At 39.7% G+C, this 128,097-nt stretch overlaps 2 protein-coding genes and 1 non-coding gene across 3 annotated transcripts in view; 2 read left to right on the top strand and 1 right to left on the bottom strand.

The window, feature by feature from the left end:
* The first annotated feature begins 29,072 nt into the window (after positions 1-29,072).
* On the top strand, positions 29,073-111,215 carry C1H3orf70 (chromosome 1 C3orf70 homolog). Its single transcript, XM_063088165.1, has 2 exons — positions 29,073-29,268; positions 110,586-111,215. The coding sequence occupies exons 1-2, from the start codon at positions 29,073-29,075 to the stop codon at positions 111,140-111,142; spliced, it is 753 nt and encodes a 250-aa protein (XP_062944235.1). The 3' UTR covers positions 111,143-111,215.
* LOC134365606 (small nucleolar RNA SNORA73 family) lies at positions 84,341-84,537 on the top strand. Its single transcript, XR_010022124.1, has one exon. It is a non-coding gene; the product is annotated as a small nucleolar RNA SNORA73 family (small nucleolar RNA).
* A 10,567-nt stretch (positions 111,216-121,782) lies between the features above and the next one.
* VPS8 (VPS8 subunit of CORVET complex) overlaps positions 121,783-128,097 on the bottom strand; it is a 254,205-nt gene continuing 247,890 nt past the window's right edge. The window contains exon 41 of the mRNA XM_063098627.1: positions 121,783-122,051. Coding sequence (XP_062954697.1) covers positions 122,046-122,051 — 6 coding nt within the window. The 3' untranslated portion in view covers positions 121,783-122,045. The remainder of the gene's footprint in view (positions 122,052-128,097) is intronic.

Here is a 128,097-nt window from a genome sequence, read left to right as displayed (position 1 = left end):
GTAAGTAAATATTTAAATTAAATTATTTAACTTAACTGAATTAACACTCACCAAAGAGTCCCAGAAAGGAAGCACCCTTAAAAAGATTCCTTGAAAGAAAAAACAATTGAAGATAAAACAAATAATGCAAGCCAAGGCGAACAAGAGAATGGTAGTTCTGGCAACAACTTGTTGTCAGCTATATTACAAGGTAGAATGATTTAGTCAAATCTGGCAAGAAGTTGGCAAAAAAATTTTTTTAACTACCAAGAAGACTATTAGAAATGTTAATTTGTATACCTAATATTCACGATGAAGTTTTCCCTGAATGTATATTATGGTATTAGCTAATAGTAATATAACCATCACCTATTAGCAAGATATTTCAATATATTGTTTATTTCATCATCTCATCATTTCTAGATTTCTTTTTTATTGTGTCTGATAATGTACATGTATGTCAATGTGATAGTAAAAGTGTATGACTTGTTAATCAGTAAATATCCTATATATTAGAGATGTATACTAAAAATTTATAGGATGTGCTACTTAGATCCTCTTTCAGGAATGACACTTATTCTCCCAACTGCTAAGAAGTGCTGCCAGAAGATCACCTTGGGGATTGCCTTGGTCAAGGTCACACCTTCTTCCAAGGGTAGCTTGTATCCACTGACTGCTCAATGCAGGCATATAAACACCTGATCCCCTTGCCGTACCTCTGAACAGCTGACATAGCTGGAGGGCTCCTGGTGACATTGATGGGGCTAAGTAAGGCCGTCCTTGGTCCTGCATTGCAGCTCGACTTCTTCCTCTGCTCATTTCTGCTTCCCTCTCCTCTTTCACGAATGTTAATCCCAAAAAATCGCTCTCTAAACATTCTGCACACTAATCTCCATCTCAGAGTCTGCTTCTCAGGGAAGCCAACCTACAACAATGGAGGTGCATGATTTAAAATGTTTGGAAACCATCACTCCACATGCTATCAACTCTTCGGTATTTGTTCGACAGAATTCTTTTGATCTCACATGCCGTCAACTTTTATAAATATTCTGTGTGTGCTAGAAAAGAATGTGCATTCTCTTTTTAATGAATATGGGATTCTATTATTGGATCAAGCTTGTTAATTATGTTAGTCAGTTTTCTATATAGGCTTGCTGATGTTTTATCTGTATTCCTCCCTCCTTCTGATGACCAGGGTCAATTACCCATGCCAAGGTGGGGGCTCCCTTCCTTGGCACAAAGAGCCGGAAGTGACTGGGTGGCAGCTATAGACTAAGGTTTTTAATTTATTTTTTAAATTTATTTTATTTGTAATTGACCAATAATAATTGTACACATTTACGGGGTACAGTGTGATGTTTCGATACATGCAGATATTTTGTAATAATCAAATCAGGGTAATTAGCATATTTATTACCTGAAACATTTATCGTCTGCATTCCTGGCAGAAGTATTTCCCCTAAGACTTCTAAATCACAGAGTGTTAGTTCCTCATACAGGAAGTAAAATTCCCCCACTGTTACTGGCAATGATGGTAAGAGGGGCCACTTCTACTTCCATTCTTTGGTTCCTATAACCCTGTGTTCTACCTTTTGGGAACATAGTACCATATAATGATTATTGATTTAAGGTATAAACTGAATCCTGGATGATGGTACCCCATCTTAAAGGGTATCATCTTGAAACTGGCACCTCAGCAGTATCGTCAAAGAGATATTCCATTGCTCTATTAGGAAGGCTAGTGGCTTCTGAGTGGTGCAGTATTATGTAATTGGCTTAAGAGAGCCCATCGTCATATGCCCACCACTGCACCTCTTTTGTTCTAAAGTATGTCCTTTGGTCTGATGCAATATTATGTGAGGTCTTGTGTCACTGGCTCAGATTCTAAGTCCTTGGAAAATGATGCTAAAACCCTGCAGTCAGAAAAGGAAAACCTATATCTGGAATATATGTCAATTCCAGTCAAGATGGATCACTGATCCTCCCAGAGTAGAAGAGTTCTGATGTAATCAACTTACTACCAAGTGGTTGATTGATATCCTTGAGTACCAGCATCGGGGGTGTGGAGATGGTCTCTGGCTAGCAAATTGTACATTCAGCAACTAGATCAGCCTTGGTGAGTGGGAGCCCATTCTGTTGGGCTAATGCTTGGGCTAATGCTTAGCCTCCATCCCTACAACCATGACTACTCTGTTCATGGGCCACTTGTGCCAGCACTAAGTGACTGGCTGATGTCAGCTAGCCTGGTCACTCTAACCACTTGGCTGTTTAATTCATCTTCTGTGCTAGATGTTCTCTGGAGGTCATTAACATGTGTTACACAGCTCTTCACACTTTATGCCCACTCCCATAGATCCATCCCTCAACTTCCCAGTTCTCCCTGTCCCCTATCTTCCAATATTTCTCCATCAAGGCCCGACCAACCATCCAAGCCATTTGCAATTGCCCATATGTTCTTACCTCAAGCCACTTCTCTGAGTCTTTGGATCTCTTCTTCCACCATCTTCTGTGGCAGTTCTGGCATTTCTACTTCACTAAGGTGTGCCATCATTTTCTCCAAGCTTCCAAGAATCAGCCTAGAAGGGTATTAGCAAAATTTCCTAGACTGCCTAGGCATTGAATCCTGTATCATGAAGAGTGTTTCCATACAGACAAACTCTACCACCAGAGTTTATGTTCTGCTCCCCTTGATCCATCAGTCTCAGGATCTAGTCCCATACATACTCTCCTGGCTTCTGCTGATATGTGTTAGCTATGTCCTACAGCTCCTTGAGGGTATAGACCCTTTTCTCCCTTCATAGTCTCAGCACTTCCGTGGATGGCTTATTTTGTGACTTAACTTTAATTACTGTTCTGGTGGCCAGAAGAAGGGTTATGGCATGATCTGGGCATGTTCTGTCTTATAGGCAGAAGCCTCTGAATTGTCTTCAAGCAGTGGGGAAGCACAAGGGTTTAGCAGGGAAGGACAGGCCACCTCTGCCGGCCCAGAGCATTCAAGGGAATCTCAGAATTTGAGATTTTCAAATTTACTGACCAAGATGTCCCCATCCTAAGTCACAGAGTCCCACTTCTTCCCAGTCAAGGCCCTAACTATGGCATATTGGACTTGCCATGGGAATTTAACCTTCTCTGGGACTTCACTTCCCTTGTAATTAAGTCCCGGGATGACCCTCTGTTTTCTCTCTCCTGTGACTACAGGAGATGAATCTCTTCATGTGCTGCAAGGGAAGTCATCTGATATTCACAGTTCATCTTACATTGGTGATTAATCACCTTTACACTTTTTATTACATTTCTCTAGTTCAGCAATAGCCCCCAGCCACAGCCATAGGACTCCATGTAATTACAAATTCCTATAAACCTCTCAAATGCCTGAGATATTGCCCTCATTACTTTGTACTGGTATCTCAACCCAATTTCTCCACTTGTAAAAGTTTTAACTTCTGCAGTTACAGCATGCTAGGGGATATCAATACTCCTCTTACTACCAATGATGACATCCTCATTGCCAGTTGGCTGGGGTGATCCAATTCCAAAATCCGGTTTTAGAGATTAAGAAGCTTCCTAGGACCACTTCTGTTAGCTACTGTCATAGACCAGGTTTCCCAGGAAAGAGACTCTGAAGCAGAGATTTCCATGCAGTAGGTCTTCTGGTGAACGCTCTTGGGAACAACACGTGGACAGGATGAAGAAAGCAGGACTGAGCAGAAGGAGGAGTTGAATTGTGATGCAACAGAGGTTTCAGTGGACCCATGGGAGCACTGAGGCTTGGACAGCCCTTCAGAGATGTCATGAATTGAGGCAGTGGGCTGGGCCTTTGTACCTGTACCTTGACTTGCTTTTGGATAAAGGTTACCTCCAGGAAGGGAGGCACAACCTTGTACACACCTTCAGCCAAGGTCAATCTTTTGAAGGAACTCTGGTCCTTACCTTCTCCTAGGTGCTCCCAGCAGCTGGAGGAATAAGTGCCTTGGTACTGAAGGGGGGATTCTGGCAGGTACACCACAGCATCCAATACACAGTTGTGCCTTATAGACCTTTAGTATTGCTCTCATCATACTTTTATCTCCTGTTTTTGTCATTCACAATAAGAAACTCAAAACTCCTAGCCATCTCTCCTCACCTGGACTCTCATCCTTGTAAGGCATCTAACCTGATGCCTTCTACTTCAGCTCTCCAAATCCTTCCCGAGTCCTCTAGAATTCACAATTTGCATCAGCAACATCTCCTGTCTCAAAACGTTCTCTGAACATTCTTTCATCTTCTTGGCCTAAATTCTTGGGATTTTCAAGGGAGTTTCCAATGAATAGTTTCATCTGCCAGCTTCTGAGTACACTGATAAATAAAACAAAATAAGAAAATAACCCTATGGGGCCATAATATCACCTTTACTAGTGATAGAGGACAGGTTGGATGATGTGGTTTTAGGTATATTGACACCAAGGGCTTGATAACACTGCGTTGGAGAGTTAGACAGACCTCCCTGCACAGTCACAACAGCCTTGGACGCACATAATATTCTCATCTTTTCTGAACATCTCAGTTATGTGGTTTTCCCTATTGCATGTAACTTGTCTCAGACCCTTCTTGGAAACAGGTGAGGCATAATTAGAAAAAAAAAAGGACACTCAAAAGCAGATAAACAATAATAGAATGTAACATGTGTCATGTGTCAAATGAATGAGGTAGAATATAAGTACAGTACTGGAATTCAGAGAAGGAGGTGGTCCCTAAAAAATTAAAGTTCAATAAGCTCAAAGGGGTCATGCTATTACATTTCTCCAGTCCATTTATTCTCCCCTTCTTCTAGATGACTTTCATACCCACTGTTATTCCAAATTTCATCACCTCCTTCATCCTCCTTCTCAGCTGATGTCCTTGCTTCCTTCACTGAGAAAATAGAAGCAACTAGAAGAGAACTTTCATGATCACCCACCAAAACACCTACCCACCTCCCTGCATCTGTGCTCATATATCCTGCCTTCCCTCTTGTTTCTGTAAATAAACTGTGTACTTATCAAAACCCGACTTCTCTCCTATGTTTTAGATACCATTTCCTTTCACCTTCTCAAATGTACTGTCCCAGCAATTTTCTCCTCTTTCTTCTGCTTCATCAACTTCCCTCTCTCTACAGCTTCTTTCTAATCAGCATATAAACAAGCTGTGATTTCCTCCATCTTAAAAAGAGATATCATTAAAAAATAAATTTCTCCTTTCTTAAAAAGTCTGGATCCCATTTCCTTTTCAGCTACCCATGCTTTTCTCTTCTTTCCTTCCCAGCAAAACTGTTATACTGATTATTCTCATTGTTTCCTGTTACTTTCCTCTCATTCTCCCTTGAACCTGTTCCAATCAAGCTTTCATCCCCATCACACCACCAATACTGCTTTTGTCAAGGTCATCAATGTCTCTTTTATTGCTGAGTCCAATGGCCTTCTTGGTTCTCATCTTACTTACTCATCAATCATTCCCTCTTCCTTAAAAAGCTCAATTCCAGGCCACCCCCTCTTGATTTCTTCCACCTCACTAGTCCCCTTCTTAGTCTCCATTGCTGGTTCTCTATCTCCCCCACCTCTAAATATTGTAGGGTCTGGGGTCCGGGCTTTGAAACTCTTGTTTTCTCTAGGTACACCCACTCTCTTGGTGATCTCATTTAGTTTCACGGCTTTAAATATTATTTACACACTGAAAACTCCTAAATTCACACCTTCAGCGTAGACCTCTCCCTTGTTTGTCTGACTGTCTACTTGACATCTACATTTGGATGTCTAATGGATCTCTAAAACTTAACAGTTCAAGTTGAGCTCTTGATATCTGCCACTGCAGCCTCCAAAAAACAGACTTCTCCTGTAGTTCACCCCATTGTCAGTAAATAGTGGCTCCATCCTGCCATTTGCTCAGGACATAAAACTTAGCATCACCCTCAAGTCTTCTCTGTGTCTCACTCTCCACATCTAACCCATCAGTAAATCTTGGTGGTTTTACCTGCAAATATATTCATAACACAGCTATTTATTACTGCCTCCTCTGCTATCACTGGGTCCCAGATATCTCTCACCTGAGACAGCATCCTAACTGGACTCCCTGCTTCAATTTGTTTTGCTACGGCTGTATCCTATCTAAAAAACAAGAGTCTTTACAATGCCAGAAAACCCTACATGATCTAGCCCCACTGCTTCTCTGACCTCATCTCCTATTTCTCTGCTTGGCTGATTCTGTACCCCCACCCACCCCCACCCACCAACCTGGTCTTCTTGGGGTTCTCTGAACAAGCTCCCACTCCAGGGCCTTTGCACTTCCTATTCTGTCTACCTGGAACTCATTTTCCCGCCCTTCTTTCCTTCTGCTTCAATGTGACCTTGTTAGAAGGGCTTTATCTGGCTATCCCACATATATTTCCTGTCTTCTTGACCTTGCATTTTCTGTGTGACGTATTACATATTTATTTGTTTATTTGCTTATTTTCTATGCCTCTCTCCTCTAAAATGTAAGCTCCTGGCAAGCAGGCATTTTGGGTGTTTTGTTTGTTATTGTGTCTTGAACTTAGACCAGTGCCTGGACATAGAAGATGCTCAATATATTTGTTGAAGGAATAAAACTCTTATTTAACCCTTTGTCTTAGAATAGTCATTCTAAAATATCAAACTGCATGTTCTCTGTGCTAGATATTAGTCCAGGCTATCTTAGGAACACTAAAGGAAGGCTGTAAAAAGATCGTTCATCCATTGTCTGTCTCAAAAGTATCTAGAACAGCTTAACATAGGTAATGTAAAAAATTTCCTTTTAATACCCTAACTTTTGCCTTGTTTATCTCTCCTAACTATGGAGCACATGATCCAATAAATTTTTCCCAGATTTGTGACTTACATAAAAAACACAAAGAACTAAAAGCCAAAGCACACTTTGTTGTACAATTAACAAATCCTCTTTCCTTGAGATAATAATATTACATAAAAAGAAATACAAAATTCAAGAATATTTGTTATTAGAATGTATGATTATTTGAAATCTGAACTGTTGCACAAACTCTAAGTCTTGCTATACCATCAAATTTTCAGTCACCGAATGGGTCCTCAGGATTATCTCATAATGTAGACCCTGTGTTGTAAAATGGAACAAACTTAACGAAGTGCAATTAAAATAAATGACTTCCAAGAACTGGGCACACCCGGTGTGGGTCCCCCCCCCTTCGCTTCCCACACTCCCCACCAGATGGTCCTACTGAGAAGTTTTCTTAAAAATTCCAAGTTGGGGGTCCAATTTTAACAAAGCAAGAGAATATAATTCATATGTTCAATAGTGGTTCTGTAATAACATTTGTTTTTATAAGTTTAGACAAAATGTTCTGTGAGCTCCTGGAGCTTGTGTATGGGTGGGATGTGGGTTAGTTTCATAAATAATAGCAATATGAGTAGGTGAAAATTGGAGATAGAATTTCAGCTGCAAAAGCATTTGAAACTATTAGATTTCCAGTGGTCATTATGTACTTGGTTTCCAATAACCTTTCCCAGACCTAAAAAATTATGTAAGATGTACATAATTTTCTTGTAGCTCTTGTTCAACCTACAAGAGTGAGCACAATAATGCCATTTCAATTTTAAAAATCCAATTGCTTATTCTTACGTGGTTCATGAAAAGCCAGCTTTATAAATTCTTTAAAATATGGGAAAGAATTTTTTAAATGATAATTTGACAATTGGATTTATGGTTCTTTCTACACAGATATTTTGTCTACTAGACAATAAATTCAGGATTTTTTTTAGTGTATAATATATACTGTATATCAATGTAATAGTATAAGTCATTCATAAAATATAGCAATTAGTCCACTTGACCATTTCCTAAGTGCCACTGATTTCAATGGAAAAATGCAGTGGATACCACTAGTCAGATTCTACAATTTGCTACAGATATGAGGCTTTCATGGAAATTTGACAGTCAATGCCTTTTCATTTTATCCTCTGTGGAAATGTAATCTTGCTGTGAAATAGCCATTACACTTTCTTTTCTAGATTAAATTCTAGCTTCTTTACCTTTTACATGTTGATTCTGTTTCCCTTCTTTTAATCATTATTGTTACTTTCTCCTACTGTTACCAGAATTGGGATGAGAAAAGGGAAGGCATCATTTACATAATCATTTGCCTAATCATCTACATTTATTTGCATAAGCTATGAATCTATCTGAGAGAATGAGAGGCAGACCTAGCAAGAGAGAAGAGCCTGGGGTGGGGGTTGGGACTTTGCAAAGGTCCTTCAGGGACCTCGCTCCAAGGAGAAGAGAATCTGAGATGACAGCATCCAGGCAGTTGGAAGAGCCAGAAGAACAAACAGCTGGGTTTGAGGTCACTGGGGGCTATGGGAGGATATAGATTATGAGATTGTCACCGAAAGAGCAAAAGAGGAAAAAAAAGCAGGCAGCATAAGCAAAACTCAATGCACTTCTTTCTCCTTTTCTCTGCAGCTGATGTTTCCACTGCCCAGTGCCTCAGCCTGGACATGGGGGAAGCAGGAGCTCCATGCAGGGGATCAGCAGCTGTTCTGCTGGACTGCTGGCAGGGGAGTGGCCTCAGCACACAGATCCCTTTCTTCTTCCATGGAGGGAGCAGGAAGTTGCTATGAATGGAGCCTTGTTTCTCAGCCTCTCCATCCTCCCATTATCAAAAGGAAGGCTCTATGAAGAAGCCTGTCTCCTGTTCCTGGGCAGGGCTGGGCGAGAGGACCACACAAAGAGAAATAACCCCAGCACATTAGGGCCCTCTTTTACCTCTTGTGAAGTTAGGCAACCTGGCAGTGCTAGCCCACATCCCAAGGCTAGAGGCTGGCATGAGCAGAAGGGGCAGTTTGGGGAGCAGTTTTGGTCTGACAACCCAGAGTCATTTTTTTCCGTGCCTGTACAACAGTTAGTAAAATAGTTAGAGCAATAATCACCAAACTTTTAAAATCACACCCTTTTTTATCAGTGAGAGAGAGAGAGAGAGAGAGAATGTATCCTTAATATACCTTAACATATGCATAATAACAATCACTGTCTTCATCAAAGAGAAAACTTACACAGCGCTTACTATTACAGGACACTATTCTAAATATTCTTCATGTATTAACTCATTTAATTCTTACAGTAACCCTATGCAGTAGGTATTATTATTATTTCCATTTTACAGATGAGAAGCCGAAGCACAGAGAGGATAATTTCCCAAGGACACACAGAGACAAATCCAAGATTTTAACCCAGGCAATCTGACCCCAGAGTTTATGTGCTTCACTATTATGCTGTGCAATTTGTACTTACTTATAAATCACATATATATGTTGTTATAATAATATATACCTTATGAAACATAAACATACTCGGACATTTTAAAAGATAAACGTAAAAATAAATTGAAATAGAATTTCTGGTATTTTCTTCCTTTATCCCAATGGACTATCTTGTGATCACCCATTTTAGAAACCACTATTTGAGAATTTGGAGCCTTGTGGAAGGAGGCCGACCATGATAGGCTCAGAGAACATGAGCTGTATCATTTCACCATTAATACAGTGGGCTTTCAACACTTTCCAGCACCAAGTTTCCTTTTCAACATTAAAAAAAGTTTTGCAGATACTCATATAAAAGTTGTACATTTAGTATCTGTTGATTGAGAAAGGACACAATGATTAAAGCTATTAAATAGCACTTGTACTTGTAAATGACTATTAATTACAATGGCATCTACATAATATAAAAATGTTATCCCCACATATACGTGTCACATTAATTTTTCATTCTATATAAAATCCTAGGCATAGTATGGATTTGTCTGCCTTTTGTAATAAGACCCCTGGGGGTGCACAACCTTTGCAGATGTTGAGATTTGCTGGTGTGGGGGGAAGAGCTTGGGTTCAAGAACCAGCCAGAAATGAATGTAAATTTTAGTTCCATACGTGTGACCTGGCATAAGTAATAAAGTTTTCTGAGCCACAGTTTCCTAGTTTGTAAAATGAGGAACATATTCTTGCTTGTTTTTTGTAAGTAGAGATATATATGGATAGTCTCTGATATACATTGACTCAATAAATGTAATTATTCTTCCCAGAAGCAGATTTACTCCAAAGCTAGTGTACCTTAAAATTTAGGACAACACACTTGGCATGGGCCCTTTCCAAAACCTTGGCCCTAGCAATATTGTACTCTTTTCCTTAAAGGGGTCCCTAAATTATACACATTTCAGGCTCCCCATTATTATCTCTACCTTTCAACTCTAAAGGGAGTACCTGAGGGATGAGGTACTGTAATGACGACTGAATGATCCCTTTAGGAGTAAAGGGAAGCGAATGACATAGGTGCGCAGTCAGAGCTGGTTCCCAGGGAAAGGGTTTAAACAGCTATCCTCCAAGGAGAAGTGAAAGTGATCACACTAAGTATTCAGCCTCATGGGGTTGTGGGGTGGAGGGGAGCTGGGGGAGGGAAGTACTGAGAGGGAGTTGAGACGCTTCCTGACTCCCCTAGGCTCTGCCTAGCAACCATGTCAGCAGGGGTGCGCTTCCCCATCTGCCCTAGTCAGACTCAGAATTAAAATCGTCTCTCAGTTAGGCTCCGAATAATGTCCTAAGTTGGTGGTTCTCAATACTGGCTGCACAAGAGAATCAACCTGGGGAGCTTTGAAAAAATACTGACAACCCCCAGAGATTCAAGCCAACCCCCAGAGATTCTGCTTATTGGTTTTGGGTAGGGCCTGTGGAACTGGTGTCTTTACATTCTCCCCAGAATATGCCAACATACAGTCAGGGCTGAGAACCACTGTCTAAATCAATATGCGCAGTTCAGTAGGAAAGATAGTGATGTCAAAACTAGTGGCAAGCACTGGTATAGACAGGAGCAGATGACACAAACCCTTTCCAGGACTACTGTGGGCCGAGCGCTGTGCTGAACTACCTGAGAGCTATGACTGTCTCAGGCACTCAAGGAATTTATAACCTAGTTGAGGGGAAATGCACAGGATGCCATGATGCCTTGAAGAAGGGCTTTGGTCCAGCCAGGATGTGTCAAGGAAGGCTTCCCAGAGTTACCTGAGTTATAAAAGATAAAGTAATTATCCAGATGAAGAAGGGAAAAGGGGAGAGTGATCCAGACAACAGCGGCAGTACTTGCACAAAGGCTGAGAGGTATGAACTATGTTGCATGGTGTATTGGCTGGGTGGGAGTGTGGGAATGACATGAAATTTGGGATTAGTAGAGCAAAAAACCAATGAGGAAATCAGCATTAATCAGGTGGGGTGAAGGGTTAAAGAGGACACTGGACCTCTGGACAGGATGAAGGAGCTGGCAGGGGCATCTGCATTGGCTGGAAATGTGCCAGAGGAGCAGCCCCTGTGAGCAGAGGGAGAAGGCTCAGCTGACTTCCCCTCGGCTCTGCCTAGCAACCACGTCAGCAGGTGCGCTTCCCCATCTGCCTAGTCAGACTCAGAATTAAAATCGTCTCAGTTAGGCTCTGAATAATGTTCTAAGCTGGTGGTTCTCAGCCCTGGCTGCTCAGGAGAATCAACCTGGTGAGCTTTGAAAAAATACTGACACATACCCATCCAGCCCACGTGAAGCTCCTCTTGACCTCAAGCTGCAGGATAAGGGAGCTCAGGGGTCTGGAAAAACTTAGCCAAAGAGGGTGATAGAACGAGGAGGGGGACCACCTTTGCTGAGTTTAACTGCCCTTGGCTCATGTGAACGCCCACGATCTTTCCTTCCAGAAACACCTCTAGAAGGGCATTTTGACAAATAGAGAGTAAGAGTTCAGGCCATCCTGAAGTTCAGTTCATCATCCCACTGGCCTAGCACCACCCTTTCCAAAGCTACCTCATTTAAGAGCTCAGCAATTTGTGTTTAGTCTCAATAACACATTTTGTTTGAAAGTTGTTTTGCTTTGTTTTTAAAGTTTTTGAATGTCCCTCTTTATGATAATTTCCTCCATGCTTCTATGATCAGAAATTTGTTTCCCCTACACCATAGGATAAAAATGTTTTTCTGCTTATATCTTTGCTATATTTCTAGACCAATTTGTTTGTTCTAGTTTATATTTAGCACTCTGACTCATGATAGTAACTGTTTACTATGTTCCTGGCATTATGCTAAGTGCTTTACATATATTATCTAAGTTTTCCTCAAAACTACTCTCAGGATAGGTATTATAAATCCTATGTCACCAATAAGGAAAAGGAGACTTAGGAAATTTAAGAAACTTGCCAAAAACAATCAGAATCTAAACTGTTATTCTTTTTTTTTTTTTTTTTTTTTTTTTTTTTGTCTTTTTCGTGACCGGCACTCAGCCAGTGAGTGCACCGGCCATTCCTATATAGGATCCGAACCCGCGGCGGGAGCGTCGCCGCGCTGCCAGCGCAGCACGCTACCGAGTGCGCCACGGGCTCGGCCCTAAACTGTTATTCTTAATTACTATATATATACTTGTAAATACTTCCTTATACTGATATTTAATTTTCTCAATAGCGTTCAGTAGTACTTCCTTTCCTCACTTAGACTACTTCTTATTTGTCATATATTAAACTCTTAGAGGTTAATCAGTTAAATTTCTGTTTTTTTCTGAGTCAACAACTTTATTTTGTTTTTAACTTAATGCTTCATTGCTTTTATAATTACCACTTTGGAATATATTTTAAAATTCAATACAGCAAAATGTATACAATAGAGTGAGTCAGTAATCATTAAGTCTTTTAAAATAAATATTTTTTTGGCATTCTTCTTGTTACTATACCAGATGAATTGCACTCTTATTTTGTTAGATAATTGAAATTAACTTGCTGAGGTTTTAATTGGTAAATATGTGTGTTAATCTAGGAAATACTGTTATACTTGTATTTACTTTTCTAATCAGGTATAGCACTTGATTTATTAACAACCCTGTCCATATTTTTTCCAAATAAACTTTGTCAAAAGTTAAATCAATTCCCATGTGTTTAATCTATTTTTTTTTCGTAACAGCAACAAAAGAATCCATTTTTACTGTATTTCCTTGTTATAAATCAGTATATGTATGACGGTACTTCAAAAAGTTCGTGAAGAAATAGAATTAAAAGATAATACAAATCTTTCCACGAACTTTTTAAAGATCCCTTATACTGACATATACACATGTACATAATAAAACAGTATAAACACATTCAATACAATATTTTTTTATCTATATATACACATACAAATATTTTGGAGAATTTAAGAGTCAGTTCTGCAGCTGAACTCATTATTTCTAGTAATTTTTAGTTGATATCATTAGATTTATAGGTCTGTAATTATACTATCTACAAAATAAATACTCTTGTTTCTTCCTTTCTAACATTTATAGGTAATTTTTTTTTCTTGGATAGTTATTGACAACTTTTCTGAAACAATAGATCCTGATTTGAGAAAATTAATGTGTGTTGCTTCTTTAAGTATAAAATGGACTCTTTGTTTTCAATACATACTTCATCTTGTTCAGATAGGAAACCCAGTCTAGCTAATGCTGCCTTAGTTTCCTCTTCAAAAGGCTAAAGATAACAATAGTTTGAAGACAGTTCAAATTAAAATATGCCAAATAAAAAAGCATTTAATTTGGACACCTAGGAGCAATGGCTTCTGACCCATTTTCCTGGGCACTGTTAAGGTATTTAATACACTTGAGTCTCTTGAATTCATCTCTCCTTGGGCCCTAGATCCCTAGATCCTATAGATAGGAGGGTCGCTTCCCCAAGATGCTGATATTTTCCTTGTTACCAGACCCCCTTCCTCCACATTCCTCCTCCAGGAGTAAAGGATATATTCTCATATGACAGAGATGAGTTTGAATAATCCAGACTAGGCAATCTGCCTTTCTGGTGAATTACTGCAGTAAATCCCATATGACAAAAAACAATCCCTAAATTACCAACACTTGATTTTTTAAATTTTCATCAGGAAGAGATGAGAATTGTAACCAATACCTTATTAAAATTTCTTTGGATAATTATTTATATAATAAAATATATATTTTTTCATTTTCCCTGTTAATGTGATATGCTATGTTATTCTTTTCTTCTGTGTATTAGTTTTGTGCCTCTAGAATAAAGTATAGTGAATAGTACATGTAAAGTGTTTTTCTCTCATTTTGCTAAGATAAAATTTTAATATTTATGTCATAAATGAGTGGTCTATAAATTTTATTTCCTATTCAGATTTTGAAATCAATCATTTTATCTTCATAAAATAAGTTTAGGTGACATAAAAATACAAACACATACATTTAATTTAATGTAGGGAATTTTTTGTTCTTTGAAAGTTTGGAAAATTTTTATAAACTCACCAGGACCAGGCTTTTTCTGGGGGTAACTTCCTGTATTTCTTTTCCAGTTATTTGATCTGACACAGTGCTTTATATTTTTATAAGCAAGCATGCATTGGATTATTGAAATCCACTTGTATCTATCTGTACATATATAAGAATAATATTCTCTAAATCTACTTTGTATTATGTTCTTATTTCTAATCTTATTAATTCACATTTTCTCTTCTTGTTTTAATTTAGACAATAGTCTTTTGTTTTCGAAAAAAATTACTTTTTATTTTTTCAATATACCAACCTAGCTTTTTTCTTCATTTTATTTATGTATATTCCTGTTTCGTTTTTTTCTCCTCTTGACTTACTACTTTTTCCCTTGGCTAAATAATTTAGGAAGAGTTTTATTTTATTAAGTTTTTTTTTTTTTAGTTAATAAAGGTGTTTAGAATAATCTTTTCCTCCAATAACTAGTTCATTTGTGGTTTCCCTATAGAATAATGCAATGGTTAAGAGCATGGGCTCCAGAGTCAGGCTGCTTGGGTTCAAATCCCAGCTTCAGGCCTTACCAGCTTTGCTGCCTTAGACAAGTTATTTAACCTCTCTGTGCACCCAGCTTCCTCATGTAAAAAGTGGAAATGGTTACCAGAACCTACTTCACACATTATTTTTGTGAAACTATATGAGATAGTGTGAACATTTAACATAGTACTTGGCACATAGTAAGTTGTTAACAAATGTTAATATGTTAATTCTTGGTCATCAATATTACTTTTAATTAGAGAGTATGAATTACCTAGTTCCTTCTGTAGTACTCAGAGAAAAGAGACATTTTAGGTGAGAGGTAGGATGAAAGAGAAGCCTTGGTCTTGAGGGTGGTCTTGAGGTGAGCAGTGGTAGAGGGTCTGTGATCCCCAAACTGATACTGTGAATTTATAGCTGGAATACTACATAAACTGCTTTCAAGAACCAGTCCTTGGTCATCTGTAACACAGGCCAAGTTCCAGGGAATTACAGCTTTAGCTCTTTCTGCTTTTCTCTTCACCTCTACCTTATCCTTACCAGCCTCTCAGCTCCATCTCCACGCCCTTTTCCCCCAGTTCAAACCCAAATGAATTTCTATTAAGGTATACGTTTTAGTCCGTTTTGTGTTGCTATAACAGAACTACCTGAGACTGGGTGATTTATAAAGGAAAGAGTTTTATTTGGCTTACGATTCTGGGACAGCTGTGTCTGGCGTGGGCCTCAGGCTGCTTCTACTCATGGCAGAAAGTGGCAGGGAGCCGGCGCGTACAAGCAGATCACATGGTGAGAGGAAGCAAGAGAGGGAGAGAGAGGAGGTGCCAGAGTCCTATAAACAATAAGCTCTCACGGGAACTAACAGAGCGAGAAGTCACTCACTACCCCTCCTCCCCCAGGGAGAGCATTAATCCATTCATAAGGGATCTGCCCCATGATTCAATCAATTTCCAACACTGCCACATTGGGGATCAAATTTCCACATGAGTTTTGGAGGGGACAACACATCCAAACTCCATCAGTATACATAATTAATTAGGTATCACTTCTATTGTATTTGGCATTTGGTACAGTTTTAAGACAAATAAATTTGATGTTCATGTGGATTTTTCAGGCACAGAAAATCAAAGTGTTAGGTTTTGGTTTTGTTTGGAAGGGAGTTGATTGCGCAGGGGTCTTTCTTGAGTATCCACATATGAGGGTACTTCAAAAAGATCATGGAAAAATAACATTAAAAGATAATATGAATTTTTCCATGAACTTTTTGAATACCCTCGTGTGTGCCCTCTTACCCAGTCCTAATAAGATATCAAAACCAAAGAGTTTCTTTAGATTTTTGTTATGAGCCAAGGTAAGGAAGTTTCAAAGAGAGAGAAAAAGATTCTCTAAATGACTATCTGTAGGCAAAGGGTGGTGGTTCTGTGAGAAAATAAAATTTTAGGGTCTTTTCTCAGCCATGCTTATCTCAGATCACAGTCTTTCCTAGGTCCCATTCAATAAGGAAGAATTTTCTAATCTGAATGGCCAGAGCCCAAGACATTGGTTGGGCTATGTGGAAGATTGTATCTTCCAACAATGTCTCATTTCTCATGCTCTTCTTTTTTTTTTTTTTTTTTTTGTCTTTTTCGTGACTAGCACTCAGCCAGTGAGCGAGCGCACCGGCCATTCCTATATAGGATCCAAACCTGCGGCGGGAGCGTCGCTGCGCTCCCAGCGCTGCACTCTCCCGAGTGCGCCACGGGCTCGGCCCTCTCATGCTCTTCTTATAATGTGATGTTGTCATGCTTTGTGAGGTGGGGTTTCTGTTTTCTCTTTCCGGACCAAGGCAGACCTTTTTAACTGCCTCAACTAACTGAATGTAGCAGAAGTCATGCTGCATACCTTTTGAGGCTGGGTCATAAAAGCTAATATAACTTTCACTTGGCTCTCTCTCTTAGGACACTTACTGGGTTTGGAAAAAACCACATGGAGAGGCCATGTGGAGTGTGCTGGCTGACAGTCAACCACCAGACATGTGGGCGAATGCTCCTTCAGGCAGGTCCAGTCCCTAGCCTTTAAGTCTTACAACTGAGACTCCAGACATTACGGAGCAGAGAAAAGCCATCCTTGCTATGCCTTGTCTGAATTCCTGACCCACAGAAACTATAAGAGTTAATAAATGATTATCATTGTAGCCACTAAGTTTGGAGTAATTTGTGCAGCACCAGGTAATGAACACAGGGTAAATTTACTGAAGGGTGAATGTATTAGTCCATTTTGTGTTGCTATAACAGAATACCTGAGACTGGGTAATTTATACAGAACAGAGGTTTATTTGGCTTATGATTTTGGGACAGCTGCATCTGCTGCGGGCCTCAGGCTGCTTCTGCTCATGGCAGAAAGTGGCAGGCAACCAGCGGGTAAAAGCAGATCACATGGTGAGAGGAAGCAAGAGAGCAGAGAGGAGGTGCCAGGGTCTTTTAAACAACCAGCTCTTGCGGAAACTGAAGCCAAATCTCAATCAGGACCCCCAACCCCCAGGGAGAGCATTAATCCATTCATGAGGGATCTGTCCCCATGACTCAAACAGCTCCCAACACTGACACATTAGGGATCAGATTTCCGCATGAGTTTTGGTGGGGACAACACATCCAAACTCTATCAGTGAACCTTTGTACTCTTCTCTTGTGCTTCCTGTGTCATTTCTAGGTGGATCAGGCCTAGCCCACTTTTTCTCTCTTCTATTTCCCCCCTAACATGCATTTAGGTGAGCAAATAAGCCAAGGCCTGCTGTGCAATCCTGGTCATATAGTGCCCCTATTCTTTAGACTTCCTTCTCATTGCATATGGTCAGAGCAGGGAGATTCCAGGAGGTAGGATACCCCACTTACTTTTCACCAAAGAACTCTACATCAGGTTATGGGTGCCTGGGCCACCTTAATAAATCTATGGTTTACCAATAAACATAATAAATCTATGATTATTAGTGTGCTTAGTTTCCTTGGAGCCTTGTGGAAGGACAGAGAATGGAGAGGGGGTGGGGCGGCAGTGGCAAGGCAGGGTTTATGCATTGCTGGCTCCTTGCCTATAATAGCATAGCCTCAAAACGTCACCCTAATAACCAACAGTGGAAGAAATGACCCAACAGGGAATGAAAAGGAGTAATCAATATTTAAAATGCATAAAAGCATAAGCCAATTCCTTTTCACACCCTTTGTGTAGAAGGAAGAACAATGGCGTTAGAATCATGAAACATGGACTCTACTTCCTTCTCCACCAGGAACTGATAGTGGAAAAAGTAGTTTGACCTTGGGCAAGTGACCTCATCACCTTTTTATGACTCCACTTTTCTGAATAAAAACAGGGGCATTTACCTTAACCAATCTTGCTAATCTATGAATCCACAGATCTCTATTCTCAGTCACTTTCAAAGCTACTTACATCTTCAGCTTCCAAACATGAACATATGCATTTGGACACGCATGGGAGATGTGAGGAGGGTGGGAAGTCCCCAGCTTTGTGTCTCCTGGAAATCACAACAGCTGCCACTGGGGCTTGGCTCTCCCTCCAGGAAGCAGAGGATGAAATTCTCCCAGACAGCAGCTCCCTGGGGGAAGCCAGCTGCTAGTGAGTGAGAAGCAGCCTTGGCTCCACCCTCATTTCACCCCAGGTGAACTAGCTTTGCTTTGGACTGTTGTAATAGTAATGCCCGAAGCTCCACACAGTTATATACCCAGGCCAAACAGGAATGAGCAACAGAGAAAGAGAATAAGCCTTGTCCTTGCCCTTTGAAGCTGAGACAGGAAAGGGATTCATATTCCAGACAGCTACATAAAGAACATGGCAAGCCATCATTGACATGTTTGGAGTTAACTGCACTGATGGTTCTTTATACCTGAGGAGTGGGGAAAAGAGGGGAACTCCTGGAGGAAGCCTCTGGTTTTGTACTGGTTATATGTCATCTTCCTGCAACTAATTTCATACTGACTATAAAAATAACAGTATCATATTTCTGATCTGCCCTGCCACCCCCTGCCTCCTGGCCTCTACTGGACACACAGTCACACATGTACTATACGAGGCATGTCAATTATTGTGCCTCCTTGCACACAGTCCCTTCTATGGGAAGTTGTCCACCCATAGCTCATGCTAAAGGAGCAGTTTAGGTGTAAATTTAGGTGGCCTTTGTTTACATCACATGACTTCCCTTCTCTGCCTTCTGCTGTACATGACTGCCAAGACAGTGGATGAAACAAATCCTCACTCACAGGAATTTAGACTGGGAGGGAAGAGGAAAAGGTAGGTCACATCGATAGCTGGATTAGAAAGGATTTACAGCAGAAAAGAAAGGTTGGGATTATATGAGGTCAAAGTAAGAGGAAGCAAATACTATAAGTAAAAGAAGCTGTAAGGTAGAGAAAAGACAAAATAGGAAGAATAACTGTGTTGATGATGTGAGGCACCATCACATGGGTAATAGCAACATCACATTTCTAGAGCACACCAGTGAAGCTCCATAAACTGCTGCTGCTGTCAAGTCCAGGACTGCCTTAGATCCAACCCTACTTCTTGGAGGCCTGGAGTAACATGACTTCTGTTCTTGGAGTCTCTTCTTGTACCATGTGCCTCCTGACATTAAAATTCCCATCACAGGAAGTACCCGCAACCAAAAGATAGATGTACACACACACACACACGCACACTCACACACCTCCTGAACACTGAGTACTGAGAGTTCTAGCATGGATGCTCCATGATGGCTCTTCTGCTCTCTGAATAGAATGGCAAGGACATTCACTGTGTGCTGGAGAGCCCTTCAATAGGAGATGATGGCCAGTATTATATCACTATCATAATGTCAGCTACCACTTCTCAAGTGCCTATTTTGTGTCAGAAACTGTACTTGGCATTTAAAAATCATTATCTCATTTAATCACAACCACCTTACTAAAATTGGTATTATTAGTTTTTTATACAGTTAAGGAAATAATTAACTTGTCTAGTGACACCAGTTAGCAAGTGGCAGAGGCAAGATTTGAACCCAGTGCTGTCTGACTCCAAAGCTTCTGTCTTTTTCACTCTGCTGTGACACCTCCCTAAGGAGTGTCATGAAAGCCAGCTTCTCTTGAAACTGAATTCAGCCTTGCAGACATCACAGCATTTCAGACAAGTTTGGCTTTGATATCTGTAAGGAAAGCAGGCACTCTGCAGTTCAACACAGTCTTCACTGCTCCCTATTACATTATACCCAGGGCTCTTCACTCCTTTATGTTATTTTCTCAGCCCCCAAAGGTGCTGGAGTTTGCAGCCTCTGTGAGTGAAGCACCCTGACTGTTTAAGTACAATTTCTTATGCAGTGTACTGTATTTCAGATTTCTCTGAATCTGTGTATCCAACTATTAGCATTCTCCGTGGGGATGACACCTGGCCACTTCAATCTCCACACATCCCAAACTGAACTCTTTTTCTTCCTCTCCAAGTGTGTTCCTCCTTCTTTGTTCCTAGCTAATGACTGGCATTGTCCTTGAAACCCCTCTGCTCCCCAGAACCAAATAATCCCAAGTCCTATTCACTTTACTTCCTCAGGATTTATACCACTCTTCCCTCCTTTCACCCCACCATTCAAGCCCTCTTCATCTCCCTCCTGAACTAGCAATTGCCTCATTTCTGGTCTTGTATCATTCGATTTATCCTCCTGGGCTGGCTGGTTAGCTCAGTTGTGTGGTGCTGATAGTACCAAGGTCCAGGGTTCGATCCTTGTACTGGCCAGCCACTCAAATATATATATAAAATTATTTTTTTTAATGTGTGAGAGCTGTGATAGGAAAAAAAAAAAAAAGAATCCTCCTGGGTCTTTCCAGTGTTAGCATCTAAAGTACACAATTGATCCTGTCACTCTGTGCTCACAGTTTCCCAGTGGCTCCTGTATTAGTTGTCTATTGTGGCATAACAAATTGCTCCACAATTCAGAGAGTAAAAATAACAAATTCGTATTATCTCACAGTTTCTGTGGGCCAGGAATGCAGCTTAGCTGGCTAGGGGTTCTTACAAGGCTGCAATCAAGGTGTTGGCCAGGACTGTGGTTTCATCTCAGGGTTCTATGGGAGGATTTGCTTCTGAGTTTACTCACGTGATTGCTGGCAGGCCTCAGGTCCTTACTGGTTGTTAGCCAGAGGTGGCAGTTCCTTACCATGTGGGCCTTTTCATAGGACCACTCACAACATGACAGTTGGCTTCCCCCAGAATGAAGTCTCAGAGAGAGAGAGAACAACAGAAGGCAAATTCTTTGTAACCTAATCTTGGAAGTGACTCCCATCACTACTTTTGGAGTTGCTAAGTCCAGTCCATACTGCAGGGGGTGGTGATGGGAGGAGTGGTGGTCATTAATACAAAGGTGTGAATACCGGGAGGTGGTGATCACTGGGGCCCACCTTCAAGGCAGTGGTTTTTCTCTGGTGTTGTGGGGATTACAACAAATAAGGTTTCAGCTTTTCCCCCCAACATGCATCAGCCTCAACAGGAGCAGCTAGACTTTACAAATCTGTTTCATTTATGCTTTTGTATACATATTTCCATTGAGCAAAGTGCTCCCAGCTGAAAGATGTTAAAAAACTACTGATTTAGAGGACTAGTTCTAAACTTTGCAAGGCTTTTCATGATCTGGCCCCTGCTTACCAATTCCACTTCTTGCTTGCTACTTCAGGACCACATTACATTAAAGCAAGACAAACCTATAGAGCAGTCCTTTGCCTTTCTTGCCACCATGCATGCTGTCACCTCTCCCACAGTACCCCACCCCAGCTTGCCTGCATCGCCAGGGCTAACTCAGCCTTTCTGTGAAATGTTTTTTTTTTTTTTTTTCTTTTTCTTTTTCTTTTTTTTTTTTCGTCTTTTTCGTGACCGGCACTCAGCCAGTGAGTGCACCGGCCATTCCTATATAGGATCCGAACCCGTGGCGGGAGCGTCGCCGTGCTCCCAGCGCCGCACTCTCCCGAGTGCGCCACGGGCTCGACCCTCTGTGAAATGTTTTTTGATGACTCCAGGCAGATGTGTGTTTCACCCTAATTCTTCTATTGTGCTTTGTTTAAACTCCTTAATCAAAGCAATTGCCTTTTATACTCTTACGGTTGGTTTATGTCTCCCCTCTAAATTATCTCCAGCATCCAGCCCAGGCACATAGAAGACACTCAATAGCTATTGGTGGAGTGGATAAATAAGCCCACATTGTAAGCTGGATGCTGCCTGAGTGTCTGGGGCCCTGGGTATGGATGGAGTGCTGACTGCAGCCCAGCATCTCCACAGGCTGCATGTGGCACCCCAGCTGCCTCATTCATGATCCATGAGTCAGTCATTGTGTTCCAGATTGTTCTTCACTGTCATTTTAGCCTTTAACTGCTTACTGAAATGAGCTAAAGCTGAATTATTTTAATTGCTAATTATCAAGAAAACATATTTTTTAAAAAATGGAAATGGCAGAATTTATGTGTTATCCTACCATTAAAATAAGACAGAGTGTTCTTGTTTGAAAACTATGAATGGTCCATTGCTTCCAGAAGAAGGTATGGGCTGTTAGAGTGGAAAGAACAGGTTGTGTTGTGTGGAGCACAAAATTGACCCCGATCTTACTTCCATTAGTGTCACGACACATCACACGGGAGAAGCTCAGTGCTTATTGGTCCAGATGAGCATGAACACTGAGAGTGTTTACTGAAGCTCTCAAGGGGCCAGATTGTTTGGTAGTTAATGACTGGCCTTTTGCCCTTTCCTTTTATGTTCAGAACCTACTCTAGAGGTTTATTTTTGCGCTAAAAATTTTCATAAATAAAAATACTTCTCTAATTGGTAAAAGCAAATTGGCACAAAACTGCTGTGTTTCTTTCAAATTTTAAAAATCACGTTAAGGTGGTCCACAAATATCAACCACTTCCACCACTTTAAAAATACAAGAAATGCTATATGTCTTGGGGGCTATCTGGCCTTCTATTTTGCCTTTGATTGTGGCACAATGGTTTATTTGTGGCAAAGCTGCCCTTCATGCTACAACATCAAAAGGTTAGAAAGGGACCATAAATATTTCTGTGTTATGGGTCTGTCATTCTTGCAATGTCTAAAATATCCTCTTTGAATCTATAGTTGTTGCAGCCGGGGCCACATATAGAGGTAAGACAGTCAGTAAGATAACACAGCAGGTTTTAATGTTAGGCTTCCTTTCAATTTCAAAGATTTCAAAGCAATCTCCTCAACCTTAGGGGGGTCTATGATTTGAGAAACAGGTGTTTTGCCCTTCTATACTATTTGTGAATTTTCAGTCATAAATCTTTTCATATGCCCATTCGAATATTTGTTGAGTGTCTCCTGTGTACCCAACACAATGCCAGGCACTGGAAATATACAGTACCTTACCTGCCTCACTACTTGAAGTACCAAGTGGTAGGCCCAGCAAGTCCTTAAGTATGGAGGAGAGAATGAAATAAGAAAAGGCTTCAAGTAGCATTAGAGTTAGAACTTGCAAGAAAAGCAGGATTCCCCAAGCATAAAGGGGATTGGGCAAATTCAGGCAAAGAAAACATGGTGAGGGAAGGCACAGAGGCAGGCAGGAGGGGATATTCCATGTTCAGAAGCAAAATAGTAATCCAGACAGGTTAATGATTTGGAGGAATAGGGAAGGATAGCTGGAGAAGAGGTTGGAGCAATAAAGATAGCTGGAGAAGGATATAGAGGGCTTTGTATATCCACAAGGGAGTTTCATTTTTTTCCAGTAGACAATGAGAAGCATCAAAGGTTTTTAAGCCCAGGTGTGATATGATGAGATTTATGTTTTAGAGAGATCTCTTCTCAGTATTGTGAAGGAAGTGTTGGAGCAAACAGAGCCTGGGGTCATGAAAAGCCTGTGGACATTTGGAGGTGTTGGGAAGAGGGGGACTAATATTTATTGAGCATCTGCAATGTGCCAGATATAGGGCTCAATTCTTCACGTATATTATAGTATTTACCATTCACAGAAAGTGTATGAAGTAGGAATTATAATTTTCATTTAAGAGATGATGCTGTATACCTTACTCAATATCACCCAGGTAGGCAGTAGTGGAGCTGAACTTTGATTCAATTCTATTTGATTCCAAAGCTGCTGTTCCTTCTGTTACATCAGCAGGGATGATGAGGGTCTGAATTATGCCAATGGCAATGCTGAAGAGGCATCCTCCCTCCCCACAGAAGACTCCTAATTTAGTTGCATCTCATTTGGAGGCTTCTCCATCCAATTCATCATTCTAATTGCTTTAATATGACAAATTGACCAATTACTAGCAGGTTATATATAACCATGGTGGAATTAGTTGCTTGGTTCAATCAAGCAACCGAAAAGTAACTGATTTGTAATGAATCAATTTATCAATGTTTTCAGAATGGTTGGGGTGCATGGACATAACTCATATTATCATTAGACAAATATGTGCAATACGGTAGGAAGGGACTATCTTACTATTCACAAACGACATCTACACCCAAAGGATTCTAATCCTAGCTCTATAATCAAGTGGACAAGTCATAGCTTTGAGTGCTAAAATATGTTCTGGAGAACCTTCTGTTTTTGTTGTTGTTATTGACAAAGAAACTGAAGCCCAGAAAGCATAAGGGATTTGCCAAGGTCTGCCAGCCAGAAAGTGACAGAGCTTAGACTTGAACCATTTGCATTGTTCTGAATACAGGTCCCAGAGAACTTTTCCTACCATGCCAACTGCACTGTGACAGTGAACGAGTCACTTAAGCCTCTTGAATCCTCACTTGGTTTACAACATCAATAGCTATTTGTGGAGTGATTAAATGGTGGATGTGTCAGTTAGCTCTTGCTATGTAAGAAACCACCCAAAACTTAGCAGCTTAAACTGACCACCATTTTATGTTGCTTCTGACTCTGTCGTTCATCCTAGTGGTCATTCTGGTCTAGACCGGCTCAGCAGATATCTGCTGGACTCTCTTGCTTCTGTGGGCCTACCATGATCTAGCAAAGCCTCACCCATGGTTCTAGAGCTTGACAGACCAATGGCTCAGGACTGGCTGCTCATCAACTGGTGCACCTCCATTCTCCTCCACAAGGCATTTTATCCTTCAGCAGGATTGTTCAAGCTTATATACATGATGGTCTCAGGGTTCCAAGCACAGAAAGGAAGGGCAAGCCCCAATGAGCATGCTCTTTGCAAATCTTTACTATGCTGTCTTTGCTATTCTCCCACTGGCTAAAGCAAGTCACATGGTGCAGCAGACAGCTTCTGAAATGACTGCCAATGATTCCTACCTTCTGGTATTCCTGCCCTTGTGCAATCTCCTCCCCTTGAAGAGGGCTGACTTAGTGACTTGCAACAGAATATGGCAAAAGTGATCAAATATCACTCCCCAGGTTAGGTTATAAAAGATTATGACTCTCTAAGTCTTCTTAAAGACGTGCTTGCTCTGATAAAGCAAGTTGCCATGTGTGAACTGTCCTATGGAGAGGCCCATGGAGCAGCCTAACAAACGAGGAATTGAACCTTCAGCCCAAAGTTCCTTAAGGAAATGAATCTTGCCAACAACCAGTCAGTGAGTGACCTTGGAAGCAGATCCGTTCCCCATTGAATCTTTAGATGAGAATGCAGCCCTGGCCAACACCTTCACTGCATCCTTGTGAGAGACTTTGAAGCAGAGGAACTAGCTAAGTCACTCCTGGGTTTCTGACCCAAAGAAACTATGTGTTGTCTTAATTTTTTTGTTACACAGCAACAGATAACTAACACACATAGCTAAATAAGCTCAGAATCAGCGTGGAAGGGAACCATCCAAGGATATGGTTACAAGAAATTACATGAATTATTCACATATTTGCAAACAATTTACTAAAGATGAACTGTTCCAGCCTTTTGGTGTCTAAGATGGAATTATTTTCATTATTTCAATATTTATTCTCTCTGCTAAGTACTGGGAACAATACGGTGAACAAGGCAGAGGCCGTGTTCTTGAACTCAAGGAATTTACAGTTTGTGGTGGGGGAGAGGGAATGGGGAATGACATTAATTCAATAATTGCTTCTTTAATTATTTGCTTAAAGTTGGGATAGTGATATGAAGGGAGAGTATATAACTTAGTTGAGGTTGGTCAGAGGAAGTTGCACTTAAACTGAAGAGGCAGGTAGGCAAGAAGGAAGGGGTAAAGGGGAAAATTCCAGGTAGAGGAAGTAATATTCTTAAAGAGGAGCTGGAGAGGCAGTCGGCAGCTATGGGATGAATTCATATTTAAGATCAAATTGTATCCTATTATGTGATATGGTATTGCGAGTTATAGTCTTTAAAAGTTCTTTTAGAGATACACACTAAAATATTTAAGGATGAAATTATATCATGTCTGGAATCTGCTTCAAAATAATCCATAGGCAGAGAGGGTGTCGGGGGTGGGTAGAGCTATAAGTGAAACAAGATTTTCTAAATGAGTTAATAATGACTGAAACCAGGTGATGGATACATGGGGTTCATTATGCTGGTTTTTCTACTTTTGTATGTTTGAATTTTTCATAACAAGACTTTAAAAAATTGTACCCCAACAACACATCCTGAAAGCTGTGTGTATATGTTGTGGAAGGTCACAGCACTTACCTAGTCGGGCTCCATACCAGACAGTAGATGTTAATAACATCTTTAGGGCAGGGGATGGGATAAGTTTCATGGTATGGAAAATGTGAAGGCTTCTTAGGTTCAAATCATATGACTAACATAAAATGGGGTGTTTGGGTAATTTGCCTTGCCTCCTCACTGAAGTGCTATATTGTATTCTTCCTCGTGCTCATTTTTCTCTAGCTGAGTGGTATGTTTCATATAAAGTGGAATCTTATAACATGGTTCACCCTAGAGTAAAGGTCGGTAGAAGAATCCTGTTCAAATATTAGTTACCGAAATACTGAAAGGATTCTGTTGTAAGGCATTCTATAGTAAGGACAGTATTTGAGTGAGTTTATAGGTTGGAGGAAAGGGAAAAATAGGGTAGAACAGATGGAAATACACCTTTGTTCAAAAAATTCTTGATTGGCTTGCTGGAGTAATAATGGAGTATGGATTTTTTTAAATTAAATTTTCTCTTTCTTTTACTCACGTTATTCTGAGGTGGAGCAGACTGAAATTAACAGCAGGGAGGCATAGATTTTATGAGTCGAGTATGTATTTCTTTATGATTTTGGGGGGCACCTGGGGAGGAAGCTGAAGAGATGATGCTTCCTGTTTACAACCGTTTCTGTTAGGTTAGTGGCGAAACCACATTTTGTGATTTTGATTCAGACTGTTCTTGAAAAAAATACCTTTGCTGCCAAATCGAGTCCATCCCTAACCCCTAATAAATGAAGATTTCACTAGAGTCAGATATATGCAAGTTACCTTTCCCTTCTCAAGCCAAGGTCAAATAGAGGGGAAAATTATGAAAGATTGCTTATGACAGCAAGGATTTTCAGTGCTTGAGGATGAATTCAGTTATTTGAAAACCATGATGAGTCTCTTGTCTTTGCAAAGCAGGAAAGGAATAAAGAAAAGGAGAAAGTGGACCTGGGCATAAACATGTTCCCACACAGCATTTGTGCTGAAAGGCTTTGTTGTTTTCTAAACCTTGGTAATTACAGACATTTTCCTGTGCTCTGAAAAACGTTTGGCAAAAGGAGAGGGTGTTCTTTTCTGTGTTCAAGGCTGGGTTCTGGCCTTGTTGCAGGGAAACTGTAATTCCCAGCAGTGCTCCCTGGGAGCAAATGGTTTGTTTTCTCTTCACTGAATCCAGCCTGGGGTCGGTTCTCAGCAGCAGAGCCTGGCATGGAAAATCTATTTGGAGCAACTTGTCCCCAGGAGAGAAGAATGCAAGCCAACTGTGTAGCGAGTGGAGTCACAGCCACCATCAGGGCCCAGTCACACCTGCTGGCCAGGGTGGGCATTAATACCCGAAGGCAGAGTCTAAGGCAAACATGAGTCCTGTTTGTGTGCCCACACTTACACGTACCACGCACACCAAACTCCACCCATATACACCATGAACACACTCAACATGCCAATCATCCACCACACTGCCACACACAAACCATATACACACTCTATATAACTAATCACACCACGTACACACGTACACACACACACCCAACCATACATACACACCACCCACACTCCACATTAGTCATCCACACCCACACCATAAATATGCGTATATACAGCGCTGCACCGAAGTCAGGAGCATCCTGCACATCCCCCCATGTAGTATGTATACACCTAACACACCCAACTACACTCACATATCCCACATAATTACACACATCCACACACATACACACGACAGTACATACACATACCACTTCACCTGGCCTCGTTGCTTTCCCGCTCAGCAGGGGGAGGGGTGTGGGAGTTGGAGGTGGGGGAGTGGTGGTGGTGGAGGAGGGCAGCCCGGGTCAAGGTCGGGGCGCGCGGGCGCCGCAAGGGACCGGCGGCGGGCAGGTGCTGCCTATCCCGGGCCGCGGGGCGGGGGGCGACGGCGCCGGCCCAGGGCTTGCGCCCGAGTGGCCGAGCTCGCTCGAGCGGGAGGCAGGCCCCAGGGGAGTGCGCGCGTGTTGGGCGTGTGCGCGCCTCCCAGGGGCGTTTGTGACGACACGCTGGACGGTGTGTACGAGGAAATGTGAGACGCGTGGGGGGAGAGGCTGTATGAGTGAGAAAACCACGCTCAGAGATGCGCCCGGCCCAGCCCACTGAGCGGGCTGGGTGGGCGTGTACCCGCTGTGCAGAGACCTCTGTGGAGTGTGCGGCCGTGGGTCAGTTCTCGAGACGACCCGGCTCGGAGGGAAGCGTGTGTAGGAAATGTGCGTGTAAGCTGGTGTGCAGCCGAGGCGTGCGTCTGTTCACTGCCGCCCTCCGTCGGGGTCTGTCTGAGGAGTGAGTGTGTGGGAGGGGCTCGCGTGTTGCGCGGGGAAGCCGACGACCGCGCTCCCAGGCAGACAGTGTGAGGAGGCCGGACTCGCCGAGGGACGCGTGGCGTTGCTCGGGGCCCGCTGGCGCGCGCGTGTGCGCGTGCGTGTGCGCGGCGGGGCTCGCCGCGGCGGAGGGCGTGAGGGAGGGCGTGAGGGAGGCGGCGGCAGGCCCAGCCCGCGGTTGCAGCGCCAGGGGCGGCTCCTGCGCCAGCCTGAGGCCGCCGTGCTTCCCGCTGCCTCGCGCTGGAGTGACTCCCGGCCCGCGCCGCGCCCTCCCGCCTCTGCAGCCGGCTCGGCTTCCTGCCCGCCCGGACGCCTCTTCTCCCGGGCTCCTGGCCTCGGCTCCGCGCGGAGGGAGAGGAGATGAGTTCGGTAGCGGCGCCGGCGCCCGAGCGGGGTTGGAAGAGCGAGAAAGTCGACGAGGCGCAGGCCCTGGCGCGGAGTTGCGCTGCCCGCAGACCCGACTTCCAGCCGTGCGACGGGCTGTCCATCTGTGCCACGCACAGCCATGGCAAGTGCTTCAAGCTGCACTGGTGCTGTCACCTAGGATGGTGTCACTGTAAGTCGAGCTGCGTCTGCCTGCCTTCCGCCGCGGTCCTGGGGACACCCGCGGGACCGTCCAGGGTCGCGGCCTCAGCGGGGTTCCGGGGTCGGTAGGGGCTGCTCTGCCGCAGGCTGGGGCCGCCTGCCTAGCTACCCTCGCGCGGGACGACTCGGGTTGGCGCTGCCTTGGTAACGAGATGAAATTCCGTGGGGGGCCTAGCTTTAGCCACTTCTACAAAAACCACTTCCCCGTCCCGGGAAAACTGGAATCTTACTTTTTTTGTTTTTGTTTTTGTCTTTTTCTTTTTTAACCGAAACGTCCAGGCAGTGTTTTGGGAAATGGTAGAGAGCCTGCAGAGTTGATGACAACCAGAGGGAAAACCTTTTTTCAGGGCTGGTGGTTAAAAATGCTCCTCTTTTTCCTTCTCACTTGTCTTTTGGGGCTGCTATTTAAAAGAAAGAGCTCTTGGAAATCGAATTGTGTCCCGTTTATTGTACTCAAATTGAGAAAGCGCTAAAGTGTGAGAGATTGCTTTCAAAAAGTTAATAACAGTTTGGAAGGGTGAACCCCTTAAATACCCTGTTGGAGCATTTAGAGCCAATATATATGACTTTTAAAATTACAAAGTAAAATGAATGAAGGTAAGCTTAAATAATCTTAAACCAATTTATAAAAACCAGAACTAAATGGTTTATGCTCTTTCTCTTTGTTTATCCTGCCCATGATTTTTAAATAGATTATACTTAAGTAGCCATTTAATTAGAATTCCACAATTCGATTATTTCATGGTATTTGGCCTGCTATATCCGATGAATCATTTCTTTTTAGAAATATATTCTAAAGTTAGTTTCCATGTAACCTTATAATAGAGGGTTTTGGAGTGCTCATTTAGGACACAAATTTTCCAAGTGATCTTAAGTTAAAATTATTTTTTCTTTGTTGGTTAGAAAAAATGGCTCACAACCAGAGATGTACATAGCAAATCCTTATTTACATTAATTGAACATAATTGTTTTACATTGAATTTATGCATTAAAGGGTAGAGAATCCTTGCATTTTCTCTACAAATTTAAGGCACGTGGAACAATATTGATTTTTTTTGTGCTCCATCTGCTGATGGGTGAGTTTCTTCCTATTTCTCATTATTCCTATTGCACTCAGATCTGTTCCCAATTAGAAAGCATTGCTTCAGTGGGGGGACAGGGTACAGAGTAGGAAGTAGAAACTGTAGGAAAACAGGGATGAAGTACACAAGTAGGATGATTCTGGTGAGAATCCATTTCCCCCAGGAAGTATAGAATCATAGTGTAGAATATGAGGAACATTAAAAATCGTGCAGCTTAGTGTCTTATTTCAGTGAAGTGAACCTTGCAGTCTTCTCAGACAGCTTCTTCCGTCATTAACCTTGGTTCTTAAAATACTCTTCCTTATATGGAGCTGAAATTGGTTACTTTCTAACTTCTTTCCACTGATCCTTTTTTTTTTTTAATGAAGTTGCATAGAACAATCTAATCCTTTTTTGGATCATGGCTGTTTTAACTCTTCAGATATACATATCTGAATGTACATATGAATTTCTTGCTGACATGGACTATCTTTTCTCTGTATCCCTGGCCATTCTTTTTTTTTTTTTTTTTTTTGTCTTTTTCGTGACTGGTACTCAGCCAGTGAGTGCACCGGGCCATTCCTATATAGGATCCGAACCTGCGGCGGGAGGGTCGCTGTGCTCCCAGCGCCGCACTCTCCTGAGTGCGCCACGGGCTCGGCCCCCTGGCCATTCTTACAGTGACTTTCTGAAATAGGTTTGAAATTTATGTTCATTCAGTGACTGAGGAAGATAGCCATCATTTTCCTCTCCAGCCAATATTTTGTCCTATTTATAAATCTCCATTCCCTGCTGCCTTTCCTTTTAGGCTCCTAAGCATTCTGGTCATTCTGTTCTGAACATGTGCCAATGTGGTTATGATCCTTTGAAGACTGTGACCTCTAGTATAATATCCCAGTTGTGGTCTGACCAGTCCAGAGTTGAGCAGGACCACTGCTTCCCAGCTTTGAGATACTACTATGGCTGCAGCTAGTATCACATTAGCTTGTTTGATATCCATATCATGTTATACTGAGCTTGCTGTTGTCAGATTGAACTAAGCTTAATGTCAACTTAGGCCATTAAGCTGTTTTTGTTTGTTTGTTTGTTTTGTTTTTTTAACATATGTGGCAATTAAGCCACAGCTTGCCCATCTCAAAATTACATATATACTTTTGGACACGGGTACTCATCCTTTAGATATTTTTCTCTATTAAATTTCATTTTATTAGAATTAGCCCATTTTTCTGCCTTAAAATTTTTAGATCCTGTTTTTAGATCCTGGCTCTTTCATAATATATGTTAGCTGTTTTCCCTAGGTTCACATTTTGGATGCATCAGTAGTATAGTAACCTTGTACATTTTCATTTAAGTTATTGATAAGATTGTTGAACAGGACAAGGACACAGATGGAGTCCTGAAGCTTGCTGGTAGAACTGTCCTTCAGGTTGGTAGCCATTCATTGAGTACTTTTTAGTTAAGGTTGTTCAAACAGTCACCTAGCCACCTAATTGTCCTATTATCCATCTTATATTTATCTTGTTCATATGTGTGTAATGAGAACCTGGTCAGATACCTTTTTTGAAATCCTACCTACACATGATTTTTACTGTTTCTTTTTGATCTGTTATCTATCTGTACCCATACTGTCTTAAAAAAGGAAATTATATTAATCTGATATAACTCAGGTTGTTTCCGCAAATGCTTACCATTTTCTTCTTTAAGTGGTTAAAAACTCTTTTAAAATAATCTGAATTTAGAAGAGGATCGACATCAAGTATAGTGGACTGTTGTTAGCAGTTCTTTCTGTTATTTTTTTTAAACAGACCTACATTTACTTGCTTCTTTCCAGTCTTTGGCAACCCTCCGGTTCTCCGTCCTTCCTCCACTGGCAACAGTTCAATGATCTCATTGACGAGGATCTTGACTTCATTTAAAGCAGCAAGGTGCTCTGTTACAGTCTCCTCACCTATTCAATTCTTTCTACCCTTTTTAGCCCAAATATAATTTTTCTTGAAAAGAAGCAGAGTTAACATATATGGAAAGTTCTGCTTTCTTTTTTGGCATTCATAGCATTCTCAGTATCGGTCCTAAACAGAATTCCTCTAATTCTGTTGAATGTGTATTGAACACTTTCTCTTTATGAGACATTATTATGGAAACTAGGCATACAAATATAAATACAGCTGGTCCATGCCCTTTAGGCAGAGTCTATGGGCATGATCCATACTGTATTTATTTTTGCAATTCCTTTAAAATTGCAAATGATATAGGTGAGAAAACTATCAGTTTGTTCACCAAATCTGAGAATGCTAAAATGAGAGGATTATCTTGATGCTTGAAAAAGGTACACTCAAGAAAAATAAGGGAATTTCGGGCTGAGCCCGTGGCGCACTCGGTAGCGTGCTGCGCTAGCAGCGCGGCGACGCTCCCGCCGCAGGTTCGGATCCTATATAAGAATGACCGGTGCACTCCCTGGCTGAGCGCCGGTCACGAAAAAAAAAAAAAGATTCCACCTCACACTCATTAGGATGGCCACTATCAAAAAAAAAAAAAAAGAAAAGAAAAGAAAAATAAGGGAATTTCAGCTTTATATGGTTGATGTTAGACTTATGGAGTTCATAACCCTATGAAGTAGAAAAACTGAAAAATATGTACATGTTCATAAAATACATCTAAAATGTGTATATTCATAGATGCAGTGCTTGATGCATCACTAAAGAGAATAATTAGAGTATTTGGATAATGATGGATTTTTGAGGACAGTGTCTGAAAACCATAATATGTTCCATTGGTGTAACTATCAAAGATAGATTATTAGGCCATATAAACCATGACACTAAATCTGTGACTTTGTTTTTTCCCAGTAAGGAATGATACTGGGTTGAATTAATGAGTGAAGGTTTTCAAGAGGAGTTTTGAGAGAGAAAAAGACATGGCTTGGCTAGAGAAGAAGGATGGGAAAAAATGAATTATAGGCAGATATTATAAAGTAGATTTTTGTGGTTAGAGTAGATAGAATATTTAGAAGGAATAAAAAATTAGATTGGAGGAGATATGGAGACAAGTGGGGGGTTAGGGTTATTTGAGGTGAAATCTATAGGCTTGATTAGATTCAGAGGGGAAGTAAGAGGAAAGTTATTAAGGATAACTTTCAGATTTCTGCAATTCTGCTGTATGCAGCTTGGATGGATGATGGTGCCATTCATTAGCAACAACGAAATATTGGAGAAGAACTAGGATTGGGAAGAAGATCATGAATCTGGTTTTGGATCTATTGAATTTAAGCTGCCTTTGTCATCACATGGTGGTGTCACTAGGCAATTAGATATAGGGATCTAGAACTCACAGCAGAGGAATGAGCTACAAATAGTATGGAAGTCATTTACTTATTTGTAGGTTGCAGTTGTAACCATTATGAAACATGAGCTTGTCAAGGGAAAGACTGTAGCATGGGAAATGAAAATTCTTAAGCTTTCCCATAGAACACTAATGCTTAGAGTCCGGATACAGGAGGATAAGCTGGCAGAGCAATCTAAGAAGAGATGTCTAGAGAAGAAAAATCTGGAAAGTGTGGTATTGCAGGAGCCAAGGGAAATGAGTGTTCTAAGAAAGAGTATGAAGATGAAACCAGTATACAGCAGGTTAATTATTAGATATTGGTGAAATACACAAATAGTGATTTTCTTTATTACTGGAGAACAGGGTGAAAGGTTTAGTCTTGCAGCAGTGACTTCAGGAATATACTGTAGTTAATTGAAGTATTAGTCAAAGCTATTTGAGACAGTTAATTCTTCAAAGTAGAATGAGAATATAGTGACAGGAGCTGAGAATTAGGACACAGAGATAGTAGTTAATATTTATTCAGTGATTATTTTGTGCCAGAATAAACTTTTTATGCTGCACTTAATAGTCATTTGTCATTATGTTCATTTTACAGTTGAGGAAAAAGACTTAGAGAAGTTAAATAACTTTCCCTTGAGCACATAGCCAGTAAGGAGCAAAGCCTAGATTTGGATCGAGGTCTGTCTGTTTCTTGGACCTGGACTCAAGCACTAGAGGTACATAGAGCAATTTAAAATGAATAGCAGAAACAACAGAACTCAGTTCTATTAAAGCCAATGATGGGGAAATTTTTAAGAAGTGGGTAGGAAGTCATATCAATTGCAGAAGTCTAATCTAGAAGAATGAGAGCTGTAAAGTGGTCATTGGATGTAGTGGGGAATGACATCCAAGTTAAGGGTTAAGGAAGAGAAAGTGATTAGAAGTTGATGGGTGGAGTTGAGTGGGTGTACATGGTATAATGAAGGTGCCACCAGCAGAGCTCAGAGTTGGCTTAATAAGATCACATAATAGATGAGCTCAGTTTTCTGCAGAAGACATCTTAAAAGATGTCTGTCTCTTTCAGGTTGAAAAGCAGGAAGAGTGGGACTTGTATAGTCTAATAGATGATATTAGCATATCTAAAGAAAGACTGTCACAGCAGAAGGTGGATGGGCAGCATAGAGATATAGAAAAATGTGAGTTGGAGAGGCAGAATTTGGAAGTGATTTTTTAGGACTATCCGGAGAAGGTGGTATGTGCGTAAAGAGTTGAATGTCTGGTCCTTATGGCCAGGCTATCCCAGCAACAGTTTGGTTGTAATTTGACTTTCTATTTATAGATTATCTGTAGGGACATAAGGAGCTGAGTAGAGAATTCAACTGTCAGGACCTTAGGGCAATGCGCTTCTTTCTGTTACTAAATTAGCATCGTGATTTTTGAGTTATTCTATTTGTTCTGTTTTCCTGCTTCTGTACAACTCTACGGAAACTCAAAAAATCAAGTACTGACTTCCCTAAGGGAATGCCAGCTGGTTTTCCTAAAAGACATCTCAATCATGTCACTAACAGTAGTTACAGAAAATGTATCCAGGAAGTTTGAAAGTGAAAACTGGCAAAAAAAAAAGGGAGGGGGGGGAGTGGTAATTTAATCAGATGGAAGAGTCAACTGAAGCTTTTTTCTAAGAATGAGGATTCTAACCATGTTTAGTGCTTGAAGGAAGAGCATACAGATTTTAAGAGGAGAGATGTGAGATAAAGTTCTGAGTGAGTTTCCTCAGGTTCTTCCAGAGATACAGAAAGCTGGTAGGTGTCTTTCTATCCAACTGGTGCTTCAGTTGTGTGCACTTGAACTTTATCAACTTCAGCAATAACAACACAGAATGCTTCTATGCAGACATTACTGTAATCTTTTTGCATGTGTTAGGCCTAAACCTCACAACAACCTTATGAGTTAGGTATTGTTACCATCCTCATTTTTTAGATTAGGAAACCTACCCGAGGTCTCGTATAGTAGCTCTGGGCACCTATGGTAAATGTACATCAGCTGGTTACAAGCCAACTGGTAACCAGGGCTGTTGGTTTCTGGGTTCCAGTCAAGGTACAGTGAGGATGATTTCAGCTGTTTTAAATTCTTTTGGGAACAAGCAGAAATTAAGTAAATAAGTAAAATGAGAATGGTTTCTGATTTTAAGAGAAGAGCAATTATATGCAATATAAATGTTTCTGGAGTAGTTGTGAGCTCTGTAAAACTGTGCTTTTAAAAACATATATATATATATACACACACACATTTAAGTTTATTTGTTTATTTATTTGGCAATGGCCGGTATGGTGGTAATATATTTGAATAAAATAAAATTAAAAGAATTAAAAGAGGCAAAAGAATGTATTTGTATGATATGAAGCTTTAGTCATGTTGTATCTTCAACTAATCCCTAACTTGTTCAAGCCTTTTTTTGGTTATATTTGCATGCATACTATTAGTTATTACTGGCTTCCAAGCCTATTGAGTTTAGAGATTTGAGCCAGATGGCTTTTAAGGACCTTTCATGATAATTTCCGACTTACAAAACTCTCACTTTATCTGAGTTTGTTCTCTCATATTGTAGAATCTCATTAATTACAGGAAAGAATATTTCCAGAGAAGTTTATTATTAATTTTAAATAAATATAGGAACCCATGTTTGACATCCAAAAGTTGTCTAGTAGAAGATTTGCTTTCTTGAAAAATAAGGAATTGTTTATACATAGAATGTGGAAGGCAGATTGTAGACCTGGAAAGAACAAGAGCTGTGGAGTCAGACACACCTGTGTTTGAATCACAGTTCTTTCACTCATTGGCAGGGTGATGTCAGACAGTTTACTCAACCTCTCTCAGCTTAAATATTCTTTTCTGAAAAATAGGAATAAAAATTCTACTTTACAAGGTTGTTGTGAAGATTAAATGACATAAACAAAGTACTTAGTTGCAGGTATTCAGTAAAGGGACGGCATCAGCCTCCTCAAAAAAAAAAAAAAAAAAAAGCAATGGAAATACTTGAAATGTAGTTAGTTATTCCTTTGATTGTTGTTGAGTTAGAAAAATAAAAAAAGAAAAAAGAAATGTCCTGACAGGAGGCTCTGGAGTTGAACTTTGTGTTTGAATTCTGGCTCTGCTGTAGTTCTGTAGTTTTGGGAAGTTACTTAACCTCTGTCTTTCAGTTTCCTTATTTTTAATGTGGGGCTAATGATAGTACCAACCTTATGATTGTTGTGATTGTCAAAGTCCCCCACCCTAATTGCTCCCCCTTCCACAAATGTCCTGGTTAATCAGGAATTCACTTTGTGACAATACTAATTTGTTCAATTAAACATTGAACAACAAAGATAGTAAAAATAGACATTTTGAATATTACCTTTAGAAGTTGTTTTGTTTTTTTTATTGCCATCATAGTTGGAAGGTCTATTTTGTAATAGTTCTATGTGATGATTGTCTACTTTTACCACGAAACCTTATATTTTTCTCCAACTCCCACTTCTCTACCCTATACTATTTTCCACCATTGTTAAGCAGTGGATAGTTCTGGTTAATCCAACATATCAATTAATAGAGAACTATCAGTATATATCAAATATGGATTAACATGTTTCAAAGGATAAGAATATTATAAAACTTATACTATGTTAAAGTGAAATTGAACATATTTAACTATGATGCTTTAGAAGTCTTGTCAGGATCCCATGGTGATACTGGGTCATCATTTGGAATACTGATTTATACTGAAAATGCAAAAGTGCTAGTTAATAGAGGAGTTCTGGTTGCTAGAATGCTGGACAAAGTAAACCAAATTGTAATCTTTGCAAGTTACTTTATTCAAATTCACAGGAGTTTTTCTTTTTCTTTTCTCTTGTTCTTGAATTTTCTGATATTTAACAATATTCTGTAAGCACACTGCCAAAAACTGGCAATATTTGGAGTGCCATTAAGGTAGAATACATACAGTGCCCCCCAAATAATCTATCCAGGACAAATTTTTAACCTCCCTGGTGCTTATTTGCCCATTTAAAATTGAATGTTTTGGTGTAATATAGATGTATGTCTGCACATTTCTATCTCATTTTAACAGGCCTTTAGTGAAATAAAAACACTAAGAATATAATTTCATAGAAAATCCTATCTGTTGGATTCATTTGCTTTATCTTTCTCTGACCATGCACACACACAATTTCTCCCTAACCATTTAAAAGTAAGTTGCAGACATAATACCTCACACCTAAATATATCAGCAGCATGCCTCTCTTAAGAAAGAGGATATTTTTCTGTATAGCCACAATATTGTCACTAAGATAATGAATAGTGATTCAATCTAATATACAATTTCCGTAATCAATAAAAAAAAATGACTTTTATGACTGACTTTTTCAATCCAGGGTCCAATTAAGATTCATATATTGCATTTCATTGCTACATCACTTTAGTCTCCTTTAATCATTCTAAAATAATCACACTTTTTTGTGTGTGATGATGACATTGAATTTTTTGAAGAATTTAGGTTAACTGTATGTAGAATTTCTATATTGTAAATTTGCCTAGATTCATCACAATTAGATTTAGCTTAAACATTTTTGTCAAGTTATTTATTACATCAGTGATATTGTAACCTTATAGCATCACATGAGAAGACGTAATGTCAGGTTGTTCACTACTGCTGATGCTAAGGTGATAACTGCCCAATGTTATAAGATATCTTTTTCCTTTTGTTCTTTTTTTTTTCTTTAAAATTATTTTTATCCCCTTTGTTTTTAATAAGTAATCTGTGGGGTGATACTTTAATACCTAGTGGGTACCCTGTTCCCCCCAAAACTTTAACCCACTGATTTTAGTATTGGCTGAAGATCCTTATGTGCATCATTTATTACATTAGTGGTTGCAAAACAGTGATTTTCTATTGCTGTCATTCCTTCTATCATTTGGTGGCATTCTCTTATAAAGAAGAGCTTTCTCTTCTCTCCCTGCTATAGAGACATTGTTTCTTTTCTATTCAGTGTGTTTTAATCGAGCAACATTATTCTTTTTGATGTCCAAATTATCTTCAATTTGTCCAGTGAGAGTCCCTTCAAGATGGCTGCTATGTCCTTTTGACATGTCCTATCATTTGTTGAGAACTTCCCAGTTTTCTGGCACAGAAAGATGATGTCCCAGGCTAGCTAATAATTTTCCTGCCCCAGATCAGAAATCAGCTAGCTATTCTTCCAAGGAGCCCAGGTTCCTTTTCCTGAGGAATGGTATGGAAACCATTATCTCGGCTTTGGGTGTGCTTATTTCTGCTGGGATGTTATTGCATTTAGGCCCTTTCAATGGACAGTTGTAGGAAATTTGTGTGTGTGTATGTATGCATGTATCCTTCACATTTCCCCGTTGCATATTTGTAGCTCTTTCTCTCCTTCTCTGTAAAAACCCTGGTTTCCAATATATTATAATATTTACTAATTTCTTCTGTCCGCAGTTACACATAAGATAGTTTAGGAATTATTACATCAGTATCACTACAAACCACAAACAGATGACTAAAGTTTAAGAGTCTTTGCATGTTTTTGTCTTTAGACTGTATCCTGGAAAGTATGTATAGTCAGAGCACTATGTTCAAGTGTTTCTTGAATTTTTTTTTTTTTTTTCTGTATGTTTATGTTATCAGTTATGTTTATTTATTTTGGATTCTGGTCAATTTTTGGATTTACTTTTTTCTTCTTTTTTAAATTAAACTTTTTATTTTGAGATAATTATAGCTTCACATGCAATTGTGAGAAATAAGAGAGATCCTATGTACCTTTTATCCATTTCTTGAATGGTAAAACCTTGCAAAACTGTAGCACAATATTACAGCTAGGAAATTGACATTGATGCAGTCAAGATAAAGAACACTTCCATTATAGCAAGGATACCTCATGTTGGCCTTTTATATTCACAGTCGCGTTCCCTCCGGCTCCAGCCCCACATCAGTTCCTGGCAATCACTAACTTGTTCTTCATTTCTATAATTTCACTTCCAGAATGCTATATAAATGGAATCATACGGTATATAGCTTTTTGTGACTGGCTTTTTTCACTCAGTATAACACTCTGGAGTTATATTGTTATCAATAGTTTGTTCCTTTTTATTGCTAGTAGTATGCCTAGTGTGCTTGCAATTGCTCACTGAAGCATTTTTTTTTTTATCATGGTTACTTTAAATTCATTGTCAAATAATTCTAATAGCTCTGTCTTTTCAATATTGGCATCTGTTGTTCATCACTTTTCATTCAGTTTGAGTTCTCCTATGACAAATGATATTCAATTAAAACCTGGACATTTTTGTATTATGAAACTCTGGGTCCTATTTAAACCTTCTGTTTTACTGGCTTTTTTTTGATACCACTCTAGCAGAGGAAGGGGTCACGAAGTCATTACTGGAGGTAGAAGTCCAGGTTGCACACATGGCCTCTGTTGGCACCGTGGGGGAGGGAGCTCCTTGTTACTGCTGGGTGGGAGTGGGAGTTGTTGCTCTCTATTAGGTGATGGAGTTTGGATGTGTTGTCCCCTCCAAAACTCATGTGGAAATTTGATCTCCAATGTGGCAGTGTTGGAAACTGATTGAGTCATGAGGGTGGATCCTTCATGAATGGATTAATGCTCTCCCTGTGGGAAGTGGGGGAAGTAATGAGTGAGTTCTCACTCTATTAGTTCCTGTGAGAGCCTGTTGTTTATAGGACCCTGGCACCTCCTCTCTCTCTCTCTTGCTTCCTGTCCCCATGTGATCTACTTGTACCCACCAGCTGCCTGCCACTTTCTGCCATGAGTAGAAGCAGCCTGAGGCTCGTGCCAGATGCAGCTGTCCCAGAATTGTAAGTCAAATAAACCTCTTTTCCTTATAAATTACCCAGTCTCAGGTATTTCTGTTACAGCAACGCAAATGGACTAAAACAGAAAATTGGTACCGAGGAGTGGGGTGTTCCTAAACCCATACCTGAAAATGTGGATGCAGGATTGGAGCTGGGTAATGGGCAAAGTTTGGAGGAGTTTGGAGGACTTAGAAGAAGAGGAAAAAATGAGGGAAAGTTTGGAATGTCTTAGAGACTTATGTGGTGGCAAGCAGAATGCTGATAGAAATGTGGACAGTAAAAGCCAGGCGGATGATGAGATCTCAGATAGAAATGAGGGACTTATTGGGAATTGGACAAAAGATAACCCTTGCTACACCATAGTGAGGAACCTGGCTGCATTGTGTCCATGCCCTTGGACTTTGTGGAAGTTGGAACTTAAGAGTTGTGAACCAGAGCATTTGGCCAAAGAAATTTCTAAGCAGCAAAGCCTTAAGGATGCTGCATGGCTACTTGTAACAGCCTTCTCTGAGTTATAGCAGCAAAGGCATAATGTAAAGCCAGAATTTAAAAGGGAAGCAGAGAGTAAAGTTTTGGAAAATTTGCAGTCTGGCCATGCGGTAATGAAGCAGAGAGCCGGAGAACAATGCAAGGGTGAAGCAGATAAAGTGGTTGCTAAAGACATTATCTTGGCGGTGAGGCAGCCAGATGCTAATAGTGGAGAAAATGAGAGGAAAGCCCTGCAGGCATTTGAGAAGTCTGGAAAGGTGCCCCACCCATCACAGACCCTGAGGCCTAGAAGGACTGAGTTAACCTGGAGGACAGACCTGGGGTGCAGCTGCCCTCAGGATCCTGCTCCCTGCATCCCAGCTGCTCCGGCTGGAGCAGCCCCAAGTGTGGTTCATGCAGCAGCCCTGGAGAGTAGAAGCCCAAAACCTCGGTGGCGCCCACGTTGTGTTAAGTCTGCAGGCCAGCAGGATGTGAGAGTAGTGGAGGCATGGCAGCCTCCACCCAGATTCCAGAGGATGTATGGAAAAGCCTGGAGGCCCAGGCAGAGACCTGCCGCAGGGGTGGAGCCACTGCAGAGGACATCTGCTAGAGCAATGCTGAGCAGGAAAGTGGGGTCAGAGCCCCCACAGAAAGTCCCCACCAGGGAAACGTCTAGTAGAGCCAAGGCAGCCGGGCTGCCGCCAGGACCTCAGAACTGCAGGGCCACTGGTAACGTGCAACACTGGCCTGGAAAAGCTGCAGGCACCAACACAGCCCAATGGGCTGTGCCTGGCAGAGATGTGGGAGTGAGGCTGCCTAAGGCTTTGGGGGCCCAGATGCCCAGTTGAGCCCAGGATGTAGGACTAGGAGTCAAAGAACATTGTTTTGGAGCTTTAAGACATAATGTCTGCTCTGCTGGGTTTCGGACTTGTTTGGGGCCTGTTTTCCCTTTCTTCTGTCCTATTCGTCCCTTTTGGAATGGGAATGTATACGCAATGCGTGTTTCACCATTGTATCTTGGCAATGGATAAATTTGGTTTTGGTTTTTGCAGGTTCACAGCTGGAAGGACTTTTGCTTTTGGACTTTTAAGTTGGTGCTTAGATTGGACTTTAGTTGGTGACTTTAGATTGGACTTTTAAGTTGGTGCTGGAACAAGCTAAGACTTTTGGGACATGTTGGGATAGAATGATTGTATTTTGTATATGAGATGAACACGAATTTTGGGGGCCAGGGGTGGAATGATGGAGTTTGGACGTGTTGTCCCCTATAAAACTCATTTGGAAATTTGATCTCCAATGTGGCAGTGTTGGAAACTGATTGAGTCATGGGGGTGGATCCTTCATGAATGGATTAATGCTCTCCCTGGGGGAGGAGGGGGAAGTAATGAGTGAGTTCTCACTCTATTAGTTCTTGTGAGAGCTTGTTTATAGGACCGTGGCACCTCCTCTCTCTCTCTCTCTCTCTCTCTCTCTCTCTCTCTTGCTTCCTGTCGCCATGTGATCTGTCTGTACCCGCCGGCTGCCTGCCACTTTCCGCCATGAGTAGAAGCAGCCTGAAGCCCATGCCAGACGCAGCTGTCCCAGAATCGTAAGCCAAATAAACCTCTCTTCTTAATAAATTACCCAGTCTCAGGTATTTCTGTTATAGCAACACAAAACAGACTAAAATATTAGGTCTCCACTCAGATCAAGGTGGGGATGGCCTCATTACCACTGAGTCCTCATTTTCCACTAGGCTTCTGATGCCACCTGGCTAGGGTATTGAAGCCCTTTATTAGAGCCTTTTAGGGGTGGAAGTCTAGGTCTCCCACACCTCTTCCTGGCCTTTGGGGGCATGAATCAGGGTAGAGTATGCAGTCTTTTTTGTCTCATGTTTGGCTGGAATAGAGCAGTTATTGTCTAAAGGTTTTCTCTCATTTTAGGTTGTTCCTTCCCTGATCCTTTGTGTAGAGAAAGCAGGCATTTGTTAAGACTTCTTTTGTCTGCCTCCGTTGGCATCTCCCGGTTGACAGATCTTCATCTCTTAGTCTGGGATATATGAAGGGAATATAAACACACAGAAAACCTCAGGGAACTCACTACCATGTGGTTGCTTGGCCCCAAGGTCTCTAGATGGTGAAACTTCTTCTCCCCACCATTTAGAATCTTCTGGGTATTTTTTACATATAATATCTAGGGTTTTTAGTTGTACTTAGTGGGGAGGAGTAGAGAAAAGTATGTCTATTCCATCTTCCTGGAAATACTAGTCTCCATCTTTTTTATTTGATTTTAATGTTTGAGTATGTAAGAATTTTTATGATTCAAAAGTAAAGCTGTATAAAAAGAATACTGAAAAAGTCTTGTTTATATTTCTATATCCTCTATCTAATCTCATTCACCACCTCTAGATATTCATTTTTATTAATTTTTTGTTTTATTTTTTCTTTCTTTTTGCAAAAGTTAAGTGCATTATATGTGTATACACATAAACGTTAATATTTCCCCATCTTAAACAAAAGTTAATCATACTCTCTTACTTTTTGCATTATGATTTTTTCATTTCACAACATGTCCTAAAAATCATTCCATAGCTGTCTGTGGAGATCTCTCTCATGTCTTTATGCCTAAACAGTACTCCAATTGTGTATATGTGTGATCGGTTTTTAACCAATTTCTTATTGCTGACCATTTTGTTTCTCATATTTTACTATTACAAATAATATCACAGTGAATAACTTGTGCATCTATTATATTTGTGGAGGTATATCTTTAGAATAAAGTGCTAGAAGTGGGACTGTTGGATTAGAGAATAAATGTATATGTAGTTTTGTTAGATATTGCCAAACTCGGCATTGTTTAGGTTGTACCATTAAGCAACATATAAGAATGCCAATTTTCTCATAGCTTTTCCAACAGGGCATATATTCAAGCTTTTGACTTTTTGCCAATGTTATAGGTGAGAAATGGCATCTTAATGTAGTTTTAATGTACATTTCTCATATTATGAGTGAAGTTGAGCATATTTTTGTTTATTGGTTTTTATGTTCATTCTTCAAAGATATTTTCACTGAGTGTAGACTTCAGTATATTGGAGATAACATTCCACTGTCTCCTGGATTTCTTTGTTGCCATGGAGAAGTCAGATTGTCATTTCTTTGAAGATTGCCTGTTCTTTTTCTTTCTAGCTGACTTTAAGATAGTCTCTTTGTTTTTGGTGTTCTACATTTCACAGTGTCTATATGTGTAATTCTTTTTATTTATCCTGTTTAGGATTAATTTGTTTTTTTTCAATCTGTGGATTGATGTCTTTCATCAATTTTAGAAAATACTTGACCACTGACTCTTCAAATATTATCCTTTCCCCATTCTCATTAACTTCTTCCTCTGGAACTCTGATTAGATGTGTATTATATATTTTCACTTTATCATCCATGTCTTTTAACCTCTGTTTCATATTGTAAATCCTTTTGTCACTCTATGCTGCATTCTGGACTAAATTCTCCAGATATGCCTTCCAGTTTACTGACTTTGATCAGTGGGGCTTAATCTGCCTTTAAATTAATTCATTGAGTTTTTCATCTTACTTTTTGTAGTATTTTATAGGTCTTCTATTTTGGTTCTTTTTCAAATTCTTATTTTGAAAAAGACTTGCTCATTTTTAATAGCTACTTGTTTTACTCATATTTTCAATTCCTTTTATTAACAGTAAACATAACAAACTTTTTTATGTGTGAGCTCCTATATCTTCAGATGTTATCCCTTGGGAATTCCTTTAGCTATAATTTGCTTGTGTTTTTTCCAGATGCCATGGGGTTCTGTTAATATAGGATTGCTTTAAACTAAACAAATAGCTTCACATATTTGGACTACCCAGGAAGTATGAAGTTTGGCTGAAACCTGTTGAAGGACAGCTTTTGCTTATGAGTTACCATTTTTCTCTCCTTTTTTCTCACATGTTCCATTTAAAGATATGTAAAACCTGTACAGGAGTAGGTTTATTTCTAATTTACTCTTACAGTGATGCCAACTTTCGGGGGAGTTTCTTCTTAGACTATCTGTGGTAAGCCTTAAGCTTTCTATCCTGAACCCTGATCTCCCAAAAGGTCATAGAAACCATAGCTAAAGTTTACCTATTCCAGCAGATATCCTCAAAGTAAATATCATGCCTGCTTTTCCACTTGTCTCTCTGAATTTGTACCTTTACTTGGGTTTTTGCCTGAGTATTCCTTACTTTTTTGTCAGTTCATGAATGTAGTGGGGAATATTAAAATTTTTTTCCAGCAAGTTTTAATTGTTTTTATCAGGAGGATTAGTCAGGTTGCCTAGTATGCCATATGGTCAGAAATGAGTCTATTTTAAAAATTCCAACTATATTGTATGTCCTTATTAAAAGTTACTTCAGAGCTTTTTTGGAACAATATAGAATATACATACACATACATAAGAATTCAGTATAATAAGAGGCAATAAGTATATTAATGCTCTACTTAACCAGACATCAGACTTTAGGCAAACTCTTTTATAACAAAACATTATCACTTGGTTACTTTTTGTTGAGTGGTTAATGTCTCCATTTAAGAAACCGGAGAAATCACCTAATCATAGATTTATTATGGTTAACTCTCAGGTTAAATTTTAATAACTTCTGTAAAATTATTTTGATTTGACTTAGATAGTCATTTAATTGTTTATATTTTTCAGACAGTCAAACCATTTAAGAATTACGTTTTAAAGCCACATGAGATATCACTTCACACCTACTAGGTTGGCAGTAATCAAAAATACATAAGAACAAATGTTGGTGAGGATGTAGAGAAATTGGAACCTTCAGGTATTGCTGGTAGAAATAAAAAAAAATCGTACAAGTACTTTGGAAAACAGTTTGGCTGTTACTCAAAGTGTTAAACATAGAGTTACCACATGACTTAGACATTCCACTCCTATGTAAGCCAGGAAAAATGTAAACATATGTCTACACAAAAACTTGTACACAAATGTTCATAGCAGCATTCTTCATAACAGCCAAAAAGTAGAAACAACCCAAATGTCCAATTGATGAATAAACAGGGTATTCTGTATACATACATGGACTATTATTTGGTAATAAAAAGGAATGGAATGAAGTACTGATACATACTCAGCATGGATAAACCTTGAAAACTTTAAGTGAAAGAAGCCAGACACAAAAAGCTATGTTGTATAATACCATTTATATGAAATGTCAAGAATAGGAAAATCCATGGAAATCGAAAGTAGATTAATGGTTTTCACAGGCTAGGGCAAGGAAGAATAGAGAGTGACTGCTAATGAGTATGGGGTTTCTTTCTTGGGGCAATGAAAAGTTCTGAAACTAGATAGTAGTGATATTTGTACAACTTAATGAATATAAAACCCACTCATTTATATACTTTAAAAGGATGAATTTTATGGTATGTGAATCATACCAATAAAAAACTGTATGAGAAAATACTTTATAGCTTTTATATTGAAAACTGTCTTAACTATATTTATTTTTAGCCCAAACTTTACTAAAATATCTTTATAGAATCATTTTGAAACATAATTGACATAACATGAAATGACTTTCTAAGAAGAAAAAAACAGGAATAGTAGAGGTTATTATTTTTTTTAAGTAATACCAGTTTACTTTAATTAACAGATTATATTTCAAGAAGCACATTGGAAGAAGAACTCATTGTTATTTTAGTTGCTCACTTTGAAAATGTCTCTAAGCCAAAATATCAGTGGGTTAAAGCTTTCATTGTATAACCATAGTGAAAATATTGCTTATGCTTTAATCTTTTTATTGTGATATAGGCTTTACTTTTTGAATGTCATATTGCTTAATTGTTCTACAATCTGCTGCTAACTCAGAATGATGTGAACAAGAATGTTATAATTTTTTTTTACAAGAATGTTATAGTTTTCTTTTGTTTGAATATAAACATATAAATTAAATATTTGAATAGGATAAGTATAAAACTGAATTCTTAATTAGGCAGTAAGTAGATTAAATAGATTATTAATATTATCATATTTGTAGTTTAAATAATTGCCTTTTGTTGTATGTAATTTTATCAATTTATAATTTTACAATACTTCCCCTGCCTCATAATGCCCTGGCAAGTTGTTAAGTTTGTTCAAGTTTGTTCATCTCTTATTATTAATTTTGTTAAATAACATAGTATTTATCATGTTACTCATGTTGCTCTACCTACATTTTATAGTGGCTATTTTTATAAAATATTCTTAGACTTATAGTCATGATTCTGTTAATTCATTAATTAATTTAACATGTGGGTGTCCTAATAACTGCTTATGAGTAGTATTAAAAACAATATAAAATTGGAGAAACTTTAAAAACATCTGAGGTCTAACCTGTTACTTCGAATCTTTCTACATGTCTTTTTCAATATGGCCATCAACCTCTGTAGAGCCTTAGAAAGCTGCTGATTCCATCTTTGGGAAATATAATTATTAGCAAGTTATTTCTCATATTGAGAAATCACACTAATTCTTAGTCCACCTTTAATATCTGCTTTCCCTACTAGAGCTATGTTGAACAGGTCTGCTCACTCCATCTATCTATCCAACTAATATTCTATCGATCATCTGTTGTGTGTAAAGCCCTGAAGCAAAGTGCTGGGAATATAGCATTGAACTAGATAGCCATGATTCTTACTGTCTTGTAGTTTTTTTTCTTCTAGCAGGTGAGACAGACATTAAACAACTGTTTACACAATTAGGCATTTATTTATAACTGCCATTTCTGTTAAGAAGGAAGATACAGACTTCTTAGAGTGTAATATAGTTGCAAGAGCGGTGGCAAGGGGGAAGGCTTGTTTGAGGAAGTGATGCTTGAGTTGAAAGCTGAAGTGTCAGCAGGAACTATGTAAGGGACTCTGGGGGATTAGAAGGGAAAGAGAGAACAGTCTTTACAGAAGGAGAGGATGCATGAAGATCCTTAGGGGAAGAAAGAAGATTGGTTGTTTCAAGGAAGTGAAAAAAGGCTAGTGTCAATTTTTGTAGTTATAGTTACTTATTGATTAGTTTGTTGGACATGAGAGTGGTCCAATCAGCATCTGCAGTTTTTTGTTTATTTACTAAACTCTTCATTTTGAAATAATTTCAGACTTAGGAAAAAGTTACAAAACAGTACAAATTCTTGTACACCTGTCACCTGGATTCACCAAATATTAATATTACAGTTCTATGGTATAATTATCAAAATCAGTCCTACTGCATGTTTTATAAGGTCTGTGAGTTAAGAACAGATATCATGTTTCAAAAAAAATTAAAGAGGAGTATGCTACAGAGATTTTATGTGGTCCGCAAATCCTGAAATATTTACTATCTAGTACTTTGGACAAAAATGTTTGCAGATTGCTGATCTAATTCATAGACTTTATCCAGATTTTCCCAGTTGTGCCTCTGATGTCCATTTTCTGATTCAGGATCAAGTCCAGGATGCCATGTTGCATTTAGTTATTTCTCCTTAGTCTTCTTTAATCTGGAACAATTGCTCAGCCTTTCTTTGTCTTTTATGACCTTGATACTTTTAAAGAGTACTGGCCAATTATTTTGTAGGGCATCCCTCAGTTTGGGCTTGTCTAATGTTTCCTCATGATTAAATTCAGGGAATATACCATTTAGTAAACATGCTATTTAAAAAAATTGAACATTTTATATAGATTGCAAATTGTTATAGAATTCAATCTGAGAACAATACAAATTGTAGACTATTTCTCTTCTATCCCAGTTTTAAAGTAATTACTTTTTAAAAATAATTTTTGAATGATGTTAGTCTTTTTTTTTGATACTCATAGTCAGCAGGTACTCTCTGATGTTAGTTGTAGTGGGTTTTTTTGTTAAGGAACTAATGAGTATATTAAAACTGTTACCAAAAATGATGTTTTGTCTTAGTCTTGCTGCTTGCTTTGAGATAGTATTAGATACAGTCATGCGCTGCATGATAACGTTTTGGTCAACGACCGATCACATGTATGATGGTGTTTCCATAAGATGGTAGTGGAGCTGAAAATTTCCTGTGGCCTAGTGACATTGTATCCGTCATAAAGTCAGGTTGTAGGACAATACATTACTCACTTGTTTGTGATCATGCTGGTGTAAGCAAACTTATTGTGCTGACAGTCATTAAAAATATAGCACATACAATTAAGTACAGTATATCGTACTTGATAATGATAATACATGACTGTTACTGGTTTATTTGCTCTACTGTACTTTTTATTGTTATTTTAGAGTGTATTCCTTCTTAAAAAAAGAAAAAGTTAACTGTACAACAGCCTTAGGCAGGTCCTTCATGAGGTATTCCAGAAGGTATTGTTATCATAGGAGATAATAGCTCCATGCATGTCCTTGCCCCAGAGGACCTTCCAGTGGGATGTGGATGTAGAAGACAGTGATCCTGACCCTGTGTAGGCCTAGGCTGATGTATGTGTTTGTGTCTTAGTTTTTAACATAAAAGTTTAAGAAGTAAAAAAATATGAAATTTTAAAAATAGAAAAAAGCTTATAGTATATAAAGACAATATATTTGTATAGCTATACAATGTGATTTGTGTTTTAAGCTGTGTTATTACAAAAGAGTCAAAAAGTTAAAAAATTAAAAAGTTTATAAAGTTATAGTAGTTAGGGTTAGTTTTTTTATTGAAGAAATAAATTTTTAAAAATAAATTTAGTGTAGCCTAAGTGTACAGTGTTTATAAAGTCTACAGCAGTGTACAGTAATGTCCTAGGCCTTCACATTCCCTCACCACTCACTCACTGACTCATCCAGAGCAACTTCTGGTCCTGCAAGCTCCATTTATGGTAGTGCCCTATATAGGTGTACCATTTTAAAAATCTTTTATAACATATTTTTACTGTATCTTTTCTATATTTAGATATGTTTGGATATACAAGTACTTACCATTGTATTAAAATTGCTACAGTATTCAGTACAGTAGCATATTGCACAGGTGTGTTTGTAGCCTAGGAGCAGTAGACTATACCGGATAGCCTAGGTATGTAGTAGGCTATACCATCTAGGTTTGTGTAAGTTCACTTTGATGTTCCTACTACAACAGGATCACCTAATGATACATTTCTCAGAATATATCCCCGTAATTAAGTGATGCATGACTGTATTATATTTAAATTAAGGAGCTAAGACCTTCATTATAATTTAGCATCATTTGACATTAACTGACCAGTGAATCTACCTTTAAAGTGTTTTGTTTTATTATTTTATAAACTTAATTTAGTAATATCAAACCTTACTTAAATAACAAAGAACTATTACTAGCAATTTTTAGCAGCTTGTGAAGCTGTGTTTTAGAATTGATATACATTTCAAATTCTGCTTGTGAAATTGTGGCTACAGCTGTGATACTTATTTTTGTATTTTATTTAAAAGCTATACTCAGTATAATTAATTTCTGTATTTAACTTTGGATTCACTTTAAACAGAATTATAGATTCATATGTGAGCCTCCATGAAAAGTTTTCCATTTCATGTACAGCTATCTGTTTGGTAGCCTTTTACTTTGAGAAGGGTTTAAAAATTGTATTTTATTCACTAATCTCATTTGATCATTGCATGTCTCAAAAATTTAATAGTTTAAGGGCCAAGGTTATATACTTAGAAACCTTTGTCTTAAAGAGAAATAGATAAGTGAATTAAAAAATTATAATCAATATGGTAGGCATTCAATGGATATTTAGTAAATGGTTAATCTCAAACAATTATTTTTAATTATTTGATTAAATACCAGACATTCATAGTGTGATAGAAATTACCTCTAAGTTCTCTAGAGATCATCTGTTTTTCAGAGTTTTTCAAATTACGTTGTAAGGTAGGGTTACAGGAAGTAGCTGGGAAGTTCATGGGGGAGTGATCTGTTGTGGGACCCCCATATCACTTCAACCAGGCATCTATTTATGTTTTACATAAAGTGGAGAAACTAAAGAAAACATCAATATTATTATAAAACAAAGTTATGTTTTTCTAGACTTAGTGTCCTTCAAGGTTGATCAGATACAAATCTATTCATTTTCAGAAAAGGAGATGGAAAACTCAAACTCACTGATTATAGTGTTTGCTAAATAAAATGTCTCTGAGCTCTAGTTTACTAATTAGTCAACTGGAGGTAATACTTATATTGTAGAATTGTTGTGAAAATTAGAAATAATGTGATACATTGTAGCATTAGCAGCTCCCATTATCATAATTGTCATAGTCACGGTAATCCAGACTCTTCTCGCCAACCACGACATTGACAATAAGAAGACAAAGACCGGAGCCCAAGTTTCAAAGGCTTCTGGACATTCCTCTGAGTTACTCCATTCATTGGGAGAGGGACTGGATGCTAACAACAAAAGAATGTTTGGGGGGCTAGTGAAGCATGTTAAATGCAGAAAAATTGGTCAGGTAACTTCAACAACTTTAGTTTAAAAGGCAGCAGAAGCCCTTTGAGTATCTATCGTTGGTGCAGCCACAATTTCTGTTGGCTGTCCTGACCAGTGGTCTAGAGTGTAAAGTTTTCAATTGTAGCTTTTGAGCTCAGCTTCTGACATTGTAGATTCTTGGACATTCATTACCTTGCACTGTAAGAACTATAGCAGAAACTTTAATAGAATACCTGATGAAAAAACAAAACAAAACAAAACAAAAAAACCCCAGTTGATTTCTTCCCTTTAAAACTGTGTAAACCAAAACATTATCTACTACTCTGGCCCACAAAATAAGTGAACTTGCAGGTCTGAAAAGGGAAAGCAGTGCTTCTCTGGCTGGATACTTGTATCTAAGTCTGAGATGTTATGTAGTAGTTTGTTACCACCAAGAGTGAGAAGCGTAATAAGTAGATTTGGAGAGAATAGCAGGGTAGGGGAAGTTATGCAGCATCTAGATTGTTATAGGTTTAACTCCCAGTTCATTAAATCATATATATTTTCTGAGCCATTTTTGGTATTTTGAAGTCATGGCATAAGAATTGATTCTGTTCTCACTTTTTATGTCCTGCCTTCAAAGATGCAGCAGATTGTGTGTTAGTGGTTTCTGCTTGCTTATTCTGAAGTTATTGTGAATAGGGACTTATTATCAAGTTGTTTATTGGTTTAGGGGTTTTTAGGATAGGGTAGGGATAAATTATCAAATAATTTCTGCGCTTAAAGATATTTCTTTCAAGTTCCAGTCAAGATGGCAGAATAGATGGTTCCCAGCGTCACTCTCTCCCACAAATCAACCAATTTACAACTACAGAAATGTAACATCAGCCAAGCTGGGGCCGCTGGAGCTCGGCGGAAGAGCTCCAGCGGCCCCAGCTTGAGATACACAGGGAGTTCACGAAGGCAGGAGAAACCATGATGAGAGAAAGAAAAAACTGCTCTGAGCATTTTGGGCTTCTGCCGCTTTAAGGCTGGAGCTGATGAGCACATGGAGCAGGAGCCAGCAGGAGCCAGCAGAAGCCGCAGCTGTGCCCTTCGGATGGAGTTACTTGGAGGTGGCAGGGGAGAAGAGGGCCTTGGTGGGCCCCAGGACAGCAAGACCACTAATAGGGTTCCTGTGGACCCATGCAGGAGCAAGGAGCCAGAACAGCTGGAAAAAGGGAGCCATTCAGAGGCCAGTTAGTCATCCCAAGGGACTGGTGCAGGGCCCATCCCATGGGAAGTGTTCGGAGCACAGGCGATGGGAGAGAGGCCTACCAGGAGAACACTGAGACACAGCAAGGACAGCTGATCGGCCCCATCAGTGCAGGACCACTCAGAGGAGACTGGTCAGGAATGCAGAATTGCATGGAGTGCAGTTTGATGAAAAAACTCAGGCCCAGATCAGAGTTTCTACAAACCCAGGTACACCAGGTCTCAGGAGAGCTGGAAGTCCCTATAAAGTCAACCATTAAACCCTGAGCTGAGAAAAAGCCTTCCCTAGGGAAACAGAAGCAAAGCAGCAGTTTACCTCAACCATACAGCTCAAGTACTGGTTCCCACAGGAACTATTTTAGGAACCGTTTTAGAAGTAAGCAAAGGACAAAAAATTATTTCTGGCCCAGGCACACCACCAGCGCCTGGAGGCCTGCCTGGGAACCTCAGGCTTAGAACCAGGGACCGGACCCCACTCCCACATCCAGGCACACTGCGCCAGCACCTTGGGGCCCACCCAGGGACCTGAGGCATGGAGAAAGGGACTGGACCCCCCTCAAACAACCAGACACACCATGCCAGCACCTCAGGGCCCTCCCAGGGACCCAAGGCACGGAGCCAGGGACCAGACACCCTTCCCACAACGAGGCACACCACCAGCACCTCATGGCCCCGCCTGGGGTCATGAGGTATGGAGCCAGGGACTGGGCCTCCCTCCCACAAGCAAGCACACTACATCAGTGCCTTGGGGCCCACCTGGGGGCCTGAGGTATGGAGCCGGAGACCAGACACACCCCACAATGAGGCACACTGCTAGCACCAAGGAGCATGCCAAAACATACCTCCATGTGGGTGGCCCACCGTAGCCACCACAATAACCCTGGCTGCTGCGAAAGCAGCTACATGCCATAACCACCACACAGGTGGTCCGCCAGCCGCTGGAGTGCATTGACACAAGGAGAGTCACCAGCAGAGACCAAGGAAAAGAAGAAGTTGTCTCTCTCCACAAAGCTCATTTCAGAGTGACAGAAGAAGCATCTGCTCTATGATAATATTGGGGGAACTTATCATACCTCTCAGCATTGGACAGATCATCTAGGCAACAAATCAACAGAGTAACCATTATTCTTTCAGAAGGAGAAAAGAAATCTAGGGTAATTAGAGGGGGAAGGGGAGAGAGATAGGGGGATGGGGAGAGATTGGACAAGGGGCACAAAGGATTATTACATTTGTAACAATATGTATGCTAGTAATATTGATTTGATTAACATATCTCAATGTTGAACCCCCAAAATATGTATAATCTTGATTCAATAAAAAAAATTTTTTTTTAAAAAGATGTTTCTTTCCACCCGCATCTACACTATTTCTTCATGTCCTTATTTTTCAAATATTGTTAGAGACATTGTTTTTACAACTACAGTTGCTGATTAGTTATTGCAGAAACGTAGGGTATAAATGCTTTAAATAATTTATTTGCAACAAAATATAATTTAAAATTAATTTCTGATTAGGTATTAGAAGTAACAATTTTACATTCTTAACAATATTTTATAAGTTTATGGATCATAGAGGCATAACATCTGGCTTGATGAAAATTTTCACTTTTTACCTGGTTGTTTTATTATGTTATAAAAACATCACTAAAATCTTTAGGACTGACAGACTCAAAAGACTGTATGATATGGTGGTAGTGAGTACCATGGTCAGATTTCAAGCAGCAATTAACTGTCTAAAAAAACAGCATTATTTGTCACATTAAATTAATATTGCTAATTTGATAATTATTTGTTTTGTTGCTTGCATATTTAATTTGAAAATTAGTTTCTGCTTTGTAGTTGTATAAGGGCAATAAGCATAAAAGGTTTATACTTAGTATTATGTTTGTGTTTTAGTGAAAATACACTAATAAAAAAATTTGAAGCTCATCTTGAGGGGAAAATCTTCTGGGCCAAATCATCCTGTAACCTTAACTCATTAAAGCTATTTCTCAATCTCTCAATTTTTTAATGCTTGTGTTGATCTATTCTGCATGTTCTTCATGTGTTGGTTGTATGGACTTGCCCTTTTTGAGGGAAGCAGTTTACTTGGACATGTAAAAAACAAACAGCAGTTTTCTTTTTTAAGGAATAATTTCTAGATCTTAGTTCCTTTCTTTAAGCTAATCTATATCATATATCTTTTTAGGGAATTAGAGATTAGACTTTTCCTTCAAAATTGAGGTAAAGTTATAAAAAGTTTACAGTTCAACAGCACATTTAGCTCTTCAATAGCACTCTTATTTATCTAATTTTTGAGTCTGCTTTTTAAACTGATTTGTTTCTTCCCAGATGAGTTAGCTTAATTTCTAATGTCAGAATGAAATAGTTTTTTTACTTTTACTTTTTCATGTGGTTCTAGATAGACAGCCCATAATGATTTTCAGATATATGAAAGGGACATCTTATAGGAGGCAATGGAGAGATATTTTCTGACATTCTTGGATATGAGATAAGGGAGTTGGGGAATTTCAATAGAAAAGATAGATAAAAGATACCTGGAGAACTTTCCTGACACAGTAAAGTGGATTTTTAAAAAGCACTATAATCTCCTCTGGAGATCTGAATGTGAAGATTTTAAATAATATTTTATGGTGTGATTATCAGTACAGTAAGGGAATGGACAAGTGATCTCTTGCATGTATAAAATTTGTCAGTGGACTGTACTTTCTCTCTGGGGCCAGTTTTGTGGCCATGCAACTGTGCAGTTGGACAGACCCCCTTAGAAGGGTCTTGTGTTTGGAATTAATGATATGCTCTCACCACCCAGAAACTCTTTATAAGTTTGGACAAGGGGCCTGCATTTTCATTTTGCACTAGAACCTACAAATGACATGGTCAGTGCTGCCTATTCCCATGTTCTGATTAAGGCAAAGAAACACACATAGTCTTAATATATAGGAAAATAATACCTGTTTCTGGTGTTGTTTAAAGATAAGAGGAGCCAGAACATATAAAAATCCATTCTGAGCCTTCCCAATATGCAGTGTAACTTCTGCTTTCTACATTATTTCTCGGGTCTTTCTTCCTAGCTGCATGTACCTGGAGTCACCCAACGAAGTTATTTGGGACTCCTTGCTTTAACACTAATGACCCCCTTCTATAGCTGTTTTGTCACATATCTCTGAATTTCACTTGTCTGAGAAAACGATTCTTTCAGTCTGTGATTTACATATACTTTTAATCATCTTGCAACGAGTTCTGTAAGCTCTTTTACCTAGGAAAGTGGCCTAGAGCTTTCAGCTATCATTTGAACTTAGACTACTTTATTACATCATTTGATATTTTTTAAATTGAAGAAATGAGTTAAGTTAAAGAATAGGCTCAAAATGAAATATATAAGAAACTGCTTAGGAAAGTTGAGCATTATAGAATTGTAAGATATTTATCATTTTTACTTTCATTTTTTTATTGGCGTCCTGTTGATCCTTCTTTTCTTTCTTAAGAAGTCAGGTTTATTAAGTATAAGTTATATACAGTAAAATTGACACATTTTTAGGTGTACAGTTCTATGTATTTTTTAAAAAAATTTTATTGAATCATAATTGATTATACATATTTTTGGGGTTCAGTGTTGACATATGTTTATCAAATCAATATTACTAACATGTATATTGCTACAAGTTGTACTTTTCTTTATGCCCCTTGTCCAATCGCTCCCCATCCTCCTCTTCCTCCCCCCTCCCCCCTGTAATTACCCTAGATTTCTTCTCGCCTTCTGAAAGAGTAATGGTTACTTTGTTGATTTGTTGCTGAGATGATCTGTCCAATGTTGAGAGGTGTGTTCAGGTCCCCCGATATTATCGTAGAGCAGACACTTCTTCTGTCACTCTGGAATGGGGCTTTGGGGAGAGACATCCTTTTCTTTGGTCTTTGCTGGTGACTCTCCTTGTGTCAATGCACTCCAGTGGCTGGCGGACCATCTCTGTGGTGGTTGTGGCATGTAGCGGCTTTCACGGCAGCCGTGGTTATTGTGGTGGCTTTGGTGGGCCACCCACATGGAGGTGATGTTTTTGGCATGATCCTTGTTGCTGGCAGTGTGCCTGGTTGTGGAAGGAGGTTCTGGTCTCTGGCTCCATGCCTTAGGTCCCCGGAGGCCCTGAGGTGCTGGTGGTGTGCCTGGGTTGGAACTAATTTTTGTCCTTTGCTTACTTCTAAAATGGGAGAACTTCCTGTAGGGACTAGTACTTGAGCTGTGTGGTTTAGTTAAATTGCTGCTTTGCTACTGATTCCCTAGGGAAGGCTTTTTGTGCAGCTCAGGTTTTAATGGTTGACTTTATAGGTACTTCTGGCTCTCCTGAGACCTGGTGTACCTGGGTTGTGTAGAAACTCTGATCTGGACCTAAGCCTTTTCATCAAACTGCATTCCATGCAATTCTGTATTCCTGACCAGTCTCCTCTGAGTGGTCTTTCGCTAACTGGGGTGTTGGTCAACTGTCCTTGCTGTGCCCCAGTGTTCCTCCAGTGGGCCTGTCTCCCCCACTGCCCATGCTGCAAACACTTCCCATGGGACAGGCTGTGAACTGGTCCCTTGCAATGACTCACTGGCCTCTGAGTGGCTCCTTTTTTTCAGTTGTTGTGGTTCCTTGCTCCTATGTGGGTCCATGGGAACCCTATTAGTGGCATTGCTGTCCTGGGGGCCACCAAGGCCCTCTTCTCCCCTGCCGCCTCCAAGCCACTCCATCCAAAGGGCACAGCTACAGCTTTTGCCAGCTCCTGCTCCATGTGCTCAGCAGCTCCAGCCTTAAAGTGGCTGCGGCACGAAATGGTCGGAGCAGTTCTTTCTTTCTCTCATTGTGGCTTCTCCCACCTTCATGAACCCCATAGGTCTCTCCTCCTCTTCCCCTGAGCTCTAGAGGCCCCAGCTTGGCTGTTGTTGCTTTTTTATAGTTGTAAATTGGTTGATTTGTGGAAGAGAGTGGCACTGGGGACTGTCTATTCCACCGTCTTGACTGGAACTCCAGTAGTGTATTATTATTATTGCCTCATCAATTGTAACAAATGTATCACACTAATGCAGTATATTAATAATAGGGGAAATGGTGGGGGGAGGGAGTGATTTGAGCTCTCTGTACTTTCTGCTTAATTTTTCTGCAAACCTAAAACTGCTCAAGAACCAACCACAGCTTATCTTCATTTATTTTATCCTTCTTAAAGTAAATCCCATAGAATTTGACAATATTAGAGTGGTCAGAAAGTGTTTTTAAGGGCCGGCCCCATGGCTCACTCGGGAGAGTGCGGCACTGGTAGTGCTGAGGCCATGGGTTCGGATCCTATATAGGGATGGCTGGTGTGCTCACTGGCTGAGCATGGTACGTACGACACTGAACCAAGGGTTGCAATCCCCTTAGCGGTCAAAAATAAATAAATAAATAAAAAGAAAGTGCTTTTAAGATGTTATACTCTGCTTCAATCTCTTCATCAATATCATGAATTGGATCCAGAATTTTGCTGCTTTTTGACCATTTTTCTTATTCAGTACTTTAAAAACTTTCCCATAAGTTTCTTTGCCAATCATTTCAGTAATTTCCCATGTATCAGAAGGATCAGGAAAGTTATCAGAGATGATTATATTTCCAATTAATGGAAACATCTCAAAAAATTAAATCACTTTAGCAAGGCTTGAAAATCATGCATAATAATGCTCAGATACCAAGACACAGAATATGTGTCCAGGCTGCAGCTGTGGTCCTGGGCTTGTAACATACAAGAACAGAACGATGGCGTTATAGGGATAAACATTCAGGATCTTGGCAGCCTCCTTCCAGCCCAGTTCTATGTATTTTAACAAATGTTTGTAATTGTGTAACCAGCACATCATCAAAGTGTAGAATATTTCTATCACCCCCAAACTTTCCCTCAAGCCCCTTTGTAGTCAATCTTCTATTCCCACCCCCAGCCCTGGCAACTACTGATCTGTTTTTGTACCCTATAGTTTCGTCTTATCCAGAATGTTTTATAAATGTAATCATAGTAACCTTTTTACTGTACTTTTTAATAATATTCCAGAATGTTATATAAGTGGAATCATATGGTATGTAGCTTCATCCACTTAATATAAGGGTCTTGAGATTCATCCATGCTGTTAAATGTATCAATAGTTCATTCTTTTATTTTGCAGCTTAGTCTTCCATTGTATGGATGTTCCAGAATTTGTTTATCCACTTCTCACTTGTTGGATATTTGGATTCTTTCTAGTTTTTGTTGATTAGGAATAAAGCTGCTATAAACATTTGTATGCATGTTTTTGTGGGCATCTGTGTCTCCGTTTCTCTTGAGTAACACCTAGGAATGGGATTGCTGGGTCATATAAGTCTATGTTTAACTTTATAAAACAAGCAAACTGTTTTCTAAAGTGGCTTTGCTATTTTGCATTCCCACCAACATGAGTAAGTATGCCTGTGCTTTGCATTCTTGCCTGCACTTGGTGTTATCAGCTTTAAAAACAATTTGTCTATTTAAATATGTGTGTAGTACTATCTTACTGTAGTTTTAATATGGTTTTTCTAATGTCTAATAACATTGAGCATCTTCTCATGTACTTATTTGCCACCTGTATAATCTTTGTTGAAAGTATTTCTTCAAATTGCTTAATTTTTTTTTTTAACTGTTGAGTGGGTGGTGAGAGTCTGTATATTCTGGATATCAGTCATTTATCATATAGGTGTTTGCAAATATTTTATCCCAGGCTGTGGACTATCTTTTTATTTTCTTATTGTGTCTAGAAAGGAGTTTTAAATTTTGATGACACCCATTTTAACATTTTTTTCCTTTTATGGTTTATGCTTTTTGTGTTCTATTTAAGAATTCTTTGCCTAATCCAAGGTCACAAAGGTTTCCTACTATGTGTTCTTCTAGAAGTTTTATAGTATAAGCTTTACATTAAATTCTGACTTCTCCATTTGAGGTTAATTTTTGTAAATAACAAAATAAATTTTGTTTTGTTATTTTGTTGAGATTCATTTTTTTACATGTGGATATTCAATTATGTCAGCACCGTTTGTTGAAAATACTCTTTCCATTGAATTGCCTTGGCATCTTTATTGATAATCTATTGACTGTAAATGTGCTGAGTCTCTCTATTCCCTTCCATTGATCTGTGTGCCTATCCTTTCACCAATACCACACTATCTTAATTACTGTAGCTTAGTTGGAAGTTTTGAAATCAGGTGGTATGAGTCTTCCAACTTCAGTCTTCTTTTTCAAAATTGTTTTAGCTAGTCTAGTTCCTTTGCTTTTCTTTATAAATTTTAGAATCAGCTTGATTTGTAAAACAAAACAAACAAATCTGGGATTTGGATTGGCTTTGCATTGAATTTGTAGGTCACTTTGGAGAGATTTTATTTTCCCTCACGTAGTTTGAAGCTCTCTTGTTAGGTTTCTGTATCTTTAGAATTATATATTTTGTTGGTCACTTGTCTCTGTTATTATTATGTAATGTCCCTCTTTATCCTTGGTAATATGCCTTGTTCTGAAATCTACCTTGGTGTTAATATAGTAACTCCAGCTTTCTTGAGATTAATGATTGTATAGTATATTTATTTTTACTTTTAACCCATTTATGTCTTTATGTTTAAAGTGGGTTTCTTGTAGATAGCATATTATTGGGCCTTGCTTTTTTGTACAGTCTGACATCATAGCTTTCTTTGTCCTATATGAGCTGGCCTTACTATTACTTCAGCTTCACATATCTCATTACACTCTCCCTCCTCTTTACAACTCTCCCATCAGATTGGCCTTAATTCAGTTTGTGGAACTCATGAAATTCTTTCTTGCCCTAGATCATTGTTTTTGCTGTTGTCTCTGCCTTGAATATTCATTCTCATTTCCCATGGCATCCTACCATCCTCCCACTTCCAGTCTCTCATGCTGTAAGCTTCTAGTAAATACCCCTCTTGTCCTAAAAGTCTCTTCTTAAATTTTACCTCTTCACAGAAGCCTTTCCTGACCACCCTAACTAGAGTAGGCCCTCCCTTATTCTTTGTAACAGAATCATGCTTATTTCCTTCTAGCTATAATCACAATCTTTGTTTATTTGCTTTGCATGTTTATTTGTTAACTATACTGTCTACCTTCCCTCACTAGAATGCCAGCATTATGAAAGTAAAGGGATCTTGTCTGTCTTGTACTCCATTGAATGGTTAGCATTCAGTAGTACAGTTTCTGTCATATAGTACATAATGAATGAACAAATGAATAATTTTTAAACTTTTGTTCTTTCTAGGAGTTTTAAAACCTTACCTACTTGTATATATTCACCATTAGGCAGAAATGTATTTATACTGTTAAATAACTCCTTACCCCTTAACAATCACTTATACATTCCTAGTAATTTGTAGGTGTTATTATTATATGACCAAGTATAAGATCTTTATAAGACACTTTATGAAAGTTTTCTTCATTTTTCTAAAAGCACCAAAAATTCCCTAATGTGCAGATACAACCAGGAGACACTAAACTGAAAATAAGACTAGTAATGTACTTTTCTGACAAATTCAGGATTAGATTAACTGAAAGCCAGTTCAAACCTTCATAATCACTTAGACATGCCTTTTCAGTTCATTATCATATTTGCATATGTCATAAGATGAGGTATGCTGTTTAGAGTTGACTTTTGATGACAAAGCTCTGTTAAAATGGTAGTAAACTAGTAATGAGATGTTAGAGCCTGTTTATCATCAGTTTATCTGTTTATCATGCATTAGGATCAACAAATGTGGATTGTGATAAGAAGAACAAAGTCTTCCTGGAAAGTAATTAATACTTCCATTTACTTATTTATTTTTTTGGCAGCTGGTTTTACAGGGATCCAAACTCCTGACCTTGGTGTTATCAGCACCACTCTTTAACTGAGTGAGTTAACAGGCCAGCCCAATACTTTTATTTTTTTAAGGGACATTAGTGAAGACTTATAATGTTAAAGATGAAAAGAGAATAACTTCTAACGATGAGAAATTTCCAGGTGAGATAATGGAATGAAAAGATAAAGGAATGTCTTCTTTCTTCTGTAAATGCAGATAAATCTTGGATTAAATATAGCAACAACAGAAATTTTTTCATGTATAGCCACATGTGAAGGCAGGAAAGGCAAGTCTCCAGGTGCCAGAGGGAACTCAGAGATTGGAAGTTAAAGTCTAGAGGCCCATGAGACAGTAATAGGACTGGATATTGGCCTCTGGGGTTTTAATCCTGAGCAGGGATGGAGTTGAGATTATGGGCTGCATGTATAAGTAGTAACTAGAAGAAGACAGCTTGTTAAAGAATACTTTTACCTCGTGAAACATCACATACAGGAAAGAAACTGAAAAAAATTTCTAGGTAAGTGTAATCCAATTTTGGTTGTGTTGAGTAAACAGAGCGGTCCGGCAATTGGTTATCTATTCATATTTGAATAAAGCTGAGTGTGTTTCATTACTCATCTTTTAGTCCCTATCATGTCTTCATTTTATTGCAGTTTCTTAACATTTTTTAAATGTTTGTTTATTTACTTAAAAAAATTTTTTGGCAGATGGCCAGTATTTCATTTTATTGCATTTTAAATAAAGTTGTAAGGTGGAAAAAAAGGTAGTCTCTGGGTCATTAACTTCTTTTTCAGCTTTATTGAGGTATAGTTGACAAATAATAACTGTATATATTTAAGGTGTACAATGTGATGTTTTAATATACATATACATTGCAAAATGATTTCCACAATCAAGATTATAACATATCCATCACCTCACAGTTGCCTTTTGTGTGTGTGTATCTGTGGTGAGAATATTTAAGATCTACTCTCTTGGCAAATTTCAAGTATATAATATGTTACTATTAACTTTAGTCACCATGCTATACATTATGTCCCCAGGACTTATTCATCTTATAACTGCAAGTTTGTACCCTTTGTTGGTCATTAACTTTTTATTTGTGTTTTGAAAACTTCATATGTTCTTGGCTTAGGAGAGACTGCCTCATAATAATAAAATATAGGACAAACATGTGATAGAAGGAGCCGAATAACATAAGCTTCCATCCTTATTGTTTTAATTATATCATTAAAGAATCATTGGGAGAACATTTAATGTTTCAAAGGTCTGGAGGGGTAGATCATATATTAGGAAAAATGCACTACTCTCTTTCAATATAGGAACCGAGGAGAAATTTACAGAAGTCATAAGCATTGTCTATAAAGGGATAAAGTCATTTGCAGGGGAGTTCTTAAATTTAAGTATCCTCTCAGTAGTAGAATAACATTGTAGAGTGGTTCTTGAGATGTATCATTATTTTAAAATGACTCAACTTGAGTAGAATACAACATTCAACTTTCTGTTTTCCTAGAACTGCTAAATCATTTTAAATTTTTAAAAAAATTCTAGTTAGTCTTCTGGTACTGGTTTTTAAATTTTGTAATCCTTAAAGCATAACAAGAATAGTAGTAAAAAAAAAATTTTAAGGCAATTTTGTTAGGTCACAGTCCTTTCTGAAAAATTTTAATGTAATTTAAATGTTGGGATTTTATTTCAAGCTTTATTTTATCCTTACAGTGTTTTCACTCAGTAGTGCTTTCTGTGGACAGATGTGAATCTATGTAATAAAATACAGTATATGCATTTTCATATGTATTCAAGCTTTTACTCAGTGCCCCCTCTGTGTTAGATGCTATGCTACCTGCAGAACATATAGAGATGAAAGCCACAGCCTTTATCTTTAAGAAGCTTACAGTCTAGTGGGAGAGAGAGACAAGTAAAGTGAAAACTGCAGTCAAGTGTATGTTGCTATATAAAAATACATCCAGGATGGTATGTGAGCACAGAAGTATCTAACTTGGCCTTAACGGTATCAGGAAAGCTTCTAGAATGAAGGGTGCCTGCGCTGAATCTTGAAGAGAAGAATTGGCCAGATAAAGGAGAAAAAGGGATCATTTCAGATCTGTAATAAGACTTGCAGATATGAAAGAATGTTCATTCATTTATTTATTTGACAAACATTTACTGAGCATCACTATAAGCCAGGCCTATGCAATGTAGTGCCTACATTGGAGATATATTGGAGAGTAAAACCAGACACACTACCTGCTCTCTTAGAGTTTACAGTCTATATGGAGAAAGAGATTAATACAGTAATCGCACCAATAATTGCAAAAACTGTAATTGTGATAACTGCAGTGAAGGAGTGGTCCCAGATGCTGTGAGAGTGTGTAATAGACTGGGGTTGGAACAGTATTCTCTGGGGAAGTAACACTAAATCTGACCTGAAGGATGGGTTTGTAAACAAAGATTACACAAAGTTGTATTGGTCTCACTTTTACTGTTTGTGTAAAACATAGATTCTTGGGTATCTTTAGAGATCTTCAAGGAGTTCATTCTGGCTGGAATGTAGGGTATGTGTGGGAGAAGGAAGGGGCATGAGGCTGGAGAGGTGGGCAGGAGCAAGATCACGGAAGACCCTAGCATACCATTTTAGGAAATTGATGTTTATCTTGAGGGTGAGGGATGTTGTAAACCATTGAAGGATTTGAAACCATCCAGAGAAAAATATAATCAGATTTGTGTGTTAGAATGATCTTCTTGAGAAAGGTTATTGTGGAGGATAGATTGGAGAAGGCAAGACTACATTAATATCTACTTTTTCTTTGCAAAGTAATATGTGGTAAGTTCTGTACTTTTAAATATTAAAATTTTGATTCCTTCAATTTTGTCACGTCAATGACCATTCTTCTGTGTCTTTTTGGGGGGTGGAGGTTGATAACACACATGGTGAGAACCGTGGTTTTTACCCTAAGTAGGGGGCATAGCATCTAAAGCTTTCTCAGAGGTCTTCTAAGAACTAAATTGGAGGAAATATATTTAACATATTTTAAGGTGATAAGGCACTGCCTCAGAAATAATGCTCATACTGACCAATGTTTTCAGTAGGAAAAAACACCTTGGTTTTGTTTCTATTTGCATTTTTATTGACATCCTGATTTTAAAAGTAAGAGGTTCTGCTTCAATAAGTGACTGGTAATAAATGTGTTATTTCCATAAATACGATGACTTTTTTTTCTATAAATGTGGTTTCTCATCTAAAAATGCAGAGGGTTGGACTAGCTGACCTCTAAAGACCTTTCTGTCTATCATAGTCTGTGAGTCTGTGTTTGCTTTTCAATAAGTAGTTTTTCAGCAGGCATTTACACACCTTTGCTTTCCTGTACTGACACATGAAATTAAGTCAGTGGTTCTCACCAGTAGGTGATTTTATTACCCAGGGGACATTTGTCAGTGTCTGGAGAAATTTTTGGTTGTCACAGCTGGGGAGTTGCTACTCATGTCTACTGAGTAGAGGCCAGGGATACTCCTAAACATCCTAGAATGCACAGGACAGTCCTCCACAAGAATTAGCCCAAAATGTTAATGACAAGGCTGAGAAACCCTGAATTAAGGCAAGATTGATAAGACTTCCTGTAAGAACCCAAATGCCCCAAGGGATCACACCGAGGAATGTAAGAACCCAAATGCCCCAAGGGATCACACTGAGGAATGTAAGAACCCAAATGCCCCAAGGGATCACACCGAGGAATGTAAGAACCCAAATGCCCCAAGGGATCACGCCCTGATCCTTCTCGGCCACACCCACCCCAAACCCCATGTGGTATGCTAAGTAGGGATTGTATTTTAAGCCAATCAGCCTTCCCTTAAAGCCCTATATATATGTGTGTGTGTGCTGCCTAATAAACGAGCTCTCTCCGATCGTCAACTGGTGTCGACTCATCCTTTCATTTGGTGCCGAAACCTGGGACAGAGTTTCTCTCAAGCGGCAACACTTTTCGGATTGCAGGGGCAACACTTTCCGAGCCACCCCTCGGGGCTCCCTCGAGCTGTAACACTTTTCAAATCGCAGCGGCAGCACTTTTCGAGTCGCCCCTCGGGAACTCTGTCCCGCCAGGACTGGCCTCCCTTCCACCGCTCACCACTGACTGTCCACCCTCATCCATTCTTTTCGGCGCTGGCTCCTTCCACTCACCACCGGCTCATCATTAGGTAAGCCTCCTTTCCTAAAGAGCACCAGCCCTTTTTCAGGCTACCACAAGGAGTCTAGCTGTGATCGTCCGGTAGCCCCTAACGCCCATACCCCACCCCACCACGGTCTTCACGACCACCATGAATTCCCAAACTATAACAGGTTCCAAAGACCCGGTAAACTTTTACTTTCATTTTTGGAGGTTAAAAGCCCCCTTCTGTTCTCTCCTTCACCCTCCTGTCCACCACTCTCTTCTCTCCACTTCCCAGGTCCGGGACCCGACCAGAAAATCCTGGCGCTAGGTTTCTTCAGGCACCGGCCTTTTGCCCTAGAGAAGTGGAGGTCTGAGTGACGACCCACACCTCCCTTCTCTCCTCCTGGTTCGTACCTGAACCTGCGGGACTGACATGACCTACTGGGGACGCCCTCTAGGATCCCGCCTTTCCCAACCGGCCGAAGGATCTGTCCTATCACTAAATCTCTGTCCGATTTCTGTCTAAATTCCCATTAAGAGACCAGAATGGGCACTTCCTCCTCCTCCCTAGGGGACTCTCCACTTCAATGCCTTCTGAAAAACCTCACCAACCTTTCCCTCAGGCCAGATATTGAGCCCAAACTCCTCACCAAATTCTGCACACAAGATTGGCCTTATTATCCTTTAGATAATCAAAACACATGGCCCCCTGAGGGCATACTAGATCCTAACATTCTACAAGACCTCTTTAACTACTGCCAGTGCCTAAAAAAATGGAAGGAGATCCCCTACATTGAGGCTTTTCGCCTCTTGGCTCAGAACCCCACCCTCTGCTCCTCCTGTGCTCCCTCTCAAGTCCTTTTAGCCTGTAAACCCTCTTCACAGTCACCCCTCGATCCTTCCACCTTCGACCCTGCTGATGAACCCCCACCCTACCGACCTCCTCCTCCCCCAGTGCCTCCGGCCTCCGCTCCTCCTCCCCCGTCATCCGCGTCACCTTCTGCACCTCCTGCGCCATCCACTCCCCTGTCTTTACCCTCACCTACTCCTGACCCACTAAGCCCTCCTTTCACCCGTTCCCGAGGTCCTCCCCCCGCCCCTTTAACAATCGCCCCACTACGTGAGATAGCTGGGGCTGAAGGAGTAGTTAGGGTCCATGTTCCCTTTTCTCTAGCTGACCTTACAGAATTAGAAAAAAGACTAGGCTCTTTCTCTACCGACCCTACCACCTACATAAAAGAATTCCAATGGATCCTGCAGGCCTACAGCCTCACACATCATGACATCTTCATGCTCCTAGCCAATACCCTCCTCCCCGAGGAACGCTGCAGGGTCTGGGATACAGCCCAAACCCATGCCACTGACACCCATCGTACCAATCCGAATCACCCGCCAGGCCCCCAAGCAGTCCCAGAACAGGAACTTAATTGGGATTATAACACAGCCCAGGGAATCCAGGCTCGAGACCGTTTTGCCTCTTGTTTAATAATTGGCCTCAAAAAATCGGCTCGCAAGGTCGTCAATTTCCAAAAAATTCAAGAAATTGTCCAAAAAAAGGAAGAAACTCCCTCCGAGTTCCTCAATAGATTAACTCAGGCCTTTCAACAATACACTAACTTAGACCCCAACTCAGAAGACGGCCGGCATGTCCTTATGACCTATTTCCTGGCCCAATCCTACCGCGACATTAAAACTAAACTTAAAAAATTAGAGCAGGGTCCTGCAACCCCTCAGACCGAAATCCTGTCAGTGGCCTTCAAGGTTTTTCATAATCGGGAGAAGGAAAAAGAACGTCAAAAACAAAAGGCCAACCATGCCAACTTCCAGATGTTGGCCCGGCTTATCAAACCCCCTGGGCTCCCTCCCACAGCCTCCACCTCTAAGCCTCCACCTGGAGCCTGCTTTAAATGTGGAAAGGAAGGACATTGGGCCAAGGCTTACCTCACCCCCAGGCCACCCACCACTCCATGTCCAAAATGCAAAAAGAAGGGACATTGGGGATCTGATTGCCCCCTTGCCCGAAGGGGTGAGGGACCAACTGCCCCACAGTCCCCCGAACCGTGGACACCACCTATGGTGGGCCTCGCTGAGGAGGACTGAAGGAGCCTTGGACCCTTTCTGACCATCTGTATAACAAAGCAATAGCCCAGGGTATCCATGGTTGTGGACGGCCACCCAATATCTTTCCTCCTGGACACTGGAGCCACCTTTTCGGTCTTAAGGGAATATAAAGGCCCCACCACCTCCAGAAGCTCTCCTATAGTTGGGGTAGGAGGTAAAAAAATCTTTCCCCCCAAAACCCCTCTTTTAACCTGCTGCCTTCAAGGCACTCAATCCGTTTTCTCCCATTCCTTTCTAGTCATGCCACAATGCCCCATCCCCTTGTTGGGACATTCTATCACGGCTTCAAGTCTCCATTACTTTGCCCCTGTCCTCTTCCTCTTCTCCCGTTTCCTTCCTCCTAGCGCTATTTCAAGCCCAAGATCCTACTAATCCCACCCCTCCAAAGAAGTCCTTACCCATCTTAACGCACCCTGTTAACCCCACAGTTTGGGACACTGCCAGCCCCGCTCTGGCCCAGTGTTCCCCTGTACACATAAAACTAAAAGACCCCTCCAAATATATTTGTCAGGCTCAGTATCCATTAACCACAACAGCCCTCCTCGGGTAAAGCCCCATCATTCAGGACCTATTAAAAAAGGGGTATCTCCATCCCACTCACTCCCCTTTCAATAATCCCATACTCGCTGTACTCATTTCTCGGTTCTGGACTTAAAAGATGCCTTCTTTTCCATACCCCTGGAAACCAATACTCAAGACAGCCCCTGCACTTCCTCTCCCTTATCTAACTAAACCCTTTTTCCTCTATGTTCATGAAAATATGGGACAAGCTCTGGGCGTTCTAGGACAGAATTATGGCCCCTCCTTTGCCCCCGTAGCATACCTATCAGAACAATTGGACCCCACTGTACAAGGCTGGGCACCCTGTTTAAGAGCCCTGGCAGCGGGGCAGTTACTGCATACGGAGGCATCCAAATTAACATTTGGGGCACCTCTCACCATTCTCTCACCACATCACCTTAAAGACCTCCTTACCTCTCCAATCCCTCCCACCTTCCAGAATCCTAACCCTCCTATCCTCGTTTCTGGAAAATCCTGCCCTATCCTTCACTACCTGCCCACCCCTAAATCCGGCCACCCTACTGCCTATACCAGATTCCCCCAACACCGCTTTGCACAGCTGCGTAGAAAGCCTTCAAAATTTTATATCTTACCACTCTTCCATCACTGAGGGACCGCTGTCTCACGCTGATCTCGCATGGTTCACGGATGGGTCCTCATTCAGGGAAGGAAACACTCATTACGCAGGTTATGCCATAGTCTCCCTTGATTTGGTTATAGCTAATCAGGCCTTTAACCAGCTTTTGCTTAGAAACTACCAGCTTCTAGGTACCGATGAACCCCCTGCCTCATCTCGTGAGCGCCTCAGCTGATGCTGAAGAGACACCACCTTACAGAGGAAATGCATTCCTACACGCCCTTGCCACCGACTCCTGGCTGCTCCCTCCAGTCTCCAACTACGAACAATGGAACCGGTGCATATTCGACTTGTGGCTTCAAGGAACGTTTATGGACTTTTCCCCTTTTGAAATTACTTGTTTCTCCACCCTCCTTTGGGGTTTCATAATGGGTATTTATGTACCTTCCTCCCTTTGCCCCCCCCCAAAACGCCCCAGTTCAGCAGGAAGTAGCTCGATGACTTCAACGTCCCCTTTCCTAAAACAAGAAAAAGGGAGGAGTGTAAGAACCCAAATGCCCCAAGGGATCACACCCTGATCCTTCTCGGCCACACCCACCCCAAGCCCCATGCAGTATGCTAAGTAGGGATTGTATTTTAAGCCAATCAGCCTTCCCTTAAAGCCCTATATATATGTGTGTGTGCTGCCTAATAAACGAGCTCTCTCCGGTGGATCGTCAACTGGTGTCGACTCATCCTTTCACTTCCTTTGGCCAAAATATTGTCCATGAGTAGATATGACATTGTATCTCTGATATTTATTTGTTCAATCTTTCATTTTAAACATTGCCAAATGACACTAAGCACATCTTTGCATTCCATGTACATTATCTAATACAGAGTATGCCTTGTTGAAATCTCTAAGGGAACCCAATAAGTAGCATTCCTCTCTTTCACTAAGTTCTGAGCCAGTTGAGAAATAATAAGTATCTGGGAGCCAAAATATTACCCTCTTTCTAATAGAAGCTAAGTTAGAGAATGCAGCTTGTATTTGTTGGCAGATGGGCTTCTAAATTCTGAACCTCAGAAATGGAAGACTCAGCCACCATCACAGCAGCACCAGACTGGGATAAGTCCCAGTGCAGGGACTGTTTATGTCCCCCTCAAATTTATATGTTGAAATCCTATCCCCAGTGTGATGGTATTGAGAGTTGGGGCCTTTGGGAGGTAATTAGGTCATAAGGGTGGAGCCCTCATGAATATAATTAGTGCCCTTGTAAAAGAGACCCCAGACAGCTCTGTAGCCTTCTTTCCACCATGTGAGGACACAGTGGGAAGTCAACAACCTGCAACACAGAAGATGGCCCTCACCAGAACCCGACCATACTGGCAACCTGATCTTGAACTTCTAGCATCCAAAACTGTGAGATATAAATTTCTGTTGTTTATGAGCAGCCCAAATTGACTAAGACACTATACTTGGAGGATTAAGTCAGAACTTGTGTTGTCTTTGGTTGGCCCACTCCCAAGGGGCAAAAGGAGGAAGCTGAGCCAAGCATATACAGTTTATTCTTTCCATATTTGCCAGCCAATAAACCATTTTATGTCTTCTTGAATAGAGGTAAAAAAGGCATGGAGAAGGGCCAAGAGTTTTATGCTAATTGAACTTTCTCCGTATGGAAGGGTACATCAGGGAAGGAGAAGGAGCTACTCCATAAGCTTCAATAATACTAATAGAGTATGGTATAAAATCTCCCTACACCATGAGTGTCTGCAAAGTCTGAAAGTGGATTTCAGCTTATTTTTTCCTGGATTTGTGTGCATTTATTGTGTCTAATTTACCCTTTAGTTAACTGAGTGCCAAATGACTACAACCAAAACAAGGAAAAATGAATTTGAATTTCAGATAAAAGCTACCTTAAAAATTATTTGGTTCATTGTATCTCAACCTTGGTTGCTCATTGGAATCACTTGGGAAGATTTTAAAAAATACTTAATGCTAGGTTGCCATCCTAGACCATTTAAAATAAAAACTTGGGGGGCAGTGGGCAGGACCTGGGCATTGCTGTTTTGTAACCCCCTCAGAAGATTCTAATGCACAGCCAAGATTGAGCATCGCTGATCCAGTCTAACCTCCTCATTTTGTATAAGAAACTGAATCCTAGAGAATCTTTGTGACTTGTCTATGGCTGTAGTTAGAGCTGGATTAAGAATCTGGCTTTCTGCCTCTGAGTCCAGGGCTTCTCATTGGAAACAGAGCTTTTGGTGAGTCTACCTTTTTACATAATTTTAGCTCAACAAAAGAATTTGCAGAAGCACTAGTCTCGTGTCAGGAGACCTGGATTTTAATCTTGGCTGTGATGCTAGCTGGCTAACTCATTGGGCTTCGGTTTCCTTCTCTTTTAAAATAAAAGGTTTAGACAAGATCATATCCAAGCTTTTTTCGGTCAGTAAAACTATGCTTCTGTAATTTCAAATATAAAGAATGAGCTTTATTGCTCTTTAGACATTGTATCTCTGATATTTATTTGTTCAATCAAATTGTTTCACTAATTTACTGTAGATGTGGACTCTAAGGACATGTTTACATGACAGGGTATATCAGGAAAAAAGCTGCTAATTCTTCAGTATTTCTGAATATGGATATGTTCAAATATCCGAGTAATTACTTGAGTCCTTTTAATTTAATTGGAATATTTCTCAACATATAAATATTTGTACAGGTTGAACATCCCAAATCCAAAAATCCAAAATCTGAAATGCTCCAAAATCTGAAACTTTTTGAGTGCCAACATGACACTCAAAGGAAATGCTCATTGGAGCATTTTGGATTTTATATTGTCAGATTTGGGATGCTCAACCAGAAAATATAATGCAAATATTCCAAAATTCGAAATACTTCTGGTCTCAAGCGTTTTGGATAAGGGATACTCAACCTGTATAACTTGAGATGTTATTTTATCTAGTTATTTTATTTATTTTTGTATTCATTTATTTTCCTGTAGTAATCAACTTAGAAAGTATTATTTGAAGTTTATTAATTTAAACTGTTACTGTTTCTTGCTCTAGGGGCAGGATTATATTTTAGGGACTAAGCTATGTACTTCCGCATTCCCTGCCCTGTAGCTTTGTGCCTGGCACCTAAGAAGTGCTTAATAAATTTTGATTGGCTTAATTACTGTTCTGTAATCTGGTATTAATAATCTAGTGTGTCTTTTTTCCATGTATATCACAACCAAAATTTTCCTTTTGGCACTATCTAGCAATGAAGTATAACAGAAGCACTAAGACTAACGAATAGGGTCATTTCAATAAATGTTTCAACTAGTGTTAGTTATTTATAGGCCCTTCTGTGACTGGGAAGTTTTTTCCTGACTTCTTCCTGTGTAAACCTCAGATAAGGCAGGAATCAAGACACTGATATTTTCAGCCAGTTTTGAAGAAAAGGAATACTCTCTTAAGGCAATTATGGTTTTTCAATTTTTATTCTTAAAATTCTGTCAAAAAAGTATGGCACAGTTAAGTTCTTTTTAAGTCTTATTTGTCTTTCATTTTACATTGTCATTAACTTTCTGCATATCGTAGATATTTTTCTAGTCTAGGCAAAAGCTTCTATTTGAGGCAAACATAGATATGCTACTTTATTTTCTTTACCAGTCTCTATAGGATTTATGTGCGTGTAAAATGATAACTATCATTTTAGAATAAAAATGTTGAAAATTTAACTTACATTTAGTGAATCAGGTTTGAAATAATGTCATGGGAGTTTCTACTGAACTTGTACAATCTGGAATTTTTTAAATACCATGATAATTATTGGTTATTTTTTGTATATTGAGAGTTGGTTTGGTGGTATGTAATATTCAAAAAAGAAAATATTTTAATTAGTCTAGACATGCGAAGTCCGGGAATATAATGAAAAATACATTAGGTAAAAATTCAAGATAGAGGTTACCTTTTGCAGTGATGGGGTAGGGGGAGGGAGGATAATAAGATTGGGAATGAATATACAAAGACTTCAACTATATTGATAGTTTTATTTTTTAAACTGGGTAGTGGGTACACAGAGTTCATTATGTTATTCTTTATACCTTTGTGTAAGATAAATATAATAATTTTTTATGTTAAAAGTAGACTAGATGGGAATAGGTTGAATATGCAAACACCCTAAGTGTAATTTTTTTTAGCTTATTGGGGGATGCTAATATGAATTATTTGTTGAAAAACTTTTCAGAAATACGTTTTCCAGTGAAATTTGAAAGTAGTGGAATTATTGGAATTATCTGGCTATAGAATCAGAGTGTTTCAAGTCCAAAAGACAGGATGGAAGGAAGCAAAACTAGAGAAAATGGATGCTTGCTGGAGAATAAGGAAATGAGAGCCGGGTGGCAAATAACCATTCACTCAACCAGTTTCTTTTATAGTCAGAAGACTGTCACAAAATGGGCCAGTGGGAACTACTGTATATTTGATACAAAAGTCATCAGTGACACTTGCCAAAATCTTGGAACAGGGAGAAATATGAGAAAAAGTGAAACCAGACAAAGACCAAACTTTTGTAAAGGAAGGGCTTACATAGAGTTCTCTTAAGTCTTTGGATTTTTTGTTAATAAGACCTGCTTTATCTTCTACCTGAACATCTTGCTTGACATCAAGACTTAAGTCAGTGTCTTTCACTACATATGAGATTCTGTATCTTTTTTGGAGTAAGTGACTCAGAAGCCAAGCTGTGAATCTCAAACCTGTCTGCTCTGACAAATGTACAGAGATCTTGAGAACCCATCCAGACTTTTTCTTGGTAGGATTCCAGGGGCATCCCAACTAATAAATATTTGGGAAACTGGACTCCCAAGAAATTTGGGTTAAAATGTTTGAAAAATATTTCACAAATCACAAATGTGCAGCCTCTCCTTTTGCTCTCTTATTCTCTTCAGTGCTAACCACTTTTTTTGCTTTTGTTATTTAATTCCACCTTTGTCTTCTCTTTCCTTCCCCATCATAGAGGAAGAGAGGATCTGGTATTATTGCTGATTGATTGATTATTCTATAAAGTCTGTAGTGAGTTGAATGTTTGCCCCCAAAATATATGTCCACATACTAACTCCTGAAACCTGTGAGTGTCACCTTATTTGGAAAAAGGGTTTTTGAAGATGTAATTCAGATCAACATAATGAAATCATCCTGGATTATCATAGTGGGGCCTCAATCTAATGACAAATGTCTTTATAAGAGACAGAAGAGGAAAAGACACAGAGAGAAGAAGAGCAGGCCATGTGAAGATGGAGGCAGAGATTGGAGTTATAGCCATTAGCCAAGGAAACCTGGAGCCACCAGAAGCTGGAAGAGGCAAGGAATGATTTTCCCCTAGAGCCTCTGGAGGGAGCACAACCCAGATGAAACGTTGATTTTGGATTTCTGGCCTCCAGAACTATGAGAGAATAAATTTCTTTTCAGCCACCAAGTTTGTAGTAATTTTTTGTGGCAACCATGAGAAACAATACAGATTTCATGAGATTCCTTGTTGGTGTTAAGAAAAGTGAGTATTGATCTTTTCCTTTCTGTACCTTAGTTTTCTTATCTGTAAAATAAGATAATTAGATTAGATGACATCTAAGTCCCCTTCTATCTATATGCATCCTTTAAAAACAAACTCAAGTCAATTAAAAGCTACAAGTTTAAATTAGGGAGTGGGATTGCCAGAGACAGTGGTATTAGCAAAAATAGTCACCCTTTAGTAAAATTACTAAAAGTTTATCTCTTCATCAGTGTAAGTGAAGAATAGCTCATCTCTATCCTTGGTAAAAACAAGACAAAATCAAAGTACCCAAAGGAAATAAAATCAACATATCAAAAATATACCTGCCCTCCCATGTTCATTGCAGCACTGTTTATTCATAATAGCCAAGAGATGGTATCAACCTAAATGCCCATTGGTGGATGAATGGATAAAAAGCTGTGGTATGTATACACAGTGGAGTATTATTTAGCTATTAAAAAAAAAAAAAGATATCCTGTCATTTGCAGCAACATGGATGGAAGTGGAAACCACCATCTTAAGTGAAGTAAGCCAGGCACAGAAAGACAAATACTGAATGATCTCACTCATATGTGGAGTCTTTAAAAAAAAAAAGTGGTTCTCATAGAGGTAGAGAGTAGAATAATGTTTACTGGGGGTGGGGGTTGGAAGGAGAACTGGTGGACTAACAGGTACAAAACTATGGCATCTACCCTAAGTGAATCATTGTGCAGTATATGCACATATGTACTGAAACAACACCCTACCAATTGGAATTGGCAGATATCTACAGAACATTCCATCCAACAACCTCAGAATATTCATTCTTCTCATCAGCACATGGATCATTCTCCAGGACAGATCACATATTAGGTCACAAATCAAGTCTCAATAAATTCAAAAAAATTGGAATTATCCCATGTATTTTCTCAGACCACAATGGATTAAAACTAGAAATTAATAACAAACGAAACTCTGGAAACTATACAAACACATGGAAATTAAACAGCATTCTACTTAATGACATATGGGTCCAAGAAGAAATCAAGCAGGAAATCAAAAAATTTATTGAAACTAATGAAAATAATGATACATCATACCAAAACCTGTGGGATACTGCAAAAGCAGTATTAAGGGGGAAATTTATTGCATTAAATGCTCACCTCAGAAGAATGGAAAGATGGCAAGTGAACAACCTAACACTTCACCTTAAAGAACTAGAAAAACAAGAACAATCCAAACCTAAAGTTAGCAGACGGAAAGAAATCATTAAGATCAGAGCAGAACTGAATGAAATTGAAACCAAAAAAACAATTCAAAAGATCAGTGAATCAAAAAGTTGGTTTTTTGAAAAGATAAATAAAATTGACAAACCATTAGCATGGCTAACAAAAAAAAAAAAAGAGAGAAGACTCAAATAACAAAAATTAGAAATGAAAAAGGCGATATTACAACTGATTCATCTGAAATACAAGGAATCATTCGAGACTACTATAAACAACTATACACCAACAAATTTGAAAATCTGGAGGAAATGGATAAATTTCTGGACACACACAAGCTCCCAAAACTGAACCATGAAGACGTAGAAAATTTGAACAGACCAATAACAATAAAGGAGATTGAAGCTGTTATCAGAAGGCTCCCAACAAAGAAAAGCCCAGGACCAGATGGATTCACAGCAGAATTTTACCAAATATTCAAAGAGGAATTGACACCGATTCTTTACAAACTATTCCAAAAGATTGAAACGGACGCAAATCTCCCAAACTCATTCTATGAAGCAAACATCATCCTGATACCAAAACCAGGTAAAGATATAACCAAAAAAGAAAACTACAGGCCGATATCCTTGATGAATATAGATGCAAAAATCCTCACTAAAATACTAGCAAACAGAATACAGCAACACATACGTAAAATTATTCACCACGATCAAGTGGGATTCATCCCAGGGATGCAAGGTTGGTTCAATATATGCAAATCAAAAAATGTGATACACCATATTAATAAACTCAAACACAAGGACCATATGATCATCTCTATAGATGCTGAAAAAGCATTTGATAAAGTTCAGCACTCATTCATGACAAAGACCCTCTATAAGTTAGGTACAGAGGGAAAGTATCTCAACATAATTAAAGCCATATATGCCAAACCCACTGCCAATATCATCCTGAATGGGCAAAAGCTGAAAGCTTTTCCTTAAAGAACAGGAACTAGACAAGGATGCCCACTCTCACCACTCCTATTCAACATTGTGTTGGAAGTACTAGCCAGAGCAGTCAGAGAAGAGAAGGAAATAAAGGGCATCCAGATTGGAAAAGATGAAGTCAAACTGTCCCTGTTTGCAGATGACATGATCCTATATATCGAACAGCCTAAAACCTCTACAAAAAAACTCTTGGAATTGATAAATGATTTCAGCACAGTAGCAGGATACAAAATCAACACACAAAAATCAGTAGCATTTCTTTTCTCCAATAGTGAACATGCAGAACGAGAAATCAAGAAAGCCTGCCCATTTACAATAGCCACCAAAAAAATAAAATACTTAGGAATTGAGTTAACCAAGGAGGTGAAAAATCTCTATAATGAGAACTACAAACCACTACTGAGAGAAATTAGAGAGGATACAAGAAGATGGAAAGATATCCCATGCTCTTGGATTGGAAGAATCAACATAGTGAAAATGTCCATACTACCCAAAGTGATATACAAATTCAGTGCAATCCCCATCAAAATTCCAAAGACATTTTTCTCAGAAATGGAAAGAACTATCCAGACATTTATATGGAATAATAAAAGACCACGCATAGCCAAAGCAATGCTGAGCAAAAAAAATAAAGCTGGAGGCATAACACTACCTGACTTTAAGCTATACTACAAAGCTATAATAACCAAAACAGTATGGTACTGACATAAAAACAGACACACTGATCAATGGAATAGAAGAGAGAATCCAGAAATCAACCCACACACTTACTGCCATCTGATCTTTGACAAAGGCACCAAGCCTATTCACTGGGGAAGGGACTGCCTCTTCAGCAAATAGTGCTGGGATAACTGGATATCGATATGCAGGAGAATGAAACTAGATCCATACCTCTCACCATATACTAAAATCAACTCAAAATGGATTAAGGATTTAAATATACACCCTGAAACAATAAAAATTCTCAAAGAAAACATAGGAGAAACACTTCAGGAAATAGGACTGGACACAGACTTCATGAATACAACCCCAAAAGCACAGGCAACCAAAGGAAAAATAAACAAATGGGATTATATCAAACTAAAAAGCTTCTGCACAGCAAAAGAAACAATTAACAGAGTTAAAAGACAACCAGCAGAGTGGGAGAAAATATTTGCAAAATATACATCTGACAAAGGATTAATATCCAGAATATATAAGGAACTCAACGAACTTTACAAGAGAAAAAGAAGCAACCCAATTAGAAAATGGGCAAAAGAGCTAAGTAGGCATTTCTCTAAGGAAGATATACAAATGGCCAACAGACATATGAAAAAATGCTCAACATCACTCAGCATCCGGGAAATGCAAATCAAAACCACACTGAGATACCATCTCACCTCAGTTAGGATGGCTAAAATCCAAAAGACTCTGAACGATAAATGCTGGCGAGGTTGCGGAGAAAAAGGAACTCTCATACATTGTTGGTGGGACTGCAAAATCGTGCACCCTCTATGGAAAATGGTATGGAGGTTCCTCAAAGAATTGCAGATAGATCTACCATACGACCCAGCTATCCCACTGTTGGGAATATACCCAGAGGAATGGAAATCATCAAGTCGAAGGTATACCTGTTCCCCAATGTTCATCCCAGCACTCTTTACAATAGCCAAGAGTTGGAACCAGCCCAAATGTCCATCATCAGATGAGTGGATATGGAAAATGTGGTACATCTACACAATGGAATACTACTCAGCTATAAAAATGAATGAAATACTGCCATTTGCAACAACATGGATGGACCTTGAGAGAATTATATTAAGTGAAACAAGTCAGGCAGAGAAAGAGAAATACCACATGTTCTCACTTATTGGTGGGAGCTAAAAATTAATATATAATTCACACACACCCACACACACATAAAAGAAACCGGAGAGTGGGGGGAAGAAGATATAACAACCACAATTACTTGAAGTTGATACGACAAGCAAACAGAAAGGACATTGTTGGGGGGGAAGGGGGAGGGAGGGAGGTTTTGGTGATGGGGAACAATAATCAGCCACAATGGATATCGACAAAATAAAATTTAAATAAATAAATAAAGCCGAGAAGTCAAAAAAAAAAAAAAAAAAGAAGAAACAACACCCTGTACCCCACAAATATATACAAGTAAATGTTAAAATAAAAAAACTACAAAACAACAAAAACAAACCCAAAACCCCACTAGAAAACAAAACAAAATTTAAAAATCCTACTAGGAAATTGTGATGACTAGCAGGTTTCTCTTGTCTGGGTACATTACCCCTTTTTGTTCTTGTTATTAAGTTTCCTTAATAGGACAAAATACTGTAGTTTAAAAACATTTTTGATTTTCACCAATGTGTTTAATCCTCTACCTATTCTTCACTGTATAATTCCTGTGACTGAACCTTTTACTCAGGTAACCATCTCATATCTTGATGCACTGTGGAATCTGCATGACAGTCTAGGACTTTAATCTCTTAGTAGATTTATAGTTATATACTTTCCTTAAAATCCTCCATGTGTTTGCATCATTTATTAGCACCCCTTTATAGTAAGTTTTAATGGGTGAGCTTGTAGTAGGGCAAGAACTTTCCTGTGGAGGTCTCTAAATGAATGTATGCTGAAAAATTAATTTAGAGTAGATTTCCAAAGCAAACATTTTTAGTAAATTTATTTTTTACATCAGTATTTTCTCGGCTGTTTGCTTTGAGTGACTTAATTTGCAAAAACTAATTTTTTTTTTGAGCACTTTTTCCATTGATCCATTTCTGCTCCTATGTTCCTTTATAGCAAGGAATTTTTTTAGTGACCTCAGAGTAGCTGTTAGGCAGACATATTAAAGGAAATACTTTTGTAGTTAGGATAGCACAAACCTTTCCAAAGACATACTTTTAGTATATAACCATTGAATAAATATTTATTAGCACCTTCTGTATGACACCAGTGATAGCTGGTCTGCCTTTCTTCCTCCAAAGGCATGGTGTATATAGAATATGCTACCACAAGAATTACAATCATTTCTTCTACTCAATAACTATCTTTACTTTTTCTTTTTAAATTCAATGTTTTAATCCAGTTGAGATACAGATATATGATGCCTTAAGCATATATATGTGTGTGTGTATATATGTATATATATCTGGTATATTTCTAATCCTGCATACAGATCCAGATTTCTAATAAGTGTGTAGTAATATCTCATTGTGGTTTTAATTTGCATTTCCATAATGACTAATGATGTTGAACACCTTTTCATATTCTTATTTGTTATCTGTATTTCATCTTTGACGAAGTGTTTATTCAAATCTTGTGCCCATTTTTAATTGGGCTGTTTGTTTTCTTATTGAGTTTTGAGAGTTTGTTATATATTCTGGATACTAGTCCTTTATCAGGTACATTATTTGCAGATATTTTCTCCCAACCTGTAGCTTGTCTTTTCATTTTTGTAACAGTATTTTTCAAAGAGCAGGAATTTTAATTTTGATGAGGTCCAATTTATCAGTTTGTTTTATTATATCACGATTTGGATGTCATTCAAAATAGCTTTCCATAACCCAATATCATAAAGATTTTCTTCTATGTTTTCTTGTAGAAATGTTATAGTTCTAAGTTTTACATTTATAATGTTCCCCTTGTGCTAAGGGCTAGCAGTACCGAGTATAATCTATTCAAATGCACAGGAGAATCTCACTTTGGAAAGTTAGGAATCTGCATTAAAAAATTCTCAAGACCCGGACCTTCTTTATAGTAAATGATCTATTTTGAATTTATTTTTATAGGGAGTGTCAGGTATGGATTAAATTTCATTTTTTGGCATATGGATATCCAATTGTTCTAGGACATTCTTTGAAGGACTCTCCTCTCTCCACTGACTTGCCTTTCCATATTTGTCAAAAATCAGTTGTCCATATGTTTGTGGGTCTATTCCTGGACTCTCATTTCTGTTCCATTGATCTGTTTGTCTATCTTGATACCAGTAGCACACTGTCTTAATTACTGTAGCTTTAGATAACTCTGGAAATTAGATAGTGTTAGCCCTCCAACTTTGTTATTTTGATGGTTCTAGCTCCTTTATATTTTATATGACTTTTAGAATCACTTGTCAGTTGCTGGAAATTTGAATGAATTATATTGAATTTATAGATGAATCTGGAGTGGGGAATTGACATCTTATCGGTATTAGATTTCTAACCCACGAATAAGATAATTCCATTTAATTTTTCTCAGCAGTGTTTTGTATTTTTAGTGTACAGATCTGGTTTAATTCGTCATGATCAAAGAACATACTTTGTATGACTTGAATCCTTTTAAATATAAGCTTATTGAGTCTGGATCTGTGGTCCAGATTATGGTCTATCTTGGTAAATATTCCTTGTACACTTGAGAAGAATGCATATTCTGCTTTGTTGAGTGGAGTGTTCTATAAAAGTCAATCAAGTCATGCTGGTTGAAAGTGTTAAGTCTTCACTATCTTTGCTTTCAGCTCATGATCACTTATTGAGAAAGGGGTATGAGAACTTCTTGTTGATTTGTCTATTTCTCTTTGCAGTTCTATCAGTTTTTGTTTTGAATGCTTTAAATCTCTGTTATTAGGATCATAAACATTTAAGATTGTTATGTCCTCTTAATTAATTTACCTCATACTATCATTATGAAAAGAATTTTTTAAAATCCCAGGTAATATTCTTTGCTGTGAAATTATTTTGTCTGATATTAATATAGCTTCCTTAGTTTTCTTTTGGTTAATGTTAATTATATCTTTTTACTTTTACGTATTTGTGCCTTTGTCTGAAATTCATATTTTTAGGTGTCATGGAGTTGGTGATGTCAAAGGTAGGGTTCAGGGGTGGGGCCCGATAGTCAGCTTCAACCTACCCTGTCCTCTTACCAGGTTCTTGATTCCACCACAATAAAGAATTCAAGGACAGAGTCACAGTAGAAACTGAGAACAAGTTTAATACAGCAGATAAGAAATACAGGTTCCACAGAGAGAGTGCAGCATAGCTCCAGAGATTGAGCAGGGCCTATACCAAGTTTAACATAAAAGTAAGAAATACATACTTAAAGCTGAGTACAGAATGCAGACTGGCTCAAGATAGTGAGCAAACACTTGCTGAATTTAAGTTTGATACAAAGTAATGTATACACACCTCAGCCAGTGGAAGTGTGGGTTGCCTTCAGGAAATTTAGCAACAACCCCAGCCTTCTGCTGGGATTTAGCTTTTAGAGTTTCTCTGTCTGATGAATATTCAATTAAGGGGGTGGTTCCCAGTTATGTAACATTAGTCTTGCACATGTTTAGTTGGTCTCTTCTTGGAACATGTTCATTGGTCAAATCCTGTCACATGCACCAGGCATATTCAAGAATATTCTGTGCTCTCTAGCACCTCTAGTGGAAGTTCATTCAACCACTAGGGTTATGTAACCCCTCTCTACTGAGCATGCCCAGCCACTGGATTTGCATAAACCAGCCCCTTATGGTCTCACTTTCCCCGCATGTTGGTGCTAAAAATAGGTCTAACTGGAAACAGTAACTTTCTATTAGGGGAGGGCCAAAAGGAGGGGCCTGAAACCTTGGGGAATGGCTTGTAACCCAGAGGTGTGTCCTGTAACCTGAGCCCAGGGAAACTGAGCACCTCCTGTATCATTGGGTCTTTTTTTTTTTAATCCAGTTTGATAATCTTTTAATCAGGTGTTTAAACCATTTACATTTAATGTGACAAACATGTGATTGATATACTTAGGTTTAAGATTGTCACCTGGCTGTTTTCTCTTTCTTTTCTTGGTTCCTTTTTCCTCTTTTTCCACCTTCTTTTGTATTAACAGAATTTTTATGATTCCATTTCATCTCCTTTGTTGGCCAGTTAGCCATGCATTCACCCTAGGTGCAGGAGTCTTTCACTTAGTTTCTGGGTTTCTCACAAAGGGAATTTGTTTGTGAATTATTGTGTTTATGGGAGAAGGAGGGTCCAGGGCTTTCTACTCTACCATCTTGTTTGTCACCTTTATGTATGTTTTTTTCTCTGCCTGCATTTAAAAGTTTTTCTTTTCTCACTGTGGTATTTTTGTTTGTTTTATCCACTGTGGTATTTTTTAAAGAATAATTTCATACTTGTTGAAACCAACTGTAAAAAATTTAGGCTTGTATTTTACATGTCTTTTTAAATTTTGTATTTTAGTAATTCATTTCTTTTGGATTTTACAAAAGTATCTGCAACAGATTGGAAATTACAAACAGCAACAACAAAAGGATTCCCTTACCACAGATAGTCTGAGAAGCACTGAGTTATGGGTGAGACTAGGTTTGTGTTCTTTTAAATTGTGCTTTAAAAAAAACCCACTAGATATAGTTTACATACCATAAAATTCACCCTTTTAAAGTGTATAGCCAGTGGTTTTTAGTATGTTCACAAGGTTGTGCAACCACCACCACTATCTAATTCCAGAACATTTTCATCACCCCGAAAGAAACTCTGTAGCCATTCTCAAGCACTCTCCTTTGCCTCCCCTCTGCCATTCTTCCAGCCCTAGGCAACCACTAATTTATTTTCTGTCTCTGTAGATAGGCCTGTTTTGTACAGTTCATGTAAATACAATTATGCTATATGTTTTATGACTGACTTCTTTTTTTTTTTTTTTTTTTTTTTTTGTCGTTTTTTCGTGACCGGCACTCAGCCAGTGAGTGCACCGGTCAGTCCTATATAGGATCCGAACCTACGGTGGGAGCGTCGCCGCGCTCCCAGCGCAGCACTCTACCAAGTGCGCCACGGGCTCGGCCCTATGACTGACTTCTTAGTATAGTGTTTTCAAGGTTTATCTATGTTGTAGCATGTATCAGTACTTCGTTCCTTTTTATGACTGAATATTTTTTTCTGTATAGATATATTACTTCACTTTTTGTTTATCCATTCGCCCGTTGTGGACATTTGGGTTGATTTCATCTTTTGGTTATTATGAACAATTGTTGTGAACATTTGTGCACAAGTTTTATGCATATCTTTTTAATTCTCTTGGTTATATAGCTAGGTATGTAATTGCTGAGTCTTATAGTAACTCTCTATTTAACTTTTTGAGAAACTACAAAATTGTTTTCCAGAGCTACTGTACCATTTTACATTCCTACCAGCAGTGTATCAGAGCTCCAATTCTCCACATCTTACCAACCCTTGTTATTGTCTCTTTTTGGTTATAGTCATCCTAGTGAGGGTGAAGTGGTAGCTCATTGTGGTTTTGATTTTCATTTCCCTAATGGCTAATGATATTGAGCATTTTTTCATTGGCTATTTGTATTTCTTTAGAGAAATGTCTATTCACATCCTTTGCCCATTTAAAAAATTAGATTATTTGTTGTCTTATTGCTAAGTTGTGAGAGTTCTGTATACTGATACAAGTCCCTTAGCAGATATGTAACTTGCAAATACTTTCTGCCTCCTGTGGGTTGCCTTTTCACTTTATTGATGATGTATTTTGAAGCACAAAGGTTTTTGATTTTGATGAAGTCAAATTTATTTTTTCTTTTGTTGCTTGTGCTTTTGGTGTCATATCTAATAACACAATACCTAATTCAAGGTCACAAAGATTTATTCGTATGCTTGCTTCTAAGGGTTTTATAGTTTTAACTCTTATGTTTAGGTCTGTGGTCCATTTTGAGTTGATTTTTGTATTTGGTGTGAAGTATGGGTCTAACTTCTTCCTTTTGCATGTAGATATCCAATTGTCCCAGCATCTCCTTAACCTGTTGAACATATGGAATAGAATTATAATAATTGTTTTAGTCCAGTGTGGATACTTCCAGGTGGTCACTCTCCCTGAGCTCTGTCCATGTGGCATAGGGGAGCATAGGGCTCTTTCCAGTCTCTTTCCACTACGTTGGAGATGTGAAGTTGGGCCTCAAGGCTGCACCTGCTTATTCCTACAGCTTCTTAGAGTCCTGTGGACAATGACTGAGGAGACAAACCATGTAGGAAACAGCCCTGGAGAGAAAAATAATAATTGTTTCAGTGTCTCTGTTAATTTTAACATCTGGGTTAATTCTGGGTGGATTTTGATTAATTGATATTTTCCACATCATAGGTTGTATTTGATATGTCTGATAACCTTCGGTTGCCAGCACTGTGAATTTCTTCATATGTCTGGTTATCTTTGATTGGTTGCCAACATTGTGAATTTTATCTTGTTGGTTGCTGGATATTTTTGTATTCCTATAAACATTCTTGAGCTTTGTTCTGGGATGCAGTTACTTGGAAACAGTTTGATCCTTTCAGGTTTTGCTTTTATCGTTTGTTAGGTGGGTCATGAGCAATGCTCACTCTAGGGCTAATTTTTCCCTAGTACTCAGGCAAGACTTTCTGAGAACTGTCCTTAATGCCCTGGGAGTGACAAGTTTTTCTCATCAGTCTGATGGGAACAGCTCTGTGTGAATGGTGGGCACTGATTCAGATGTTCTTTTCCTGGCCTTTGTTAGTTTCCTCATTTGCATGTACTCATCAGTATGTTACTGAATACTCAAGGGGGCCCTGCACAGATCTCTGGGTTTTTTCTCTTTGTGCAGCTGTCTACTCCAAGGTACTCTTGGAAAGTCTCCGTGGACTTTCAGCTTTGTCTTTTCATTTCAGAGAATGTTTTGGGCTTCATTTTGGTTTGATTTCCCTACACTTGTGGCCAGGAAATAGTCTCCAGGTTTTTGTGGCCAGGAAATAGTCTCAAGGCCCAGAACAAATCTCAAGAATATTTATAGGAATACAAAACTATCCAAGTTTGGGCTTATAGGGCTTCTTTTGTTTTCTTTCTCGGAGGTAATTGCTTTTCTCTGATGCTCACAGTATTAAAAACCATTGTTTAATATTGCTCTGCTGTTTTTTGTTGTCTTTTCTGGTCCCTGTTAATCCATCTTTCCCAGAAGTGGAATTCCTTTTGTATTTCTTTCTTTTTTTAACTTTTAAAAATTGAAACATTTTGATTTTACATATTTATGGAGTATAGAGTTATATTTCAGTACATGTATACAATGTGTAGTGATCAAATCATGATAGTTAGCAAATTCATCATTGCAAAAATTTGTTTCTTTGTTATAAGAAAATTTAGGCTCCTCTCTTCTAGCCATTTGACAACATACAATAAATGGTTGTTAATTATAGATACCTAGCACTACTGTACACCAGTAGAACTTATTTTTCATATTTAGCTGTAATTTTGTGTCCATTTAACAAAGCTCTCACTATCCCCCTTCCCCTTCCAGCCTCTGATAACCACAGTTCTACTCTCTACTTCTAAAGGTTCAATTTATTATTATTTTTTAGTTCCCACATAGGAGTGAGAACATGCGGTATTTCTCTTTCTGTGCCTGGTTTATTTCACTTAACGTAATTCTGCCCAAACTTATCCATGTTGCTGCTAATGGCAGAATTTCATTCTTTTTATTTTTGAGTAGTATTCCATTGTGTATATATACCACATTTTCTTTTTCTTTTTCTATTTTTTATATCACATTTTCTTTATCCAATCATCCCTTGATGGACATTTAGGTTGGTTCCAAATCTTGGCTACTGTGAATAGAACTGTGATAAACATGGGAGTGCGGGTATCCCTTCCGCATGATGACTTCTTTTCCATTGTATATATACCCAGTAGTGGGATTACTGGATCGTATGTTAGTTCTATCTGTAGTTGTTTAAGAAACCTCCATACTGTTTTCCATAACAATTGTACTAATTTACATTCCCACCAACAATGTGTAAGAGTTCTCCCTTCTCTGCATCCTTGCTAGCATTTGTTATCTTCTGTCTTTTTGATAATAGCCAGTCTAACTGGGATGAGATATTTCATTGTGGTTTTGATTTACATTTCTCTGATGATTAGTGATGCTAAACTGAGCATTTTTTTCATATATCTATTGGCCATTTGTATGTCTTCTTTTGAGAAATGTCTATTCAGCTCCTTTGCCCATTTTTTAATCAGATTGTTTTTGTTTGGGTTTTTTTTTTTTTTTTTTTACTATTGAGTTGTTTGAGTTCTATGTTCTGGATATTAATCCCTTGTTGGATGCATAGTTTGCTAATATTTTCTCCCATTCTTTAGGTTGTCTCTTCGCTCTGTTGATTATTTCCTTTGCTGTGCAGATCTTTTTAATTTGATATAATCCCATTTGTTAATTTTTGCTTTTCTTGACTGTGCTTTTGAGGTTTTATTTGTAAAACCTTTGCCATTTCCCATGTGTTTTCTTTTGGGGGTCTTACCTTTAAATCTTTAATCTATTTTGAGTTGATTTTGATGTATAGTGAGAGATGGGGTCTAATTTCATTCTTTTGCACAAAGATATTCAGTTTTCTCAGCACCATTTATTGGAGAGTCTGTCCTTTCCCCAATGTATGTCCTTGCTGCCTTTGTCAAAGATCAGTTGGCTATAAATATATGGATTTATTTCTGGGTTCTCTATTGTATTCCACTAGTCCATGTGTCTGTTTTTTTGCCAGTACCATGCAGTTTAGATTACTATAACTTTGTGGTATATTTTGAAGCCATGTAGTATGTGTCCAGCTGTATTCTTTTTTGCTCAGGATTGCTTTGGCTCTTTGGAGTCTTTTGTGGTTCCATGTGAATTTTTGGATTGTTTTGACTATTTCTGTAAAGAATATCATTGGTATTTTGGTAGGAATTGCATTGAATCTGTAGATCACTCTGGGTAGTTTGGTCATTTTGACAATATTAATTCTTCCAATCCATGAACATGGAATGTTTTTCAATTTTTCTGTGTCCTCTTTAATTTCTTTCATCAGTGTTTTATAGTTCTCATTGTACAGATTTTTCATCTCCTTGGTTAAATTAATTCCCAAATATCTTTTTTTTTTTTTTTTTTTGTAGCTCAGTTGTTTTTTTTTTCTTTTAGCTCAAAATGGGATTGCTTTCTTGATTTGTTTTTCTGCTAATTCATTGTTGGTGTGTTGAAACAGTACTGATTTTTGTGTATTGATTTTGTATCCTGGAACTTTACTGAATTCTTTTATCAGTTGTAAGAGTTTTTTGGTGAAGTCTTTAGATTTTTCTGTATATAAGATCATGTCATCTGCAGACGGGAACAGTTTGATCTCCTCTTTTCCAATTTGGATGTGCTTTGTTTCTTTCTCCTTCCTGTTTGCTCTGGCTAGAACTTCCAGTACTGTGTTAAATAGGAATGGTGAAAGTGGGCATCCTTGTCTTGTTCCTTTTCTTGGAGGAAAAGCTTTCAACTTTTCCCTGTTCAGGATGATGTTAGCTGTGGGTTTGTCATATATGGCCTTTATTGTGCCTTTCCTTCTATACCTAATTTGTTGAGAGTTTTTATCATGAAGAGACATTAAATTTTATCAAATACTTTTTCTGAATCTGTTGAGATGATCCTATGGTTTCTGTCCTTCATTTTGTTGATGTGGTGTTTCACATTTATTTTATTGATTTGAATATGTTGAATCATCCTTGGGGATAAATCCCACTTGATCATGGTGTATAATCTTTTTGATGTGCTGTTGTATTCAGTCTGCTAGTACTTTGAGAATTTATGCATCTATGTACATCAAGGATATTGGCCTGTAGTTTTCTTTTTTTTCTGTGTTCGTTGTCTGATTTTGGTATCCTAGTGATGCTGGCCTCAGAATGAGTTTGGGGGAATACTTTTTGCTTTGATTTTTTGGAATAGTTTGAGAAGAATTGGTATTAACTCTTCTTTAAAAGTTTGGTAGAATTCTGAAGTGAACCCATCCAGTCCTCAACTTTTCTTTATTGGGAGACTGCTAATTATTGATTCAATCTCATTGCTCATTATTGGTCTGTTCAGATTTTCTATTTCTTCTTGATTCATTTTTGGGAGGTTCTATATGTGCAGAAAATTATCCATTTCTTCCAGATTTTCCAATTGGTTGGTGTATAGTTGTTTTTAATAGTCTCTAATGATTCTTTCTATTTCTGTGGTATAAGTTGTGATGTCTTTTTCATTTCTGGTTTTCGTTACTTGGATCTTTTCTCTTTATATCTTAGTCTAGTTAATGGTTTGTCAATATTGTTATCTTCTCAAAAATACAACTTTTTGTTTCATTAACCTTTTGTATCTTTTTTTGGTGTCTATTTTATTTACTTCTGCTCTGATCTTTATTATTTCCTATCATCTACTAATTTTGGGTTTGGATTGTTATTACCTTTCTAGTTCCTTGAGGTGTAACATTAAGTTGTTTATTTGAATCTTTCTAATTTTTTGATATAAGCACTTATTGCAATAAACTTCCCTCTTAGTACTGCATTTGCAGTATCCCATAGGTTTTGATATGATGTGCTTCTAGTTTCAAAGAATTTTTTGATTTCCTACTTAATTTCTTCTTTGACCCATTGATCATTCAGGAGCATGTTGTTTAATTTCCATGTATTTGTACAGTTTCCAAAGTTTCAACTGTTATTAATTTCTCGTTTTATTCTGTTGTGGTCTGAAAAGATACTTGATATGATTTCAATTTTTAAAAATTTGTCCAGACTTGATTTGTGGCCTAATAATCCATGTGCTCCTATATTCTGTATATTTTGTAGTAATTGGATGAAATGTTCTATAAATATTTGTCAAGTCCATTTGGTCTGTAGTGCTTTAAATCTATTGGGTTTTTGTTGATTTTTTGTCTAGATAATCTGTCCAATGCTGAGAGAGGGGTGTTGAAGTCTCCAGCTGTTATTGTATTGGGGTCTATTTCTCCTTTCAGATCCAGTAATACTTGCTTTATATATCTGGATGCTCTGATATTGGGTGCATATATATTTACAATTGTTACATCCTATTGGTGAATTGACCCATTTATCATTATTTAATGTCCTTCTTTGTCTCTTTTTATAGCTTTTGGTTTAAAGTCTCTTTTATCCAATGTCAGTATAACTACTCTTGGTTGTTTTTGGTTTCTGTTTGTGTGGAATATCTTTTTCTATCTCTTTGCTATTAGTCTGTATGTGTCTTTACAGGTGGAGTGAATTTCTTAGAGGCAGCATATAGTTGGGTCTTGTTTTTAATACATTCAGCCAGTCTATATCTTTTAAACAGGGAATTTAATCCATTTATATTCAAGGTTGTTATTGGAAGGTATTGCCTTACCCTTGATGTTTTATTTAATTTTTATGGTTTTATATATCTTTTGTTCCTTTCTCTTTGTTTGTCTTTGCTGTATGATGGTTTTTTGTAGTGATAAGATATAATTTCTTACTCTTTCTCATTTGCATGTGTGGTCGACCAGTGAGTTTTAGTCTATTACATGTTATCATGGTGATGATTATCATTCTTTTGCTTCCAGATGTAGGATTCCCTTATGTATTTCTTGTAGGGCTGGACTTGTAGTTGTGAATTTCTAAAGTTTTTGTTTGTCTGGGAAAGACACTATTTCTCCTTCATATCCGATGGATAGCTTTGCTGGGTATATTATTCTAGGCTGGTGTTTTTTTCTTAAAGCATGTTGAATGTATCATTCCAGTCTCTCATGGCTTGTAAGTTTTCTGCTGAGAAATTTGTTGTTAGTCTTGTGTAAGTATTACTTTATAGGTGACTTGATGCTTTTTTCTTGCTGTTTTTAGAATTCTCTCTTTTACTTTTGACAGTTTGACTACAGTGTGTCTCAGGGAGGACTTTTTGAATTAAATCTGTTTGGTGATCTTTGAGCCTCTTGGATCTGGAAGTCCATATCTCTCCTAATATTTTGGAAGTTTTCAGCCATTATTTCATTAAACAGGTTTTTGATGCCTTTTCCTTTCTTTTCCTTCTCCAGAACACCCATAATACAGATGATTGTATGCTTACAGTTGTCTCATAGGTCTTATAGGCTTTCTTCATTTCTAATTTTTGTTTTTTTGTCTGACTGGATTGTTTTGAAATGCCTGTCTTCAAGTTCAGAAATTCTTTCTTCTGATTGAGCTGCATTGTTGTTTAAGCTCTCAGTTGTGTTTTTTATGTCATCAAATGAATTCTTCAGTTCCAAGATTTGTACTTGGTTCTTTTTAAGATATCTCTTTGTTGAATCCCTCATTCAGATCCTGAATTGTTTTTCTCATTTCTTTGTGTTGTTTGTATTTTCTTGTATCTCATTGAGTTTCCTTAAGATTATTCTTTGGAATTCCTTTTCAGGCATTTCATAGATTTTCTATTCTTTGAGGTCTGCTGCTGAAGAAATTTTATGTTTCTCTGGGGTTGTCATGTTTCCTGTGTTTTCATGTTTCTTGTATCCCTACATTGATGTCTGGGCATGTGGTGGAACAGTCACTTCTTCTATATTATGGAGTAGCTTTTGAAGAGAGAGAGACCCTTCCCTGTAGATGTGTTATAGTGTCAGTTGAGCAGAGTGTTTTAGATTTGGTTCTGAGTGAGCACAGTAGTGTAGTCTCTGTGATTTTTATGACTGTATTCAGTTTTGGAGTTATTTGTGAGTTCCTCTGTGACCTAGGTGCTGGAGTGCTTAGCAGCTTTTTGCTGGAGTAGGCGATAATGAGCTGGGTTGCAGGGGTAGTGGATGAGCTCTTGAGTGAAGCACCGGAATGCTCTGCTGCCCCTCAGCTGGAGTGGGCGACCCTGGGTGTGCTCACTAGTGCACTGGCCAAGATCCTGTGTTTCGATAGAGGCATTGGGGTGCTTTGCAGTTCCTCCAGCTTAAATGGGTGACCCTGGGTAGGATTGGTGGAGTGGAGTTTAGGACCTTGAACTTTGAGGGAGATAATGAGGTACTCAGAAGCTCCTCAGCTGAAGTGGGTGACTCTGGTCAGGGTCACTGGGGCTTCAGGCTGGGCCCTGCATCCCCAAAGGAGGTGCTGGGGTGCTCCTCAGCTCTTCAGGTGAAGTGGGTAACACTGGGCGAGATCACTATGGCCAGGATACTGTGCCCCCAAGAGAGGTGCTGGGGTGCTCTGCAGCTGCTCAACTGGAGTGTATCACTCTGGGTGAGGCCACTGCAGTCATGGTCAGACCCTTGTGCCCCCAAGAGAGATGCTGGGGTGTTCTGTAGCTCATTGGGTGGAATGGGCCACTCTGGGTGAGGTTGCTGGGGTCATGCTGCACCCTGAAGAGAGAGTTGGTCTGCAGAACCTCAGCTGGAGTAGGCCACTCTGGGTAAGGTCACTGTGGTCTAGGCAGGACCCTGTGTCCCCAAGAAAGATGCTGGGGCACTCTTCAGCTCCTCAGCTCAAGGGGGCCACTCTCAGTGAGTTTGCTGGGGCTGTGGATGGGCTCCTGCACCCCCAAGAGAGACACTGATCCTTAGCTGGAGTTGGTTGCTCTGCACAGGGTCACTAGGGTTGTTGGTTGGTTCCTATACCCCCAAGAGAGATGCTGGGTCACTCTGCAGCTCCTTGGCTGGAGTGGGCCACTCTGGGTGAGGTTGCTGGGGCCACAGATGAGCTCCTGCCTCCCAAGACAGACACTGAGTCACTCTGTGGCTCCTCAGCTGGAGTGGGCTGCTCCACACAGGGCTGCTGGGGCTGTGGGTGGGCCCCTGTGTCCCCAAGAGAGATGCTAGGTTCCTCTTCAGCTCCCCAGCTTGGTGGGCTCACCAGAGCTGGGAACAGGGCTCTGTGCCCTTAAGATAGGCCTGGAGGTACTCAGCAGTTCCCCAGCATAAATGTGTGGCTCTGGGTGGGTTTACTGGAGCCGCGGCAAGACTCAGTGCCCTTGTGAGAGGTGCACAAGTGCTCCACTGAAGAGAGCAGGGCTGCTGATGGTGGCAGGAGGCCCTGACCATTCAGCTCTCTTGCTCTGGAAAGTGTGCACACTGGCTTTCTGTCCTTTGGTTGGCCTGTGCACAGTCCTGGACTGCCTGTTCCCAGGGTGCAGGGTACCGTGTGAGTTTGGGTGCTGGAGTTCTGATGGGATGAGGGGGCTATGGGCTGTGGAGATACCAGGGCTGTTGCGTCCTGGGACAAAATGCACTCAGGGTTGGCTTTGATCCTAAAATGGTGACTGCCATGGCAGCCCAGGGCTCAGCATGAACTCCCTCCCTGGATTAATGCAGTTGCATGGGCTCCCAGCAGCTCTGCACACTGGGCTCATGGCTTACAAAGGATAGGCAGCTCCCTTGTTGCTGGGATTGCAGGTGTCTGTGGCACAACTCTTGCTTACCTTTTCCCTGCAAGCAGAAGTTTCTCCTGGCTGCCTGCTGCTCCTAGCTGAGGGATGTGGGGGTGGAAGCTGGATATTACCTTCCCAGGTAACATTTGATTCTTTATGTGGCTATCCTGAGTTTCTGTGCTCAGTAGTGTTTCTGTTACCCCTCTGATGTGCTCCAGTGCTCTCCTTTAGTTATTTTTGTCTAAGCGTTGTTGTGTATTCATTGTTTTGTTTGTCTTTGTGTGCGAGATGAGTGGTAGAGTCTTCTAGTCGGCCTTCTTGCTCCACCCTACATCCAGAGTGCTTCCTTTTGTATTTTTTAACTTGGTGAATGGTACTGCCAGCTACCTATTGCTCAAACCAGAAACCTGGGAATCATCTTTGGCCCTTCCTTCTCCTTTACTTTATATATCAAATTGAGTTTCACAGAATTTATTCCTTTCTAACCTGCTTCTTTGCCACTACCTTAATTCAGGCTCTTATTCATTTCTGTCCTACTACCTGAGTTGTCTTCTGACCTCTTTAATCGTTCTTTCATACTTCTGACAGTGTTCTTTCTAAAACAAAAATGTTCTCTGACATCTCTCCTCTTCTCTTAAAATCCTTAGGGATTCCCCATTACCCCCTGGATAAAATCTTTAGGTCCACTCTCTCTAGCATGGCACACACACCTTTTGTGGTATGGCCCTGGCCCATCTTCCCAGACTCTTCCTTCTCGTACCTACACCTTATTCCAGCCATAATGTAGTATTTTAACTCTCTGAAAACATTTGCTTTTATGCACCCCTGTGTCTTCACACCCCACATTGTGTGCTTGGAATGCCTGACCCTTTCCTGCCTCACCAAGTCTCCAGCCACCAGACTCAGCTCAAGCATCACCTCTTACAATTGTTTCCTGCTCTCCTACTTCTGCAGTTGATTCCTCTCCTCTGTTCCTCTGCTACTCTTTTGGACTCTATATGTCATCCTATTACAACACTTATTCCACTGTATTATAATTGTTATTTCTGGACTATTTTGTGAGGTAGAAATGACAACCATTTTCTAGTGGTGATCCTTGATTATAGAGGTGTCTTAGTACATTTTGTGCTGCTATAAATGAATACATGGGACTGGGTAATTCATAACAAACAGGAATTTATTGGCTTATGGTTCTGGAGACTGGGAACTCCAAGATCAAGGGGCCAACACCTGATAAGGGCCTTCCTGCTGTGCCATCTTATGGTGGAAAGGCAAAGAGAAGGTGAGAGAAAGCAAGAGATTGAACTCTCAGCCTAAAGCCCTTTTATAATTGGCACTAATTCATTCATGAGAGTGAAGCCCTCATGACCTAAATACTTTCCATTAGGCCCCACTTCCCAACACTGTTATATTGGGGATTAAATTTCCAAAACATGCTTTTTTGGGGACACATTCAGCCATAGAAATAGGCATCATATAACTAGAAAAGGGATGCAAAATGTGGAGTAGGATAACATGAACCCCAGTAGCAAATCTCAAAATACCTAAAGGAAATAATTGGAAATAAATAACTCAAAATATTTGAGGTACTTAACATTATTTTCATTTGATTTTACAACATTGAATCAGAACATAAGACTCAGAATGCAGTTTGGCTTTTATTCACTGTCACAACCAGAATTAAATTACGTAAAGAATAATGTCCAAAAAATTTCATATTTTGGAATGATAGCTAGGAGTCTAAAGTATTGGTAGCCAAAGTGGGAAAAAATCATGCTGCCAATATTTATTAGAAAACAATGAAAATAACCTATTTATGTATGTGGATTTTATTATTTTGTTATAGGGTAACTGGACTTAATCTAGCTCTATAATCAATTTAGAATATGTAATACATATGCATGTTTTCCCTTAAAAAGAGATTGAAGCTTCTCAGTGCTGCTTCTTGCCGGCTGTCCTGAGGGCCAATTGAAGAGGCGGTAGATGATCCCCTTTATAGGTGGTCTCATCAAGGAAAAGGAGTTCTAGACTAAAGAGTTGGGTACATTCTTTTTGCCCATAAGTGAGTTAAAGTTGGTCATATTATATTGCCATGACAGTATTTTATCACCATTTCAGGTAAAATGAGTTCCACTGTATTAGTCAGTGTTTTCCAGAGAAACAGAACATATATATAGATGATGTAGATGTAGATACAGATGGATGTAGATAGATAAATAGATGTGTATGGTTACTTTTATTGTCAAGTTGGAGGGTAATTTTTAGATGAGATTAACATTAATTTAAGTCAGTGAACTCTGAGTAAGCAAACAGCCCTCCATAATGTGGATAGGCCTCATCCAGTCAGTTGAAGGCTTGAATAGAACAAAAAGACTGGCTTCTCAAACAAGAGGGATATCTTTATATTTACATATATAGAGAGATAGATTGGTTGATTTATGATAAGGAATTGACTCATGCGATTGTAGAGATTGGCAAGTCCAAATCTGCAGTGTGGACCAGCAGGCTTGAGATTCAGGAGAGCTGATGGTTCAATTGCAGTCTGAAGGCCAGCAGGCAGAGACCCTGGAAAGTGATGTGCCAGTTCAAGTGTGAAGGCTGACAGGCTGGAGACTCAGGAGAGCCAGTGGCACAGATGAAGTCGAAAGGCAATCCACTGGAGATTTCCCTCTTGCTCAGGAAGCTGGTCTTTTTGTTCTATTCAGAACTTCAACTGGTTGGATGAGGCCTACGCACATTATGAAGGGATGTTTTCTTACTCAGAGTTCACTGATTTAAATGTTAATCTCATCCAAAAACATCCTCCAAGTTGACACACAAAATTAATCATCGCACCTACCAAGCAGTAAAGTGAGTAGTTTTGAAATGTTTCCTCAGGTAGTGCAATATGTGAATACAATTTTTTTTTCTCTGTGGGTTCATAAAAATGTTTACTGTAAAGGAAGATGCTTTCTGCCTTCATCACATCATTTTGTAATCCTCCGAGATTTTGTGGGGGAAAGTATGGATTTTCTGAGTTATTAGCATTATCCAATGGACTCTAGGAGTTATTTGTTTTGAATAGAACTTATATTCCTGACAGAGCAATAAAAACCTCATTATTCTCTTTATTTAAAACCATCAGGAAGATCTCACCTGACACTTTAGGCTCATGGTCTGCAAGAATTCACAGAAATCCTATTTAGCTCTTTATTAGCCAATTTTTTTTTTTTTTTTTTTAATTCCCTGATTGGGATGCTGTTTTCAAGAACAGCTGGGGACCTATTTGAATCAGTCATCTGCACTGTTAGACGGTTCCCAGGATGGTTTTTTTTTTTTTGCTGAGATTAGCCCGGACACATCCAGAACAACTGTACCTGGACCTGTTTTGTCCTTGCTGTGGGGCTGGTATCCCCGGCAGTGTTTTTTAGCCACAGCCTTTCCCCCACAGGCTTGTGGCTTTGTTTCTCTGCAAGGATCATACTTGTGCTGGTGTGGCCTTTTATCCCTTATATTTTCAAGTGGTAATTTTTAGAACCTCATCATATGCATAGAAATCTTATTTGGCCTTGAAAATCTGCATGATCATATTACCAAATGTCAATGATGTGTCAGTATGTTAAAACCATAAAGGTGTCTTCTGTAATCATAAATTTCCACACACACAATGAGGACGAATAGGTGTAAGGCCCCACAGTGCTATCATAGTGCTGAATGTCTTAGGGTTGTTTTACATACTGCTCCAATTTTGTCTGAAACTTCACATGTAAATCAGGATTTCTTTTCTCAAATGGTTGACTCCTTTTATGTTCCACGTACTTTATAGGCACGGGTGCTTCCTCTCCTTTGTTCTGCTCAAAGGCAGTTTTATTCCAGGCTCTAGGGAAAACAGCTGTACTATCCTTGGCCAGCCCTGATGCTTTGCTCTCTTTTATAAAGTCACTGAGTGTGACTCTGACCTACCTGCTGAAGTTTTTCACTCTGTAATTAAGATTAACATATGTTCATCTATTAGGAAGGCTGGATTCAGAATTTCTTTCCCCAGCTTGTGCTTTCAGGAAAAGCACTTTTAGTTCAATGGTTTTGTATGTCATTCCTTTGGGGAAAAATAATCAAGGGTATTCAGTAAGCTCTGTTTTTCTTAGTTTTGACATTATTAGTATAGAAATATTTAAGTAGCAAAGGCTTCTTTTAAAAAATAGGTTTTAGAATGCATTCTTCTAAAATTCTGCTCCATTAATGTTAAACTTAATTGTTAAAATTTATTTATCAATTTGTCTAAATTTAGACACCAAAAGGATTATTAGCATTGTAATACATAAAATTTATTATCTATTAGTATAGGTTCCAAATATGTAAATTACTTAATTTGTTAATGCTTAGATTTTCTAAGTAGGCAACCAGAAAATGACTACCTACAAGAAATACCACATCTTGATCTTGGTCATTGAATCAATTTCAGTCCCGTCAGGAGATAGAAACCACACAGTAGATTAAATAAGAAGGAAGTTTAATATAAAGTATTATTAAATGCAAATAAGTGACTGTAAGTTAAAAGGAAATTCTGTGCGATTCTCTAGGGCCCTAGGAGAATACCTAGGGAAGGATGAACTTGGAAGGAGGTCCCTTCCCCCAGTCTCAGGTTCTGACTTTGTTGGAGAAAGTATAGTTCAGCCCACAGGATAGCAGAGAAATTTGCTGGTTTGCCCAGGCTGTACTAGTCTCACTTGCTTGGCAAGCAGGAAGCAGCTCTCTTGAGTGTAGGTGGGACACAGGCAATTGGTAACTCATGGTGTGGTTGTGTAGAGGGAGCAGAGGCTTGGTGTGGGCAGGAGGCCTTTGGAATGCTAGTATCCATGTGGAGATGGCCATGGGAAGGTTATCATTAGGCCAGGCCAAGACTACAAGGTTGCCAAGGAAGTGTGTGTTCTGGGTGTGTGGCTTACACAGCAGCCATCAGCAGGGAAGCCCCTTCCTCCTGTAGTATCCTTCCAGCATCCTCAACTGAGAAAGCGTCATATCATGCTCACTATAAAGGAAACATACTTAAAGTAATTCTGTCCATTATGGCAGAGCATACATGGAAAGGAAAGTTTGGAGGTGAGAGGCAATGAAATGAGAGGTAACACATAGTCTCATCATACTCTGAACCCTTTTCCTCTTTACTGTTTAATGTCTGCTGAGGAGTGACTCCCTCCATAGATTTTACAACCCAATTACTACGATGAAGAGGTGATACAAGAACAAAGCTCCAAATTAAGTTTTGGTGCTATCATCTGAACCTCATTGTCCCCATTTAGGAGTAGTTAAGTGGATAGTGAAGTAGAGAGGCTATTTAGCTATAAATGCTAAATTTGTTACTTCTTACCCCAACTCAATGGATTTCCCCAGTGGCAGCAATTTTGAAGTTGGCTAGCCTAACTAGACATGAAAGGTATTTATTTATTTATTTATTTATTTTTAATTTTTAGTTTGTTAACATACAATGTAGTTGATTTTCGTGTCCCTTTACCAATTCCTCTTTCCTCCCTCCCTCTCCACCCTTCCCCCCATCAACATCATATCTGTTGACTTAACAAGTTCAAGGAATTGTGGTTGTTGTGTCTTCTTTCCCACACCTGCCCCCACCATTTGTTTACATTATTTATTTATTTATAGCTCGCTCAAATAAGTGAGAACATGTGGTATTTCTCTTTCCGTGCCTGACTTATTTCACTGAATATAATTTTTTCTAATAAGTCCATCCATGTTGCTGCGAATGGTAGTAGTTCATTCTTTTTTATAGAAGAGTAGTATTCCACTGTGTAGATGTATCACTTTTTATTTATCCACTCATCTGATGGACATTTGGGCTGGTTCCAACTCTTGGTTATTGTAAATAATGCTGCAGTAAACACCAAAGTACAGGTATTTCTTCAACATGATAATTTCCATTCCTCCGGGTATGTGCTCAGCAGTGGAATAGATGGGTCGTATGGTAGATCTATCTGTAATTGTTTGAGGAAACTCCATATCATTATCCATAAAGGTGGCACCATTTTGCAGTCCCATGAAAGGTAATTATTAAAACTGATTAAAGGGCTGCCCTGTTAGGTCAGTTGGTTAGAGCACAGCCTTATAATACCAGGGTCACAGGTTCAGATCTCTGTACCTTCCAGCTGCGAAAAAATAAAACTGATTAAAGAAAAACATATATATTTTGATTATATTGGAAACTATAATTCTTGTATATAAATGTTAATAATTTGATTTTAAATTACCTCTCATTGATGTTTAGAATGTGTTTCATTATTTTTGTGGCTGATTATTATAAAATAAGTTCCAGAATGCTATATTGGTTTGTATAATTTTGAAAATAAGGCTGTTCTTGAATGATGTACAGATATGCTTCCACAAAAATAACCTTTAAAAAGGTTACATTTTTAAAAAATCACTAAGCATTTACTGAGCCCCTACTGAGCCCCTGCACTGAGCATAGATACTTCAGATGCTTCAAGATCTTATTTTTCTTAGATCGGGTTGACTAGTTAGCATCCTTTCCTTGTGAATTTCTGAACATTTCATCCTCAGGTCAACAAATAAATCTGACAGATGTCTTATACTGTTTCTTTTAGCTTTAGTCTGTCAGCAATATCTGTCCATTGAATTAATGACTGCTAATAACTTGTTTGGTATCTGTAGAACTATACATCTGTGTGCCAGTAGAATGGCAGAAAGCTATGCTGGAGTCATCATGTTCCAGGATCTCTATTTTTGCTGCCCCCATAGGGATTTCCTTGTTCTCAGAATGGATTTTTTCAAACTGCAGTTTTAGAAGTCTGTTGTCCAGTCTGTTGCCCATGCACTAGTGATTTTTGTGGAGAAAGGCAGAAGATTGAGATGGTCTCATAAAATGCCCATAAAGGCATTTATAAAAATAAGGCTTGTTATAAAAATATCAAAGATAATAACTTTCATTTTTATTATTGTTATTAACAGCCATCTTTACAATAAAAAAGAGGTGGTACTCAGCTTTTCTTAACCTTGTATGACGGTAGCTTCTACAATCAGCCATTTTTCTTCCTGTCATCACGTTTTCTCTCTGAGTGCTTTCCTGCACTGCAAATTGCAAACACTTACTACATACTGATTGAGTCTCTTTGTGCTCCGTCAGCAGCCATCCTTTTTTCTGAACACATGGTTTTCAGGCTTCATCCCATTCCCAGTGACCCATCTTTGGGAGAAGGCTCCCTTACCTCTCTCTTTTGTAACCAATTATTGTAGTCAGTTAGCTCTGCAGAATAGCGCCAGGTGGATAAATAGGACTTCCCAGCTTAAGTGGAAAGAGGTAGACATATTTGCAATAGGAAACCCTTATTTGGCCATCTAAAAGGTACTGAAAGTCTAAGAGTTCTCATTCTCTGTTTTTATTTTTCCAGAATGGCCTATTTTAGCCAAACTTAACTATCGGGATGTTTCTGAACCACTAGAAGGGGCCTCCCTCAACTGGAATTGCCTGTGTCTCCAGGTTCAAGGGGTTCCATTGTGCCAGTTTATTCCACAAAGTGGCTCTTATTGTATCTGACCTCTCATGGCAAGGGAAGAAGCTGAGTGATGAGGCTGGTCACAGGAGAGCCCTCTGTTCCAGTCATGCTGGTCACATCACCATCCCTCAAACACCCACACTTCTTCCACCTCTGTGCTTTTGCACAAGGCATACCACTTTACTTTCCTTTTGTTCAGGTTGTAGCTCTTCTTCAGTTTCCATTCTGTGTTTTCTGTGGAACCTTTTCTAGCCCTTCCAGTCCTCACTTTCCTTGGAACTCTTACACTATATATATAGTTTATACGTGCAACTTAATACTTATCTTTCCTCTTATGGTGCTTATGGATGTTTGTATGATCCAGACTAGATTGTAGGTGGGATGCATTTTATACTTCTCTTTCCCCCAAGTTGTTCACTGGCAGTCAGTTGTTAAAATACACAAGAGTTTGTTGCATATATCTATCACTTAAACCAGAACACTTGGCTTCAGGTCGGACTAAACATGGTTTAAAAAAAAAGGATAGAGCTTTCATTATCTCTCTTTTCAGATTGGCTGCTGTGAGTTCATGAGTGTGGCCAAGAGCTTTTCTATTTTCGGTTTATGGCACTTATAGAAATGCTGTTTTTAAAGCAGGTCTTACTGTACTAGCTGCCTGTACTTCAAGGTATTAACATGTGGCCGGGAAGAGTGTGGATTAAAATCTATTGGTAAAGGGCTCCTGACCTGTACTAGTTGCTTGGGGGTACTTTTTTCCACCTTTTCCACTCCGTCTCTTACCTGTTTGACTTAAATCCGAATCTGGGTATGATATTGAGAGAAGGGTGGTAGCTCAATTGTGGAAAGCTAATTAGTGCTTTGGATTAGCATTGTCTATGCCCATAGGGTGAGAGAAGCAGGTAGGAATGGGAGTAGAAAAGCAGATCTGATTGTGTCCCTTCTCTCCTTAAAACTGAGTGATGGCTGTCTACTATATAAGATCCCCAATCCTCAACATGCATGGTCTGGCCCCCACCACCCTCATCTCATCCCCTTCTCCTCCTTGCTCAGCATACTCCAGCCGCTGTAGCTCTTCCTCCCTTCTTTGCCTGGTTAACTCCCACTGAGTTGTGAGGTGATATGTACTATATATTATCTCTTTCTCAGAGATGTCTTCCCTTACCCCCCAGTCCAAATCAAGCATCCCAAATATATAATTTCTCATCACTGACATTGTTTTTACCTCCTATTGCTTTTTGCCTGTCACTTTTAATGGTTTGTAGTTGTATATCTATTTGTGTGATGATTTGTTTAAAGTTGGTATCCTCTTCTAGAGTGTAACCTCCACAACAGCAGGAACATGGTCTGTTTTGCTTGCTGTTTTAACCCCATGTCCCTAGCTCTGGGCTTGGCACATAATTGAGGCTCAATAAATATTAGTTTGAAAACCGGAATGAAAGCAGAAATGACAGCAGACTTTAGGGTTTGGAAGGTAGGTGGTGAAGGTAGGGTGGCAGAGAACTGTGGTCAGAGAGAAGTTTATGGGAGGAGCTGAATCAGGATGCTGGGTGCATTTAGGGCATATCAGAGAGTCAGGAGTAGGAGGTCACTGGCTCTGCAGGGCTGGCCAAATGGTGACTCTAAAAAGGCTCTAGAGTGTAATAGCCTGTAATACACTGTAAAAGCTTCTTAACTCCCTTTTCTTCTCTTTCCAGTCCATCAGCACACATTTACCAAATTAAATTCTCTAAAATCCTTCCTTTATTGTTATTTCTTGCCTCCTCAATTATCTTCAGCAGTTCACCGTTGTCACCAAAACTTGAACTACTTGGTCTTGTATTCAAAGCCCCAGCCAGTCTCAGTCTCCTTCATGTACCTTATTTTCTTTTGCTCTCTTGGTCAATTCTCTGAACCCCAAATGCAGAACTGACACATTCTGGCTCTGAAACTGATCTAGAGTAGTTCTGCTTGCTTCAGTACAGGACCGTTACCATTTAATAGCCATGTAAAATCCATCAGTGAAGTCTGGAATCCTATTCCAATATCTTGTATATATACCCTTGTATATATTCCTGTTATTTTACTCAACTCTTGCTTTATTTTGTTTTAATTTGTTTTTTATCTTTTTATCTGATTTAGTAGTATAACCATAGTCGATAGTAAATAAATATTTCTTAAATGAGTAAACCATGTGTCTGGTGGACTGTCTCACTAGGGATTTACTAGACATTAACATAGCCACCACAATGAGGAAGTAATACAATTTTAAAATGAAAAAACTAGGATCTTGCATAGATTTCTGATTGGGGACTTCAACATATTGCAAAGTGTGTGAACTTTGGTATATTGACTGCCAGTGGGGCCCAAAAATATTGGTTATAATAAATACCATGTCCTTTTGCTTTTAGTTTGTGATATGCTACTCCACCTAATAATGCACATTGAAGAAATTGCTAAATAAAAATATTTAACATTACTTACAAAATATTGAATGCCCTTAGGAATGAAATAAACATAATTGTGATTCACTATATAAAATCAAAGAACTGAACTGCTCATACAGTTTACCTCAGGCTACTCTTTTTTTATTTTCAGTAGATTTACCTTTTAAATTATATTTTGCTTAGGCTAATATTATAATTACTTTGCATTCTCTGAGAACAGTGCAATTCATGTGTCAAGGGGTGCATACATTTAAACAGCAAAAAACTATCTGCAAAAGCAAAAGGCTCTTTTTCCGCCCCAAAGGATCTTTTATAAGAATAAAAATGCACAACTTATCAAAAATAATAGTTTAAGGGCTGGCCAGTTAGCTCAGTTGTTTAGAGCATGATGTTGATAACACCAAAGTCAAAGGTTTGAATGCCAAAAAAAAAAAAAAAAAAATTAACAGTGCAAACAGTAGCTCAACAGAGCATTTAAATTTATTTAGTTTATTTTCTATGCTTGTTTGAGTTTTTTGTTTTTGTTTTTTCTTCCCTTTGTGCTTTACAACCAAAAGAAAGAAACACCTTCAAGGAGCTATATCTGCTAAGTAATGACAGTGTACTATAAATTGGAATGTTAGCTGAAGTTAATGGCAGAGAATGACAGTGTAAAATGACAGAGCGTTATCTAAACCTTATTAATGACATAATGGGTATCCTCCTGAAGAAAGAACACAGGATGTCTCAAGGCCTGGGTTCTAGAACTGACTCCTATCTTATATGAGCTTGAGAATATAATAACTCTTTTCTTTTTTCATTTCTTTTAACCAAAAAACCAGGAAGAAAACATATACCTTTTGTTGTTTTGTTGTTTTGTTCTTTAAAAAATTTGTATTGGATCATAATTGAATATACATATTTTGGGGTTCAATGTTGAGATATGTTGATCAAATCAATATTACTAGATATATATTGTTACAAATTGTTCTTATTCTTTATGCCCCTTGTCCAATCTCTCACCATCTCCTTCTCACTCCTCCTCCCCCCACTCAAATTACCCTAGATTTCTTCTCTCCTTCTGAAAAAGTAATCGTTACTCTGTTGATTTGTTGCTTGGATGATCTGTCCAATGCTGAGAGGTATATTCAGGTCTCCCAATATTATTGTAGAATAGATGCTTCTTCTGTCACTCTGGAATGGCCTTTGTGGAGAGAGACATCTTCTTTTCCTTGGTCTCTGCTGGTGACTCTCCTTGTGTCAATGCACTCCAGTGGCTGGCGGACCATCTGCGTGGTGATTGTGGCATCTATCCACTTTCACAGCAGCCATGGTTGTGGTGGCTGTGTTGGGCCACCCACATGGAGGTGATGTTTTTGGCATGCTCCTTGGTGCTGGTGGTGGGCCTGGTTGTGGGAGGGTGGTCTGGTCCGCAGCTTCATGCCTCAGGTTACCGGGTGGGCCCCAAGGCCTGGCAGTGTGCCTTGCCAGAACTAATTTTTTGTCCTTTGCTTACTTTTAAAATGGGGGAACTTCCTGTGAGGACCAGTACTTGAACTGTGTGGTTGAGCTAAATTGCTGCTTTGTTGCTGGTTAGGGAAAGCTTTTTGTGCAGCTCAGGTTTTAATGGTTGACTTCACAGGTACTTCTGGATCTCCAGAGACCTGGTGCACCTGGGTTATGTAGAAACTCTGGTCTGGGCCTGGGCCTTTTCAGTAAACTGTACCCCCTACAATTCTGTATTCCTGACCAGTCTCCTCTGAGTGGTCCTGTACTGATTGGGGGGTAGATCAGCTGTCCTTGCTGTGCCGCAGTGTTCCCCCGGTGGGCCCATCTCCCCCACCACCCATGCTCCAAACACTTCCCATGGGATGGGCCATGTGCCAGTCCTTTGCAATGACTCACTGGCCCCTGAGTGGCTCCTTTCTACAGTTGTTATGGCTCCTCACTCCTGTGTGGGTCCATGGGAACCCTACTAATGGTCTTGCTGGCCTGGGGACCACCATTGCCCTCTTCTCCCCTGCCACCTCCATGCAACTCCATCCAAAGGGCAGAGCTGCAGCTTTTGCCGATTCCTGCTGTGTGTGCTCAGCAGCTCCAGACTTAAAGCGACTGCAGCACAAAACAGTCAGAGTGGTTTTTTCTTTCTCTCATCATGGCTTCTCCCGCCTTCATGCACTCTGTAGGTCTCTCCTCCTCTTCCCCTGAGTTCTAGCAGCCCCAGCTTGGCTGTTGTTGCTTTTTTATAGTTGTAAATTGGTTGATTTGTGGGAGAGAGTGACGCTGGGGACCGTCTATTCCACCATCTTGACTGAAAGCCAAACATACATCTTTTGTAGTGTCTCACTGAGGCATTGTGAAAAGTGTGTACCACATATTATTGCCAAACACCAAAAGGAAAAAAATCAGAAATATTATGAATCAAGACTTTAAAAGAATGATGGAAGTTACTTACTTAGCGGATTTCATTGGCTTTTATTTGAAAAGTGGCTGAAAGTGTTAAGCCAGGTTTCCCAAAAAGAAATGAGATGTATGAACTTTATTTTCATTTAGTGGTCACATTTGGTTTTTATGACATTGGTCATGTTGTATAACCAGTTTCATTATTAAGAAAGTGATTTCAGCTCCCTTTAAAAAGATTCCACATAAATTAATGGGTTTATTTATATTTTTTAATGTCTTTTTAAATGAGTATTAAATACTGCAATAAGGTATAGTCTTCACTTTCCTATGGATGATCTCTGTGAGTGATATGAATGAGTCATAACCAAATTAATATTCCACTTCACAAGTTTATTTTGAGAACTTAAGAGTATGTATAAATTCTTAATAAAAGGAGCTAGGGCTCCTTGGAGAAATGGCTGATTCCCAGATTGGGGCAGGGAAGTACAAATGAACTAGTAATGTCTTATGGTGCCAGAAAGTAAGGAAGTCTTCAAACAAGGATGGGGGCAGGTTGAAAGGACGTGGGGGCCAACTTTAAGGAGCTCCAAGAGCAAAATCTGGGAAAATTTGAGTAACAAAATAAGTAATGATAGTAACAGGTAGCAACCCATAGAATAAAATAAATAAATTTATTACCTAAGTCCATGCTTAGGTAATAAATAGTTGAAATTGAATAACTAAAAATAAATATAAAATAATTGAAATTGAATAATTGGAAGTAAATGAGGGAGAAGCAGCAGCTCTTGGTACTTACATAGAATTCCAATTAATAAATATAGAAGGAATGATGGAAATAGAAAATCAGTGTTTGACAAACATCACAGTAACAATTGCTGCAGATAGAATCCACCTATGCCTGCTAAAATTAGTGGGTAGAAAGTATGATGAGTAACAGTTATATTTGCATAATCTCAAAATATCTCTTAGAAAAATAGTAACTTTACAATAGGGAAACCTAAGCCACATTAAGCAAGTGTTTAAAATTAATAAACATCGCCTGTAATGAGATGTATGAACGGCATGTTCCTAATATAATGCACTGAAAAGGGTACAACATCACTTCTGTGGTGTTTTTCCCCTGCGTTGTCTTAGATTACATTTTTTATTTTGAAAAACATTGTAGATTCACATGCAATTTTGAGGGAAAAAAAAAAGTTCCCAATTTTTCCTAATGGCAACCAAGTTGTAAAACAGTAATAGGAGTATCGAACCCAAGGTATCGTTGTTGATACAATCAAGATACAGAACATTTCCATCACCGCAGGATCCTCATGTAGCTCTTGTATAGCTACACCTCTTTTTTAAAAAGATTGGGTTGTCTGTTTTCTCATTATTGACTTGTAAGAATATGTTCTGGAGCACGTGGGTTTTTTTTTTCCTGAAGTCTGCTAACATGGTGAATTATGCTTATCGATTTTTAAAAAATGGTAATGTGGTAAAATATACATAATATTTACCATCTTAACCATTTTTAAGTATCCATTTCAGTGCTGTTAAGTACATTCATATTGTTGTGCAACCATCACCGCCACCCATCTCCACAGCTGCTTTCTTGTTGCAGAACTGACACTCTACCCATTAACTCCCATTTCCCTTTACACCCCCGCCCGTGGCAAACACCATTCTCCTTTCTGTCTCTATGAATTTGACTACTGTAGGTACCTCAGATAAATGGAATCATACAGTATTTGTATTTTTTGTGACAACTGCTATTTCACTTAGCATAGTGTCCTCAAGGTTCATCCCTGTTGTAGCATGTGTCGTACTTCCCTGTCTTTTAAAGGCTGAATAACATTCTGTTGTATGTATATACCACCTCTTGTTCATCGTTCATCCATCGATGGACACTTGGTTTGCTTCCACCTCTTTTGGCTATTGTGAATAATGCTGCTGTGAACATGTATACACACGTCTCTTTGAGATCCTGCTTTCGATTCTTTTGGGTATATACCCAGAAGTGGAATTGCTGGTTTCTTTCACTCTCCCTCTTCTTTTCTCCAAGCCCTGACTCTCTCTGAGTATCTTTTCCTTTTAGAGGTTTAAGTTTTAAAAGTTCTTATCCATTTATTATTTAAATAACATAGTAAAGCCTTAATTAAGAAGATTGTTCAGAGAATATAGTGGTTATTGAATTTCCTGGCTAAATGGCCATTAACCCCCTTTGTTTCAATCCTTGCTGTTGACTGAAGTATGATAGTTCATTTTATTCTCTACATGTAATTACAGTAGAGTAGACATAATTGAATCTCTGTGATAATTCCAGATCTTGTTGACGCTTTGGGGTTATCATTATGAACATGGATTCACAGCGTAGGTTACCACGAGTAGAAGTTATTGGGGTTTGGAGCAAAGTACTATCCCTCTGTACTCTTTACACAACCAAATCCTTTTTATGAGTTTATTTATTATTATTTATGTGCTTATAAGCAAATCGAAGAATATAGTATTATATAATCAATTGATATTTGAAAGATGGTTACTAAACTTGGTTTCTCGTATGGCCATCTTTACTATTTTTTCTTCTTTGCATTCCTCTTTGCATCTGTGTTCCTTACCATCAGATAATGGGCTTTTACCCCAGCTCTGAGTAAGCACATTTAATAGGCATACCTTGTAGAAGGAAAAGGAATCTGGGATGCAGTACACATCTTCCTCTCCCAGCTGCATTTCTCCTTCTTTTACTATGTGTCTTGGTCATTTGAGCTGCTGTAGTGGAATATCACAGAATGGGTGGCTTAAGCAAAACCATTTATTTCTTGCAATCTGGAAGCTGGGAAGTCCAAGATCAAAGTGCTGGCAGATTTGGTGTCTAGTGAAGGTACTCCTCCTGGTTGGCAGATGCTTTATCCTCAAGTGCAGGAGAAAGAGAGGGCTCTGGCCTCTTCCTCTTCTTATAAGGGCACTAAAGCTATCAGGGGGCCAACCCTTATGACCTCATTTAAACTAATTACCTCTCAAAGGCCCCATCTCCAAGTAACCATCACATTGGGGATTAGGGCTTCAACATATGAATTGGGGGGCGGGCACACATATTCAGTCCATAGCACTATACTTCAACAAAGAAAAAATAATGCTTTGTGGAAGAGAGGACCAAAGAAGGAAAGAGGTAAAAGAACCAAGAGGAAAGCAAAGAAATTAGGAAGAAGCACAAAGAAGGGGAAGGAAAAAGAGGATGGCATGAGGGGGTTTCAGTGAGAGTAGCAGAAGGAGGTTGAAGAAGTCCCAAAGCCAAGCTTAATCTCTTCCTGCTGTCTTAGAACTAAATAAAGCCCTTCTCCCTCTGGGTCTGGGGATGGTTCTGGAAGGCATCAGTCAACTGCCAAGTTGCTCCTACAGCTGTGACAATTGTATAACTAAACCAGTGGTCACTTAGGCCAAAATGAACTTAATCAGCATTTTGCAACAAGCATTCTTATGTGCCTGCTATCCACAGCCTCCTGAGCTCAATAATTACCAGCCCACCAGTTAAGAATAGAAAATACCAAATCTCCATTCCAGGTGTTTTATTCACCACTCTGGATAGAGAAGGCTTCCCCAAGTTCTCCAAACCCTTTCTCTGTCCTGTGCCCAAACATGCCTTTCTCTAATCCTGGCTGGAGAATTTGGAGGAAGGTTTGAAGGTCTGCCTCCTATGGCCCCTCAGCTGATAATGTCTGCAGTGCTTGGAAGTGGAGGTCCTACCATACGACTGTTAGATCTGACCTGATTTCAACACTGCTTGACAAGTAGTAATACCTTCTTTTACAGATAAGGACAAATTAAGGTGCCTAGTATATTTTAAACATGGTTCCCCAGGCAGGTGTGACTGGTTTTTCTACTTGTATTTTTATCAGACTATGAGGCTTGCATGATATATGTCCAGGCTTGGAAGCAGACTAGGAATGCAAAGGCTTAGTAGTTTTAAATGTACCTTTCCCAATGTGATACTCCAGGAGGAAGTGAAAGATATTTTTAGAAGAATATAGTTACACAGAAGTTGTGGTATTTAAGCTCCTGTTTTTATACAAGAGTCAATAAACAGAAGTAAAAGATACAAGAAGGCCTGATTTTATCTTAATAGATTACTGATATTGCATGATTTGTAGAATAGCTTACTGCTCACATTTCTGACCTGAAATTGTTATTCTTCCATGGCTTAATTAACATTAAAAAACATAAGATAGTTTTCCTTACAAATGTGATTAATCTGACCAAGAAATAAAACAAACAGGAGTAAGTGCCATACACAGTGAGTGATTTGCCTGCAAAAAGATGCTCATGATGATACTAGAAATCACTGGTTCCTAACCAGGGCGATGTTGCCCCTCCTCAGGGGGTATTTGACAATGTATGAACACATGTTTTGATTGCCTCACTTGGGGAGGAGCTGCTATTGGCAGCTGGTGGGTGGAGGCTGGGGATGCTGCTAAGCCTCCTGTGGTGCATAGGACAGCCCCCAGCACAGAATTATCTGGTCCAGAGAACCAGTAATCCTGAGGTTAAAAAGCCCTGTTGTAAATATGTGAAGAAGATACAACATGAACTAATTGACAAATGGACTAAATTAGGGAAAACCCAAGATGATGCCAACAGTAGTGGCTACTATCTCTGGGTTTTTCAGGGTTTTTCCCACCCTTAGCTCTTTATTTTGAAATCATTTTAGACTTACAGACCAAGTAACTTGCATCTCTATTTGCTTAGCCCTTAGCACATAGGAGGCTTTGCTGAATGTTGAATGATGTAAAAGAGAATGAGGAAAGGGACACATTAGGACCTGGTCCATTTAGATTTTACTTCCATGTAAACTATGAAACAGTTGAGGGCTCAGAGCAGAGGGGAAAGTTTGGAGATAAGTTTCTTGGTTTCCTAGAAACATCCAGCAGGTTAACCCCCACATCTACCTGTGCCTTTGCTTCTGCTTGGCTTACGTTGCCTAGTGCCAGTGGAATTGTGGCAGGGAGAACACCTCCTACTTAGGCTACTCATGAGCTTTGGGTCTTGACAGAAATGATTTCATACCCTAAACCTTACTGTTGCCATTGAGGGCAGCTAGGACAACCCAAAAGGCCATTACCTATTGAATAAATTTGTGTGTGTGTGTGTGTGTGTGTGTGTGTATTCTGATTAAAACAGAAACCTAGAAAAGTCAAAGTCTTCCATAGTTCTAATAATAAACTGGTATATGTTCTTCCAGTTTTTAAATACATATATTAACATTTTAACATATCATTAAAGATAAAAATGCAATTATAGTTTTATAGAATAATATTTTACAACTTGTATGTTTACCTTACTATCTTGCGGACATTCTTTGTTCCAGTGTGGTGGATAAATCATTTAAAGTTGTCTGTAAAATAAGGATTACAGTATCCACCCCACCTACTTCAGGAGCATTAGAATAACTCATAAATATAAATTAAGATTTGGAAAGTATGTTGAGTTCCTTAGATGAAAATCATATTCCATGTTCTATTTTATAATTGATTATAATAATGTTGAATGATTCTATTACTAGTTTCTTTTAAGATGTTGCTGACTTTTTTTAAAAAAAAAAACACTCTGAATCCTCAGAAACCATTATGGCTGCTTTAGTGTAGTTTGTGTCATACTCTTAGATTTCAACTGTCTTTTTTGTGTCCCCACAGGTAAATACGTGTATCAGCCTATGACCCCTGTGGAACAGCTTCCAAGCACTGAGATTCCTGCTAGGCCTCGGGAAACCACAAACACCATTCAGATCTCAGTCTCACTCACTGAACACTTTTTGAAATTTGCATCTGTCTTCCGGCCTCCCCTTCCCCCTGACTCACCAAGGTACTGTATGATTTCAGACCTCTTTATTGACAACTATCAGGTTAAGTGTATTAATGGGAAGATGTGTTACGTGCAGAAGCAGCCGACGCCACATTCCCACAAAATGAGTCCTGAGGAAGTCTCTGCACATGATGCCTTAATCTCAAAAGGGAGCAACACACCGAAAATAGATCACTGCTCTTCTCCCTCAAGTTCTGAGGACTCTGGGATCAATGCGATTGGGGCTCACTATGTGGAATCGTGTGATGAGGACACAGAAGAAGGAGCAGAACTGAGTTCAGAGGAAGATTACAGTCCAGAGAGCAGCTGGGAACCGGATGAGTGCACCCTTCTCTCCCCCTCTCAGTCTGATCTGGAAGTGATTGAAACAATAGAAACCACCGTGTGAGGGTCCAGGCAGGAAGCTGCAGCCTCTGAGCCATGCTGAGCTTTTGTACTTTTGTCTGATGGATCCTTCTTTTCAATGCTGTTGATATTTTCTACCCGTCTCTGACAACAGTAGCAGTTCAGTGGTCTGCTGATTAGCTTGACTCTTAAATTAGTCTTGTAACGAAGACATTCTTTTTATTATCAATGGTTTTCTTTTGTATTTTGACTTACTTTCTATGTAGCATCTGGTGTCATGAATTGTGACCCAGCCTTAATGTCACTGGGAACTTTGAAAGTGGTGAAATGATGATCACAGAATTTCATGAATCAGATTGAGGAGCTACCCAGACTGAAGGAGACAGTATTTTCTAAATAGCCAGTCCTTCACAAAAAGACTCCTGGCATTCCTTCTGGCATGCTTGCAGGTACCCCTATCCTGCTAGTCCCACGTGGGAAGCAGCTCACTTGAAGGGAACAGAGTGTGCACTGGTGGATGCCATTCCTTCCCTTTCCCCTTCTCCCTGCCATGTGCACTGGGTCTGGCCCAGAGCTGCCTCCCCTTACTTCTGGGAGGTCACTGGAGGACATTCCAGCCCCTGGTTATGCCCAGTGTCTGCACAACCCTCCATGACTGGGGCTTACTAGACCTTCACATATGAGCAGTTTCATGCTCAATTCAGCTTTAACTGACACCTACACTCTGGAGGGTGCTGTGGGGATACAGAATGAGTAAAACCTGATCCCCACCATGAAGGGGCCCACAGTCAAATAGAGGATATGACATGTACAGCTAATGTTACCCAGATGCTCTGGGAACCCAGGTGAAGGAGAGATGTACTTGGCTTGGGCTAGATAGGAAAGGTGTTGCAGATTTGGGCTGGCCTCTTAGGTGGGTTCCCCAACATTTCCCTGCTTTTCTTAATTGTTCTTCAAATTTGGGGAAAACTTTTAGGAAGTTATATAGGTATTCTATTTAGGAGGCTGCCACAGCTGACATCTTAAGAAAAAAATTGATTAATAGTTCTAGTTAGCATGGAAATGCTAAAGGCAGAAGTCCTTTAGGGATTAGGAATGAATCTAATAGGTTTGATTAATTCTGCTTCATTTGGTTGTATGAAGCATTAGAATGAGTTAGGTGAGAAATGGATTAGAATTCAGTATGATGCATGGATTTTTTATGCAAATGCAGAAGCAGTTGAGAGAGATCACTGCTTAAGTCAGGAGAAAATATTTTGTGTAATATTCATTCACTTTACTACACTAATATTCATAGTATGTTGTATATGTTCTCTTCTCTCACATGCACAAAATAGTGAATAATTCTTAGTTAACTCTCTTCAGAATTCTCCTAATCTCCACTTATATCAGCTATTCTTGTGTGAGCTGGTTATCTGCCATTTCTCCAAATCTTCTGTGAGGCACATGGTTAAGAGTCCAGGAGATTTTAAATATGGCCTAATGAAATGAACACTATCAAAGTTGGAGATAGAGAAATACTTCTCATACCCTAACTATCCCTGAGTGTGCTCTTGTGGCATTATCTTGTGCTCTGTCAGCAGTATGGCTCTTGTCTTCTATGTCACATTAGTTAGTATTTTAAGAAATGGGAAGAAGCCTGTTGTGTTCTTCCCTGAAGCTTCTATTTGGCATTCTTCACAAACTACTCAAGGAAGAATCTGCTTTCCTAGTTGTATGTGTAGTTTAAGTGATTTACTAGAACTTTTTATTAGGCTTAGGTGCCCAAAACATCCATAGGGTTTAGAAGGCAGAGTATGAATTTTCCTTTCAAAACACTATTATTTAAAACTTTCTAGATGAGAATGAAGTATAAAGTTCCCACTTATTGAAATTTAAAGACCCAACAAGTCACACCCAAGAGGGTGGTAGGAGGAGCTCTAGCAACAAGGTACAAGAGAGGGCAGGTGTGTGGGCTTTCCCCTGCTCTGGCCTGTCCTGGCCCAGGTGGCCTGGGGACATCTGCTGAGCCCTGCCTGAGTTCTCAGTGCCTTCCTTGAGCAAGTGGCCAGTGGAAGGCAGGCATGGAAGCTGAATGTCTGCAAGCCATATGTCGGGCCCCAGCAGTGCAGTCGGTGACCATGCGCTCAGGGTTTAACAGCAACATCAGGGCCCCATCTAAATCACTCCATGGATGTGCTCCTTGAATCCCCAGATGGGCATACAGAGGGGCTTCTTTCTCTATACCATTCCCATCAATTTTCTATTTGGGGCCTACATCCCCACCCATTAAGCTAATTAGAGTCAACAATCAGGTCTACAAAGTTATAGAAATACATGGTCATGGGCCACATTTTTGAAGCTTGGCTAAATGTCAGGGTTGGACCCTTTATCGGTAATAGCTACAACTTTTGTCTATTTCCTGTTTTTTAAACTCCTGAACTGCCATTCAGATTAGCCACAATTTTAATGGAATTTTTGGATTTAATAATGGTTGATAATCACTTTAAATATTTGCACAATCTCTTTATAATTAAAAACTCACTGATTCACTTACTACTATCTCTTTTATAGAATTGGAGATATTCCACTGGATTCTAAATATCAGATACCCCTGGATCTCAAAACAGCTTTTTCTAAATAAGCACAAGAATTGTTTTTGTCCTAGCACTGTTAATTTTAATAATTCTCTGAAATATATGATTGAACCAGAATTGATTGTTTATGCTTGCATTAGGAAATCTACTGATAAGGATATAAAAATGTGAAGTTTCAACTTAAATTCTAGGCCTATTCTGTTCTATATTATATGAAAGAATTCCTCTGTAATCCTAATATTATATTGCTAATTTGTATAAGCATATTGATAGGCACTTTAGAAAATGTTTAGACCGCAACCTGTACTATAGACATTGAACAAGTGATGTTAAGTAGCCTTTCGATTAATACTTGGACATTCAAAGAGATGAAAGCTTTATCATTTGGACCTAGTAGTATGCTCACTTGGAGCAAGTGTTGGGTTATGTGGATGGATAGACTGCTTTCTTGGGCTTCTGTGGAAACCTGACACCATTTCCACTTTGTGAAAGTTGTACAAAAGCTATTATGTAGATGCTTAATTCCACTAAATGGGGAATTTAGCTTTCTTATCTAACGAAGATTTATTTCAGAACTTTCAAGTTTCAGATATGCTCATAACTTTTTTGAGAATTGGCAAAGCAATTAAAATGCTTTTGTGGTTATAACTGTTTGGTACATTAAAAAATAAGGCTTTACTATCAAATATAGGGATTTTTACCTTGTAATTTTTAGGATATGAAATGAGAATTTGAGGAAAACTCTGAAGAAGAAAAAAAAAAAAAAAAAAACAGTTGCTTTCCTGGAAGGGAAAGACTTGTAGTTCAAGATAATACAATATATAATAAAACAAAAAACAAAATCACCGAGGCCGGAACAAAACCATGTAGTTGTTTTCCAAAATACTTCTTGGATTTGATCTAGGATTTGATTTTATCTTGGAAGTGGTGGTTTTATTTCTTAACCTCCACTTCCTGGCCTATTTGAAACATCCCAGTTCTTTTGGGACTGATGGTAACAAAATACTTATATGCATATTTAATTCTCTACTTGGGTAATAGAGCATAACGGATAATTTAGAAAGCTATCAAAATATCCTCGCAAGTTTGGTGGTATAGATACTGCTAGGCAAGAAAGAAAGCACAAGTTAAACAATGATATTTATATGATCAGCTCTTGATTATTCTGACATCTTGTTCCCAAAATTTTGTCACGTTTTAGCTTTTTCCATGAGGAAAACAAAGTTTTAGTAGTTTTCTTTCCTACCCCCTTTTACAGAGGAGTGTGAACCAGAATTAAGGAGCCAGTTTTACTAGGAGTGTGCAGCTCTTCCCACTGAGGAGACGGCAAGTGTGGGTTCCACTCACGTTACTAGTGCCCTGAGTTCCGGAGACGTCAGTCTTTCTCACATCCAAACATAAGTATAAGGACACTTTTCAAAATTAATCTGGGAATTATTCACCACTTAAAAAAATCTGTCACTGCTCCTTTTCATTACTATGGATAATTGAGAGTTGACTGTATTAGGAAAGGGCCATGTTTCAGTTAGTGCTATGAGTTCTTTTTTCTATGAACGTTGAAGCAGTCCTCTCTTAGTAGCCGAACACCTCTGAAAGCGACGCATCACTAGCGGTTTTAACATTAAGCTTCCAGTGTCAGGATGGCCGAGTGGTCTAAGGCGCCAGACTCAACATTAAGCTTCCATATTATTGTGTTCACATATGCTTTTTAAGACTGTTCATACCTTGCAATATTCACTTACTGTGCTGTTTTTTTAAACCTGTCCATTTTAAAGTTTTAAGCACAATGTTGACTCTTCTGTAATTTCCTAAAATTATATTGTTTTCTTACAGACACCTCAACTTTATTTTATGTATAATACTTCGGAAAATATTGCCTTGTAAAGTAAATGTGATTTTTTTCTTTTGTAACAGAATGAATCTGCTATTTTGGAATTTGGAATATGCCTCTCACTCCCCCAATCCCCCACAAATTGGGGAGTTCTGATTTAAATAACATGTGAGCTAAAAAAACCAAACAAAAATCCACATTTTCAAAATGAGATATTTATATTGAATGTTTACTGTGTGCTAGGAAATAAGCAATATATGTCCATTATCCCATTTAAACTTCACAGAACTTCATGAAGTGCAGGTAAATATTATCCACAATATATGCTAATGGTCACCAATTGTGATAACTCCCAGAATTCTTTATAATAAGGACTTTTTTGTTGGCCACATTTGGTTTATATCAAATAAAACTTATATTCCCTCACAAATAGCATTTATTTCACACAAAGAAACAGGCTTTGTGTTCGGTTTACACATGCCACGTAAGACAGAATTTGGCTGCAGTTCTAACTGCAGGTCAGGCATCAAAGGAGGCAGCTACTGCACAGGGCCTTGGGGGCACTGGGGCACTTGGGGGCACTTGGTTGCCACTTGGTCACCAAAACTCGGGGTGCAAGCCTCAGTATGGCAAGTCTAGGAGCTCACTTTTTAAAATTTAGCACACCCAGAAACGAACAGCTTCTGATGTTGGCATCTATTGAACAACCTCAGTAGGGACCGCTAAACAAAATATCAGTAATAATATCATTTAATATCAGTTAATAATTAGAGCTCAATAGCTACCTTACTGCTTTCTCTGCATAATCTTCACAGCAACCCTATGAGGGAGATTTCAGCACCTCATTTCACAAATTGGGAAAAGAGCTCAAAAAGTATACATTTTTGCCCACAGTGGCACCACTTGTCAGTCAGGGCAGTCAGGATTCGAACCCAGGGATTCGAACCCAGGCACTCTGGCTCTGGAGTCCACACTCTTGGCCCTTTGCCTGCATTGCTCCATTCCTGTCCCTCCCCTGGCAGGCACCTTCCCACAGGCTGGTGGTTCATCTCCTCACCCAGTGCACCTCCTCCCCAGACAGTGTCGGAGAAACACCAACAGGCTTCCCTCCTTGCCCCCTTTTCTGTGTTCCACATAGACGCCTCCCATGCACGCACACGCCGTGTTCCTGTAAATACTTCAGTGCTTTCATTAGGCCATTGCTTCTGCCATGTTTAAATCACGTCTTGATTGGCATTCTAGTCTAGCTCTTTCTGCCTTCACAAAATATAACTTGTCTTTGAAAGTGACTCCTGCAGACAGCTAATCTCATCTACTGTGTGTGCATTCCACTAATTTAACTCTACGTAATTGTATTGCCAAATTCTGGAAGGCATTTCATTGTAGCCTCTTACAGATGCTGACTACACACACTTTTATTCTGCAATGAACTTTAATTTAGCATCTCATCCTCATTACAGTTCGGTCACTGGGAATTGGAAACCCTTGGTTTCTCACCTTGGTTTTTTGCTAAGTTGGGACCTTGGGACTCAGTTTCACAGTAGAGTTCAAGGAGGGACAGTTAGAGATCAGATAGAATTAATTTTTCAGGAAATATGAGAAGTTGATGGAAATACCAGTAAAAAGCAAGGCAAAGTAAATATGCCAATGTAGTAATGGTGTTTTTCTGTCTTGCTTTTTTGAATTTTCTGGTTTTCTAAAATGAATCTATGTTACTTTTATAATCAGAAACAACCCAGTAAGTTATTTTAAAGATGGTGAGCCCTAGGACAGTGAATGCAGGTGGGGCCTGATTTTGCTGGGTCTGTGTTGGAAGTGGAGGGCTTGTGAGTCCAGGCAGTGTTCACACCTGCTCGTGCATCTGCAGGAAGAAACTAAAGGCTGGGCTGGGGAGTGTGTCCTGGAACTAAGGACACACTGAGGTCCCCTGAGGTCACCCCTCACTTCCACTGAGGAGTGATCCCCATTCCAGGGGCCCTAACCATGGCTGGAAAGTTCGTGGGCCAGGTGGGCTGGATAAAGAGGAGAGGATTCATTTGTTCCTGACTTTCTCAGTCCTCAGCCTGAAGCTCTTGGGTGAATTTGGAGATGGGAGATCAGAAAACTGGGCCCTGGGGAGACATCTTAGCCCTGTGTGACAGCCTGTCACCTGGTGTAAAAGCCCAGATGATTTCTCCCAGGACAGAGATCTGAAGCATCACTACAAGATGATGACGAAACACACGGCATCATGGATTAGTGGAACACCACACTGTCTGAACCTACGGTTTACAGAGAGTTTTCCCAGATGGCTGCTTGTCTGCCATATCCAGCAACTCTGTGTGGTGGGTGGCTCAGGAATGATTTTAAATTTATAGTGGGAGCAGCCAAGAGTTAAGTCAATTATAAAGGTCACATAGCAGGTAAGTAGCAGGGCCAGAGCTCCAGACTTGTGCTGATTCCAAACTCAGCCTGTATTATTCTCTTACTTGGTGAGTTTAACCCTGCCCTCCTCCTCCTTTGCATCCTGTTTTCTCTCCTCCCCACAGCTGAGACCCCCAGGCCCATCCAGATGGAGACCAGCCCTGGCTTTAGGTCGGGGCATAAAGGAAACCACAGCTCAGCCCTCTGGGGATCACCTAGCTTTGTGCCTTCCTGGCTTGACCTGGACCTGGGTCTGGTCCATGACCCAGCCGCTGTCTCGTGCTCATGTGTGGCCCCTGGATCTAAGAACTCATCTTGGAAACTTAGCACTTTCAGAATCAGCTGTTTCTGTGTCCTCCCCTTCCCATCCCCTTTGGGGTTGGGGCCCTTGATTCCAACTGCCTTCCTTCAACTCTTGCATGTCCTCAGTGTCAGCCACCTTGGACATGCTTCCTGGAGCCAGTCTACTCCAGGGATTGTGTAGACCCTGACTGTCTGATTACCCCACCATGAACGTCTGGTGTCTGCCTCAACCAGGGTCCTATGCAGTAAACAAAGGGATGAGCTTTGGCCTTCATGTTGAGAGTCTACCTGTGTGTACTGTGATACCAAAATTCACAGAGCAAGTGTAGGCATATTCATTTATCTGCAGAAGCACCTAGAAAAGCCATTCCAGTCTGTCAGCAAAGCCAATCTAAGAAGCTAGTCAGCCAGCTCAGGAGCCTTGGGGAAGACCCAAGAGGGCCACACGATGTCTGGAGGGCTGGTCCACTGAAGAGGCCTGGCCGTGATTTGCATCAGGGATCTACAGAGCCTCACCTGGGAATCTAGAATAATAGAGTGATTCTAGCATAATTCAGAAGGTGCAATGAGTACAGGGGGAGGACACCAGGGATTTGGGTTTCTCAAGGAACCCAGGGCCCCAGTTGGATGCGGGCCCACGATGGGCATCTCTGAGCAAGTCACTGAGAGGTCAGTGTAAGATTAGTGGGTCCAACTAGAATTCATTGGGGTCCCTTCAGACTACTGAGGGTCTAAAAGGGGTCAGTTCTAACCCTGAAGGATTTATTCTCCCCCCATAATCAACATATCCAAGAGAGGCCATGAATTCCTGAAGCTGCCGTGTCTCCTGAATCAAATAGGAAATCACTGATGTTATGCCTCAAACCAGCCACTCAAAGTGGGACTAATGGGGTCATAGAGAGGTTGGGCAAGGATGGAGGGAGGGAATTGATTGGAAATCACTGTTCAGGGGGAGGGGAAGGTGGGTTATGGAGGTGTTGAAGGATGTAGGCCAACTCATTCTTATAGAGCGAGAAAAGGCCAGTTTGGGTAAACCATAAGGTCCCCGACTTTGCTAGGGGCTGGGATGTGGCCCCAAGACTATTAGGACCAAAGCCTGACCTTTGAGATGGGTATAGTGCAGAGTTCTGAGGGAACAGATGTCAGGAACCGAGTGGAGGTGGGGGTATTGGCTTCTCTCAGTTATGTAGAAGTGCTTGAGTGTGCAGCTGAGGGCCCCTCAGTGCCGCAGGCCAATCAGTCCAGGTCCAACCAGCAGCTTAACAGCAGATCCTGCCAGGCTCTGGAACCAGCTACCCTCTGGCTGGGGCTCGAGGTAGATGACAGGGCCTTGCACTTAGAGCTAAGCTTGGGAAAAGACTGGGGTGGGAGTATGTGTGAACCATCTTCCATCTTGTCTATCCCCCTGCCCCCTGAGGCTGTAGACAGATATTCGTTCATTCAAGCAGGCAGGCATGCAAGCAAAAGCTATTTATTATACCTGCCTCCTGACCCTGCAAGATCATGCCTAAGTTTATACCCAACAGAAATACATACATATGTTTGCCAAAAGACAGGAACAGGAATGGTGATAGGCCTGTACTGAAAGCAACCCAAATGACCATTAATACTAGACTGGATAAAATACGGTGTATTCATATAATGAAATACTATTCAGCAACGAAAATAAATGATATGGACAAATCTCACAAACCTAACTTTGAATGAAAGTAGCTATTTCTGAAACAGTACATGGTATATAATTCCATTTATATGAAGCTTAAAACAGGCAAAATTACTTACACTATTAGAAGTCAGGATAGTGGTTAACTTGTGGGGTGGTGGCGTGATTAATGGAGAATTCAGGGGACATCTGGGGTGCTGGTCATTTCTATTTGCTTGACCTGGGTGCAGGTTATAGAGGTGTGTGCACATTGTGAATGAATCCAGCTGTTGTACACATATGGTTTGTGGACATTTCTGTCCATAAAAAGTTTACTTGAGAAAGATAGTGACTTGGATAGTGACACCTACTCTGTTTGAAGCAGTGCCTGGCATAAACTTGGCACTCAGTAAATCACTATTGACTCTGCCAGGGAGGACACAAGAGTGAACCAAACACAGTGCTGCCCTCAGGAGGGATGAAGACAGGACAACAGGCTTCCTCTGCAGGTGTGGTGAGTGCTCCCAGGAGCATGTAGATGGGGTGAGTCAAACTGTCATTTTACTCAGAGAGCCTGGGGGAAGATTCACAGAGGATCCAGATAGCATGAGATGGCGAGGAAGGCCCCAGGGCTAGGGGGCTGCTGGGACGGATCCTCTGACGACCTGGGGCTGCCCACTGGGGCTCAGTGGTGCTCAGACTCCTCTGGGGCCTGGAGTCCGGAAGACACCACCCCAGAAGCCCTATCCTCCATCTCTGGGTATGTCCCAGGTGTCTGATTCTGGACATGCATCTTTGGAAAAACATTTTCAGCAGGCAGAGAGTGGAAACACTGCTTCTGAAAGGATTTCCAAAACTGAATTATTTACTCACCGAGGTATTCATCATCGATGAGTCTGCCTTCCTCTTCCACAGACACCTTCTCTTCCCCTCACCAGGGTAGGCTGTGGTTGGTAATACCTGACTTTTGTAAAGCATTTCCCACATGGCACTAGGCCCTTTGCTGTGGGTGGAACAGATCGCTTTTATCATCTCAGAGCGGCCAGCAGCCTTCCTCAGCTCACACAGGGGCCTGTGGCAGGCTGTGCCTGGAACCCAGGCTCCTGACTTTCCAACCATCCCCTCTGCCTCTGCTGGAGAGCTAGGTGAGTCTCCATCCTCTGATGGCAGGAGGGAAGGGCAGATGCAGGGGCTGCCTCCTCCACACATCGGCTGGGGTGTGAAGGCCAAGCTTGCCCCACCCTTTCCCCCCAAAATCCCTCCGGAGGAGTCCTCTAGAATAAAGCAGGACAATAATGAATAAGCAACATTAATGCAGCAACTTCTGGGTCCCTAAAGTCAGGATTGACTCTTGGAACACGATGGGCCTGTCACCTGCAGACGCTCCTCACTGCTGGGCTCAGCTCAGGCTGTTTCCCTGTCCTCATACTCAGGTGGGAGGACCGACTGCCTTCCTCCATGAAGCCTTTCCCGCTGATCACGCCTTCCCCGTCCTGAACGACCACGCCAGCCCTGCATGGTTCCTATCTCCTTGCCTTCCACACGCCCAACCAGACGGTGAGCAGGACCCTCTTCTCTGGGCACACAGCTCTTGCTTGAGAGTGTAGCTGTCCCGGGGGGCTGCAGAGCTCCCTGCTGGATGCTGGATGCTTCTTGTGCCCCCCACCCCACTGCGCAGCCCCTCCCCCAGTCTCCACCACTACTTCCCAGGCTGGGGCCAAGGCTGGGGCCTGATCTGGGTGGGGGAAGCTGGCACCTACTGAGTTCTGAGGTTCCTTGGATTCTAGAATTTACTGACTCCAACATTTTATTTATTTTTTTAAAGAAAATGTAATTTTATTAATATTATTTTTTACATTCTAGGATGTTGTGGAGCAGTTGGGAGGGCGGGGGAAAGGGGAAGGGGGAAAGAAATGTGAGGGAAGAAGGAGGCGGCACCCCCCTCATTCCCACAGGGGAGACCAGGGGGCTTCCAGCAGTGGCTTGGTCATTACTGGGCTGGGTGCAGATGTCAGGGGGGTGTGGCAAAAGCCCTTGCTTGGAACCTGGGGCCTTTTTGCTGAGGCTTGGTGGTTGTCACTGGCTGGTTGCACGACTGACTCCAACATTTTAAACTGCCGCGCTCAATTTCTGCAGGGATCTGCTCTGATTTCTGTGGAGTGGCAACTAACAGAGATCTTTGCTTTCTTTTCTATTCCTTTGATGGGTAAAGAAATGAAAAAATTATATCAGAAACAAGGTGAATGAGTCCAAACTTTTTTTTAAAAAAGGAAAAGTTTTGCACAGGTTAGGGTCCCTCCCACACACTCACCTGGCAAACCCTAAAAACAATGTTTTTACACCCTTGTGTGGTCTGTAGTTATTTAACCTCTGTCCCCTCCACTAGAGGAGAGACCACGTCTGACTTGCTCACTGCTTATAGCCATTGCAGGGGCCGTACCTGACATATTCCTGGCACTCAGGAAATAACTACTGACTGACTGACAGGCATCGGTTATGCCCAGGATTGAACACTCATTATTTCTGATCCCCACTGTAACCTGCAGTGAGTGGGGAGCACTATCCACCCTGACACACACACTTGTTTTCTTTCTTAACAGAGTAGGAGACAGACACTGGTCATTTGCTCAAGGATCCTCTCCCCTCACGCTGAGGATGTGACTACACCTTGCGTAACCACAGAGATCAGTTTTTTCCAGGACAGCACACTCCTTCAGGGGCTGGGAAGGCAGCTGCTTGAGGAAAATATGTGCAAGACACACATGGGCCCGGGAAAAAGCAATCTGGGGACCAAGGCAGGTGTCCTCCACCCTCGCCAGAACCCACCCTGCAAGGTGACTTCGTCTGCCAGAATCAGCCCTTCCCCACCTGCCAGCCTTTCTCAGGGCCTCTGATTTCCCCCAGATGTATTACAGGTTGGTCTCCTTAAAATGTGCTCTGGCAGGCTCCCCTCGCAGGCGCTCCATGCCTTGGCCCAAGGAAAGCTGATCTGCTCACTTCTAGTCGCCGTAGATGTGCCCTCTCGGTCTTACTGCCGAGTGTGAGCTGAGCCAACATGGAGAGCTGCTCCTTGTGGATCTAGGGAGGCTGGAAGGTAGCTTTTTAACACCCTTGACGCAACCATTTTGCAGGAATAGATGCCTTCCCAATGAGGCTTTTACTCTTCATTCCCAGGTAAACTTGGGAGTCAGGTACTCCAAGCTCCACATACAACTCATTAGCTGGGAGTTCTCTGAAACTAATTCCTTCTGAGTAAAATGGGGATAACAGCAGCCCCACCCCCACCCCCCAGCCTGGATACTGGGGGAGAATGACGTACCTGCAGATAGTGGTGCTTAGGGCTGGTGGCTGCTATTACTCTCCATTATATGTTATAAAAAGGGTTTTTAGGCCATGCCAGGTTTTACCCTCATTTACCCACAGGTAGGTGGAGCGGGAATAGTAGGGAACCCAGAGAACTGACAACAGCAGTGGTTCTCAACCTGGTGGTGCTCCAGAGCCATTACCCCAGACCTTGCATGGAAATCCATCTACTGAAACAGGCTGGGTCCTGGATGGAGCAGACACCCAGGCCAGCTGAGGTGTGCAAACCACCTCATCACCATACCTGCTAGATGCACTGGGACAGAGAGGCGCATAAGCCAGAAGCTCTGACAGAGCTCCAAGTCCTAAAGGAAACTCACAATCTGGCACCCGTCCTCTCCAGAAGCCAGGCTGGGAGGGCTTTCTGAGGCCCCTTCCCCACCCTCCACTTACCCTCACTGGCTCAGTTCTTGATTAATATTACTATAATTAGACCACTGCACGGAGAAAAGGATACTTGGATCTATCTCATGCTGTGCCTTTCAATAAATTCCACACTAGTTAAACATGAGCACATACCTAAAAAACATGTGTCTTAGTTCATTTTGTGCTGCTATAACAAAATACCTGAGGTTGGGTAATTTACAAAAAGTGAAATTTAATTTCTCACTATTCTGGAGGCTAAGAAGTCTGAGGTCAAGGCAGCAGCAGGTTTGTGTGTCTGGGGAGGGTTGCTCTCTGCTTCCAAGATGGCACCTTGTTCCCTCACGTGGAAGGCAGAGGGGCAAGTGCAGCCTCCTTTATAAGCCTCCAGAGGAGGAGCCCTCACGGCCTACCCACCTCTTCTTACAGGTCCCACCTTTAAATACCATCACACTGGCCATTAGGTTTCAACACCTGGAGGGTAGACAGACCATAACAACATGAAACTTGGGCTAGTTTATTTATACCTCTGGAGGAAAGTGGTGCTCTTACTGAAGAGGATATCACCAGAGTTTTAACACATATATATATAAACCTCCCTTTGGATAATGAAATGTTAAAAGAAGAATGGAAAACAGAGGCTATGACAAATGATGCCTGGTAACAGTGAGCCTGTACGAAAAAAGGTCCATGCCCAGACTCGACTCAAAGTGCCCAAAGGAAATGAACCAAGTTACACAGAGGGAAGCTCAGACAGTACATCTCCACATGAGCAAATGCACAACCCCAAAGCAGTGAAGAGATCACTAAGCCATCTTTTTATAAGAATTAAACTATAAAAATAAAAACAAGTGTTGGCAAAGCTATGGGGGAGTTTTCTGCTAAATGTGTATCCCTCTATGGTAAGAACCTAAGGGCACAGGAACTGTGTGTCACTTTTGTGTACGTGGCAGCCAGCACAGTGTCTGGCCCAGGGGAATGACTGAGTATGGTGGGGGCTTGTAGGGGAGTGTAGAGGGCAGGGGGGAATTCAGCTGAAGCTGGGAGCTTAACCATTTTCAGGTGTGACGTAGACATTGTCCATTCAAATACTGTTTACCAGGCCAAAGGAGAAACAAAGCTGTGATGGACACTGCTGTTTCCTGGCCAACCTGAATGTACCGCCCCCCATCAGTGCCCTAATACTTGCTCAGGGGATCGTCTCCTCCTCTTCCTGGAGGATGGTATGGGAGGAGAAAGTTCAGACCAGGTATCTGCCCTTCCCAAATGGTAGCTGAAGGGTCTCTGGAAACTCCCCGTCCCCAGATCCTCCTTCTTATCACTGTCACAGCCAATGGATGGGCATGTGGCCTGGAAACACAGCTGGAACTCAGCACTGGGGCTGGAGCGAGGCACTTGGAGCTGCTTGTTCCAGCGTTCTGAGCTCCTTACACCCTCGGTATAAGCTCCCAAGGAGATACGCAGAACCAGTTGCCGTTGCTGATTTTAAAGATATTTCCAGATAAATCTTTGCCCTGAAGGAACTGCTTTGAGGTGGGACCTGATGTCACTAGAGGGTAGAACATATGCTAAGTGCCACAAGAGGGGACAAGGTCAGGCTTCCAGATGGCAGGGACTGGGGCTCAGCTCAGGCCTGCCACATACTCGGTGCTCAGTGCTGCCCAGGTCTCAAGAGTTGGTTTCTCATCTACTCTTAGATGAGACAAGAGGGCTCTTCACATCCAATCTAGAGTAGGAAGGCATGACATGAACATAAAGAAGCTGCAGTTTATTTAATTGTGCAGTGACTTTAATGACAAGTAAAGGAACTCTTGACTGATAAAACATGGAAGTGGCTGGGAAGGACAACTGGATGTTTATTGGTCCTGATTTGAGTAGGGGCTCTGATATTCAGTAAACTGCCTTCGTTCTTTTTTAAATTTTTTTTAATTGACAAGTAAAAATTGTATGTATTTACGGTGTATATCATGATATTTTGATATGTATATGCTGTGGAGTGGCTAAATCAAGCTATTTAACATATGCATTGACTGACATACTTATTTTGTGGTGAGAACACTTAAAGTCTACTCTCAGCAATTTTTAAATATACAATACATCGTTACTGATTGTAATCACCACGATGTACAGTAGATCTCCTGAACTTATTCCTAACTAGAATTTTGTGTCCTTTGACCAACATTTTCCCAGTACCAACCTCCCCCAGCTTCTGGTAACCACCATTTTAATCTGTTTCTGTAAATTCAACATTTTTATACTCCACATATGAGGGTATTTCATAGTTTGTGGAAAAGTAGAATTAAAAAAAGGAATCTTTCCATGAACTTTTTGAAGACCCCTCACATAAATAAGATCGTGGGGCATTTGTCCTTCTGTGACTGGCTTATTTCACTCAACAATGTCTTCCAGGCTCATCCATGTTGTCCAAATGACAGGATTTTCTTTTTTATGGCTAAATAGTATATCACTGTGTATATATACCACTTTTTCTTTATGCATTTCCACTGATGGACACTTAGATTGATTGTGAATAATGCTGCAATGAACATGGGAGTGGAAATATCCCTTGACATACTGACTTCATTTCCTTCGTATATATACCTAGTAGTGGTATTGCTGCATCTGTGGTAGTTTTGAGGAACTTCCATACCGTTTTCCATAGTGGCTGTATCAATTTACATTCCTGCCAACAGTATAATGGTTCCCTTTTCTTCACATCCTTGCCAACACTCACCTCTTGTCTTTTTGATAACAGCCATTATAACAGGTCTGAAGGAATATCTCATTATAGTTTTAATTTGCATTTACCTGATGATTAGTGATGCTGAACGTTTTTTCATATACCTGTTGGCCATTTATATGTCTTTTTTGAGAAATGTCAATTCAGGTCCTTTGCCCAATTTTAAATCAAGTTGTTTTCTTAAGATTAAGTTGTTTGAGTTCCTTATATATTTTGGATATTAGCCCCTTATCAGATGTATGGTTTGCAAATAAATTCTCTAATATGGTAAGTTGTCTCTTTACTCTGTTATTTCTTTTTCTGTGCAGAAGCTTTTTAGTTTGATGTAACCCCATTTGTCTATTTTTGCTTTTGTGGCCTGTGCTTTTGGGGTCATATTAAAAAAATCTTTGCCCAGACCAATGTCACAAAGTTCTTCCCTTATGTTTTCTTCCAATAGTTTCACAGTTTCAGGTCTTATGTTTAAGTATCTAATCCATTTTGAGTTACTTTTTGTACATGGTGTGAGATGAGGGTCTAATTTCATTCTTCTGCATGAGGATATTTTTCCAGCACCGTTCATTGAAAGACTGCCCTTTCCCCATTGTGTATTCTTGGCATCACTGCTGAAAATCAATGGACCGTAAATGTGTCAATTGCATGTATATGTTTCGGGGCTCTCTGGTCCATTCGTCCATGTCTGTTTTTATGCCAGTACCATGCTGTTTTGATTATTACAGCTTTGTGATCAATTTTCAAATCAGGTAGTGTTATGCCTTGAGCTTTGTTCTTTTTACTCAAGATTGCTTTGGCTGTTAAGCGTTTTTTGTGGTTCCATGTGACTTTTAGGATTGTTTTCCTATTTCTGTTAAAAATATCATTGGAATTTTGATAGAGATTGCATTGAAACTGTAGATTGCTTTAGGCAGTTATGGTTATTTTCACAATATTAATTCTTCTAATCCATGAACATGGGATATCTTTCCATTTCTTTGTGTCGTCTGCAATTTCTTTCATCAGTGTTTTATAGTATATAGATCTTTCACCTCTTTGGTTAAATTTATTACTAAGTATTTTATCTTTTTGTAGCTACTGTAAATGGGATTATTTTCCTGATTTCTTTTTTACATAGTTTGTTGTCAGTGTATAGAAACACTGCTGATTTTTGTATGTTGATTTGTATCTTGCAACTTTACTGAATTTATTTATTCATTCTAACAGTTTTTTGATGGAGTCTTTAGGGTTTTTTATACAAAAGATCATGTCATCTGTAAACAGAGACAAATTTAATCTTTTCCTTTTCCAGGTGTGTGCCTTTTATTTCTTTCTGTTGCCTAATTACTCTGGCTAGGACTTCCAGTACTATGTTGAATAGAAGTGACAAGAATGAGCATCCTTGTCTTGTTTCTGATCTTAGAGGAAAAGCTTTCAACTTTTCACAATTGAGTATAATGTTATCTATGGGCTTGTCATAAGTGGCCTTTATTGTGTTAATGTACATTCTTCTATACCTAATTTGTTGAGAGTTTTTATTGTGAAAGGATGTTGAAATTTATCCAATGCCCTTTCTGCATCTGTTGAGATGGTCATATGGATTTTGTCCTTCATTCTGTTAATGTGGTAGATCACATTTATTGACTTGTGTTGTACCATCCTTGCATCCCATGGACTAATCCCCATGATTATGGTGAATGATCCTTTTAAGGTCCTATTGGGTTTGGTTTGCTAGTATTTTCTTGAGGACTTTTGTATATATGTTCATCAGGGATATTTGCCTGTAATTTTCTTTTCTTGTAGT

Source organism: Cynocephalus volans, chromosome 1 (assembly GCF_027409185.1).
Source record: "Cynocephalus volans isolate mCynVol1 chromosome 1, mCynVol1.pri, whole genome shotgun sequence".
In the NCBI taxonomy this organism is placed as follows: domain Eukaryota; kingdom Metazoa; phylum Chordata; class Mammalia; order Dermoptera; family Cynocephalidae; genus Cynocephalus; species Cynocephalus volans.
The sequence above is the reverse complement of the archived record's forward strand: the minus strand, read 5'-3'. Positions and strand labels throughout refer to the sequence as shown.

Coding starts and splice junctions, on each gene's coding strand:
- C1H3orf70 (XM_063088165.1), top strand. CDS start 29,073: ATGAGTTCGGTAGCGGCGCCGGCGCCCGAGCGGGGTTGGAAGAGCGAG. Junction 29,269..110,585: donor TCACCTAGGATGGTGTCACT/GTAAGTCGAGCT, acceptor GTGTCCCCACAG/GTAAATACGTGTATCAGCCT.